The sequence below is a fragment of the Manihot esculenta genome, chromosome 1, assembly GCF_001659605.2.
Source record: "Manihot esculenta cultivar AM560-2 chromosome 1, M.esculenta_v8, whole genome shotgun sequence".
Classification (NCBI taxonomy): Eukaryota; Viridiplantae; Streptophyta; class Magnoliopsida; order Malpighiales; family Euphorbiaceae; genus Manihot; species Manihot esculenta.
The window spans coordinates 2705090-2833051 of record NC_035161.2 but is presented as its reverse complement, the minus strand read 5'-3'; the positions used below and the strand labels follow the sequence as shown (position 1 = coordinate 2833051).

Here is a 127962-nt window from a genome sequence, read left to right as displayed (position 1 = left end):
AATCATTTCCTTTGTTTGAAGAACCTCAAGATCACCTAGGAAATCACTGCAAGAGGTATTATTTTATCGTCCTTGCTTTTCTTATGAGTTATAGGAAGGATTTCTTGTGTAATGGCTTTCATGCATGTGGGTTTCAAAGTATATTCCTTCAATGTTAAGAGTTAATTTCTCCTCATCTTGTTTTGAGCCTTGATGTTAGTTAAATCTTATTTAAAGTGAGATACATGTTAATGTTTTCTATTGTTCTAGTCATTTTAGACCTCTTGTGATGGTATGGAATTTTTTTTTAGCTGTTGCATTTGAGTTTAGTTGCATTTTGAGGGCTATTGACAGAAGACAAAATTGGATTCTGCATTGCAGAAAAATCCAGTTTCGGCCATTGAACTTGTCTATGAAGGCTACCCTTTAGGCCGTCTAATCTGCCTCCAAAAGTTTGACTTTCGGATCTGTAAGGACTTTAGGCCACCGAAAGTCTCCCAATCTAGTCGTTTTTAACTCGTTTTTTACATGCTTTCTTATATACTTTTGAAAAATTCTTGGGATAGTTTTAAGAGTTGTAAAAATTATGTTTGACCTTTCATTGAAGTCCATCCGGGTAAGATTAGACTTGGAAGACCGTAGAGATCGACAATAAGATAATTACTTTAGAGTTAGGCTTACATTAGCTAAAGGTGAGTAAAACTAAACTAAACTATTATTTTACAATAAATTAAATATTTTAAGCATGCTCATGCATCATGAATTCCTTGTGTATATATATGAATAGGTTGTTTTGCATTAGAATTCACGAATATGATACATTGCATAATTTTTTGTTGTTGTGGATAAGTGTTGGATTAATCACTAGCCCTCGAGCATGTTATGATATATATGATGGATATGGAAGTCCAGTTCGAGACCCATTCTATGTTCCTAATACTATGGATATGTTATGTTATATTCAAGAGAAAGTCCTAAGGAGCACCCGCTGTGGGCCGGATACTATTAGTATTATGAAGGGTTACTGATGACAAGTCTATCTTGATGTGAATTGTTTGTGTTATGATACATTCATACCACCATTTATTTTATTAAATTATTTTATGTTATGTTTCTACTCACTAGACTCTAATAGTTTATCCCTTTCCCCTAACTTCAAGTTTGCAGGATCAGAGTTAGCTCGAGAAGTCAACAATGTTCTTTAGTATAACTCTAATGTAATAGTATAGTTGTGGACATATAATGTATTGTGATTTAGAATTGTGTTTTGCTCGAGTTTTCTTTTATGATCCCCTTGTTAATAATCTTATTATGTAAAAGTTTTAAGTTTAAGTTATATTTGAACTAAACTGAGGCATGTAATGATGCCCATACTAGAGCATTTGATGAGTGCTCTTAATATGAGTTTATGTTTTCAGATATGTATATATGCATATGCCGAGTTTTGGTTTATGTTATGAAAATACTTTTGTAAGTTGTTAAAATCATGTTTAGGGTTATATCAGGTATAACAAGATGTATAATAGGTTTGTTACGGGCTCCGGCGACCTTAAGTCAATTTGAATCCTAATATCAATAGCGGTCCGGTTTTCAGATCGTTACATAATATATCAGAAAGAGTAAGTATTTGTCATATATATATATATATATATATATATATATATATATATATATATATATACACACGTATAGGCCAAACATCCTCTATACATGTCAAATGTATGTAAATTAACGTGTTTTTATTTATTTTTTTTAAAATAAAAAACTAAGTGGATTTGGATTAATCCACATGGGTAATCGGAATTTAAATTTTTTCATCTTCCACTCACATCGTGGGTCAACTTTCATTTCAAATTTCCTACAATTTTTATGCTTTATAAATAAACTGTGTGAGCAATGTATATTTCATATGCTATATATAAATACAGTGAAATGCTTTAGGGAGGCACAATCCATGGATTAAAACCTATGAATTTTTGTTCTTCTTCAGAATTAATGAATTTTGATTATATTCCTTAACTTAGAGATTTTTATTACTTTGAGAAGTTGTGGTGATTCTTCACTCTCTTTGAATTGACTACTATTGTAATACCCGGCTAGACTCCGGTATCGAAATTCCTACCGTCCGGTGGAATCTCGGATGTCGAAAATCTCTAGAAGGGTAAAATGATGTATTTATAAAATGTTTTCATGTTTTTGATGATGTTAAGTAAAAAGGAAAATGAGTTTTGAATGAAAATAGCCTTGGAGGAAGACCCAGGTTCGGCCGTCGAACCTCAGGTTCGGCCGTCGAACCTCAGGTTCGACCGCCGAACATGCTTGCACTTCGGGTGTACTTTAGGCCCCCGAAGGCATAAGTGAGGGAAGTCCAGGTTCGGCTGCCGAACCTTAAGTTCGGCCGCCGAACATGGCATGCATGCGGAGGCACGTTAGGCCCCCGAAAGTGGCCTGGCCAGCCACCTATAAAGGGGTCCCTTAGCCGAAATGGGTGAGTTTTTCTCCCCATTTTCGGCCAAGGTGAGCTCTCCGCCGTCTCTCTCCGATTTTGAGTTTCTTCCTTCAAATCTTTCATGATTTTCACGAGTTTTCACTTTGTTTGAAGATTTTTGAGCATATAGCAAGTTTTGGAGCTTGGAGGTTCAAGGAACTCGATCTCTCCCATCTCCGAGCTAGGATCATTTTTCCTCTCGATCTTCAAGAGGTAAGGGCCGATCTTGAGCTCATTGTATGTTTTAAACAAGTTTTAAGTTGATCTATGGGGTAGAAATGCATGTTTAGGTTTTGGTTGGTTTTATGGGTTATGTTAAGTTTTTGAGCAATGTATGATGTTTGTGGTTGCTTGATGTGTTGTAGTCGGGGTTTAAGATAGTTGAAGCCCCTAGGAGCTTGTATGCTTGAGTATGCATGTTGTAGATCAGGTTTATGCACGTTTGAAAGGTTTGGGAGGCGTTTGTGCATGTTGGAGTTGAGTTTCTGCCACTTTGGAGAAACTCAGGTTCGGCCGCCGAATGGGCTTTCGGCCGCCGAACCCACTTGTGGAGGCAGCCTTCGGCTGCCGAAGCCTGCCCCCGAAAGAGGACTTTCGTCTCTGTCTGGGAATTTCGGCCGCCGAAGGTGCCGCCGAACCTGCCTGACTTTCGGCTCTGGAGGGACTTTCGGCCGCCGAACCTGCCGCCGAAAGTGCCCTGTTCAGCCCTCCTTTGCGTGAATTCTTTGATTGTTTTAAGGTGTTTTAGAGGGTTTTTAGGGGATGTTCTTAGAGTTATGTTTATGTATGTTAGGTCCCTCATTTGAGTCCACCTGTGTAGGTTCGGACCCGAGGAACCAAGGACCCCAGCAGTGAGTTCAGCTGCTTCGGTGTTTGTCTGAGTCAGCCAGAGGTGAGTGGAACTGAACTTAATCTTTTAAATTGAGAAATTAAATGTTTTATCATGTTTCATGCATCATGATTATGCAATAGGATGATTGCATTAGATTTCACGAATATGTTGCATCGCATTCTTTGTTGTTGATGTGGGTGAATGTTGGATGACCCAATTAGTCCCTGAGGAAAGACCAGGACCCCATTCTACGGCCTGGCACGGGTATGGAACTCGAAGACCAGGTGCCCAGAGGAGGCCCTGGGGCAATGGTAAGTAATGTATGATATGACAAGAAGACCAGGACCCCATGCTACGGCCTAGCACGAAATGATGCTGGAACTATTTGGTGACAAGTTCACCCAACCCTTGATGTGAATTGTCTGAGTTATGATGCATTTCATATGAGCATGTTTGTTAACATGTTTTTATGGTTCTACTCACTGGGCTTGTTAGCTCACCCCTCTCCCTTAACCCCCAGGTTTGCAGGTACAGGATAAAGCAGGAGGTCGGATAGAGTAAAGTCTTAGTCATGTAATAGCTCGTAGTGGACATGATGAATATTGTAATGAAATGTTGAGTTATGTAATGTAATGATGATATTGAGGTTTAGAAGTGTGCTTGACCATAGTATGTTGTAAATCCCTTTTAGATACATGATCTTAAATGTTTATGGATAATTATGTTTAACCAAACTTAATGCATGATTATGTCACCCCATTGGAGCATTGATGAGGACTCCATAGTGGGGTTAATGTTAATGTCTATGTTAATGCATGCACAGGTTGAGTTTGATTCATGAATGAAAAAGAAAAGTTCAAAAATTTTTATGTATGTTGTTGATCTTGTATAGGATTAAACAGGTTCACAGGATGTATGTTTGGCTTGCTACGGGTCCCGGCGGCCTTAAACCGATCTGGATTCTAGCGCTGGTAGCGGTCCAAATTTTCGGGTCGTTACAACTATTCTAGCACTTCTAAGTTATATTCACTTTTTTTATTTTTTTTCTTGCATTTCTCAATTTATAAAAGATAGGTTGTCTTTGGATAGAAGCTAGGTAAATAAATTGATAAAAAAATGTATAAAAAAAATTTGTTAGAATTCAATAGGCCATAAAGAGATAAAATTCATAATTTTTTTTAAGAAATTCATAAAAAAAGTTGGCTAAGGCTTTAATAACACTAAAACAAAGAAGGCATATATTACTTCTCTTTAATATGCACACACTACAACAAAGTTGAATTTTTAGCGGCGAAATATTTGTGGAGAAATTAATTTCGCCACTAAAAATCATTAAATGATTTGCAACAGTGGCTATTGCCACAAAATGAATGTCATTTGTGGGGAGTTTATAGTTTTTCCCCACAAATGAGAGAAAGAAAAGCGGCAACTTTAAAGGCACTTGCCAATTTTAGCTTGAGAAAAAGAAAATCCATTTTGGCTCTTAATTCCCATTCCACGATTCTTGCATGCTCATTTCTCTTTCCTTTTTTGGCTTCTCTCTTTTTCGACATGGACAGAATCTAACCATCTACTGCTATTGTGTCATCCCTCATTTCCAACGATTGAAGCTTGCAATGTGGACAAAACCTGAATTCTACTAACTAAAGGTACGCGAATCCTGATTCACTTCCTAAAACTTGTTAAATTATCAGTAGTAATGAAGTACTAAATAAATAATTTTTCCCTTGATATATTATTTTCACTTGATCCCTCATACTGTCCCTCAGTGTTTGATCTCAAGAAGGAGATTTGTAAAATATAGAAAAAATAGTCAGAGATCTACCGGTGATGGAGACTCTCCGATATTCAAGTCAAATTCATGGTCTAGAGTCATCATCGTTGATAAAAAAAATACAAAGAAATAAAATAGAGAAGAGAAAAAAAAAAAAGTTAAAAAGATAGAGAGCGCCTACCGTGTGTGGAGAGGAAGTTTGCTTAAGAGGGAGAAGGAGAGAGAAGCTCTCTTTTCAAGGTTTGCCTTGTCATATTTAGAAGTGGGGCCATTCTTTTAAATAAAATAATATTACAATATTTATATGTTATCACCCATCTTTTTCTTAAATTTGTACTCATATTCGATCCCATTTTCTAATTTTTAGGATTTTCTAATTTTTAGGATTTATGCATTAGGGTTTGCAAGAATCTAGCTAGGGTTTAAGGATTTTGGGTAATTTTTCTGGTAGTTTCATTGTCTAGGTTGATGGTATTAGATATCTATTAAGAGATAGTGATTGTACTGAATGAAGCAATTTCACTTGTTGGCATGATTTAAATGTGAATTCACCATTCTTCCAGCATCTTCAAACAAACAATTGCCATTGTATAATAAGCTGAATTGGAGAATTTGAAGTAAATTTACATAGTTTCTTATGGGTCTTCGTGATTAATTATATGAAGAGTTATATGTTTCTCCTTTCTAGCTAGTAACCTAGCTTGGTTTTCTGTCTTGATAAACACATTAGTTGCTTGTATATTATATATGCCGGCTTGAGCTGTGATATTGGGGAATATAAAAGATGTCAAAAAAGAAAAATCCATTGATTTCTATTGATGGAGATCCTTTTGAAAGGATGGCTTTTGAGGTTTCCTGGCTTGATACTTATCATTATTGGTGTCTGAATGACAAGTGGTGATTGTTACACTCTCAGATAAGATTCCAAGCTTAAGCATGATGGTCCTGTTATTTTGTCAATGTCAATTGCTGACCGTGACACTCTAGGTTCTTAATTTATCATTATGTTTAAAGCTAATCATCATCTTGATAGGTTGGTTTTCGGGTTAGCATTCGGTCAGTTGGTTCAGTTCAGGAGTATTTAGTCGGTTTGATTTAAAATCAAACCGAACCGAATAAATTAGAAATCAAAATTTTGATATTTATGAAAATTAAATCGAATCGATTTTAGTCAGAAATCGAATTAAATCAAACCGATCTGATTCAGTTTAATTAATTTGAATTTTTAATAATTTTTTATTTTTTATGCTTTATTTTTAATATTTTAAAATTTAATTAAAATATTTTAACATTAATATGATCTAATCTCTCTATATTATTGAAAATAATATATTATTATCACTAATTGGTTCGGTTTGATTTTTTTAATTTTTTATCAAAATCGAACCAAATCAAAATAACCGAAATTTTTAAAATTAAAAATCGAACTGAAATAAATAAAAAATCAAACTAAAATTTTAAATTAATTCAGTTTGATATTTATGAAAATCAAATCAAATCGATTTTAATCAGAAATCGAATCGAATCAAACCGGTCTAATTCAATTTGATTTAGTTCGGTTTGATTAATTTAAATTTTTAATAATTTTTTAATTTTTACGCTTTATTTTTAATATTTTAAAATTTAATTAGAATATTTTAACATTAATATGATATAATCTCTCTATTATTGAAAATAATATATTATTATCACTAATCGGTTCGGTTTAATTTTTTTAATTTTTTTTATCAAAATAGAACCGAACCGAAATAACTAAAATTTTTAAAATTAAAAACTGAACTGAAATAAATAAAAAACCGAACTAAAATTTTAAATTAATTCAGTTTTATTGATTTTTTTAATTTAAATCAAATACTGTTCATGCTTGGAGATACACATTAAAATTTTGTTTTATATAGAACGGGTTTTTATTAGTGATTAAAATTTTTAATTGTTTGATCTGATTTAATTCATGGTTTTCTATTCCTATCTCTTTTAGTAGCAATTTAATAATAAATTTTATTTTCACCACTAATATTTATAGCGGTTAAATTTATACTTTTAGTAAGAAAAATTTTCCCCCAAAAAACTTATTTTTTGTGGTGACATTTATTCCAGCCGAACAAATTTAGCAAATTTCGTATAGAATTAATGAGATAATTTAGAAATTATTTTCACACATAATTATCATAAATAAAAATGACAAACAATCTCCTTTTAGTATCAAAGCTATCAATATATCAATCTTCTTAAGTATGATTTCAAAAGTTTATTAACATAACATTATCTATTTAAATAAAATTTTAAAAAAAATTACAAGAACTTTTATTGAGAGCAAAAAAAAAAAAGACCACTTATTTTTTACCTTATCCTCATTAAATATATATTAATAAAGTATATAAGTAATAAAAATAAAGTAAAAGAATTAAGAAGTCTCTCTTCCTAGTAACTTTCCTTTCATTCTTTTCTTTTGATTTTAAATCCTTAAAAAAAATAATAACGCCATAATAAATTTGGAAATAATTCTAAAAGAAAACACATAAAAAATAAATAAATAAAAATACAACATTTGAATCGCCTCGTCAAAATTATTAATTTAAGGTTATCAACTTGAACCTTTTCATTCTCACCAATTTATATTTTTTAGTATAAACCATCTAATATCCAAAATTTACTGATTCGACTAATTTAGATTCACGCATGATAGACTCGATAAGAAAGCAAAGTGCTCTTTTTTTAAATTTTTAAAAGTGTTCGTACTCAAAATTTAAATTCAAGACCTCTAATTAAAAAAAAAAAGAACTGCGTCATTTATATTTTTTATATATGCTAGTCGTAAAGAAACATGTAACTTATTCAAAGTACCAACTTCACTTTGAATAGATCCCATGTGATATGAATTAGATGTCTAGAGCTTGAAAGAAGAAGATTTGCTTCTAACCTTAAAGAACTGTGTATTAATATGGAATTTGTTCATGTTCAAGCTGATGTGCTTGCTATTACAACTATCTCATGTATGATCTCATAAGTGTTGTAATACCCGGCTAGACTCCGACATCAGAATTTCTATCGTCCGGCAGAATCTCGGATGTCGGAACTCTCTAGAAGGATAAGAATATATTTTTCTAAAATATTTTTACATGTTTTCAAAGTTTTAAGTATGAAAGAAATTGAGTTTTGAAAGAAAAATATCATGAAAGAAAAACACCATGAAGGAAAAACACCATGAAGGAAAATCCAAATTCGGTCCGGTTTCCGAGTCGTTATGAGTGTCTTCACCATCTACATCATTAAATTGAGGTTCATTAAATACCTCATTAACTTTATAGTATTCGGTCATTGGATATTATTACCTCGTAAAATAACTTAAAATCGTCTTGAAATGAGTAGCCATTTCTTATAGGCTCACTAACTTTATACTATTTTCTAATTTAGAGAGATAGTACAATTAATTTAAATATTCTAATTAAAACCGATCTAAATAACTTTTACGTCGACTCTTCATCACTTGTCTCAAAATCGTTTCGAAATGAGTAGCCATTTTCTTATAAGCTCACTAATCTTATACTATCGATGTGGGACGGGATTCAACATAGTTTTTAAGTCTTTATATTCGATTGAAAATATCTAAAATTATTTTAGCAGTTTAGACATAGGTATATAAACCGTATACTTATTCCATACTTACTAATATCATCTCCTATTAATTAGAAAAGGGAAAATATTATATTATATTCTATTCAAAATTGAAAAGAAATCTCACAGTGAAAAAATATTATTACCTCTTTTTTTTTTCCCTTATATTTAGACATCTAGGTAATTTTAATAAAGACAACGCTATTATAATTATATTTCCCTCTTCATTTTATCGAAATCTAAAAGAAAATATACAACAAAACTTAAGAAATAAACTTAATATTTTATTATTTTTTTTCATCTTCTGTAAAAAAGAAATTAAAGAACTCAATTTTCTTCTTCTTTTATATTCTTTAATTCAAACAAAGGGTAAAAAAAAAAAAGTTAGCAAAGTTTTCACCTGGAGTGAAAATCAACTTCAATTATTATATATAGAAAATTCTTAATCCGTCATGTTAAATATTTGACTTATTAAATCACAAAATGATGTTATAAGTGTTGAAACAATCAATAATTAATTTACTAAATCTAATAAATCAAATTTAAATTATTGATTGAATTTGTTAAGATTTAAGTGGATAAAATTTTAGATTGTTTATGAATTTATATAATTTTTTAAAATTAAATTTTAGCATATAGCAGTATTGTTAATAAAATAATAAGACAATTAAATAACAGACATTTTAAAATACCACAGTTATATATACAATAATTCAATAGTATCATAACATATGAAATAAAAAAAATTAACTCATTTTTTTTATTTTTTTTTTCATACACTTATTAAATTATGATACCAACTAAGAAATCTTAGTCGATACCATCCATGTATTAGATAATTTCTACTAGCAGAATCACTTCATTTCTCTATCTTTTGAAAACAAAACATAGACATGGCCAGAAACAGGAAGCAAAGCATATTATATATATGTGTAGAATCTGAATTATTTGGAAAGAAAGAATGGACGATGTGAAAAGGGAAGTATTAAATGATAAATAAATATATAAATATAAGTGGAAGAAGATACCCACTATCTCATAAACAATTTCTAATTATTTGTTAGGAATATCCTTATCACAGCAAATCATGAACATCAGCATGCAATGTGTTTTTGCTTTCTAACCAAATAATTGAATGATTGAAGCTGACCCGATTGAATTGTTTTCTGTGGCTAGCTGCATCATCATCCTCATCCACAATGCTCAATGCATCCTATTATCTCATTTGTAATACACATAAATGTGAGTACTCCATGGAAAAATCACATACAAGTTCATGGGTCTAAGAATTTTTTTATTTATATAATATATGATGTACAGAGTCAAGAGGTTACGTCTGAATCAGAGGAAAGAAAGAAAGAAAGATGGATGGATGGAAAGATGGAAGGAAGGAAGGAATAATGATTCTCTGTATACAGTGTGAGAACCAAGCCACCAACCCTATTAGGGAGCTGCTACTTAGCTTCTTCTTTCTCACAGATCTCTTTTAAATATGACTTCTCCACACGCAATCTAAAAAAAAAGACTTTGTGAATGCGTGGGAATCCTCTTGTTACCATCTTATCACTGTCAGCTACCAAACTGGGAGCCTAAAAAAGCTTATTATATATATATATATATATAGTAGCATCTCACCACCCTCCTCCTCTTCCTCCACCTCCACCTTCGCCTCCGCCACCGCCTCGCTGCTGATCTGAGAAGCCATTGATGAGGAGTAGTAGCAAGCGTGGTCCTTGAGAAAGTATATGAGGATACAAGAGATCCCTAAAACAAAAAGTTTTTTTGCATACATGCATGGCTGTAGAGGAGGCAAAGTGGGGAAAAAAAAGGCTCTATTTTGAGAAGTTCGATGGTTTTGCTGAGGGAACAAAGGGCAGAAATTAGGGTAAATTAATGGTTGGTGCTATTTGAAAGACAGCAAAAATAGGGTTTGTACGGTGATGGGGTGGTGTAGGGTTATAACTTAGTGCAGAAAACAAGAAAAAAAGCCAAAGCCAAATCCACCCCCCCATGTCCCTACCTCTCTATTGCTTCCCTCTCTTGAAACCACAAAACATAGCTCAAGCATTGAAGGGAGACAAAGGAATTTCAGGGAACAATATCCTTTCCTTTCCAAACAAACATGTCCTTATTTCTTTAATAAGAGAAAAGGAATATTAAGATAAGACAGCATGATAAGTGATAAAAAGCAGTATTAAATCAATCAATAGTGAAGCATTATTAGTATTAAAAAAACAAAAACATGCACACACAATGGAATTTAAAGAATAATTAATTAATATATTGTGCTTTAAACTTTGGAAATAATGGAATAATTTATTAATCCATCCCCATTATATATATAGTTATTTATTAAAGGATCTATGATGAAATGCTCCATTTTGCTTTAGCAATTAGCATTTGTTGCCCTTTTGAGATGCCGAAGAGAGAGGACTTGACTACTCATTTCATAGAACAGAATTTCATTAAATAAAGAAAAAAAAAAGTGACAATTACAGATTATACATATATATATATATAGAACATATATCAAACATCAAATAATAAATCGTCGAACGGTTTCAGCTCCACGAGATTCAAAATTAACCCAGCCATGAATGAAGCTACGAAGCTGTTCTTTTGCAAAATTTCATTCATGCAAAGTTTCAGATTCAGATGAGCAGAGACTTGAGACGCATGCATGCACACCACTAATCATCATCACCACAGCAAGCTCATCATAAAATCAATATAGGATGAGAAAAAGAGGTTTGTGTATTGGAGGAGGTGATTGATTTTTTGTTTTTTTAAGTTAATAAAGTTAATAATGGGAGTACTGATGGTGGTGGGTCATAGCTAGAAAATTTAATAAACTCTAAGTTCTAACAAGTAATGATAAAGCAAATATGTATGATGAGTAGAAAAAAGATTTTACTCACTCCATTAAATTATATATCCGCTAGCTAGCTTCTTCTTTTTTCTTCTTGCTGATGTTTAATTAGCTCTGGGAATCTTAATGCTTATTGGGTAATGATCAGTGCCACGAAGAGACTGAGAAAAGTGCATGATTCTGCCAACCTAAGAAGAAAGAGTTGCTGAGAATCTGTAGATGGTACCCTTCAGAAGGATAATGGAGCCTGAGGAGGAGCTTGGCTTGCGAGAGTGCAAAAGGGCTCAATGGAACATTGGTGAAGCCTGTGGACCTTAGCATCATTTCCCATGATTCGAACCTTTCGTGCCGTTCTCTTCTGTCTTCTCCTTCTGCTGCTACTATGTCCATGATTTCTCTACCGAACCATATCTGCTCGACGGCCAGCCTTTCTCTGCTGTTAGGTGGCAGTGTTGCCTCCAAGGAATCGAAGATAGCTGTGTAGTGATCCAAAGCCTCCAAGAATCTCTGGAAGAAGAAAGGGTGATTGTGGTTGGCTTCCCTTTCTGCTATTGTCACCACCTTGGGATTCAAGGCCTTGATTCTGTGGAGAAAGATGCGAAGGTCTCGAGAGTCGTTTTTCAAGAGCCTGTGCAGATAGTGGACGCAGTTAACTGCCAGGACTTCATCTGGTAGAAGAGTAATGGCAGAGGGAAGAGAAGAAGGATCATTGTTGGAGACGAGAAGAGGATGAAATTGAAATTTGAGGCCTAGAGACTGAGCAAACTTGAAAAGACGGTCTCCAGTTCTGTGAAGAATGTTCAAATCATGGCCAGTTCCGGTGATTCGGAGCACAGGAGGAGGGGAAAGGTTGTTGCTGGAACGCTCTGCTAAGGCTTGCATCAATGGAGGCCATTGCACTCCATGCATAATATCAAAATCTATGATGTGAATAGCTTGTTGCCCAACTTCAATGGCTTCCAAGATCGCTTGATTTGCAGTCAAATGGCTGAACCTTATAAATGGGGTTATTTGGTTTAGCGAAAGATAGCAAGATTGAAGAGCCTCCTCCTCATACTCTCTACTAATCAAAGAACCCACATTAGCGTCACCGGTAGCAGCACTGCTAGCACCGCCGGCGGCGCCAACAGAAAGAGTAGTATTTCCAATATTCATCAAGGCACAGCTAATGGCAGCGGCATGGGGATTAAGTCTAAGAGAGAGAGCTTTAACAAACTGGTGAACCAACCTCTCTCTAGAATCACCATAAGGTGAAGAACCAGAAGACAAAACGGAGATAAGGCGGTGAGCGGCGGAGAAGTCAGACTGAGAGATGAGCTCTGCACAAGTGATGAGCAATTGGCGCATGTGGATTGCTGAAGAAGTGAACCCAGAAGTAGTTCCTCCAGGCGATGGCTGTGGAATCAGATTCAGCTGATAGTGCAGATCTAAGGCTTCTTCTTCTTCTTGGTCATGAGAAGAAGAAGAATTTAGAGAACCAAGCATAGTATATTTTGCAGAAGTAGAAACACCTCACAAGAAGACCCACAGCCACAAGACCAATAATAATAATAATAATAATAATAATAATAAATAATGAGAAGTAGAGAGTTGGGGGGGGGGGGGGGGGGGGGGAGAGTTGGGTTTGTGAGGTGAAAAATGGAAACCTAGAAACATTAGTAGGAAGAGTTAGAGGACTGACCACCTGCAGACTGCATAGGATTGCTTCATTCCTTTGGCTTAAACCCTAGTATTTTTTATAATTTATATATTTGTGATGTATAATGATAATAATAATTAAATAAAGAGTATTAGAACGAGTGATATAGTGTATTCGAGTAAATTTGAGAGATATCGATTTATTTTTAAATTTTTAATTTTTATTAAAAAAATATATATGATTAAAAAATTAATAAAAACAAAATAAACAAAAATTATAAATAGAATGAAATACTGTTATTTTATAATTATTATATATCACTATTATAGAATTATAATTATAAATATTTTACAACAAAATTATTATTTTTATTAAAAAATAATTATTAATAACAATAAATACTACTGCTAAAAAAAATTTTAATGGTATTTACAAATTTTATTATTGTTATATTTTTTTAATATTATTACTATTTATTAATCAATATAATAATACAATTTATTATTATTATTTTTAATATTTATTGTAGTATTTAATTTTTAATAATTTATTTATCATAGATATTGATACAATAAAAATATCAGGACAAATTTTTAAATTTTTTTTATCATATATATATATATATATATCTTACATCGCTATTGTTGTGTAATGATAATTTTTACTACATTTATAAATCTATTAATTTTTAAATTTTTCATAATTATTTTTTCTGCCCTTTATATGCATTTTTAAAATAATTCGTTATATTCAGAATTAATAATTAAAATAATTTTAAAAAGAGTGTAGATAATCTTTTCAATGAAATTAAAATTTAAACTGTAATTTATGTATTTAAAAGCCATGAAAAAATAGAAAAAGTTATTCTGTATTTTTATTTTTTTATTTTAAAATTTATAATTTAATTTGTATTAAAATAATATTTTTAATAAAAGAATTGCTTGTTTGAAATATTGATATAAAAATTATATCACAATATACTAATTTAATACAAATTAAACTACAAACTTTAAAACAAAAACAAGTAAATAATAATATAATTTTTTATTTTTTTATCTTTTATTAATAATTATATTTTAATTATCATATCAATATTTTTCTTAACAGCGTTAAAAAAATTTTATTATTCACTTTTCCTTTATATATATAGTTAATATAAAAAATTGATTATTATAATTTTATTTTATTTTAAAAATAATTTCCCGTTAATTTACAAAACATCTTTTAGCATATTTAATAAAATTTAATATCTTTAGAAGGCTATAATTGAAAAATTAATAAAAGAAATTATTTTTTTAATTTATGTAAAAAAATAAAATGAAAATATATAATAAGTATATATTTTTTAACATATTATATTTTAAATTGAGTGTATTGATTAAATAACGTGACTTATTGGTCTAATCTTAGATGTGATTATACTAAATTATTTTTTCTTGATTTTATTTTTAATAATTTTTTTGGTTTTTTTATTTTTTATTTTTTAAAAAAAGCATCCTGGTCTCATGTGGAGATGTGAATATCCATGCTTGTGAAACTAATAAAGAAAAAAAACCTTGGTATGTCAAAAAACTATGTAGCTTTTTTACTTTAATTATATAAATAATACTTGGGATTTGGAGCACAGAAGGCAAGTTATGATTTTTTTTTTTTAACAAATTGGATTACATGATGGGAATTTTTTTTTTTTTAAAAAAAAAAGAAGAAGAAGAAGAGTTCTACAACTGTTGAAGAATGATTAAGCACAGTGCAGATAGAGAATCTTTCTTAGAGAGTTGTTATTAATATATAATAACAAAATGGGTGGGCTAGAAAAAGCTAGGATTTGTCCAAACATTCAATTCCTCAAATTCACTATTTCTTAGGCTATTTAGGGTTTCTTAGGTTACTGAACATTTTGATTAATTGTTTAGCAGACATAACAACTAGAAAGAGCATCTCTTGTAAAGAGAAAAAAGAAAAGAAGTACATCTTCGTTGCATCCTACAATAGAAAATTTTATTTAATCTCTTAAATTTAATAAAATTCACTAATTAATTCATTTATTTTAAAAATTTCTTAACAGATTTTTAATATATTAAAAATTTACTATTTAGTTTTTATAATATTAATAAAATTTATTAATTAATCTCTTAATTTTATAAAAATTAAGTTAATTAGTTTCTCATTTTAAAATTTTCTCAGCACCTCATTAATTATCTCATTAATTAATTTTTTAATTTAAATTTTAAATTAAATGATTGATTTATACATTTTAAATGGGTAAATAAGTTAATTAATTAATTTATTATAATATATTAAATTAATTGCATGAATTAATTAATTTTAAAATATACAGTAGAATATCTGCCAACTTGACTGAATCTTGACACACAGTAACTTTTAACTTTTTTTTCAACTTGCAAAAATAGGAATAACTTTCAAAAATAGAGTTAACCTAATGACGTACCAATATTCGGTTCAAATCGAAAAAATTAATTAAATTGAATTAATTTAAAATTTTAATTTAATTTTTTATTCAATTCGGTTTGATTCAGTTTTTAATTTCAGAAATTTCAATTTTTTTGATTCAGTTTGATTTTGATAAAAAAAATTAAAAAAATTAAACCGAATCGATTAGTGATAATAATATATTATTTTTAATAATATAGAGAAATTAAATCATATTAATATTAAAATATTTTAATTAAATTTTAAAATACTAAAAATAAAATACAAAAAATAAAAAATTTATTAAAAATTGAAACCGATCAAATCAAACCGAATCAGACCGATTCAATTCGATTTTTGACTAAAATCGATTCGGTTTTATTTTCATAAATACTAAAATTTTGATTTTCAATTTATTCGATTTGATTCGGTTTTAAATTGAATCAACCGAATGCTCCCCTAGCATTATATGATATTCATTTAATTTTCTTTTTTACACTCATATATATATATTTTTAGAAATTTTATTAAAAATATAATTTAGCTCTTTCAATTGTATAAAACTTATCCTTATATTTTCATTATTTTCATTAGAAATTTATATTTAGCTTTGCAAATGTCATTTTGAGTATTGAATTTTTTTTAAAAAAAATTATTATTGTATTTACTTTAATCTTTTTAAATTTAATTTTCAATTGATTCTTAAAATTTTTATATTTTTAATAAAAAATATTCAAAAATCTATTTTTTAAATGGCTTTTTTAACGAACCGAATCAAATCTAAATATTTAAAAATCTATTTTTTAATTGATTCAATTCATTTTAAAATCGAATTTGTACGGACCAGACTAAATCAAACAGTTGATTTTAACAACATTGGTGATATTTAATTAAAGAAAATCATTATTATTAATTTGATGGTTATAATTTCACTGTGATTATTAAATTTAAAAATTAATTTTTTTTATTTCAGTTAAATTTTCTTATTACTAGCTATAATTTTTGTAGAATTTCAAAGTGAGACCAATGCAGATAATATTACTCTTAACTCATTGAGTTTTATATATTTTTAAAAGTTACATTTTTTCAATAATTTATAATTTAAAATTTTAATATTCATAAATTAATTATTTAAATTCTTTTTTCTAAATTAATATTATTATAAAAATATATATTTTATATTTAATAAATTATTTATATAAATGATGTATCCTATACATATATTTGAATAAGATAAATAATATTATTTATATTAATTTAAAAATTAATATAATAAAATAAAATAATTTTAATATCAGCGTTTATCTACATAGCATAATATAATAAAATAATCAACGCCATATTGCCATATCAGCAAGACACAACCTCCTTAAGTTTTAAACTTTCATAATTGTAATAAAATTTATAATTTTAAATAATTTTATTACATTTTAAAATTTTAGATTAAATTATAAAATAATAAAATTTTTTGAATTTTTCATATAAATAGATCTTATAAAAGTAATAAGAAAAATTTATTACTTACTTTTTTATAATTTAATAAAATTAACTAATTATTCTATCGATTTAAAAAATATACTAAATAGTTTTGATTATTTCAAAATACCAACTATTTAATTCTTTCATCTATTTAAAATATATAAAAATATTAAAATATTTTTATTTTTAATTAGTATCAACAAGTTTAAAATATAACTATCTAGTAAATTAATAAATTTATCTTTCTATTTTTAAAACTAATACTTTCATCCTTAAAATTTAATTTCATCAAAATCTAATGATTTTTTATTAAAAATTTATATTAAATCAATGATTTACATCTAATTAAAGGAAAAAAATTAAATATAATTTCAAAAATATCCTAATAAAAAATTACTATTTAGTATCTGTAGTATAGTGAAATTCGCTAATTAGTTCTCGGTTTTAAAAAATATATTAAAACATCCCTAATGTTTTAAAAAGTCTACTGATTAATTCATCCGATAATTTTATTATTAAGCATTTTATTATTTAGTTTTTATATTTTTTAAAAATTTATTAGTTGGTCGCTCAAATTATTAAAAAATTTACTAATTAGTCCCTCCATATCAAGGGTATTTTAGATTTTTTTTTATAATATTTTGCGATTAAAATTAACGGAAAAACAAATTAGTAGACTTTTTAAAATATCAAAAATGTTTTAATGTATTTTTCAAACCAAGTAATCAACTAGTGAGTTTTTCTATACTAATAATTTTTCATAAAAATTCATTATACCTTTGAGATTTTCAAATTTTTTTCATCTACTTCACACACCATCTTCATTATTCATGTCTACCCCATACCAAAAACTATAAAATTTATATGTTAAAAACCCATTTTGTAGAGTAATTGAGAAGGAGTTAAAGAATTGGCCAATGACATGAGCGATCGATAATGCAAGCAACAAGTGACACGAGTGGTTGGAGATGCTCGCAGTGGTGATGCGAGTGGATGGATATGAGAGCAGTAAGCGACGCGAGTGGTTGGAGACGCAAGCAGCGAGTGACATGAATTGTTGAAGACACGATCAATGATTGATGCGAGTGGCTAAAGACACGAGCAATGAGCAACACAAATTGTTGGAGATGCGATCAACGAGCAGTACGAGTGATCAAAGATGTAAGGAGTGAGTGACACGAACAGGAGACACATCGAGTAGCAAGCAATGGGAACAACTAGTGACTCAAGCAACAAATAATTAGAGTAGCAAATAGCATCACAAAAGCAACTTCTATTGAGTTTTAATTTTTTATTTTTAATAATTTAAATTTTATATATTTTAATTTTTGTTATCTTATTGGATTTGAATTTTAAATTTGTTGAAATTTTTATTTATTTATGGAGATTGAACTTGAGATTTTTTTCCTTAAATTTTGATAAAATCAAATTTTAAGAATTAAGGTATTGGATAAAAAATAAAGAGACAAATATATTAATTATGTTATGTTTGGAGACAAATTTTTGTCCTTGAATTTATTATATTTATTGAGTTTGAATATTGAATTTATTAAAATTTTTATTGGTTTGTAGAGATTGAGTTTGAGATTATCAATTTGTTAAATGTTATTAATTTAATTTTTTTAAGTGATAAATTTATAAATTTGTAAAAATTAAAGTTTAAAAATTAAAATATTGAATATTAGAAAAGATAATTGGATTATTTTTTTACTATTAACAATATTTTTAATTGAGATTTTTAATTTTAATAAAATTAAATTTTAAAAACTGAAATATTGAATCTTAAAAATAAAAAAATAAATTTAATTATGTTATATTTCAAAAATAAAAAAATATATTATTTAATTAATATTTAATTATTAAAATTAATGAAAAGATTAATTGATAAATTTTTTAAAATATTAAAAATATTTTAATATATTTTTTAAAATTAAAAGATTAATTAATTAATTTTTTTATATTATAAAAATTAAATAATAAATTTGTTTATATTAGAGCGATAAAATAATAAATTTATGTAATATATATGAGGTAATTTAGAGGAGAAGCAGGGGTTGTTTGCAGGGTGTTTGTTGGGAAGCCCACATGTTAGAAGAGAAGTGATGAGGAATTATTATAGAGAAGGGTGGGAAGGTTGTAGCTGTCAAAATCTATCCAATCTTGGTGAAATGGAAAGCCACACGGCCGAGAGAGAATCTAACAATCAGACAAGCAACCGCAAACACAGCTACGTGTCAGCATTTCTAATTCCTCATTTAAAGCTTTGCGTGTGCACTGCTTCCTCAATGACGACGCCTTTTCCCTCAACCCTACCCCCTATTTTTCTATTTCTGTTAACCCTTTCTTTTTCTAATCATATTTGTATTTTTCTAATCATAATCTCTTATTAATTATTATTTTTTAAAAAATATTAAAAATAACTTTTTAATATTTAATAAAATTTAATATGTATAATTAAAATTGATATTAATGCTAATCGTGTTTATCGTAGATTAAAAGAGCATTTTATAGTTTAAATTTAAAATTAAATTGAATTGAATAAATTAAAAATTAAAAATTTATTATTTATAAATATTAAACTCAATTAATTTTATCAGAAATTAAATTAAATTAAACTAATTTAATTTAATTCGATTTGACTGATTTAATTTTAATATAATTTAATCTCTCAGTATTATTGAAAATAATATATTATTATTATTGATCGGTTTAATTTAATTTTTTTAATTTTTTTTTAAATTAAAATCAAATCGAATTGAAATAATAAAAAATTTTTAAAATTAAAAACTAAACCAAACCGAAATAAATAAAAAATTAAATCAAATTTTTAAATTAATTTAATTCGGTCGATTTTTTATTACTCATATTACTCGATTCACTTAGGTCTTTTTATTGGTGATACTAAATTTTTAAATTATACTAATTTTTTTTTTTAGCAAAATACTGATAGAGTCTGATAAAAACAAAGGCTTGTTCAGTTACTTGAAGTATATGAACAAGGCAAAATCGATTTCCTTAGCATCAAAAGCAATCCACTACGGCTGAAGTAGTTGCTTCAAGCCTTGTCCTCAGTGAGTGGCAAAAATGTTCATCTTATATCTAGAGGGTAGCCTGTGCAAAATTTAAATTGAATTAACATTTAGCAGCCACGTTAGTGGGTAAACTTAAAGTAATATTGATGTTGATATACATAAGCAGTAGAATAGGATTGCTTTTGCAGTAATTCTCTGTGATTTGAATGGATCTTTTCATAGAGGATTGATGGGTTTTTATGGAGATGTTCTTTCACCTAAGTTAGGTTGAAATCTAGTACTTAGAGAATTACTAAAGTTTATGTTTGATGATCACTGAGTTTCACCATTTCGGTATAAGGTCAAGTCCATGATAATGACTCTGATCCAAAGGTCTTGGGGCTTCTTTATCGGACCGGCCTGAACTATCCAGCCTTGAGGTTGGGCCCCTCGCGGGCCTCAACCTCTTCACACCAAGCTTGGCTCGGGACGTGACAGGAGAAAAGTACAGCAGGTCCTGTCACCTCGCAGCCTGTCTATAAGCGCGCCGGAGGAATTAAATGGCCGTCTGGCGGGACGAGGGCATCTGACGGTTTCGTATGTACAGACCTGCATGACAGAGACAAGTGACACGTGACACGGTAGCAGAGAGGCCACTAGGCATCATTAGCAGATAAAAAGAAAGGAATAAAGAGGAGATGGCATATTTCCCTCATCCAGACTTACTCAACCATTGAAAACTATATACTCTCGGGATCTAAGTTCATCAATGTTCATACCATTTTAAACTATCAAGAAAATTTGTCTGAATTTAATTAGATTATTTTCAATTTTAGAGATTTATTTTCTGATGAATCTAATTAAATTTTCTTGAATTGAAAAATAAGTTAATTTAATCATTCATTCTATTACGAAAAAAATTATTTTACATGCTAGTTTCAGATTTTAAAGAGAAACACCATAATTTTTATATTCAACATTAAACTCTGATATGTTTTTTTCGCTTAACATTTCCAATTTTAGATTAGATTACGTGTAATAAGACGGTTTAATAACTTAAATTAATTATTGTATAATGAGTAATTGTTAAAATTGAATTAGACCGACCAGTTAAATCAATTTAATTGAAAAGTGGATAATGATCTGATTTAATTTAAGTATAAATTTTTATATTTAATAGAATAAGTATAAATCAATATGCATAAGCTGATTATTAATTGAATTAAAAGTTTAAGCTAAATTTTTTTTTTAGATCGAACCGTTATCTTCTAACTGAAAAATAAAATTTTTGCGACGCCAAGTATAAATCTTCCGACCTAGGGTGCTGGAACGCCTTTAACTAATTGAACCGTAAATCACTGCACATATATTGTTATGTATATGTACGTTTTCAATTTTTTTTTTTTGAAATATTACTTTTTTTTTCAATTATATTATATTAATTTAAAACAAGTGCTACTAACCTATAACTAACTATTAGTATAATAATAAAAATAATAATAATAATAATAAAATTACAATTTAAATAATTAATATTGTTAATAATTTATTTTATTAGTTAATTTAAACAATTACAGTATCTTATTATATCTTATAGCGTAAAAAAATATAAATTTGTGTTATTATTTTATATAAATATAATAATATTTATTTTTTATTTGTTATTATAAAATTTTAATTTTAATTTTCCTTTATTATATTTAATTTTATTTTAATAAATTTTTATACAAATATATAAAAATAACATTATTATTAATTTTATAGTATTTATTTAACAAATAATTATTAAACCCGGTCTAATTATAATGGAACTTTAAATTTTTTTTAATCCTTTAATTTTATATTAATAATTGTTTAATATTTAATTTTAACTCGTATGCTATTTTAATTACTTTTTATATTTTTTATTTAATTTTAAATTGAATTTATATTATTTAGGAAATTTAAATTTAAATTTTTGGATTTAGTAAAAAACTAAATTCAAATATTATAAAATTGAGCTTTTTAATTTTTTTAAGTGAATCATGAAATCATTGTTTAATACTCAATTTTAACTTATTAACCATTTCAAAAAAAAATCTAACTTTCATTTAAAATCAAAATAAATAAATTAAATATCAAAATTTTAATATTTATCAAATTGCACTAAATTAATTTTAAATTGAAATTGATCTAAATCAAATTGATTTAATTTGATTCGATTTAATTTTATCGGTTCAACTTTTTATTTTAGTGCATATAAAATGAAATTATTTACCATTATATAACTAATATTTAATCTCAATTTAACATACTTATTTTTATAAGTTTGATAATGTAAGAATTATTATATTAAAATATAAAGATTAAATTATTGAATTTAAAAAATAGAAAATAAATATATTAATTAATATAATTTAGAGATAAACAAATAATTTTTCTTTAATAATATAATTTCAACTACTAATCAAGACCAACCGTTAATTAAGTTTGTCATTTAGTTAGTGAAGGTGACTTCTATTGTTTGTTGAAAATAAAGTAACCATAATTACTTTGTCAAATAAATTAATAATATTTTAAGAAATTTTTTATTTTATTTTTATTTTTTTAAAGTAAATTGATTTTTCGTAATCCATCACATTATATAAAATATTTGATGTTAATAGAAATGAAAATAATTCTAAGGAATATATGAACATAATTTAAAATAAATTTTATAAATTTATATATGTGCAATGACATATAATTTTTGTAAGGTAATTATTTTATTAAAAATTATTAAATTAATAAAAAATAATGACTTTTTCAAATTAAAAAATATTAATATTTTAAAATTGTTTAGTCCGATTTTTAACTTTTGAATAATGATATGAAATAAGTCAAGTAAATAAGGTATAGCATAAATCCAATTTATAAAATAATAAAATAAATACTAAATTAAGCACGAAGTAAAAAAATATCTTAGTATGCGTAGTATCTCATTGGAGAATCACTATGTATTGTATACGTCATTAGTCCGATCTTTTGTAGGAGCTATCCGTAATAACAAACTTACAAAATGAATCTGTTTATCATAAAGAGATTCGTTGTTCCTGATCCTGCTTCACCTTAATTGTTCCGATGGAGAGAAGAACCTATGATTAGCTTTTCGGGAAATTTTCAAACGAACAATTTCAACGAAATCTTTTAATTTCTTATTTTACTATGTTCAACTCTATGTAGTATCGAACCAATAACGATTCATATAAACTAAATCTTCTAATGGTTTAACGTAATTAATATTTATGTTCCTCTATTTTGACGAAATCACACTTAAATCTCTTACTTTCTTTTCTGTTCGTAGTCTTTCTATTCAAAATATTCATTTTGTCAAAGAGTATAAGTTGAGAGGTAAAATTTTTTACCAAAAATGTCTTTAATGGCCAACATTTTCAGATTTAAAATATAAAAATAATACTTTTTAATAAATAATAGAAAAATTTTAATTTTTCTATAAATAATAATAATGAGAGAGCAGGTGAAAGAGAAGTAAGATGTATGTGTAATACATAACATGTAAAAGGTTGAATTGCAAGGAAACCCTAGCTAGGGCTATTTGTTTGGGGTTTTGATGATGCAATCAATGATCTTTCTTGCAGGAAACCTCTTCCCCTTTTCTGTAACAAAGTACGTACAATCTGATGAATCATTATCACTACAAGCAACCTTCTTCAACTCTCCTTTTGTCCCCATGCCATCCCCCCCCAACGCACGTGCATGCCTGCCCTCCTTTCTTTTTCCCCCCTTGCTAACCACACAATCTCACCAATAAATAATTAGTATTGGGATTTTTACACCATCTCTTCTTAACAAGCAAATCAATTTGATGAGACGAAGAAAATACGTTCACATGGAAGTATGAAGAAAAAAGAAGCATCTTTCTTTCTTTACATGCAAATCACTAACAAACAACTAGAATATTACAGTTCATGGGATCTTGATCCCTTCTTCACAAATGAGAGAGAGATTGCTTAAGGTTCATGCATTGAAGATCCCTTTGTCCACAAATGCAAAAGGGGAAATTTTTCTCCTTTTATTTTTTTTTTAAAATATTTGGTGGATTTTTTTTCCATCTTTTAATTCCATTGTTAGATATGGAAACCACTCCACTGGAGAAATCTTACTTTGCAGAAGCTCTCCAGTCCCCACATAAATCTATCACAGGAATCTCCTCTCTCTCACTTATTCTTAAATCTGAAACTTTTGTTGTTTTTTTCTCTGTTCTTCTTCCTGCATGCACAGCAACAAACAATGATAAAGAAAAGATGGATCAAATATTACAGCAATAAAATGGAAAGATACACATTCAAGTGTTCAAGAAAAGGCAAGAAAAAGGAAAGAAAAGAAAAGAAAAGAAAAGAAAAGGAAGAAAAAAAGTCATCTCTCTAGTAGCTATACTACTATTACTTTCACTGTTACTATTACTATGCCATATGCATTATTTTGTGCTCCACCTTTCAATGTCTCTCTCTCTCTCTCTCTCTTTAAGCTCCCATGAATAGATGACATTTCCTCTTACAGTGTGGAGTGTAAGAAATAAAAAGCTGATCTTTCTCATTTGTCTATTAGTTTTGGTTTTTTTTTTTACTCATTGCCATTAATTTCTTGAGATTTGACATCCCAAATACAAGTCTACCACACCCTTTTTGCTATGGAGAATCTTTTGCCTTTTTGAGACAAATTATTTGGGTTTCTCCTTCTTCCTGGAATCTGCTGCTCCTTTCTTTTACCTTTAATTCTACTCCATTGATTCTCAAAGTAAATTAACAATTAGCATCAATAGTTGTTTATAGAACTCTCTTATGCTACATTTGCTATATGACGTAATCAAAATTATAGTTACAAAAAATAGATATAAGGCAATGGCAGAAAATTATTATCTTATATACTTAATAGTTGTGAGTCAATAATAACGATTAAAATTTTTTATATTTTATTTTTGCTGTTATAGTTTAAAGTAAAAATTTACTTATTTTTTCATTACCGATAAAAATGTAATTAAAATTATAATTTTATTAAATATAAAATAAATTAATTTAATAAGATTCTAAAATTAAAATTAATTTCATTCTCCCTTATTAAGAAATTATTTTATATTGACTAATTTTTTTAGGACTTTAAATATTAAAAATTGTGAAAATACTTTTCAGAGTGGAAAATAAATGTAAATTTGTGTTCTGTTATAACTCAATTGCAAATTAGAAACGGATAGAATCCATCCATTTTTAATTTCCATTGCTATTGTGATAATTTCTTCTTGTGGTCTCCTGTCTCATCCAAGTTGAGAATGACCTTTACTCCGATCAGAAGTTGTAAGTTTTCCCTCTCTCTCTCTCAATTCGACTTCGAATTGCAAGAGCTTGGTGCAAATTCTATGGTTCAAGGGGAGTGGGCTTTGGCTCTTCTGTTTGTAATTCTTTTTGTTTGTTGTTCACAAAGTAGCAGTGGATGTATGTGACCAATGTTAAGATGCGGCAGCAGTATCTCTCTTCGCCAAAAACTAAACTTTAAATATATGAAGACTATCATCTTTGACTTGTGATAGGTAACTCCGATATCCTTCAACCTACCTTTGCTCTTGGAGGCAAACCCTCAAGGCTAAAAGCGTAAAATGTCGGCGATCACAGCCAACCGCTCTGCCGATAGGTCATCACTCAGGAGCTGCTCCGTTTTCGTTATCCATGAATCTATATTGTTCTGAGATCCTTCAGCCTGCGTTTGTTCTTGAAGAACAATGACCGACCCTTAATGCTAAAAGCATAAAATATCAGCTAGCACTTCGGTCGGTAAGTTACCATTCAAGAACTCCGATTTCGCTACTTTATCAAAGCAACAACCACCCAAAAAAAAAAAAGAGACCACCACCACCAAGCAGAGACATCAATCTGACAGGAATATTTATTGATACCCTCAATGGTAATAAGTAATTCCATTATCTGCAGTTGCTTATTATAATAAAATGCCCTTCTCTATTACTGTGTTTAAGAATCAGGATACCTGGTAATGCATTTTACACTACACTACAATTTGTTTGTTTGTGTTGGCTCCAATTTCCATTTTTGGTTTTCCAACTTCAAACTTTCACCGAAGTTCTTCCAAAGATCAGGGACAGCACTCGGCAGATATTATTTCATCTGAATGTAACGAAAAAATTGGAGCCATACTCGATCAACGCGGATGCAGGTAGCTATTAATGGACAAAGAGGAGGATTTAAAAGGTGTGGCCCTCACTCCCAGCTACTGGAACCTGTCATTTATCCATTACTTTAAACCTAGATAAAGATTACAATGGAAACTCCTTCTGCAGAACGTCTATATTCCGAGAATCACAAGCTTCAAGCATATCATTCCTAGAAGCACAGCTGCAAAGAGAGAGGATATCAAAGATGTAGGGTACCAATAAATCACAAATTATGAAAGATTCATCTTATTTCACTGACATACCTCAATGAAATTCTCAAATATTGCCAGGCATTATCGGCTTTCGGATTCATAGCAAGTGCCCTTACATAGTAACGAATGGATTCTTCGTACATACCCTGGAGGCAAAAGGAAACACACGCTTGCTTAAAAGTTCATTCACTATGATACAAGGATCTTACATGGCAGCGATCTTAGACATTCGAAACACCTCATTCTTATAGTGGAGGATGGTTACATTTTCAAACTTGACATGTAAATCTTAAAATATGCATATATCTAAGAGGTTGAACATCTCATTTACCATGGTAAAACTAGGAAACCAACAGTTACTGAAGTGAAACATATCTGCGCTGTAGAATCACATACAACTCACTAGCAATAAGAGTCCCCTATGCATTTTCATGACTTGAGGTAAGCCTTCTGGTTTAGGATAGCTTCTGACAACACAGTTTGTTAATGATTTTAGGGTTACATATTGTTATGGATTGGATCCCTAACAAGTCAGAAAGAGAGGAAAGGGGAGAGAAATAGAAGAAAGGGGAGAGAAAGAAAGGGGGGAAATTGCAGAGTGGAGAGAATTAGAGAGAGAGAAGAAAGAAAGATTGATTAAGATTGATAATTCTTTGGAGTGATTTCCTTTAGTTACAATGGCTATTATTTATACAGCTTTAGATCTCTAAAATAACTGTTCCCGCCACTACACTCTCTAACTAATTCCTAGCTAAGTTTACTATTTTCTACTCTATCCTTTTATACAATTTAAACTCTCAACACCTTCTATTTATTTCCTAACCCCTTTATTCATCTATCATAACACATATCTTATAAAGAAATTTAGAAAATTGTTTATTGTTGGTATTTTAACTATTTAAGATATTTTGACATTTGTTTGAGTGCATTACTTCACTATTAAGGTTATAATTGTCTACTATACTACTAGAATCTCTTCTAAGTTGAAAGTTGGATAGTATTTGGATTATTAAATTTGAAACAAGAACTTCGGATCTTTTTGGATTTTTAACTGTCTTTTCATGACTCAACCCACTTTCAACTGATAGTCTATTAACTATAACTAGCTCAACATATTTCATTAATGCCCTCCGGTCCCAAGTCTTGTCAGGACAGATGGGTCACTTCTAGTGCTGGGCAACTTAAATAATTCAGGCAACTGCTATCGGCTCTAAATTGTAAAGAAGAATATGCTCATTCATAAGATTTCCCATGTGCCAGTCCTCCCCCTCCTATTCTACATTAAAATTAATACCAGGGAACAGTTAACAATCCCTACGTCAAAATTAATACCAGAGAACAGTTAACAATCCTTTATTTTCAGAAGGCATATCCTCATTTAGTATAACAGCCACAAATTTTGGCTCAGCATGTTTAGCTTTCGACTATTCACACATCTATACTGCCACAAGTAGTGACCCAAATGTAAATAGACCATCTCATCCAAAGATATGCAGAAAAACTTCAAGATTATCAGTTAGACAGACTTCTCATCTTATAAATGGAAAAGGTGACAACAAGAGTGGGAAATCAAGCAGAGGTACTAACCTGGTTCGCATAACTGATTCCCATGTTTGCCCAAGCACGAACATAGTTAGGCTTCAAATCAAGAGCCTACAAGACCAGAAAGATGCTGATATGAATAACCAAGAATGGAAAGGAAGTCAATGCCAACTACTCAAGACATTTCGCCGACAATATGTAAAATCACCATGATGCAAAATGTTATAGTTGTGACCATGTTTTTCTGCTACTCAGAGGACATTTTCAAAAATATTAGAAGAAAACGAACACTAAAATGGTAATCCCCCAACTTCAAAAAATAAAAACACTATCCATGACGTGCTAGCTCAGCCCTTGCAAAACGCCCAAAGCCTCAGACTTGTCCAAGCACAAATCCCCACTGCTTGATGCAAAGCATAGCACCTTCAAATTCTAGCAACTTGGTGTTAAGAAAGCCAAAAAACTATATTGGTCCACTAGCATATTAGAAGCTGAATAAATGAAAAAGTTGATATTCAAAACAAGAAAAGTTTGTGAGCAAGCACAAAGCTCCCAAACTATCATGCTTTCACTAGTCCAAAGAGGTGGAGTTAATATGGTTTGCAAAGCTAACACATGGCAGTACAGCACACCTTAATGCAATTACCAAAATAAAGCATGACTCATGTTGAGGCAGCACCTAAACCACATTCACACCCCAGAAAGCAAAGCAACTATTTCAGCACTTGGCACTTGCAGATTTTGAATTTGTTTTGCAAGTCTTTTGTACATATCACTTAAAAGTTCTGGTTAAATTACAATTCTCGTATAATAGTTGGTAAAAATTCTAACTCATAAAATGCCACAGATGTCAAATACAAATGTCAAACTGATCTACTAGATTTAGGCATTTATAACTTTATTTTCAGCAGATGCCAAACAAGTGTATAAGTTTAAATTTCCAGGATTTATCTTATTCACATTTAAAATTTTACTCTTAAATTTTCAATATTTAATTTTCAAATTTGCCTGCCTTAATAAGCAACCATACCTGCAAGATGAGCAAAAGACTAAAAGCAAGCCTGTCTCTGAACAACCACTATTGGCTTTTTAATCAAGGTACACGTATACCGTGAGATATGGGAATATTAAACAAAAATAACCAAATAATAAGGTTGATTGGATATTTACCTGTTGATAAGCCAATATTGCATCAGCACTTTGAATACTGTTTGCTTGTGTTGCACCAAGCTTGTTCCACAGGGAGTAATCCTGTGGCTTGAGCTTCAGAGCTGTTTGGAAGGAAGCAATGGCTTTGTCATATTCCCTGGATAAATTATATAGCACACCAAGTACAATGTGCACATCAGCATCCTCAGGTGATATCTGAGAAGCTTCATTGAATACTCTAGAAACCTGCATATAAAGGCATAATTTTTTTATAAGCTCCAAAAGTGAATATCAAAGTAAATAATCAGAAGATTTCAAACACTAACAGAAAACCACTGTGAGCCCCATCAAATTCCGCCATCCCTCGCAAATTAAATTTCTTAGCAGCCAACAATCGTCAGCTCTAGTAGGCCATGTAAACAAATCTCAAGATATATCAACTACTACATTTTCAGAATTTGAAAATTCTATTTGGGTCCTTAACTTTGCATCAAACTATAAGGCTTTCCTATTATAACAGGCGGTTGAAAAGAATCCCCATTCTTCCATTTTGACTATTGAGCCCCTGAACTTTTATAGCTCCAAGTCTAACTTAACAGATCGTTATTAAATCCTCAACAGCCACAACTTGTGAATTTTAATAAGACTAATTTAGGATAGGAAAATAGTGTGGCTCAGGCTCAATAGACAAAACACAAATTTAGGGAGTGGAAAGCGAAAGTTTAGGAGCCTCAAAATGGCTTTTTCTGTCCTAGACGGACTCACTTCTGACCCTAAATTAGTCCCATATGAAGTTAATGGCACACGAAATTCACTCTTTTCATGACTGGGAAAAATTCCTCAACATGAATTTTAATAGAACTTCAAGGGCCTAACGCGTCAATAGAAGTTCAGGGACTCAGTAGACAAAACAAGAAAGTTTAGGGGCCTTAAGATGGTTTATTCCTTCAGAAATGCACTTATAACCATGTTATTTGACTATTCATATTACACCTGAAATAATCTAAGATGAGTGAAATTCATCCGTTTGACAAAATGGGTTCAAATCCATTAATATTGTAGGTATGACTCCCACAAAGCTCACAAAGATTGGTCATGAAAAAATCAGTACAGATGAAAATATTATCAGTTATCACAGTCTCTGATGATACAGAGAAACCAACAATAGTGGATCAGATAAATGAAGCAGCTGGTTCAGAATGTGCAAGGGGGGTGAATTGGAAAAAATGACACAAGGACAACGGAGCTATCTTAAATGAAAGAAGTGTTCACTGCAATGAGAAGTGAAAAAATAATGAACACAATCATAAAAAATATACTTGAGCTTACATGATATGCATATAGGAGAAACTTCACTCAATATTTTAAGTTTTCAACAAGTTCAATTTTACTTTGTGGCAAAAGTAATTCAGAATATTAGCACATGTACATTCTGTCAATGCATATACAATGTGTCTTTAGTATGTATAAACTCATCATTGTCATCAGCGTTCATAGTCATCTTGCTGATATGAGTAGAACAAAAGACATGGGCTTCAATAATATAAGGCCTGGGAGCTCAAAAGTTTACACCAGAATGCCCAGGAAAGTAGACAGAAGAGAGCTAACAGGTGGTTCAGGAAGAAATGAGGTGGCAGTAGATTCCAGAAGGCATGAGCAGTTAGAGACGAATGCAAAGATGCCAGCTGAGTGAGATGTGGAGGGAACTTGCAAATAAAGAAGAATAGGAGAAAGAAGTATGAAATATGTTATTGAGTATTTGGCCACTTGCTGGGCCATAGGACTCCACATCTGGATTCTCTTGGATTTATTTCCATCCTTGCTTTCATGCTGCCAAGCTGATGTTACATTAATTCTAGTTCGAAAAGATTAGATTGCATCACCATTGTATTTGCTAAAAGCCGCTTTCTGGAGTGTTGACAAATACAACTAAGCTATATGCTTATTAAATTACAAATTGAAAGTTCTTCACTCTATGAGGTTGTAAGCTCATGTTATCTTCATGGTGCAATGGACATCTATCGCCCCCATAATACAATGGGTGGTACAATGACCTTTTATTTATATCTCACTATTTTGGTAATTAAAATTGCATGTCTTGTTCTAGAGGGCCAGCAGTTCACCTGCAAATACTTTTGAAGTTTCAGATTCAGCATATTTCTTCCGCATATAACATTTTTACCATATAGAACATCTAATCCCAGTTAATTACAAGTTACCAGTTACCCTAGCAGATAAGACAACCTTTGTGAACTTAACCTAGCAAGAAGTTCAAAACTTACCAAGTCAACTATTTAACAACAGTTACTGCTGCACCAAAATGGGAACCTCCAAGGAGGTCAAAGAAAGAGATCCAAAATAACACTTACATCAGCATAATATAATGAATCAGCAAGCTCTGGAGTGGCCAGTGTTCCATACTTTGGATGATTACGTAGCCACCCATACAAGTATCTCAAGGCAGCTGCCTGCTCCAACTCTGTGATTCAAAAAGACAAGTAGTCATTTGCATTTTTCTTATATCCAATATCAATTATTAAATAATACATCTTTTCGAGGGTCCTGATACTTCAAGGTAGCGATGCATAAGGAAATTGAAAACCCAAAGAACCCAAGAAAACCAAATGAATTCAAACCAAAACTAATGGTTTCTGACATTTTTGTTTCAGCTGTGGATTGAAGAGCAAAAGAGAACTAAGTATTCATCTGTCCTGGTTTAGTAATATCCTATCATAGTTTAGTAATTAGTACAGCATCATTTTACAGGGTTATATATTTCTTCCTCTCATTGCAAGCCTATCTAACAGATGGTCTCAAATATTCTATCAAATTCTTTTTCCTTTTCTTCATCTACAGTCCAACAAGCTTTGAGAGAGAAATCCATGACAAAGTTACTCTGCTGTCTTCTACTTCTCATTGCTCCCAACCTTTTTCCTCTTCCTCTTTATTGCTTCAGCATAATAAATTATATTGTTCAAATGGTTCAGATGCTGACACTTGGAGTTGGTGGAACTATACACCAACAACGAATGTTGTCTTGGTCTATGTACTGTTTACTCAAGACAAGCTTCAGGAATGCTGGTGCCGGGATTTGTGGCCTTTCAAAAACATTTTTGAGTTTTGTTTTGATTAAACTATATTAAGGCAAGTATTTTTGTGTTCTAATAGGAAGAATTTGAAGTTAGGTTTATCTATTCTTGATAGATTCTTGTGAATGTTATGTTTCATCTATTGCAATCAAAATCTTCACAATTTTGCCTTATCTTTGGTTTTTGCCTGTTCTAGAATTGTTCTGCACTTGAAAATTAAGAAAGTTATCCTCTTTTTCTTTATATTAAACCAATAAAGAAAGTAAAGGAACCACTTCCTCCTCCTCCAGCAAAGGTGTTGGTCTCCCTTTCTTAAAACCAATAAATTTGATTGGTTTAGCAACCAATCCATGTGCATTCCTAATTTAAGGTTATATATCTTGACACTGAACATGTGAAGGAGCAAATGCTTACCATTTGTATGACTCACACCAAGAGCAAGAAGAACTTCAAGATTCGTGGGATCAGCCTCCTGTGCACGCATCATTGCTGCAATGGCCTGTACAGATACCAATGCAGTCCATCATAACCATACCACAAGGAAAATTCAACTAGACACTCTTTCATGAACAACCAAAACAAGCAAATACTTGAATTCAGAATACAGGACCAATTAAGAACAAGTTATTGCAACTTGTACCCATTACAACTTATAGAGTCAAGACTTAGACACAAGCTACAAAGAGGGCCAAATTAATTAATTTATGGCTATTACACTTGAGACAAAAGCAAATAATGACATCAAACATGAACATCTAGCAATTACAATTTTACAAAACCAAAATCCTCAGAGAACAGAAATATGCAGGCATTCGAGGAAGTCTATGAATCAACATAAATTTATAACATAAAGACACTTCAAACTCAATGCTGATTGAGAAGGTCTATAGAAGTTCAAAGAGAACAACAAAAGAAAAGGTAGAAAATAACAGTATGTGCATACAAAGTACACAAAATACAGTTAACATCTTCAGCAAGCAGCTATGAAGCCATATGGTAATGAACATGTTTCCAATACTTAATGTGATTCCAGAGAAAAAGCCCAAAAAAAAAATTTTTTTTTTAAATATTGTTTTTACTAGCAGAATTAGCCTCTTTTTATAGAACTTCCCAAGGATGGTTAACTCTCTCTAATATTGCTGTAAAAGAGATTCCTAGATTGTTCCTCTTTCTAGTTCATACTTCACAATGACAATTAATATATCTCACAACCAAAAATATAAAACAATAATACCATCAATAGCAGCATCTTCATGAAGACCTTGAAAGGCCTAATAGATGGTGTCATACAACAAATTTGCAAAAGAAAACAGATAAAGGAAATGACAGTAGCAACTGGCAAGCCTGTGGTAACTATTTCTCCAAAATGTTCTGGAAGAGTAAAAGAGACCAACTATGTCACACAATTACAAAGGATGTAAAGAAACTTTCCTAAGCCAATAATTTAGAGCAAGTTGAATCACCTGTTGATCATCGTCATTCTCTGCATGAGCTATTCCAAGTAACCTCCAACCTTCAGCATTATCTGGGTTTTTCAAGACTTCAGCTTCTAAAGCAAGCACTGCTTCACTCAAAAGTCCTTTGCGGAATAGCTCCTGGCCTTCTTTTAAAGGATTGGGGTGACCAACATAAGGATTCATATCAGAAAACACATAGACTCCCCTTGAAGCTTCTGATTTAGCAGCTGCTTTTTCATTTAGGTACCTGTATATTTTATAAAATGCTAACTGCCATAAATAGAAAATAAAAGAAGTTTGCTCTAGGAATTGGAATAAACAAGTTATCAAATGATGCAAATAATGACTTTGAAAGCAGTTAACAAAGCAAGAAGTTATTAGGATCAATGGCAATATAGCATCTACGCTAGAGGTTTTTCACAAGTGGAACTGGAGCTTGCACCCAACCTGATAAGCAATAATGATAAAGAAACAGGCCATGTTAAGGAACAGTGACTCAGGAAAAGAAACAAGAAGTATACTGGCCATGTTCTTTCTGTATAATAAAGAGCCACAAATAACTTATATATATATATATATATATATATATATATATATATATATATATATAATGCAGGGATAAACCAAATGATTGATAGTAATTACATGTCCACTCTAGAACTGCTTCAGAAGACCTAATAGATAAATATCATAACAGGACGATTGTAAATATTAGATGGGGATGTCGCCTAACACAAACCCCCACCCTCCAAAAACAATTATACGGTTAATCATCTGAAAATATCCCAGAAAGTGCAGTTTAAGCGTTGATCCCATGAGAAAAACTAATTGCTCATAACTATGTTCTACTTACTCATCATAGGCATTTGCCCAATTATCAGCTGAACTATCCCCCACTTCTTCCGCAACCTGCTGCCCAAATTCTTCCACCCAGTCATTAACATGCAACTTTGAGAATTCATTTACCCACTGATCATCAACAGACGCATTTTGCTCTCTTTCAGTGGTAAATTCACTAACCCATCGATCAGGCCCATGAGAAACCTAAAAAAGCACTAAAATTAGTTGCTAGAAGTTTTAAACAGAGGCTAACTAATAATAAATAAAGTATACAGGCCTTTTAAATAAATTAAACATAAACAGGCCACGGCACATGCACAGACTAACATGTAATAAACGTGCCATTGCATATACATGCCTACAATTAAGATGCCAAAAATATAAGTAATGAATATCAACCAACATGTAATTTCAAGTTTGATGACCGCTGTGCTATGCTGCTCAAGAAAGCAGCATTCCAATCACATAAGCTTGGTTCACCCTTATGATATTTGGAAGGCAAAGAATAAATAATAATAATAAAACAAAAGAGAAAAGGTTTCTTGTCTAATTTGCTATCATGGCAACAACCATATCTTAATAGCATTGCTAAATGAGTGCTCCTATATCTCTTGGTTTCTCTATGTTACTAGAACAATTTAACTAATTGGTTAGTCCAAGAATATTTGTCTGACCCACATCATACTAGGATCTTTATGTGCATAAGATGGCAATATTTTTGTAACTGTCACTACAGTTCACTGCAGACGCATGGCAATGTCAATGTGTTTTGCATTTGCCTAAAGCTTAAACCCAAGGCTACCTAGACTCAAATAGGGGACTTGCACATAGTGAAACTTTAGCACTATGCAGAATACAGAAGTTCGTGCATATATTAATTCTCATGGGAAGCAACTGCATATCATCTACGTATCTCCAAGGTCTCACCCCCCCCCCCCTTTTTTGTCCAATGGCTCACATGCCAAAACTGTTTTTATCTGATTTCTAGGTTCATAAAGTTTATCTTTCAAGCATGACTATCAAAGAATTTGTGACTGGAGTGCAAAAGGCAGAATAAAATAAAAATAACTTCAGTATTCAATAATCGCACAGGTGTTCCCTCTAGGCTACTAATAAAAAGTTAATGGAGCTTTAGGTGTCTCATCTTCTTACTGAGTTGCTGTACATTATTTGTTGTACTTCTACCGGTGTCTCTTGTAGCAAGAGTGCAAGACAGACCAGGAATAGACGCATTGGAGGAGCAAAAACCCTTCAATTGGCTAACACTATGTCTAAGAAGGGAAGTGAACTCAGGAGGAAAACTAGGCAGTAGAAGATAGAAGGGAGAGAAAATAAAGATAAGAAAGTTACTCTCAAGAAGATGACAAGGACAGAACAAAAAGAGAGCCAGAGAGAGAGATAAGGAAGGATAATGGAAGACAGTTTTACGATTATGATTTTGACCTCATTTTTCTGGACAAGAATTCATTGTTACATGGTAAAGGAATAATTTTTAGAAGTCCCCATCCCCTTTCTCCCCGATTCGATCGAACTAATTTTTCAGGCCACTTAATAGTTATCATGAGCTCTCTCTCTCTCTACTTCCCAAACAAGGGGTAGCTTTCCATCCCCCACACTTTCCACTCTACCAAACAGCAAAAGAGCTTCCACAACTCTATGTCAAGCAAAATTAAGAGAAAAGGAAAAACTCGCATTCACCAAAACAAGGAAGGGAGAAAGAAAAGAATGGGGAGGGAAGAGCATAAAACTATTATCCGTAGCGATATTTTATTTTATGAACTTCAAAAGGTTCCAATAGAGCAAATATTTTTGGAAATCAAATGAGTTTGCACATGGTTACTATACATACATGATACATTATTCTTTGTGTTAATAATTCATGATTCAATATGTAATTGTCACATTCAACAGTGTGTGCGTACTATTTGGCAATCAAAAAACATAATGCACATTTCCTTTTTAATGGTTTCAGTAAATCTTTACTTGCCTCGTCACGTGTATATTCATCAGCCCAAGTACTACCAGTATACTGTTGTTGATATTCTGTTGCCCAATCACTAGGTCCAGCAGCTGGCTTGACTTGATTATCATCAATAATAAGTTCACCACGACTCATCTTTGACACAAATTGAAGAAACTTTGAATTCTGTATTCCCATGGAATTTGATGAATAGTCAAGCATAAACAACAATAAAGACAATTTAGACAAGGAAAAAGTTGGAATACAATGATACAAATACATAACTAATAAAGTCTTTCAGTGATGCATAGCAATATTAACCATGCTTAAGGCTTTTATTCTCAAACATGTCTTTGTGCCAATCACTTATTATAGTTGGTTTTAAGTCTTTAGACCATTACCGACCAATCATTGGCTCCTTAAAAGTAATAGGATACCAATCCAATCCACTTTGTTTCTATTATCCAACATCATCTACTACAGCACAATACAATTTGGCGTAATTGGTCAAAAGCAATACAAACAAGGCTCCAATTGATTCTCATGAGCATTTTAGAATGAAGAAATAAATGAGAATGCATGCAAAAAGCAAGATCCAATTTCCTGTCTCCGGACAAATGCATGCAAATAGCAAGATCTAATATCCAGTCTCTGGACATTTGAGAGTAACAATTGGTGGAGCCAAATGCATAATTTGGCCCTAGACATTTACACAAAAAGTCAATTGGCACTCTAACCTTTTCATTGTTAACTTCTGATGCCTAATCTTTACAAAAGATACTATTTAACCCCTGAAAATTTAAAGCGCTTGCAAGTCACATCCGTGTCCGTGTCCGTGCGTAGGGGTTAAATAGTTCCACTTTTACAAAGGTTAATTGTCAAAAGTTTACAACTAAAAGATTAGGATACTAACTTACTTTTTGGTGTAAAGGTTAGGGTCAAATTATATATTCAGCCCAATTGGTGGCATATGTATATAATGTGTGATAACAAGTTAAAGAAGACTATTACACCATTTAAAATGACATCCTGAAACAATTTGCTTTTTCACCACTGTAATTATTAAGATTGGGCAATGACGAGCATTGAATAAGACCAACTGTTTGCATCTCAAAATAATAGGGTCAACAGCTGCTCTAATCTTCCAAAATTAATGAAGGTGATGTAGAACAAGCTACCATACAAAATTGATGTAGACCCAGTAGGATAATGGAAACTAAGGGGTGAGAAGTAGATTATCAGAGGTAGAGAAAGACAATAAAGGGTAGAAAACAAAATTTCTCAACTAAAGAGAAGTAGAGAAACAAATTCTCAAACATATAACAGAAATAAAATTTCAAATTTTATTAATTGTAAAAAATAAATCACAATAGTCTCTAATAAGATACCTAGACATAGGTACTTATAATTTATCAAATACTAGTTTAGTAACTAATTAGGAATGCTAAACCAAAACAAATTAGGAATAGTAAACAGCTAACTCAAACTAGGAAATAGTAAAACTAATATTCCTTAAAAAAATAGAATTCCTTAATAGTATAACTCCAAACTTCCTAATTATTTAAAATATAATTCCTAAGTGTAGCCTAGACTGCATCAAAAGGCTTTACCAATTCCAATTTAGGTCTATCACGCTGATTAACGAAGGAAGAGTCCTTTGCTTAAATTATTTTCACCGAAAATGGAAAATACACACAATGTAAATATAACTATTAGGAACCAGAATACTGTTAATCCAAAATGCATCTGTCATAGTCTCCACATTCCACAACACAAAAACCAAAAGATTCCAGAAACAGGAAACAAAATGCACAAGAAGTGAAAATTTTGCATATGATAATAAAGCATGAAAACCTGAAATTTAGGGTCATTATTTTGAGCAAGAGTGTGGGCAAGCATACGAGTCTGTTCCATTGCTGCTAAGTTTGGAATATTTGCACCTCTCATTTGACCCATTGATGCTAGCTGCTGTTCCTATAACCAAAAATAAATAAGAGAAGATAAAACAAATAATCAATGCTAGGGGTGTGCATCGGTCGGTTCGGTTCGGTACCGAATCGAACCGGCCAAAACCGAATTAACCGAATTGTTTCAAAATGTAAACCGAACCGAACCAAATAAGATAGAAAACCGAACCGAACCGGTTCGGTTCGGTTCGGTTCGAAACCGATTTTTGAACTTTTTTTTCTAATTTCATTGAATTATATAATAATTTGGGCCTAATAAAAATTGATTTAAACCTAATATATTTGTTTAGAATTTGCTGTAATTCCAATTTGCTGTAATTCCAACTTAGACATACTTAGACACTCATAGTATTTTTCCCTCTCAATTTGCTGTAATTCCAACTTAGACACTCAATTGCTGTAATTCCAACTTGCTGTAATTATGAGACTCAATGACACTCAATGACAAGGGCTTTTCATAGTATTTTTCCCTCTCAATTTGCTGTAATTCCAACTTAGACACTCAATTGCACAAGAGTTTGAGAATCAGATATCTACAAGAAACTTCTAAAGCCAAAAAGAAATCGACATTGCCAACCAAGTTCTAGAAACAATAGCAGAACTAGAGAGCATCAAAGCAGGTAGTGCAAAAACCAGCAACCAATGGCATTGACATATAATATTCTCATATCAACAAAAATCAGGAAGAGTAAATAGATACGAATCTCCATAACACAGTATCTACACATGTAATTTAACAATTTTCAACAATAGAATTTGAGATGACTAATTGTCATTAAAAAAGGCAGTAATTACATGCTCACCTACATCAGAACAACCAAAGGAGACAAAAAAATTTCATTTAAAATCAAAACCCAATAAACCGATTTTATACCTGTACGCCTTGGATAATCTAGAATAGGGGATGTCGATTACAAAGAGGGATTGAAACTGGAAAAGCGTTGTTCGGTTTTGAAGTCGCGAGAAAGAATACCAAAATCCGTCTGACCGCCGGTGTGAGTCGCGAGAATGACGATTCAACGAGATGACGATTCAACGAGAGAGCGACGGCTATGAGAGAGAGAGACGCGAGCGATGGCCGTGAGAGAGAGACGCGAAGGGTGGCAGGGTGGGTGGCCGGTGGGTAGCGACTGGGGTGGGTGGCTGTGGCTACGGATTGAAGACGCGAATGATGGAGATTAGGGATTTGGTTTGAGAGAGACGAAGGTATGCCGCGTGAAGAATGACGACGGATAGGATTAGGAAGTGAATTGATATAACCTATAATAAAACGCTGCGTTTAAAATTAAAATCGGTCGGTTCGGTTCGACCGAATTATTTTGACTCCAAAACCGAACCGAACCGACCAACCCGAAATTTTTTAAAATTAAAACCGAACCGAACCGATTTTATTTTAAAACCGAACCAAATTATTAAATTAAATCGGTTCGGTCGGTTTATTCGGTTCAAACCGAACAGTGCTCAGCCCTAATCAATGCCATGTCCAAGGATCCACATAGCTAATTTTTCAAGAACCTGTGAATCATATCTTGTCTTCATGAACACACAATTTCAAGTCCACCTTTGACAAATGTATGACTAAGAAGGTTCCAAGATCAACAATATGAAATTCAGACCAATAAGTGCAATTTAAGTATTCATGCCAAATGCAAGTACCTGCTCAAATTCAGAGGCCCAACCATTAGCACCGTGTTGCCGTTCAAATGCATGAGCCCAAGCATCAGGATCACTATGGTCTAGTCTGTGCTGATTAAACTCTGCAATCCATCCATCAGTGGGATGAGGACCCGGTCTCAGGCTACCTTGTGATTCATTCCAGTAATCCTCCAGTTCTCGGAATCTCCCAGGTAGAGGCCCCTTCACTCGGACATCACTGTCAATATCTAATGAAGACAATAGTGCATTCACCTGAAGATAAAACCTAGTCAGTGCATACTTACAGATTTGCTCAAATAATGAGATTTACATAAGAATAAATAAAAACTGAAAGTTACGAGAAAGTAATAGCTTCCAAATAACAAATAAAGGGCAAAGGACCTGTGCATTAATGAAATCTTCACTTTTATCAGCAAAAAAGTGTCGGGCCATTATGCTGCTACGATCACGTATGCATTGTTTGTCACCTTCAGATAATCCTAATAATGGCAATGGAGCAGGATGAAAAGGGATTCCACCACGGCTGCTTTCAACAAACGAGTGCAAGAAGCTTGACAGCACTCTTTGGGGTGGTCCTGCAATATAATAAGCACAAAACACAAACCAAAATAAAATAAAATAAAACAAAAGATTTATTCAAATAAGGAAACCTGTGCCACAGTGTTTCCTTAAGACTAGACACTAGAATACCGCGACATTTGAAATGGATGAATGGTATGTAACACATAAGCAAAGATAATCTTTTTCAATAATTTTTTACTGTTTTAATGCATTGTGGGGTGTGATATAAAGTAAATTTGTACATTGTGAACAAATTTCAATAACACAAAGGGGAAATGCTCAGGCACGATCTTGAAAGAGACATTCTTTACAAATTAGTTAAGATCCATATTGTAGCACCATAATAATGTATGCAACTTGGAGAAGCTAATTTGATCTCATATTGAGGAAAGTAGCATATTGCCCATTCATATTTCATCCTCTTCTTCAAACTTGCAATCATATTTCGGTGTAATCTCACATAATTCATCTTTTCGTCGCTCAATTATCTCCCTCTATTAGAGATGTAAAATTATTCTTGGGGGCTGGGGCCCTCAACTCCATGACGATTCTATCAACTCAATCCATAAGATCAAGGTATTCTTCTTCAAACTGTATAAAACTATGCTTGGGGCTCTCACCCCTATTACAGATGTTAAACTGATCTTCTTCAAACTATTTCATAAACATTAAATCCTCTATTCTCTTATCACCTAATCTTTACTTCATCTGTTACTTTTTAACTCTTTAGTATGCATAGCATGGTTAAAGCAACTATTTACATTTTACACTTCTCAATTTGTGCTTTATCATTAAACTTGTCAGCCATTTGCATATCACTCACTTGAACTATTTGTCACTAACAAAAATTTTAACTTTGCTTTCTTTCTCAACGACACACCATTGTGTTCAACGAGTTCAGATAGCATTAGCGGGTAAGATGAGCTTAAAACTTGTTAAATTATTGAATTACCATCCAGAGTTGGTTGAAGCTGAGGTCCCCGATCATACACATGATCCAATTGAGGAATGTTAGCCTGAGGTGGAAGAGGAACATGAGACCGCTGTACCTCATCCCACGCATCTGCAAGTCCATTCTGATCAGCAGAGCGAAACCCACGAAGAAATTCCGAGCCCTGACAATATACAAACATGTTAGAGAAAAGAATAACCAGTGATATTAACCTGGTAGCAACAACAAAACATTGAAGTAAATGCTTTGTTAGCAGAAAATTATATCAAACCTGACCACCGGGGTGAGAAAATGGCTGTCGTTCAAACTCAGTCCCTGGAAGTGCTCTCAAAGGGTCCTCAACATCCTGGAAAAATCGATTCTCAGAACTTGTAGCAGTTGCTATAGGGACTTCCTTCAACCTTTCCTGTTTACACCACAATCAGAAATAAGCATGCATACCCAAAAAGACCAAGCAAAAAAAACTCAACTCAAATTGATTTGCGACAATATCCAGAATTTCACAGGCGAAAAGCAAGCTATTACCTGGGTCTTAGAAGAGGAGCCTAAGAGAGTATTAGCAAGAGCGCCAAGAGGATTGGAAGATGAAGAACCCGGAACCGCACAAGCCGCTCCTCCTGCAACTAGGTCCCGCATCGCCATATCTCTTTTATCTGCTTTGAATTTTATGTAAGACGGTGAAGGTGGAGTCGACGATTGATTTCTTCTTTAGTTATAGAAATTGAAACTGAAATTGAAGAATTGGGTTCTAATCGGCGAAGGAGAAGACGATTGAGCAGAAGCAGGGCAAGTGGGTATATATGGGAACGAGTGTAGAAGATGACCTCTCTTTGTCTGCAGAGCTGTTGGTGATGACGGTGATCATGATAAATGACTCCCTCCATATATTTTGTAATAATTAATTAATTAATTAATATGAAAATTACTATTTTATCCCTCAATTTTAAAAATATATTAAAATATTTTAAAAAATCTACTAATAATTATTTCGTTAATTTTAATTATTAATTATTTAATTATTTAATTTTTATAATTTTAAAAAATTTATTAATTAATTCTTAAAATTTTTAAAAAATATATTATTAATTTCTTTATATTAAAAATATTTTAAATTTTTTAATATTTAACAGTTAAAATTAATAAAAAAATTAATTAATAAATTTTTAATAAAAATATTTTAATATATCATTTAAAAATAAATTAACTAATAAATTTTACTTTAAAATTAAATAATAAATTTCCTTAAAAAAATATTTTTTTTAAAAAAAATTTTTCTCTGGTTTTGTTTGCGCTGTATAATATTTTACAGCTGCACGCTTCTTTAGGCAGCGTTAAAGTTCTCGTGAGATAATTTAAAAATTCCGTTAAAAAACAGAGATATTTTAAAAATTATTTAAATTGTCTTAATTATAATAAAATATTTTTTAATTTAATTAATTACTAATTGTGTTCCATAATTTTTATGGACTTTTCCTTTTTTTATATATACATTAAATGATAGTCATTTTAGGTAAAATGTATTTTTGATAATTTTCATTATACTTATTTTTAATATAAAATTATGATATTAAGTTTTATTAAATTAATAAAATTATTATTGATACCATATTATTTAAATTAAATGATAACACAGTTTAAATTCTAGTTTTAAAAAATGAATAATTGATGAGTAATTATATTAGAAAAATAAATTAATAGTATTATAATAGTTAATTTATATATTAATTATAATATAAAAAAATAAATAATATTTTGAAATGTTTAAAAATAAAAAATAATTAAAAATATTCGTCAGTTGATTTAATTTTAACCATTTTTTAAACAAAATAAAATTGAATTGAAATAAATGAAATTTTTAAAAATAAAAAATTTAACCAAAATTTTAAATTAATTCAATTTTTTCGGTTTGAACTCACTCATAGTTTTTGGTTTGTTGTCCATGTTTTCTTATTGCACGCAAAGATGTCTTCATCAAATGGACAATCAATGGAGTAAGCATCTTCAAAGCTTGATGAAAGGATTTCCAAGCAGTTCTTCTAGCAAGCAAGTCTTGTGTTTTTTCTAGAATTGGTGGATGGATATGCTATTATTTAGTCAATAGGCATATTTAAGCCATTTATTCACCACGTTAGAGATTTTTTTTTCCATATTGTTTTATGGTCGATCCTCACAGCTTGGTCGAGTGCTGATGAGCTCTACTTAGGAAGTCTCTCTAAGATTCACCTTTCGAAAGATTTAAGCTCTAGTAGCGAAGATGTAAGTGTCGATTGGCTATAATTTTTCCTTCCTCTTTCACCAATGTTGGAGATTGAGTGCCCTGTAGTCCCTGTGCTCTTGCTCTGTAATGGTTTCTCAACTTGGTTTGGTGTGTGGGCGTTTTCCAGCTTGGCGTCGACTCTGGTTGGAATTTCCTTCTATGGTGGATTGTATTCGGTACTATCTCTAAGCCTTATTTGATTGAAAATTTCAAGTTCTCAAAAGTGTGAAAATTTTCAACTTCACTTATTGAAAAGTCAATTACTTCTAAAAAGTAACTGAACCAACCAAGGCACTAGTTTTTGTTGGATTGGTTGATAGCTCAAACCCTAACAAGGCTTTAGTTTTTGTTGGGTTGGTTGATAGCTCAAACCCCATTCTAGCTACGATTTGGTGTTTGTACTGTATTGGGCTCGACTGAGCTGTAGCTTTTCTTCTTTGTGCTTATCAGGTGGCTTGTGTATTCTCTTGGCCTTTTTAAGGCATTGTTTCATGAATTATTTGTCTTTGGCCAAAAAAAGTAAGAAAAGAACTCCTCCAGGATCAATGCCATTTGCTTAGATTCTCATGCATTAGTAGAAGAAACTACAGCTTCTTGCTACTCAGGGAGAAAGGTCATTCCAAATGCATCTTACAGGTGCAGAAACACATCATGCATACTCTCCTTCCTGCCAAACAATTTGTTTTTCTTGATAAAACAATCAAATATAAATGTAAAATTTCTAGTCCAAGTAATCTCTAAGGCTATTTCAGACAAATTTATTAAGAAAAAAAAAACCCACTAACATGAATTCAATCTCTAGGCAAGAAACAACATGATTTCACAATCCAAGTTCCAGAGAATAACATAACTAACAAAAACTGAAGAGGCCTGTATGTATTTTTTCAGTTGGGATATACACCTAACCTAATGGGAACTCCAGCCTCAAAATATGCTGGCCTGCTTATATTTATACATATACATTTATATTTCCAGCCAGCAGATACATAAATCCTCAAGACCAATGAATTTCATCAGTTTAGTTCGTAGAGAAAGCGAGATTCGGTTGCAGAAACGGAATAATTAGTATTCGTGTTTGTTGCGAGGGAACGCAACAAAGGCCATCAGACATTTCATAACCACTTCCTCCAACTGGTTGTTCTTCTGTCACCAGATAATAACCTAGGAAGGCTTAGAAGGCTATTAACCCTTGTAATACCTTCTAAGGCCGACCACTCCTCGTCTTCTGCAGTTGAAATGCACTCAGCCAGGCTCCTCTTTGATTGGCTCTGGCTCTTTAAAGAAAGCTTCTCCTCTGTCAACTCAGAGACGGGCACAATCTCATCAGAACCCCGTATTGTATCCGAATGACTAAGAACATATACGTGAGAATCATCATTCACTTCAGGTTGACTATCATTTTCATTGGTTTTTAATATGCATTCTGATGATTCCTCTGGAATCATTTTCATTGTTGACTCTTCTACCTCGGCGTTTGCTGCAGATAATTGATCAAGAAACAGGCACACAACAGCACAATCATCATTCTTGGAAGTAGGATATTTAAGTTTCCATGCTCGAACTGCACAGTCTACAAGGGCTCTGGCTGCTGTAGCCCGTCCAGGGGCTGAGGCCACAATGTCAACAGCTTCCTTATTAGAGAGGACATCCCAAACCTATCGATCAAATTAAAAATTAATGAATATGTGGAAGTTGAAATGGAATTCATACAAAGAGGGAGGAAAAAAAAAAGAATCCATGCAGTCTGGTGTTCTATCTGACACGGTTGAACAAGCACACAGATCTATCACTGCATTATAGATACTTAAAAGAACATTCTAGCAGAATACAAAGTGGCATCAGAGAATGTCACCGTCACGGAATAATTATCCAATACAATAAATGGCCTACATTGCACAACAATTAAAGCTCAATTTGAAGCAAAATAAAAGAACATACCCCATCAGTAGCGAGAATGATGAATTCATCTCTCTTAGTAAGGTGACGATAATAAATATCTGGGACAGAAATTAAACCAAAATCCTTCAGACAGAAGTCCCCAAAAGCTCTAGCCATCGCTAGACCAGGAGAATCATTATTAGGCAACCATACGCGTGCAACCTCTGGCTCATCCTTCAAGGCAAAAACTCTTCCTTTACATTGGTGGATCCTGGCAGCTTCCCCTAATTATTGAAAGGGGAGGAATTTTAAGTTTACCACTATATGTCCAAGTAGTTTTCCAGTATATTATATTATGATTTGTTGACTTGATTCTTTTGTGTGTATAAGAGTGTATGCTCGTGTGTGCATGCAGGTATATATATGCATATGTGTGTGTGCAGTGGGGGGGCTGGGGGGGGAGAGAGAGAGAGAGAGAGAGAAACTTGGCAGATCAGGTTTCAAGTCCACAGTCAATTGTATAGCAAGCAAAGAATTGTCTTCAGCTCTAGTTGCCAGAACTGCTCTGGAGTCACCAAGATTTCCGACTACAAGATCCTGGCCCTGAAAAGCCACATGGTCATAAGGTATGAATAAGGATACAGGGTTAAATTCATCCTAAGAAAACCAAAATCATTTCATTTTCTGTTGTATTCACAAAGTAACCACTTTTGTATTAGTTAATATTGTCCATAAGATCATTTAATGCTGTAAGATCAAAATTTTAGCGATCAAGAACATGAATACAATAGAGGTATGATGAACAGAACGCAAAGCCAAACTTCAGATATGACGGGCATGTTTTAATGACAATACTTTAGCCAAGAAATGGACATGCACGCTTATTCAAGGGATACAACAAGGCAGTTATGGTCTGATAATGCAATATTCAGATGTGAGAATCTTGTACAAGGCACAGCATCATAAAAATTGCCAGATGCACCTTGAGCATCCATGGACGCTAGGGACATGGTGCATGGTTCGAAGCACAGAAAAACACCTTTGCAGAGTTAGAGCACATCTTTCAAATTAAATTATAAAATTTATATGAGAAACTAATAACAGTTAATAAGTGAAACACTAAATAAATTTTAATAAATTCAATGCCAGGGAAGGTAGCACCATTAAAATGACGATAGCATGCTTTCTACCAGGTTTGCTGCTGGAAAAGTCCCTACAGTAGTACTCAATATTTCTCTTCAATCAGGCAATTATGATCTATATCCGATCTCACTGATAAAATTAAGCACAGATATGTAGCTTTTGCATGTGAAGTGTGCAGCAGAAAATTAAGGTGGTCGCATCCCTAAGCTTTAGTTTGGAAATTCATTCATAGTCCAGAAATGATGTGCAACCATGAATAATGAACTCTTAAAGAATCAAGTCTTTAAATTTTATGAGCTGCTAGTTTGTTTTACATTATTTTCTTACAATATGTTTGGGAGTTTAGAGCAAAAAGAGAAAGGAGAGTTGATACACATTTAGGATTCTAATGTAACCACTTACCCTGTAATAGGGATAATGAACTACATTTAGGATTCAGCAGCCTGAGTGCCTGAGCACCTCTAAACCTATTGCTGGAGGCCCTGGTGTAAAGATATACACATTTAGGATTCTAATGTAACCACTTACCCTGTAATAGGGCATAACAAACTACATCCCCTAGGGATTATACATCCCAGACATCCAGCTGGTAAGATCATCGTACAGGCCTGATCCCAAGATTATACTTATTATATGGGTATAAGAACCTAATGCTAGGTAAGAAAAGACATTCTCTCCACTTCATTTACAACACTTCTCTTAGAATTTACTCTCCCGGAGTCCCTGTTCTCCTCTCCATCTCCCTATCACCAAACTAACTTCATCAGCAGGACAGAGTGTCAAAGTAGGGGAGACACAAATTGCCCTCAAACATTGTTTATCTTGCAGGACACTTACCCGCACACCAGCCCAAGGTACTCGGCATAACCCACAACTTACCCCCATATAGCGTTTACCACAACCTTGAGTATAAATTCTTCAGTCAATTACACGTGGTAATCATCCAAGAGCCTGGATCTGACAGTTAAAGGATGGTTATTTATCTCTTTTGTAGGTTAAGAGGGTGAAGGAGAAAAGATGGGAAAAGGTAAGTACCTTCCCTTTAGTTAGAATGAAAGGGAATAAAGGGGAGAAGAGGAATGTTGTTACAATTTGTAACTGCAAATAAAAGAAAGTGAAAAGTTGGGAGAATCACCTACCCCCAAAAGCCACCCAATTTAGAGAATGAATTTTTAACCAGTAGGAAGGATAGGAGATGATTGTGAAGTATCCAGTCCTCTTCGCCTCTTCCATTAACCTTCCTTCCCTTTTCCGTTCCTCCCTCTCCCTCCTTTTCATCCAAATCTAGTGCAACATTTTGTTAGGTAAATTAGTCAAGCAAATTCCAGTTTAATCTAAAATATAATATTCGTTCTCTATGTAGCCTAGTCATAGACAGATTTAAAGATTCAGTATAATATGCTCTGTAACATTCTTTTTCTTTGTTTTTTTTTTTTATTCAGATAAGAACACAGAGATTTGATATGTTGTTGAGCTTGTCTTTCAGGGTATCATTGCCTTCTTTCAGAGGATGGTTACCTAGAAACCCCGTAAGCAATTCAATAGGTTTAATTTGTTTCTTAACAATTTTTCCCATTAAATTCTATGCATCAATCCTTGCAAAATTTAGCCACCAAGATAAAGCCTGACATTAGTCTTTCAACACGAAATTGATCCATAAATTCTGATTCCAACTCATAATGCCATAAAGACTGCAATTGAATTTCCAATCATAATGTTGAAATAGACACATCTTGCCTCAGAATGTCTAATCAAGAGAAGTGAAAATTTAGTTACATATAAGCAAGATAGACTGCATGTAATACTGTACCACCAATGAGGACGGGTGGCTGGGAATCCTCACTTTTCTAGATTCCACTCTAAGCCAATTTATCTGCTATATTCTAAACATCCTCTATCATCTTGCAATCATAGAGGCAGAGAATTACTTCAAAAGAAGGCAAATCATTATTAACTAATCTATGCAAAAGGTAGAAAAAGCATGCACTTATGTGGTATGACAACCTATTAAATATGCATCTATCTGCAGTGGCTGGTCCATAGCGTAATTTGTCGGGGTAATGCCCCCACTGAAATCTTGATAGACTTGGTTGTTCATCAATAAATATATGTATTTTTTATTTGATGCCGCTTGATATTTAATACCCCAACTAAAATGTATTTCAAAAATTTTACTCAATATGATACATTAAAAAGGTTTAAGATTATTTAATTATTTTTTAAAAAATTGACCCAAATACTTATTACACTTAACATGCACTCAAATTAATGTAAGAGATAAAGTTAATAAAAATATATTCTATTCTTTTATGCTATATTAACATAGTACTCATATTTTATTGTCCTGCAACTTATTACTCTTCATGCCTAAATTCTAAATAAAATGACACTCAAGATAAATATATAACAATTCCTTTTTTTCATAAGACTATTATGAATTTATTTTATATGATTTAATTTAATTTATCTTAAAACAAAGTTTTACCAGTTGAATTTAAATTTTTTACATAATTACACTTCATTGACAGTGTATTAATTTATTTTTATGGGTAAATATTTTATAAAAAAAAGTATAATTCTTGTCCCCACTGACCAGAATTTCTGGCACCATCAGTGATCTATTTACTTTCTAATTGGCAATGTATCATTTGCAATAGGCTATTTGTAATACCCGGCTAGACTCCGGTATCGGAATTCCTACCGTCCGGTGGAATCTCGGATGTCGGAAACCTCTAGAAGGGTAAAAATCATGTTTTTATAAAATGTTTTCATATATTTTATGGTTTTAAGTAAAAAAGAAATTGAGTTTTGAATGAAAATAACCATAGAGGAAAATCCACTGGAGTTTTGGAGTTACCTTTGGCTTCTGAAGGTGGTCTGGCCAGCCACCTATAAAAGGCCCCATGGCCGAAAATGGGCGAGTTTTCTCCCCTATTTTCGGTCAACGGTGAGTCCATGCCCTCCCATGGTTGGTTTTGATGATTTTCTTCAAATCTTTCAAGTTTTAACAAGTTTTAACAAGTTTTAACTTGGTTCTTGAAGATTTTGAGCTTAGATTGAAGTTGTGAAGCTTGGAGACCTCCGGAACCCGTTTTCCCCAAATCTCCAAGTTAGGTCACGCCCTTTCTCGATCTTCAAGAGGTAAGCGTCGATCCTCACCTTCTTCGATGTTCTAAGCAAGTTTTATGAAGGTTTATGGGGTAGAAATGCATGTTTAAGTTAGTTGATTGTTGTTAGGGTTAATGTTGAGTTTATGGATAATGTATGTTGTATGAGTTGCTATATGTGTTTTTGTTGGGGTTTAGGAGAGTGTGGGACCCCTATATGCTTGTTTGCATGAGTATGCATGTTGTAGAATAGCTAAATGCATGTTTGAAAGGTTTGGGAGGCAAAATGTGCATGAGGAGGCTGAGTTCTGCCACTTTGGAAGAACTCAGGTTCGGCAGTCGAAGGACTTTCGGCCTCCGAACCTGCCTGTGGAGGCAAGCTTTTAGCTGCCGAACCCTACCCCCGAAAGTTGGACTTTCGGCTCTAGAGGGGAGTTTCGGCCGCCGAAGGTGCCGCCGAACATGCATGAGTTTCGTCTCTGGAAGGGACTTTCGGCCGCCGAAGGTGCCGCCGAAAGTGTTTGAGTTTCGGCTCTGGAGGGACTTTCGGCCGCCGAACCTGCTGCCGAAAGTGCTCTGTTCAGCCTTCCTTTGCATGATTTATATGATTGTTTTATGATGTTTTAGGGGGTTTTTGGGGAGTTGTTTAGAGTCATGTTAGTCTATGTTTGGTCCCTCATTTGAGTCCACCTGTGTAGGTTCGGACCCGAGGAACCAAGGACCTCAGCAGTGAGATAGTTGCTTCAGAGTCTTTTCAGAGCTAGCCTGAGGTGAGTAAAATGACTCTTTATATTGCAAAGTAAATAAATAAATTTTGAGCATGTTCATGCATCACGAATGCCATGAGATGTATTAGGTTGTTTGCATTAGAATTCACGAATATGTTGCATTGCATAATATGATGTTGATGTGGATGAACATTGGATGATCCATTAGCCCTCGTATGGTATAATATGATATGATGATGATACGGTTAGGAAGTCCAGGAAGACCCATTCTACGTCCCTGGCACTATGTAAGAGAAAGTCCAGGAAGACCCATTCTACGTCCATGGCACATTGGAATGTTATGATATGTTATGATATGTTATGTAAGGGAAAGACCAGGACCCATTCTACGTTCTGGCACTATTGGATATGTAGAGGGCTATTGTTGACAAGTTCATCCTTAATGTGATTTGTTTGTGATGTGATGCATTTCATGAAAGCATAAATTTTAATATAATGTTTTACTATTCTGCTCACTGGGCTCTAGTAGCTCACCCCATTCCCTTAACCCCCAGGTTTGCAGGTACGGGATAGGCCAGGAAGTCAGCAAGAATAAAGAAGTCATGTTTTATGTAATAGTTAGATGTGGACATATATTGTAAAATGCTATAATGTGATGTAATGTAAATAATTGTATGGAGGATAGAATTGTGCTTGGCCCTAGTGTATGTTAATCCCTTTTTGGTACATGATCTTTTTTAATTAAATGTTTTATTGATGTTTATGTAAACCAAGCTTAATGTATGATATGTTACCCCATTGGAGCATTTGATGAGGGCTCCAGTGTGGGGTTTTATGTTTATAAGTTTGTGCATGCACAGATTAAGCTTGGTGAAAGAAAAGTTTAAAGTTTTTATGTACATGATTGATCATGTATGGGATTTAATAGGTATACAGGATGTATGTTAGGCTTGCTACGGGTCCCGGCGGCCTTAAGTCGATCTGGATCCTAGCGCCGGTAGCGGTCCGATTTCCGAGTCGTTACACTATTGATGCTAAAAATCCTGACCTTTGCGTCGTTTTGCAATTTAATCCTCACATTTCAATTTTGGCACAATAAGTCAATTTTTGAAAATTCTAAAATTTTTTATCCAAATTTCAAATTGGGATTGGGAGGAGTGTATTCCCGTCTATGTGGCATGCCATCTGAAATTATTTATTATTATTTTGGATGGTCCACATGACATATCATACAATCATAGTAAAATATATAAGTAACTAGAATTAACATAAAATATTATTAAATTAAATTAACCATAAAAATCAAAACCCTTCAACACTAAATTAAAACCCCTAGCCACTAAAATTCAAAAACCTAAATCTAATTAATTAAAATCCCTAAATTAACTGCACGAACATAATTTGTTACCATGAACACAACGAAACGTTCTTCATCTAATGTATGATTAACGTCTATCTTATCCACATCAAAGACCAATAAGGAACTAAAGCTTAAGGGGCGTACCCCTCCGGCCTCCATCCTCAACCAATTAAGAATTAATCAAACCTCTCCAGCACCATTGAGTCTCATTTCTCAATGCCTCTTTCACATGTGCTTGAAAAACTATTCATGATCACACCCCCAACAACTCACTGGCTTTGTGATTCGTGGTGCCAAACTCACTTTCATCAATTTCAACCAAACCAACCCATTTGCTCCTCTTTGCATTAACGCTAAACATATCAACTTCCTAACTATTTTCTCACTCATTGTCCCTTGCTCAGTTGTAATTCTCGCTTCACTAAATGGCCTCCAGCACTTATTCTTAGCGAACCCAAGCAGTTCTTCTTCATTGCAGCTAAACAGCCTTCCAATTTGTGTTCCTCGCACATCTCTCTCTCCTTCAACCTTCAACCTTCAACATGCAGATTTAGTTTATCTCTCCAAACAGCTCTCTTCAACCGTTTCAATTTAGGAATTGTAATTGATGAAGACTTAGATTTTCAAATTTAGTGGTTAGGGTTTTGACTTTTGAATTAATTTAATTCAATAATATTTTAGGTTTATCATAGTTATTTATATGTTTACCATGGTTGTGTGATGTGTGATGTGGAGTATCTGAAATAATAATAAATAATTTCAGGTGGCATGCCACATAGGTAAGGACATACTTCCCTAATCCCAATTTGGAATTTGGATAAAAATTTTAAGAATTTTCAAAAATTGATTTATTGTGTCAAAATTGAAAGGTGAGGATTAAAGCGCAAAACGATGCAAAAATCAAGATTTTTAGCTCCAAAAGCCCTTTGCAATAATATCAAAAGAGATCCTTGTATTCATGAAGAAAGTTTTAACGGAATTCACCAGTCTAACAGATCTGAATGAGGCACTTTTGGCTGAAGCCTTGTTGACTTATCCAAATCTGACATTCAAAGAGACTAGATTTTAGAACTGATACTGTCCAAAACCAATCACAAAAGGCCTTTCAATCTTATTCAAATAACTTCCAGATATAACTTAAGTAATCATCTTCTCTAATTCACTCTTACCATATACATGGTTCAAATTAGAATTACCAAATTCTAGGTCGTAAGAGATGGTCAAGCTTGGGTTAGACCGCTTTTGGAACCATCCCAACTTAATCCATTTTGCAATTTCTATTCAAAAGCCAAACAACTCTGATTGAAACTAATGAATGAATACCTTGCTTTTTCTTTTGTTTCTTTTGAACAGTAAATAAACACCTTGCTGACCAAAATATGTCAAGCTAACATCACCTGTCACAACAATGTTTCCAACATGTTCTTAACTCCAGGATACAGCGCATCAAGCTAAAAAGTAAGACAGCATATTTTGGAATTCATCCAAAGCACACTGACTGAAATGTGGAAGAGAGAACACCTTGTTTCAAGGGAAGCTAAATCATTTGGTAAGTTGGCTCACCAGAGTAGCACTTGGCCGATCCCTCACAGACTTAATAGGCAAACAAAATCCTCACGTGCAAGGATGCAAAAAACCCTGATTCCAAAGTCCTAAAGTTGTCCCTCAGGATACCTGCCTAGTATAACTTTGCAAAATGAATAAACATCATTACCTTGTCCATTTCCTCAATAGACCAAACAAAATAATCAATTTGGCCTTATGTCTTTTATCTAAAAAAGAAAAAAGCAGTGGTATGTGAACAGATTAGGCTGAATCTTCAATTGTATCAATCAGAAACCTAGGACGAGGGTGTTTGTTTCTATCTGGCGCCCAAAATTTGAATGATCCAAGCAACACCTATTCAGTTTAATTGCAATGGTAAAAAGTCTGACGACCTGATTTTATTCCCCTTTAGAAAACTATAAAACAAAAGAGCAAATAGTTTATGTTGATACAGCAAGTATGACAAAGGAAACAGTTAAAGAATGCGGCAAGAAAAAATTACCTGCTTTATCAAAGTCACAGCAGTTGTTCCACTGCAGAAACAATCAATTGTTGGATGCAATTTTAGTTCCTTATCCATTAACTTAAATGCCTTCATCATAGACTTTTTAAGTGGTAGATACATCTCTGGGAATTGTTCATGTTGCTCAGACTCCAAAGAATCATGTGACTCATCATCCATGCTTGCAGATGCAGTTTCCTCAGAATTTGTGCTTCCAGGAGTGTTTCCAGCCTTATGAGGGCTGCTTTGTTCATCATTCGGACCATCTTTCCACTGAGTACATAGTATAAGTGGAAGGGAATCTCGAACTTTCTTGGAAACCATATGACCAAAAGGACCATGACCATCAAATACCCCACAAAAAACCGCATCACTTCTGGCGCTGAAGTTCTATCGCAGAAACAGTTGAACAATATTATCACATATCAATGCCATAGAAATATGACAAACAATAATTGATGATGGTTACAACATTTCCATGCTGAGAATTGATGTGAGCAATGATTTGGAAGGTGCAATCACATAAATGACATTTTTGCTGTAAATGTTGGGAGTTGGAGACTCAAACAAGCTGGGTCAAGATGATATTTCAAAGAATAAATAGAAAAATAATCACACAACCAAATGACCCCACTAGAAATATGCTTAGCATCTTCAATTCTAACAAATTCTCTGTGATTAACCATCACAAATTCTAGCTTTTAAACTTCCAGACTAAGTAATCCTGTGCACAGCTCATACATACGCTGGTTATATGTGAAGGTGCACCCTATTTGAGCAATTAGTACTACTAATGAGGGTAATATTTTATGAGAATGAATTGGGTAACTAAAGCACCTCTCATTACTCAAGCAAAAAGAAAAATATCCCAAGCTTTGACTATCTTTATGCAGTCTTTTTCCTCTACTCCTTTTTTTCTCACTTTCTTTTGTTTTATTTGCTGCATAAGTGTAATCCAAAGCCATGAATTCCGCATTTTCACACATCCAATTAATAAACAGTTCTATCATTAGCCACAAGCACCACTGTGGAAATGGGATATATCTTGAGTGAAAAGATAATTCCGAATCTATATGGTTCAATATGCAAGGAAGAATGAGTAGTAATAAAGACTCTTCTCCTGCAAGAGAAAGGTTTATGCTCTCTACAGTTAACCATGAAACTTCATGAGCTGTAATTGACTTCTTGATGTGCTGAGCCAGAACATAAATAGCATAATATGACACCAACACTTTTTTATTGGACCACACAGAGATCGCCTTCCTCATATCAGATTTCACCTAACACTAATTCCAAACACTTGACTGTGAGATGTGACCGAGAAGGTTCAACATTCCATGAAACATGCCATGATTCACAAACACACCTCCAGCTCATCATCCCAATTCCTAAGCTTGTAAAGTAATCTAGACAGAGGACTGCAATTCTCCAAGAAAAACCTAAGCTTATCTTCAAACATAAGCAAGCACTACAGGACAACAGAGGGAAGGTAATTACTTGGGATTGGCGACAGTAACATCTGCTTATGAACATACTTGTTTTAAGCTAAATTAAATTCTTAGCCAATATAATATCTCAAATTGGGCATGATTCAGATATTGCATGATTAACTAGTAAGTCGATGTAGATGATAAATTGAGCATAAAATGAACTAATGAAGATGCAGGATAAAGATAAAAGGGCATTAACTAACCTCCCAGACAAGCATGGCGTCTTGATTGGTGCCTTTCTTGCCCTGTTGAGTGTACAAGCAGGCAATCTTCGACGACCCATTCATGGACATCCTGCCAGGAATGTGATTAAGCAGACTTTCATCACCACATCCAGCTGATTTCTTCTTCCACCTGTGCCTCCGAGGAGAAGCTGCCGATGCAGTGGTAGTTTGCTCCGCTGCACCATTCTCATCCACTCCCCTCTTCCCTAATGAAGAGTAACAAGATCCCATTTAACACCACCACCTTCCCTTCCTTCCCTCTCTATTTGTCAAGTAACCAAAAAATGGCAGAACACCAAACGTAATCAAATTGAAAACCCACAAAAAAAAATACTCAAGAATGAGACAGTGCCATCATCACAACTTTGTGTAATTGGGTCCAAAAATAATGAGCAAATTAAAAAGAGAAGAAGATGAAAAAGCCTAGAAACCCATATGTGTCCATTCAAAACAAAGCGATCAAGGAGATCAGTAGATGAACTACTATTGAATCATCATTCTCAAGCCACGAAGATAAAGATCAGTAACATAAACAACTGTATCCCTTTTTAGCTTTTATAATGTAAGAAGCCTTAGAACCCAACACAGAGAGAGAGAGAGAGAGAGAGAGAGAGAGCACCATGACAATAAAATGAGTACACAGGAAGTGGGTAAAGATTAAAATGTGAAACAAAATACACAGAAGTAGGTAAAGACTATATATATATATAGATGACATGGACTGCAATGGCTTTTGATTAAAAAACAAATTGAACCGAATCGATTTGATTCAGATAAATTCGATTCGATTTGATCGGTTTGAATTTTTAATAAATTTTTTATATTTTATATTTTAAAAAAAAATATTTTAAAATTTAATTAAAATATTTTAATTTTAATATGATATAATTTTTTTATATTATTAAAAATAATATATTATTATAATTAATCGATTTGATTTTTTTAATTTTTTTAATTAAAATTAGAGTGAATTTAAATCACTAAAAATTTTAAAATTAAAAATTAAATCAAATCAAAATAAATAAAAATAATTAAAATTTTAAATTAATTCAGTTAAATCAATATTTTCAATTTGAATAGAATTACTGTTTGCCACTGCTTTCTCCCACTCCTATCTTCCCTCGCTACTGTAAACATTATATGATAATGGTAGATTTTAAATTTTCTAAAAATATTTTATTAGAAAATATAATTTTATAATTTTAAAAATGTTGAACTTTTATTATTAGTTGTATTTAAAAATTAATTTTATGTTATTATTATTTTTAATTTTTATCAGGAATGAGAATTTATCTGATTTTATTTTAAATCAAACCATACCCAAATAATTTTTTTAATTTATTTTGTATGATGAATAACTCTTAAGAAAATATAAAATACATTTAAATCAAATATTACTCGCGCTTAATAATAATAATGTGTAAATTTTATTAGTTTTTGATAATAAAAATATAATAGAATATATTTGAAAAAATATAATTCGTAATAAATTTAATATAAGATGTAATTATATAAATTTAGAAGATATTATTTGTTAATTAACTTTTATTAATTTTAATTTTTAAGTATTTGTTATATTTAATTAAGAAAGCTTATGATTTAAAAATAATAAATAAATAGAAAAGGGAGAGTCTGTGGGTGGTGACATAATAAAAGAGGAAGCAAGCAAGGCAATCTCCAAAAAGGAAGACAAAGATAATAATAGCTGAGGTATGATTCTGGTAGTATGTTCTTGTCAATATTTATTTATTTTAATCTTATTTTTTCAAAATAAATTATATATTCACTTTCCATTGGGACCATATGCCTTAAATCATTATTCATAGTGGTGGATTAATTGGATTAATTTGAGATTAACACATTATTTAAATTTTTTAATTAATTAACTTTCAAAAAAAAATATTATTTACAGGTATTTAAAGGGCACATAGTCTCTTTTTTTAAATTAATATAAATTTTATTTTATATTTAACTCATTTTAAAAATTAAATTTTAATTTTAATGATGGTTGGATCCCTTGCATCCAAACAGAAATTAAGCTTAATTCTAATGAATTTTTCTAATGAAAAAGTCACGTTTAAAATCTCTCAAAATCTACTGTGTAAGACCACTGATCAACAACACAGCCCTGATCCAGAATCGGACTTATTAGAGAGGAATCAATTCATCTGACCTGATGAGAATAGGAGAGTAAATCTAGCTAGATTATAACCTTATCAGCACGAGCGCGAAAATGAATTAGATGGCTGTCTGAAGATAGTAGATAAATATGTACGTCCGTAAGTACGACTTAGCAGTTTACATTACTAGAGAATAAATAAAAAAAATAAAATAAAAAAATAGTACTCATTTAAATTAAGCTTAATTATACACACTCAAGATCATCAAGATTAATATGAAAAATTATTTAATTTAAAAATAAAAATTATTTAATTAAGTCAATGGGAAAATTTTCTCACAAAAATAAATTTACTTTTATTTTTATATAATTTAAAAATATATACTATGTATTTATATTATTTAATTAAAAAAATAAATTATTTATATTTAATTATTTTTTTGAAAATTAATTTATTTATTTTTACTATATGTTAAATACAACATATTCATAAATTATTATTTAAAAAGGAGAAGAAAAATATTAATTTATGAGGTAGAGGGATAATTTCTTTAGAAACTAAACATTAAAATTTAATATTTAACTACTTTTCTAATAAATTTTGAATATCAAACACTGAAAGGATCATGTGATGTTCGCGAAGATCCGCGTGTAAGCACGTGTGCAACGCACCCGCCTGACAGAATTTAATGTGGGCTACGTGTCTTTGTACCCGATAGTTTAATTCGGGTAACTAACCATACGATCCCTGATTTTAGTAAAATTAATTTATGATTATTAAAATTTTAATAAAAATTACTGTATTAATAAAATTCATTAAATAAAAAAGTATATCATTTCAAATAGTAAGACGATTATACATTATAAATTTTTTAGATAAAATATAAGATGGTAGAGTAGTATTACGACGAATCCATCTAATAGAAATATCAGTTTTAGAGTTTAATAAAGATTTATGATTATTCAAAATCAAATTATTGCATAAGATAATTTGGTAAAAATACTTCTAGGCGTCTGTCTATACTCCTACATAAGATAATTTGATAAAAATATGCATATTTCTTTCTCATCTCTCGAATATAAATCATTAAAGTCTTTCGGACAAAGTAACAGAAGAAAGTTTATACGAGATAAAACTCGAATAAAATTTTAAGACCGGTGTCGTTGTTACGATTTCGAAAACCCATAATACTTAGTAAACCTCCATTGAACATTGTCTTTCAAAACAACCGAATCAATAAAATTTAAAGAAAAGACAACTACAAAAATACTCTTCCACATTAATAAAAGATCTTTCTCTAATACTTATCTATTGACTGAGAAATAACTATCAAAATGTAAAAAATTATGAAAAAATTTCATACTAGAACTAAGAGTTTTTATTATCATAAAAAATAAAATAATCGACTTGTAATTAGGAACCAAATTCTTTAATATAATAACTGTCAGAGGATTACCGTCATAAATTTGCTAAATAGGTCTGCATATCTTGAAAATTAATTGGATTGTATGTCAGAAACATTTCCACCATACAGAAATTATAATTGACGATCGGAATATCTCTGGACAACAACATTTTTTTCTTCATCGATAGTCAATTGACTCGTTTTTTATGGAGAAGGAGAAAAAAATAAATTAGATTTAAAAAAAAGAAAAAGATAAAAATATCGAGTCACAAATGGATCAGAAAAGAAAATTTTTTTTATTTAATATTTAAATATATATTAATTCATTACTCCTTATAATTATTAATAGTTTCATTAATTTTTAATAAAAAATTTAAAATTATAGTTACCGATATTTTATTTTTCTAGATTACCTCATCTATAAATTAAAAAATTTAAATTTTTTTCATGAAAATGCATATACACGTGATAAATATATTATATAATTTACTAATATATATTTAAGTTTAAAATTTAAAAATTAATAAATTTTCTTATATATATATATATATATGTAGTATAAATTAATAAAAAATATATATATATGAAGATTTACAGACTAAAGCAACGGATAATTCTATTTTACTTAATATTATTGGACTTTAAATAAATTTTTATAAAATAAGAATAATATCATATAACTTGCAATAATATTGGGTTGGATTTATGGCATAATAAATATAAAATATACTTACTTTTAAATATAAATTGGGTTTATTATATTAATAAAAATAATAGGGATTATATAGTTATTCATAGTGAATTTTTCTGAATTCAATTTAGCCATTTAGCTGTTATCATGATAAATTAAAATAACAAATTTGTTTTATATTAAAATTAATAATTTTGTAAGAATTTAATTTAATTAATTTTTATTTAAAATAAAAAAAATAATTTTAAAATTATTGATACTGTGCAACAAACATTGAAATTAAGTTATAGTTATGAATTATCATCGTAAAATAAAATTACATGGTAAAAGATTGACATGTGAAAATTGCAATTTCAAAAAATAAAAGAATCGGATATTTTAAATATCAGATTATCATCAAGAGCGCTATTCTAAATAAGATGAGTATCGATACAAATGTATCGTTATTAAGTATGGTCCAGTGAATTTCTGTTAAATATCTAAATGTGAAATCACTCGCTTATTAAACGGTGATATTTTTATTAAACAATCGATCATATTATTGTTGAATTATTAAAAATATTATATTTATTTATACTCTTTCAGTTATTTTCTATATTACATTATGTTTGATATGATTTTATGAAATTGAGTTGAACCAATCGATTCAACTCATTTAATATGGAAATAGATTAATTGATTCAACTCATTTAATTTTCATAAATCGTATCATTAATTTAAAATTTTTATTTATAATATATAATTAATATTTATTTAATAATTTATCAATCTTATATAGTGAACTTTAAAACTTTTTTCTTTTAGCTTTTTAAAATGAATTTAATTGAGTGTATTTATTTACCATAACTGCTTCAACTAGTATTGGTAATATATGTTATGATTGATAAAACTACCTATTTCATTATAAAAATAGGCATATAAATAATAATTTTGTATATAATATATAAGAATTTAAAAATAATTTTACATGTAAATATTTTCCTCTAAGATTATGTTATATGGGCTACTCTTTTTATATTTGACTCACCGGTTTAGCTAAGTTTTTTTCTTAGAATTTGAAACCTCTCAGATACACTTATTACCAGACTAGATATGTGAGTACATTGATTTTTTATTTAAATATTTATTAATTATATATTTCAAAGTTTCAAAATCACTAATAATAACAGTTGTAAACGTAATATTTACAGTGTAACATTAAATATATACTTTTTTTTAATATTTGGATAGTTAAAAATTTTGGGTGTGTTCGCATTCGTTTTTATTAAAAAATAAAAAATTTATTGTTTATTGTTTATTATTTATTATTTAAAATAAAAAAATTTATTAACCATTATATTTCTTTACAATTTTTATTAGGTTATTATTAACAATTTCAAAATCTTATAATTATCAATTAAATTTATTTTTTAAATATATATATATTTAATTAATTTATAAAATATATTTTATTTTATTATTATAAATAAAATTTATTATTTAATTTTTATATTATGAAAACAATTTATTAATTAGTATGTATATAAAATTTTAATAAATATATTAATTAGCCATTTATTAATTTTACTTTTAAATATTTTACTATTTCACCGCTCGAATATGAAATATTTCATTAATTAATTTTTCAATTTTATAAAATTATATATTAATTATTTTTTATAGTTTAAATTTTTTTAAAAAAAATATTATTTAGTCCATATAATATAATAAAAATCATTAATTAATTTTTTAATTTTTAAAAATACATTAAAGGTATAAAATATATACTAATAAATATTTCAATTAGTTTAGTCATTAAATATTTTACTATTTAGTAGACTATGATAGAAGAAAATTCATTAGTTGATTATTGATTTTATAAAACATATTTAATAATTAATCACTTTGTATCGAGAGTATTTTAATTATTTTTGTAATATTTAATAGTTAAAATTAGTGAGGACTAATTAGTATATTTTTTAAAATTTAATATATTTTTAAAATTAAATAATTAATTAATATTTATATATTATAAATACTAAATAATAATATTTAATTTTTATAACACTTAATAATTAAAATTAATGAAGAGAATAAACAATAGAGTAAATATCATTACATAAAATAAATAGTAAGATAATTAAGTTATTTTATAAAAAATATTTTTTAAAATAATTATCTTCATATTTTCTGATATTTAAAGTATTTAAAAAAATTAATTAATAAAAATATTTTACTGATAAAAAAAATAATTTAGAGTAAAATAACATTATCTTTTCAATACAAAAAAATATTTTCTATATTTTGAAAATATTATTAATATCTTTCTATATAAATTTATTAGTATATTTTATTTTTTAAATTAAAATTAAATAATAAAAAATAAATTATTTTATTAAGAAATATTTTTTAAAAAAATATTTTTTAAATATAAATGATTTTTTAAAAATAAATAAAATTTAAAATTAATAAATAATTAATTAATAAATTTTTTAGTATTGTAAAAATATTTTAATATATTTTTTAAAAATTGATAATCAACTATAGATTTTTTATTTTCCGTGCTAAATAGTAAATTTAAAAAAAAAATGTCGAGGAGCTTTCAAAGCCCAATAGCTAGCAGGCTTTGATTTCAGAGCAGCATCGTCTGGTTAGCAATGGGCTTCCTTTGGGTGGGCTTTCAAGTTTCCCTCATCGGCTGCTTTAAGGGGTTTTGCGTTTCCATTGTTATTTAGCCTATTAGGGTGTGGAAAAGGAAGAAAGGGAGGGGAGTTTCCTTCTTCAGCTTGCTTGCTTGCTGCGTTTCCTTTCTCAGAGCGAAGTTTTGATCGGGTAAAATTTCTTTGCTTTTTTTTGTTTCTCACGCTAGATAGATTTCTCTATTATAATATGTTTTTCAGATATTTTATCAAACAGCTTCATTTCTTTTTACTTTTATTTTTCGTCCCTTTTTTTCCTGGAGTGGTTTTAATTTTCTGTCGTTTTCCTTAGAATAAAGTGGGTTTAATTTTCTGCAGCTTTAATGGCATTTCCCATCGTTTGGCATGAATGATTTTGCAAGAAAAAGAATTCAAATGAATTCTTTTATTGCAAACAAGAATTTTGAAGACAAAATTTTTAATTCCAAACGGAGTGTTTAGGAAGAAAAAAGTTTTAACTTTTGATTAAACAACTTGAAATTCAATTTATAATTACGGGATAAACAATATGTGGAAACATATTGTTTATGCCATAATTATGAATTTATTTGTTCTTGTTGAATCTGTTGTTGTAATATTTGATTATTTGTATGCAAATTTGGAAACAGGTCTTCATCGATGGCAGGTGAAAAGGTTGACAAAAAAGTCCCTATTGAAGAAAATGGGACTAAAGAAGAAAATGGTACTTCAGAACCTTCAATAAGCAATGAAAATGATGAGTCTTCTGAGATTTCTTCTACCATACAAAAGGACGGAGATGAAGGGAAAGGTAATCAGTAGGAGTTTCTTCATTAATCCCTTTTAACTTGCCACTTCATTTGCTTGTGGTTAATAATTAGTTGTCTTGAAAACTTTTAACTACACTTCCATCAGGTAAATAATTGGTAAAAAAATTCGTTTTTACAACATGTTTGGTGTGATTTAGCACGAGGTATATTATGACTGCATAGCAGAGAAAAAGTTGGTGCTTTGACAGATACAATGAAAGAAATAAAGCGTGATTTCTTTTGATGGTTGCCACTTTTTTTAATTGTTCTTATTCTCAATGTTGTAGTGTTTTCTTGGTATGATTTTTATCTTCTATCTTTTTTTTTTCAGTTAATTTTCTGATTGATAGACTCTGATTCTATGTAATATCCATTGTGGCCATTTCCCACTATAAAAGTTGTTTAATGATTTCACCATCATAATCTGGCCACACCTTTGCTAACATATGCATCTTTATGCATCTGGAAACTGTTCTGTTGCAGAAGTTTCAAAGAAGAAAAAGAAGAAAAATAAAAGCAAGTGAGGACTTTTCTTGCTTTGATACAGCATCTTGATAACCTGTTTGCTGCATAGTCATTAGTCAATAACATTTCATCTTTAATCCTCAGGAAAAAGAAGGAATTGCTCCAGCAGACTGATCCACCCTCTATTCCTGTTATTGAGCTTTTTCCATCTGGGGAGTTTCCTGAGGGTGAAATTCAACAATATAAAGATGAGTGAGTACATGTTGTTTCGTAACCTTTGACCACAGTCTCCCGCAATTCACTGCATATACAAAATTTTATATGTGATGGCATTCTCCTCTTTTGTGTTTGATCAATTGTACAACTATGTGGGCTCAGCGTATTTACTAATGGGAGCCTGTTTGATAAATGAGAAAATGATAATCTTTCTATCATTTCCAAATATATGATCGCCAAAGTGACTACTAAATTAGTATCATCATTTGCGTGTCAAGTGAACTTGTGCATATTTTACCCTCTTTCTGTGCTAAACTAATTATTGGGAATTTATTTTCAGTAATTTATGGAGGACTACATCTGAGGAGAAGAGAGAGTTGGAGCGTCTTGAAAAGCCCATATACAATTCTGTTCGGCAAGCAGCAGAAGTTCATCGACAGGTTGCTATAAAGTTTTATGTGTTGCTGTTGATGCTTAACTGTTTTTGACACCTATTTGACATGTTACCTACTTGACATTAGGTTAGGAAGTACATTAAAGGCATATTGAAGCCTGGAATGTTAATGACCGACTTATGTGAGACCTTGGAGAATACAGTTCGTAAGTTAATATCGGAGAATGGTTTGCAAGCAGGCATTGCGTTTCCTACTGGATGCTCTCTGAACTGGTGGGCATCTTCTAATAATACATTCTAATTCTCTATTTGCTTTTCATGATTGTACCTTTTGTTTCTTTTTTTTTTTTTAAAAAAAAAGCTCTTCTGTATTGATAGGGTTGCTGCTCATTGGACCCCTAATAGTGGAGATAAGACTGTGCTTCAGTATGATGATGTGATGAAGTTAGATTTTGGAACCCATATTGATGGTAAAGAACTTCCAGTCCTACTTTTCAGTGTGTTCAAATGCTCATACTGTTGTTGAAATTGAATGCCGCTACTATGTATGGCTTGAGTCCTTATTTGAAATGGTGGATATTGAATTTGCAGGGTACATAGTGGACTGTGCATTTACAGTAGCATTCAACCCTATGTTTGACCCACTGCTTGAAGCCTCGCGAGAGGCAACCAACACGGGTATCAAGGTGCTTGAACATTTATCTCTACAGTTTTAACTCCGTCTCTTTGTGCTGTGTGGTCAGTAAAAAATACAATGTTTTCACTGATTCTTAGTTCTGAACCATTTGGGGCTCCTCAATCCTCACAGAGGAAAGCTTTTTGTCAACTTAATTCATAAAGTCTACAAGTCTCTAGGAATTTAGGGGCTTTGATTTATTATTTCCTGCATCCATATACATATATGGAGAATGTCTTTTTTTAACTTTGGCAGAAGAATATTGAGTGTTTAAATTACATTTAGAAGTGATGCATGCGAGATTTCTTTCTCATCTTCTTTTCATATCTTACACTTATTTTTTCTCTCTAATATAGCTGCTCAAATACATCAGATACTGCTCAAATACCACCAATTTTTGTTTGTCTTGCTTAGTCAATCCTATTTTGCACTCTCTTCACCCTTAGCAGAGCATGCAACAAAAGGTGGTAAATTTCTTTTGTGTAGATTTCATGATTTTATGTTTCTTCAGTTGTCTATCCTTGTTGGATACAGAATGTTTGGCATGTAAGAAGTTGGAAAGGAAAGGAAGAGAGGGAGATGGAGAAGCGGCATCTTAGTTATTTGGAGACATTACCTGACTTCCTAATGTAGAAATACTATAAAAAGGAGTGCAGTTTGTTTGGAAAAAAAATACATACTATCTATCTATCAATCTATCTGTAACTCAGCTAAACCTATTGTAAGTTGTTCCATGGGATTTTGTAAGTGTAGATCATATTCCAAAATTGAATGGTCATGAAATTCATACCACTCTGAAGAGTGAGGAGTGAGGAGATTGTTACTTTTACAGTGTTACTCAATTGTATTGAGGAGCAAGTGCTGACTGCCATTTGATGTTTAGGAATCTGGGATTGATGTGCGACTTTGTGATGTTGGTGCTGCCATCCAAGAAGTCATGGAATCATATGAGGTTGAAATTAATGGGAAGGTGTTTCAAGGTATGGTATTATTTGAGTCTTGAATTGTTGTGTGCATTTTTCATAGTTGACTATATAAAATTACTTCACTAGATGACATGAATTTCAGTTTCTCAATAAAGATAATAATACTATTGGCATATATGTAAAATTTAAATCAAGATTTCACATTTTTAGTGGAAATTCAGTGTCCTAAGCAAAATTGTCTGTGATGCATTTCACAGGCATGATTGTGAAGTTTATTTTGACCATCTTATGCAATGGAACTAGTCCTGTTTTCTTACATTTTCGATGTTTCTTTTAACAAGCGCAAGATATTTGGAAAGAAGGTCTAAATAATATAAATGCAAGAGATATCCTGCTAATGGCAATGAGGCCTTTGTCTGGTGTAATTGGTAAAACTAAGCAAAAGCGAGTCTATATGGGAAAAATAGGTCTCAGGTTCAGTTTTTTGCTGATGTTATATTGTTCTTTGCCATATTATTGGTTGTTTGTTTGTTTACTTTGCATTGCAAATGTACTTTGTGCTTTAACTAATTCTAGTTGGAAGTTTTCTAAGGGCAATTATTATTTAGTCCTTGGGATTTGAGAAAATTAATGAGTTACTGATCCGTAAGTATTTCCATTCACTTTTTTGTTAGTTGCTAAATGTAGTCTAAGGTCCAAAAGCATTTGAAAGTTCATCCACTTGCAAAAACAAAATTCAATAATTTTTTTGGGAAAAAAGTTTTCAAATTCTCAAGAACACTATTTCCATGGAAAAAAGCTCTGATGAAATTTTCAAAAGAAAAAAAAAAATTAAGGGGAAATAATTGAAAAAGTATTGTGAGATTTTTTGCTTTGACCCTTTGGAACATGCAGTTCAATTTTTTATTTTATTGAAAGAACATTTTTGCAAACTACTTTTCTTTTGAGAAAAGTGTTTCTTTAAGAAAATATTTTTATTAATGGAGGGTATTCTTAAATTTCACAGTTTCTTAAACTCAGTGAATGAAAAAGTTAACATAAACATAGGGCCAGACGTTAACAAAATTAAATATAGGGTGAGGGACTAACTAATCCGGCTCCAAAAGTATAGGACCAAGACATTATTTTTTGCACTCCCTATATTCGGCCGCAAAAAAGAAAATTGGAAGAGGTAAGAGCATCCTTGAATTATATTACACTGATCTAACTGTAATATTCTTAAAGCCATAATTCCTATGCTAACCTTTTCCTGTGCCTTTCATAAAGTTTATTTGGTTCAGCAACCCATTAAAACTTTTTTACTCCATCTGCGAAATTGCTTTTGGTCCCTTCCTTCTTCTGTAATACCATTTTGAGACATTATGCTACTGTGTTGGTCCACCACCATGTGAAGAATTAAGATGGAAAACTTGTTTGTGACCTCTCCATATGGTCATGTGAAACTAGTGTGCTTCCTGGTTGCAGACTTTCACAAAATTCTAACAATTTCTTATGCTCTGTAATGATCTTTCTTTTTCTTATGGTTTATCTTTTTTACAATTTTATAGAGTTTTTTCTTAATATTAGGGAGAAAGTTATTAAAATTAATAATTAATTAACAATGAAAAGTTGTAATTCCTCATTAGTGATGCTATATGTATAAATATAAATTATTTCTGAAACACTTAGCTCTGTGAATTTAATATTGAATCCCTCATGAATGCTTCTCTGTTGACATTGACTTAAAATGTAATTGGCAGTTAAAAGCATACGGAACTTGAATGGACACAGCATTGGGCGTTATCAGATCCATGCTGGAAAATCCGTTCCGATTGTTAAAGGAGGGGAGCAGACAAAAATGGAGGAGGGTGAATTCTTTGCAATTGAAACATTTGCATCAACTGGTAATAATTGAATTTGGCAGGGAGTTTATCGTTTGTATCTTTTGAGAAAGATTATGGGTAGCATCATGACCTTTACTCCTATCGAGTAATAAATCCTCTCCATAATTTTGTAGGAAAAGGCTATGTGAGGGAAGATCTAGAGTGCAGTCATTACATGAAAAATTTTGATGCTGGACATATCCCATTGAGGTTGCCTAGAGCGAAGCAACTTTTAGCAACAATCAACAAGAACTTCTCCACATTGGCCTTTTGTAGACGGTATTTAGACCGCCTAGGGGAGACTAAATATTTGATGGCACTAAAGAATTTGTGCGACTCTGGAATAGTTCAGGTATTCCTCAAACTTAGCTCCGACATTCCCATCCCCTTTCTCCCTTCAGCCAGTGATTTCAAAGTTCAAATTCCTTTTATGTTGAAGTTGCTTTTTCATATCTGGAGTAAACTTTGGTTGCCTTACTCTTCAGTGCACAAATTCAATGTTCTTCATAAATATGCTGGGAAAGCTTTCCCCATTTTCATCAGAGGATTTGTTTAATAAATTTATGTTCTATCTTTCATACTTCTTGATGTCTTTGTTCTACTTGTGTGTTAATTTTTTTGGCAGCCATATCCTCCTCTATGCGATATTAAGGGCAGTTATGTATCCCAGTTTGAGCATACTATCTTGCTACGGCCAACATGCAAGGAAGTTATATCGAGAGGAGACGATTACTAGTTTCTGGGCAAGTTTAAATTTTTCTTGATGAGTGCCTGTTTGTTCGTCGCACCACCAGGAATATAAAAGATTTGAATCTAATATTTCTCTTTGATGTCTGTTTTGTAACTGTTGTTTTCTAGCTAGAAGTTGAGATTTCAGTAGAAAGAAAAAAAAAATGGAACTGTTATTTTATATCACTGTAAACACAAGGGATGATTGTGCCAGAGAGTATTATGTAGAGGCTAGCTTCCCTTGGCTATCTTTCTGATGAAAGTTGCTTGGAGTTGGATGTGGTCACGGTCCAGATCGAAATTGATCCGGATCAATCTATTTTCATAATCGAAAACAGGTAGAAAATGATCGTATAGAATTTGAACTGGTAGGTCCAGTTTTCAGACAAAATCTATAATTTTTTTCCTTTATGAAAATGTTTGATGGTTGAATTTGAGTGAAAGGGAAATCGAAATGGAATGTTGGGTCTGATTTTAGTCCCTCTGATCCTGAAGTCAAAACTGCTGCTCTGGTTTCAGCCGAACCAGAACTCTTAACCTGCCCCCTTTGACATTGTTGTGCTATGTGTTTCTCTGCCAATCGGGTAGTTATAAAAATTTTTACTAGTAAAAAATTAATGATTTTTTTAACTGAAGCAATTTTTGTTATTAGCTTTTAGTAATTTTTATAATTATATAATTAGACAAACACGATCCAGCGCTCTTTACCTCAAGGTAAAAAAAAGCCGGGTTAAGGTGAGCATTCGGTTAATTTAATTCACTTTAAACATTTAGTTGATTTGGTTCAGTTTAAAATAAATTAAATAAATTAAAAATTAAAATTTTGATATTTATAAAATTTAAATTGAATTGGTTTTGATGATTCGATTTAAATTTTTAATAAATTTTTTTATTTTTTATATTTTAATATGATTTAATTTTTTTATATTATTAAAAATAATTTATTTTTTTTTAAAATAATATATTATTATTAATTTGCTTTGATTTTTTAAATGTTTTTTATCAAAATTAAATTGAATTAAAATAATTAAAAATTTTAAAATTAAAAATTAAATTGAATCAAAATAATTGAAAATTTTAAAATTAAAAATTAAATCGAATCAAAATAAATAAAAAATTAGATTGAATTTTTAAATTAATTTAATTTAAATATTATTTTCTTATATTATTAAAAATAATATATTATTATTACTTATCAATTTATTATAATTTTTTTAAGTAAAATTAAATTAAATTAAAATAATATTTAATTTTGAAAATTAAAAATTAAAATAAATAAAAAATTAAAGTAAATTTTAAATTAATTTAATTCAATTTTTCCATTTAAATAGAATACTATTCCCATCAAATCGCTGATACTCGGTCAAGCACGCGCTTTATTTCTAAACACCCACGCCAATATTAGTTGTAACGTGCCACGCAACAAGGGTCTCTCACTCTCCGCAAACGGTCCACAGCCGTTGAGCAGCTCAATGTGGTAGGGCTTGGTTTTCTATATATATATTTTTTATCCATACTAATTCACAAGTTTTGGTTAATCCTTACATATTCTACAAATTGAACATTTTAAATTAAATATGTTTATTTTATATATATATAGCAAAGAAAAATCTTATTAAAAAAAAAAAAAAAGAAAAATCAAATCCCTTGAGAGTCACATTTGAGTTGGTAGGTCTAGTGTGGAAAAAGATTGAGGCTAGAAAGAGAAAGTGGGATCCCATTATATGGTCCTTTTTCTTGAATATGAATACTTTCCCACTCCCATTATTACAAAAAAAAAAAAAAGGTAATAATTCAATTTCACTTTGATCCCATAAGATTTTGGTTTTGTAATAACGTTTATCTCCAATGACTAAAACAGTAAAAGGAAAAAAAGAAAAAAGAAAAGCAAGAGCTATTGATGAGTGTTTAATCAATTAATCATATTTACTTCTTTTACTTTAATAATTATAGTAACCATAGTGATAATTCATCCTCAAAATAAGTGGATTAGAATTTAATTGCTATGTTAATGACAAAAAAAAATTAAAAGATTTTATATTTTAATTTAAATGTTTGAATTATAGATAAATTGATTTAATGTTTGTATTCCATGTAATTTTAAATAATTTTTAAAATAAAAATTAAAAATAAATAATTTAATAGTTAAATATATAGTTTACATCTTGAATTTTATTTCACCGTAATAATTATAGTAGATATATTATTTAATTTAAAATAGTAATATATATGAAATCTATTATAAAATTTTTATAATTATTAATATAAAATAAAATTTATCTAGTGAAACTGTGCATGATATATTTAACAATTAAATTATTATTGTGTTTAGAGTTAAATATATTATTTAATTATTTAGATTCTTACATTTTAATTTTTTTAAAAAAATTTAATTAAAATTATACCAAAATGTAATTTAAATATTTAAATTAAAATATAAAATGATATAAATTTTGAGAGTTTTTCAATCATTTAGCCTAATTAAATTAGCATGAGAGTATACGTAGTCATAATGAGTGATTTTTACTTATATTAAGGTGTATGTATTAATAACTGAAAATTTTATTAAATAATATTTTCTGTTTTATAATTTTTATTTATTTATTTTAATTATTTCAAAATTATTTATTACTTTCTTTTTTAAAAAATATTAAAAATCCTTACCTTATAAGGATATTTTCTTCCTTTTCATTACTTAAATAGATGGGGGACAAAATATTTAATAAAAACAAAAATTTAATGATGTTTTAAAAAGTTCTTAAAAAATGCAATTTTCAATTTGTTAATAATTGCATTACTTATAGACATTTTTGCCAATTCACCTTAAATAGTGTAGTTTTAATCAGGGTTGTCTAATTGATGGGTTTAGTATAAAATTGAATTAAATAAAAAAATTAAAAATAAAAAATCGAATCAATCCTTCGATAGGGGCGAGGTATCACAGCTCGGACTAGTTTTAATCGACGTTTTTTGGAGTCTCGTCTGATGACTCCTTGGTCCTCATTCTCCAGCTTGGCCTTCCCTTTGGATTGCTTCCGTCCGAGTCCTTAGGGTCTCAATGGAAGCCTCGTCCCTTATTCTGGGAGTCATGAATGAAGCCTCTTTCGAACCTTATATTGCTCGAGAGTTGTCTGCAGTTTTTTAATATACTAGAGCATTTGCTCGTTATTTAGATTATTGAGGTCTGACTCATTGATCATAAAAGGTGTGTTTGTCTACTGTTAGGGGTGGAAGAAATAATGACCCCTTTATTGGCAGCAAATTTAGCAGCAGCTCATGAATTGTCAACCATTTGAAAGAAAAGAAGTAAAGGAAAAAGTATCTTTTAAGAGAAAGTAAATAGAAAATTGAATTTAATCCAATTGAATAAGAAGAATTCAATAGATTTCTCGGCAATAGAACCAAATGATATGGACAGAAATAGAGCTGAACTGCGATTGGTCAACCTGCAAAAGAGAAAATGTGAGGTGGTTGACGCCTATAGGCAGCCGCTCCAATGCTGAGGTTAGTAAACTGATAGGATGGGAGAATGTAATGAATTATTTTTAACTTAGAATGAGTGTGTAAGAATGTGTACCTTAATCTGTGTGCACATTTGCTTTTATACTGTAACAAGGTAGAGTTGTTATGAATTTTCTGAGAATTCGATTGATACTGACTAGTGGGTAGGGGATCTCGTATTTATAGGTATAGTGGAAATTTGTTAGATTACATCCACTAATGGTAACTTTCTATGAATAGTCGACCTACTCAAGAGAGGGCGAGTTTTGGTGAAACATTGCGTGTTACGGTATTCTGATCTTCCTTTCTATAGGTGCGACCTCTACGATACCGTGTCAGCTTATTAGACTTTTATCACGTGACCCTGTCTTATGGTGATAACTTATGGCTTATTTTGTGCAATTATCATGTCACAACATAGGTCTTTCACTAGTTTTCGATTCTTTAAATTCAAAAAATTACAGTTGCCTTTACAATCTTAGACATGTGGCATGCACGAGTTGACTCGACCAAAAATATATCCAGAACTTTCATCAATCGCCAAAGAGAACTTAAATAATTTTGGAAAAAATTGCTTAAGCAGAGCTACCTGGTCAATAACTGTGAGTACTTGCCTTTTGACATAAAATGACTTACATAAAATTAATAGGACTTAAAACATGATCATGAACCTGGCGAATATCCGTCTTATGACTTTGTCATAAAATAAATTAGAAATTTAATTAACGGGACAAATATTCAAACATGAGCCTGGTGGATATTCGTCTTGTAGTCTTAGCATAAAATGTTTTAAAAATTTGACTAACGGGACAAATACCCGGACATGAGCCTGGCTGATATCTACCTTGTGACCTTACTATAAAATGTCTTAGAAATTTAATTAATAGGACAAACACCCGGACATGAGACTGGCAGATATCCATCTTATGGACTTGGCATAAAATGTCTTATAAATTTGACTAACGAGATAAACACCTGGACATGAGTTTGACAGATATCCGCCTTGTGGCCTTAGTAGAAAATGCCTTAGAAATTTGACTAACGGGACAACACCCAGACATGAGCTTGGCAAATACCCGCCTCGTGGCTTTGGCTTAAAAATGCCTTAGAAATTTTTCATTAACGGGATTAACACTCGATCAAGTGGCAGGCGGATACCCACTTTGTGGCTTGCTTGGCGGTTATTCGGCTTGTGGCTTGCTTGGCGGTTATTCGGCTTGTGGCATCAGTATAAAATGCCTTGAATAATTTCAATAGCGAGACTAACACTCTATCAAGTGCCTAGCAGATACCCACCTTGTGGCTCACTTGGCAGTTGCCCGCCTCGTAGCGTCGATATAAAATGCCTTGAATAATTTCATTAGCGAGACTAACACCCGGTTAAGTGCCTGGCCGATACCCACCTTGTGATGATTTTTATAACATTTCTATGAATTATAAAATACTTCCGAATAAAAAAGAACTCGGCCATCTTACTCGATCAACTTATAAGCACCAAGACGAATAATCTCAAGAACCTTAGGGTCTCTTCTAACTCACCAGTTTCAGTATCCCATTTTTACCATACTCTATGTTTAAAGACTCGAGATTAGACTCGAGAGCTGAATATCTGTGACATTCTATTTCTATAGACTCTTATTACCACTTAATACTCCTGCAATTATGTAAATAACTCCTATGGATTCATTTTCATCAGGATTGACCGGTGTTTTTACCTTAGGTTTTGACCTCTTTTCTTCTTTACCTTTTATATCAAACCTCCTCAGAGTTCCATCTCTTATAATTTTTTCAATCTCATCTTTTAGTTGCATGCATTCTTATGTAGTGTGCCCATGATCCTTATGAAATTGGCAATACTTCGTTTTATCTTGCATGCCTAATTTGTCTAGGTTAAGCTTGGCAGACCATTTGATTTCTTTGCCATTTTTCCTGATCTATATAAGTATGTGTGTTCGTGAGTCATTTAGTGGAGTATAGTTTCTAAATTTACTTCGGTCATTCATACTCCATGACATTGGATTACTCCTTTCACTTTCATAGCTTTGCTTATCTAACTTCTGAGTCTTACTCTGGCCCAACTTCTTGTCCTCTCTCAACGCTTGAACTTCATTATCAAACCGTATGTATTTTTGAGCCTTATCCATTAGCTGCTGATAAGTAGCGACTGGGTTCTTGATCAAAGAATCCATGAATTTGATGTTGCAAGTTTCATTTTTCAGCGCCTCACACTCTATTTCATGATTTAGCTCTTCCACATGTATCGCTTTAGCCTTGAAACATGAAATGAAGCTTCTAAAAGACTCATCCTCTCCTTGCCGGTTCTTCCACAAGTCAGGAGAGTTTTTTAAGAAGTATATAAGTAATAAATCTAGATTTAAAGATCATAGCAAATTGGATAAAATTTAGAATAATACCTGGATTCAGATGTTGGTACCATTTTTGAGCCAAATCTGTGAGCGTGAACGGAAACACTCGGTACAACATAAAATCATTGACGTCTTGAAGCTGCATCATTGTTCTCAAGATTGTCAGGTGACTCCTAGGGTCTTCTTTTCCATCATAGTTATCCAAATTTGGTAGCTTGAATTTGGTGGGGAAGGTTTTTGCAATGATTTCCTTCGACAAGGGCGAGGCATCGTCCGAGCCATAGTCTTCCTCCTGCTCCTTCTGGTACCTTTGCACAGCTCAGACCAGTTTCTAATCGACGTCTTTTAGAGTTTCGTCCGATGACTCTTCATCCTTCAATTTGGCCTTTCCTTTGGAATGTGTTTGGATCGCTTCCGTCCGAGTCCTTGGGGTCTCAACGAAAGCTTCCCCTCTTATTTTGGAAGTCATGAATGAGGCCTCCTTCCGAGCCTTATACTGCTCGAGAGTTGCCTACAATTTTTTAATATACAGGAGCATTTGTTTGTTATTCGGATTATTGAAGTCTGGCTTATTGACCATAGAAGGTGCGTTTTATCCACTACTGGGGTGGAGAAAATGATGACCCATTTGTTGGCAACAGATTTAGTAGCAACTCGTGAATTATTAGCCATTTGAAAGAAAAAAAAGGAAAGAAAAAATATCTTATAAGAGAAAGTAAATAAAAAATTGGATTTAATCCAATTGAACAGGAAGAATTCAATGGATTATTCGGCAACGAAACTAAATGATGTGACCGAAAATAGAACTAAAATGCAATTGGTCAATCTTTAAAAAAAAAAGATGTGAGGTGGTTGGCACATATCGGCAGTCACTCTGACACTCAAGTTAATAAATTGATAGAATATGCGAATATAATAAATTGCCTTTAGTTTAGAATGAGTGGTAAAAATGTGTATATTGATTTCTATGCATATTTGCTTTTATACAGTAAAAATGTGGAGTTGGTTATCAAATTTTCTGGAAATTCAACTAGTAGCGGTTAGTGAATAGGAGATCCTGCGTTTATAGGTATATATCTACTAACGGTAACTTTTCATAAATATTCGATTTACTCAAAGAGGGTGAATTTTGGTGAAACACCAAGTGTTACGGTATCTTAGTCTTCTTTTCTATGGGTGAGACCTCTGCAATACCGTGTCTAGGGGTGAGCATTCGGTCGGTTCGGTTCAAAACCGAACCGAACCGAATAAACCAAAAACCGAAATTTTATATTTTATAAAAACCGAACCGAACTGATTTTGGTCAGAAACCGAATCGAACCGAACCGGTCTGATTCGGTTCGATTCGGTTCGGTTTGATCAGTTTCGATTTTTAATATTTTTTTAATTTTTTACACTTTATTTTTAGTGTTTTAAAATTTAATTAAAATATTTTAATTTTAATATAATTTAATTTCTCTATATTATTGAAAAAACATATTATTATTCCTAATCGGTTCGGTTCGGTTTTTTTCTGATCAAAATTAAATCGAACCGAAATAACCGAAATTTCTGAAATTTAAAACCGAACCGAACCGAAATGTATAAAAAACCGAACCAAATTTTCAAATCGGTTCGGTTCGGTCGGTTTTTTCGGTTCGAACTGGATTCTGCTCACCCCTAACCGTGTCAATTTATTAGATTTTTGTTACGTAGTCCTGTCTTATAGTGACAGTTCATGACTTTTTTAGATAATTATTATATCACATCAATTATTAGGTAATATTTTATAATTAAATTATAAAATATTAAGTAAAAATTATAAATTTTTGTATCATATTTAAAGGATTGTAGAAAACTTAATCTTTTGATGCAATTTAACAACTCCTACATTTATATTTTAGAAATGTATTATTTTTCGTAAAGTAGTAAATTTCAAAAAATTTACAAATTTAATGAAAAAATAATGTATTTTTGTGTAAAATAAAACGTACATAATTTTATTATAAATAGTAGATAAAATATTTAATTAGATAAAAGCGAAATCAAATATCTAACGTTTTAAGTTTAAATCATATAATTTTAACTAAAATTTTTAAATTTTATGGAAAAAATTTTAAGGTATATTTAAAAAAAAAACTTAATTTTAATGTAATTTATATAAAAATCCTATAATTGTAACTAAAATTTATAAATTTTATAGAAACTATTAAGCATTGTGAAAAACTTAATTATTTAATATAATTTATCTATTCATATAATTAAATTTTTAAATAAGTTTATTATTTTGTATAAAGTAGTAAATAAAAAAATCCATAATTTATTTATAATTTCTATAATATAGTTTAATTTATAAATAAATTTGTAATATATGATGTATGAATATTCATAAAAAAATTAAAATTAAAAGGAATTTAAAAATAAATTATATTATCAATAAAATATTTGATAATTTGATTGATATTAATTTCTAAATATACAAAAACAATAATATTAAACATAATATTAAAAATATACAAAAACACTTTTATCTCCCCTAACTCCAAGTTTGCCGTACTAGAATTAGGTCAGAAACTCAACAATATTTTATAATATAGTTGTGAACATGTAATAAATTGTGGTTTATAATTTTGCTTTACTCAAATTTTCTTTTATAATCCCTTATTTATAATCATATAGTTTAAAAAATTTAAATTTAAACTATGTTTGAATCAAATTGAGATATGTAATGTTGATCATACTGAAACATTTAATGAGAGTTTTAGTATGAATTTATGTTTTCGGTTATAGTTATATGCACATGTCGAGTTTTGGTTCACAATATGAAAATATTTTTATATATTTTTAAAATTATGTTTAGAATTATATAAGACATAATAAGATGTATAATAGCTTTATTATGGGCTCTAGTGATATTAAGTCGATCTATATATATAAGACTGTATAATTATTATTAAAAAAATTAATTATATATTAAATTATATATTTAAATAGTATAATAAAATATAATAAATGAGTAAAATAATAAAATCATTTGTATAACGGTGCGGGAGAAATATATATATAATAGAAAATTTAATATTATATTGTATTATTAATGATTTAAAAGGTAATAATAATTATATAAAAAGAATTATCATTTAAAAAGAAATAATTATTAGCTTATAAATAGTGGCAACATTGAGGGAAAAATTATATATATATAGAATTTCATATTATTTAAATAAAAAAATTAATTAAATTAAAACTTTAACTAATAAATTATAATATTATATTTTAACCATAATAGAGAATATTTTAGTCAATAAAAAAAGAATTAATTATTTTAAATTTTAATAAGAGATTTTAATGATTCTATTTAAAGCGAAACAAAAAGGGATTGATAATTATAATTAAAAATTATTAAAATTAGTATTAATGATAATATAAGTCCAAATTTATACTATATATATAATATTCAGATTTCAATTAAAAAATTTTAAATTTTTTAACAGAATTATTTTATTTAAATAAAACTTTAATTAAATGATAATAAGTGAGATTGGCAAGATTTATAAATAAATAACACAGTAACATAAGTAGGGTGAGCAAACCGAAAATTAAAATTTTGATATTTGTAAAAATCGAATCGAATCGATTTTATTTAAAAATCGAATCAAATCAAACTGATTTGATTTAATTTGATTCTGTTGGATTTGATTAGTTTGAATTTTTAATATTTTTTTATTTTTTATATTTTAAAATTTAATTATAATATTTTAATTTTAATATGGTCTAATATCTCTATATTATTAAAAATAATATATTATTATCACTAATTGATTCTGTTCAATTTTTTTTATTTTTTTTTATTAAAATTAAATTAAATTAAAATAATTAAAATTTTTAAAATTAAATTAAATTGAATTAAATAAAAAAATTAAACTAAAATTTTAAATTAATTTAATTTAATTAATTTTTTAAATTTGAATAAAATAGCAAATAAATAATAAATAGAAAAAAAGTGAAAGAAAGAGAACGTCCAATTGAAGCTAACAAATTCTCAACTAAAATAGAGAGAGAGACAGAGAGGTTTTCAATAAATTTTGCCTCCTTGAAACGCAATTGTGCAATAAAAGTCAAATATTTGGGATGGGCCCACTGCTCATCTATCCCTTGGCTTATGCTTCACTCCTCCATGCCTTCCCAATTTTCAAATTTCGTTTGCTTATCATGCTTGCCTTTCAAACCAAACACCTTATTTTCTTTTTCTTTTTCAAAAAAAAAAAAAAAATTTGTGAACCTCATTTTAAAAATCCCTCAATTGATATCTTAACACATTTTTAATTTTAATTTTAATTTGAATTTTAGGATGTACATTAATAGTAAAAAAATAAAATTTATGCATACAATTATTAAAATAAATTTTAATTTTGATAATGTTAAATTATTAAAAAATAAATTTAATTTTTCAAAAAATGATAATAAGATAATAAAGAGATAATCTAGTTATTATTTTTTTACATATTTGTTAGAAATAGGTGTAACTCACCAAGTATACTGAAATTGTGATTGAATTTAATGAGAGATAATCACTACAAATTAGGAGTCAGTAGTATTTAGTTCAAATAAAAAAAATTAATCGAACTAAATAAATTTAAAAATTTGGTTTGATTTTTAATTTTAGAAATTTTAATTATTTTAATTCGATTCGATTTTGATTAGAAAAAAATTAAAAAAATCGAACCGAACCGATTTAGTGATAATTATATATTATTTTCAGTATTATAGATAGATTAGATCATATTAAAATTAAAATATTTTAATTAAATTTTAAAATATTAAAAATAAAATGTAAAAAATAAAAAATTTATTAAAATTTTAAACCGATCAAATCGAATCGAATAGAACTGAATCAGATCGATTCAATTCTATTTAATTTCTGATCAAAATCAATTTAATTCAAATTTTATAAATATTAAAATTTTAATTTTCAGTTTAATTTTAAATCGAACCGATCAAATATTCATAAAAAATTTATTAGTTTTATTTTTATTTAGAAATTTTTATAAAAAAATTGATATTTAGAATTTTTTAATACTATTTAATAACAATAAAAAAAACCAGTTGTTGACAACCATCCATTAATGTCACTCCCACACAAATTCAACACATCATTTTTGACTTATTGATAAAAAAAAAATAATAATAATAGGAAAATCACTTGTTATTTCCTAACTAAAAAAAGTCAAGGAAATAGAATAAAACACGAATGGATAGCAACCGCTCGTGTGGCAGAAAGACGATGGGACCCACTAAAGCCAACTCAAATTTAACAAAGTCTTCTCCCTCCCTTTATCTATCTAACATTAATCCTTGGCTTTATTAAAGAAGGTGGGCCAGGGCGTATAAATATTTATTCATACAAATTAAATATTTAAAATAATAATAATAAATTAAAGAAACGGTCCAAAACCTGGCCTGCTTTCTTTGCGATTATTCCGCTCTTTGCTTACCTATAATTAGATATTTTAAAATTTTTTAATCATTGTTTTTTCGAAATTAATTTTTTAATCAATTGTATGATAAAGTTGGATTTTGATTTTAGGTTTGGTTTATTTAACAGAAAATAAAATAGAAAAAATTAAATAATAAAAAAATTTTTATATAAAATTTTTTTATCATTTTAAAAATAATTTTTTATTTTCAAAAAAATAATTTTTATGTTTTAAAAATTTTATTAATATGTTTATATATAAATTTCTTAGGATATTTTATTTTCTAAATTAAAATTAAGTAATTAAAAATATAATATTTTTAGAAAAATAACTTATTTTAAAAAATATTCTTTATAGAAAATTTTTAAATATAAATTATTTTCAATAAACAGATCTACTTCTCTTATTATTTTTAAAAGAAATTTATTATATAAAAAAAATTATTAATAAATTTATCGATTTTAAAAAATATATTAAAATATATTTAAAATTTTTAAAAATTATACTAATTAGTCATTATTGTTTAATAGGGTTAGTGCATAATTTTTGAATCTCGTACCAAACTGAACTGAAATTAGAAAAAAATTGATAATGAAAATTGAAAGAAAATCAATAATAGAAATTAAATCAGAATTTATTTAATTATTTAATTTTAATTTTTCATTAAAAATTATATTAAAATTGTATCAAAATTATATATTTCAATACATAACTGGAATGATATCGAAACACTGATTTTATATTTATATTTTTTTAAAAAATAATTTATAGTGATATTAATATTTTAATATATAGTTTCAATAATATATTTTATATATTATATAATTTTAATAAAATTACACACATATCTAATTGTAATATTATTTAAATTAATTTATTATAGTTTGTGATATCTAAATAGATTATATATATATATATATATATATATATATATATATATATATATATATATATATATATATATATATATATATATATAGAATTATATTAATAAAATATAAATTATTAAAATTGAAAGAAATTATATAAAATAGAGTTGAAAAAATAAAATCTAAAATAAGATTATGTATTTTATTTATAATAATTTAATTTTAATTTATTTTATATTAATTAAAAAAGATTTGACAGCTTTGGGTAAGTGTTTTTCTCTCGGTGATAATCCTTAACAATAACTATGTTCTTTCTCCTCTAAAGAATATTCTTTTATTTTTTTATTTTTTTTTTCACTCTTACTAAAAATGCTATCAATTATTAAAATAGTTTGATGAAAAAAAAATTTATTCTTTAATTTGTTTTTCTATTGGGCTATTATCTTATATTTATTAGGCTATCTTATATATGCCGTTGATCTCTTGTGTTCGAGTGAAAAAAATATATTAATTTTGAAATCAAAACATATCTAGATGTTTAATTTTTTGAAATACACTGTAATTCTAGATAATTCTTACACCGGAAATAATATGCATATGGATTATGTGATATAAAGTAAACTGGTGTGTTGTTTAATTATTTCGATTATGAAAAATTAATATATTTTTTTAAAAAAATAATTATATATATTGTTGTCATTATCTATATTTATAAAATAATAATATAAAATTATCATATATTGTAATATAGTCAACCATCCAAAGATTATAATGGTATGATTTAACTAATTTAATTAGTTAATTACAGTTTATCCTATCTAAATAGATTATGGATATACATTATCACTATAACAATAAAATTTTACTAATAGAATATAAAATATTTAAATAATTATATATAGTTATGTGTATATATATACTTATAATTACTATTATTAGGTCTTTATATATACTTAGAATTATATATATTTATGTGTATATATACTTATAATTACTATTATATATAATTATATTGCTTATCCTTGAGAATTGCACCCAGTCTGACTATAATGACTTTTCAGCACTATGACTCCGAAGAGGGGGTTGGATTGTGCAAAATTAATTCCGAGAGCCATACTAGGAAAGTAGTTGAAGAAATAGTTTTTCATGCTATTTTTTTTTGGACAGACAACCTCTTCCTGGAAGATGAGATCAAATGAGAGGCTAAGGAGAACCCTGCCAATCGGGCCTCTGCTGATGACATAGTAGATGTATAGAAAATTCTGATGTGATAAAGACTTGCAAGGGATACTAAAGTCCTCCTCCTTGTGATCCTTTGTAATGAAGATACACATTTTGCATATCTATTATTTTGTTTGTTCCGTGCATGCCTCCATTGCTGCCCATAATTTAACATATATAAAATAATTTAGAGAATTTTTATAAAGTAGGATTAATACCTGAGCCTGTGGCCTAGCAGACTCTCGCCTTGAGAAAATTTTACAATAAGGGACTTTCATCCGGTCACTCATCTTGATATTTACTTATAAGACTTGCCTTATCAACATTAATATCTGACTGATACCTTCGTCTTTTGGGATTGGTATACCTGCCTCGTGGCTATCTGGCAAGGATGATCTGGTTGGTGGAACCAATGTCCTAATTGTGGTTTAGCATAATCAGTCTTGTGACTTGGCAAAAAATTGATCCGAGTGATGTAGTAATGTCTTGAAGAGTTTTCGAGCATTTTCTAGCCCTTGGGAGCTCCTTTCACTCGAGCTTTTAGGCATTTTTCCAGCTTTGACAAGTTTCCTGGAATTTTCCAGCCCTGACAAGTTTCAGGGCATTTTTCTAGTCCTTACGAGTTCCTTGGCCTTTCTTAGCCTTGTCGAGCTTCCGGACATTTTTTCAGGCCTAATGAGCTCATGGGATTTCTCTAATGCTTACAGGCATTTCCTAGCCCTGATCTTAACCCTGTCGTACTTTCAAGCTTTCTCTAGCCTTGACGAGATTTTGGGCATGAAATTCCTTAGAATCCTTTTGTGAAGCAGGGCTAACACCTGGTCAGTTGGCCTAATGTATACCCACCTTGTGGTCTGACATGAAATGCCTTAGAATCTTATTGTGAAACGGGACTAACATCCGGTCAATTGGCTTGATGCATACTCACCTTTCGCTTGGCATAAAATACTTTGGAATCTTTTTGTAAAGTGGGACTAACACCCAGTCTTCTAGTCTAGCGTATATCCGCCTAGAGGCTTGACATCAAATGTCTTAGAAACTTCTCGGGACTAACACTCGATTGATCGACCTGCCATATTTCTGCCTTGAGGCCTGACATTAAATGCCTTAGAAATATTTTGTGAAGTGGGACTAACACCCGGTAGGTCGACCTGACTTATACCCACATTGAGGTCTGGCATTAGATGCCTTAGAAACTTTTTGTTTAGCGAGACTAATACCCGATAGGTCGGCCTAGCTTATACCCGTTTGCAGTCTGGCATCAAATGCCTTGTGGCCTTTTATAAATTTATTTTTGCGGACCAATGCTCGGATTATATGTGGAACCCATACTTGGATGGCTTTGTGGTCTTTTATGAATTTGTTTCTGCGAACCGATGCCCGGATTATATGCGAGACTCATGCCTGGATAGTCTTGTGACCTTTTATGAATTTATTTCTGCGGACTGATGCTTGGATTATATGCGGGACTCATGTTCCAATGACCTTATGGCATTTTATGAATTTGTTTCCGCGAATCGACGCTCGAATTATATGCGGAACCCATGTGTGGATTATATGTGGGACACATGCTCAGATGGCCTTATGACCTTTTATGAATTTATTTCCGCGGACCGATGCCCGAATTATATGCGGGACCCATGTCCGGATGGCTAGACAATTGCCTTATGGCCTTTGTTCTTGACTCCATGCTTTCATCCATCTAACGATTCTGATTTTTGTATCAAAAAAGAAGTTTAAAGAATGCATCCTAGTTTTATAACATTTTCCTAAATCACAAATATTTCTCTAAGGATAAAATAAAAGACTCGGTTGTCTGACTTCAACAATTTCAAAACTTAGAGTTTGACTTAGGAGCTGGACATCTGTGATATTCTCCTTATTGTCACCCCTATCAATACTCGGTCCTCCTGCAATCACATGAATAAGCCCCTATAGATTCATTGTTAGGGGTGGTTTCGAGAATTGTTACCTCGAACTCGAGCCTCTTATCTTTTCTACTCTTTCTGATGAACTTTCAAAGCGTGTCGTTCTCTACTTACCTTTTGATCTTATTTTTCAATTACTGACACTCCTTCATTTTATGTCCATGGTCTTCATGAAAATAACAATACCTAATTCTATCTCGTTTTTTCGGCTTTCTTAGGGTTGAGTTTGAGATGCCACCTGATTTTTTTATTATTTTTCCTAATCCACGTTAGAATATGCATTCGTGAGTCGTTCAATGGGGTATATTTCTTATACTTACCTCGGCCATTCCATCCTCGAGAGATTGGGTAACTTTTGTAGTCTCTCTCCTACCCTTGCTTCTCCGGTTTTTGGCCTTGCTTCTGACCCATCCTGTAATACCCGGCTAGACTCTGGTATCGGAATCCCTACCGTCCGGTGGGATCTCGAACGTCGGAAATCTCTAGAAGGGTAAGAACATGTTTTATAAAATGTTTTCATGTATTTTAATGTTTTAAGTATAAAAGAAAATGAGTTTTTACATGAAAATAGCATTGGAGGAAAACCCAGGTTCGGCCGTCGAAAGGCAAGTTCGGCCGCCGAACATGCATGCGTTTTGGAGGCACGTTAGGCCCCCGAAAGCATAGGCGAGGGAAGTCCAGGTTCGGCCGCCGAAACTCACGTTCGGCCGCCGAACATTGCATGGATGCGGAGGCATGTTCGGCCCCCGAACGTGGCCTGGCCAGCCACCTATAAAAGGGGCACTTAGCCGAAATGGGTGAGCTTTCTCCCATTTTCGGCCACAGCAAGCTTCCAACCTTCCCTTTACAAATCTTGTGCTCTTCCTCCAAATCTCTTCCATTTTTCTTAAGTTTTAAACTCACATTGCAAGTTTTGAGCATTCAAACCAAGTTTTGGAGCTTTGGGAACTCAGGAGCTCATTTTCGTGGATCTCCAAGTTTAGGTCGTCTCCCTCTCGATCTTCAAGAGGTAAGAGCCGATCTTAAGCTCCTTATGTGTTTTAAATAAGTTTTATGCAAGATCTATGGGTAGAAATGCATGTTAGGGAATATATATTGAGTTTATGGGTTTTGATGCTTTGATGAACAATGTAGCTTGTTTTTGTTGATGGAAGTGTTGTAGATGGGGTATATGATAGTTTGAGACCCCTAGGTGTAATGTATGTGAAGTATGCATGTTGTAGAGCAAGTTTATGCATGATTAGAGGTTTTGGGAGGCAAGAGGTTCGTTTGAACCTAGTTTCTGCCCTTTGGCAGAAACCAGGTTCGGCCGCCGAAGGGAGTTTCGGCCGCCGAACCCCCTTTGTGGAGGCAGCATTCGGCTGCCAAAGTTGCCCCCGAAAAGAGACTTTCGTCTCTGTCTGGGACTTTCGGCCGCCGAAGGTGCCGCCGAAAGTGCCCGACTTTCGGATCTGTCCAGGACTTTCGGCCGCCGAAGGTGCCGCCGAAAGTGACCTGTTCAGCCATTTCATGCATATTTCTATGTAATGTTTCAGGATGTTTTAGGGGGTTTTTGGGGAAGTTTATTAGAGTTATGTTTATGTGTGATTGGTCCCTCATTGGAGTCCACCCGTGTAGGTTCGGACCCGAGGAACCGAGGACCTCAGCAGTGAGATAGCTGCTTCAGAGTCTATAGAGCTTCGGCCAGAGGTGAGTGGAATGAACCTTAAGTTTTTAAATAAATGAAATATAACTTTTTGGAGCATGTTCATGCATCATATATGCCATGATATATTTTAGGTTGTTTACATTAGTATTCACGAATATGTTGCATTGCATAATATGATGTGGATGCGGATTGGCTATTGAATGATCCTCTAGTCCTCCTATGGTATGATATGATGATGATACGGTATGGATTGCCAGTGAGGCCCATTCTACGCCCCTGGACTATGTTAAGAGAAAGACCAGTGAGGCCCATTCTACGCCCCTGGCATATTGGAATGTTATGTTATGTTATGTATGTAAGAGAAAGACCAGTGAGGCCCATTCTACGCCCCTGGCACGATTGGACTATGTTGAGGACTATAGGTGACAATACCATCCTTATGTGATATGTTTGTGATGTGTTGCATTTCATGGAAGCATGAAACATTTAATATATGTTTTTCTCTATTCTGCTCACTGGGCTTTATAGCTCACCCCTCTCCCCTAACCCCAGATGTGCAGGTACAGGGTAGACCAGGAGGTTAGCCAGAGTATGAAGTGATGTTATGTAATAGTTAGATTGTGGACATGACAATTATATTATGATGTAATGTAAAAGAGTTTTAAGTTATGTTATGTAATAAGGAATATTGAGGTTATAGTTGTGCTTGACCCTATGAGTATTGTTATCCCTTTTGATACATGATCTATAGATATGTTTATGATGTTCATGATAGTCCAAGCTTAATGTATGATGAGATACCCCATTGGAGCATTTGATGAGGGCTCCAGTGGTGGTTTATGTTTATGATTATGTAATGTACAGGTTGAGCTTGGCTGATGTATGAGTATGTTCACAGATTCTTTTGAGTTTGTTGATCATGTATGGGATTAAACAGGATTACAGGTTATGTTAGGCTTGCTACGGGTCCCGGCGGCCTTACGCCGATCTGGATCCTAGCGCCGGTAGCGGTCCGGATTTTCGGGCTGTTACACATCCTTTCATCCTCTTCCCATCCTTTCTAGCACCTTTAGGTAGCCCATACTAGCTTCCAGCCAATATCCTTAGGAACATCATCTGACAGCTCCTCTTCCTCGGACTTTTCCTCCCATTTGGACTGAGTATGGATTGCCTCTGTCTGAGTCCTTGAGGTCTCTACAAAAACTTCCTCCCTCCTTGTGGGAGCCATGAGTGACACTTCTTTCTGAACTTTGTATTGCTCGAAAATAACTTCTAATCTTCTGACATACTGGAATATTTGCTCGATACTCAAATTATTGAAATCTGCCTCATTGACTATAGAGGGTGTATTTTATCCACTGCCAGGAGTGGAAGAAATAATACATCTTCATTAGTAGTAACCTCAGCAGCAGCTCGTGAATTGTCGGCCATTTCTAATAGGTAAAAGAGATATTTCTTTTTAAGAGAAAAGGGATAGGAGATTTATTTTAATCCAAATGAATAAAGAGAATTCAATGGATTTTTTGGCAATAGAACCAAATGATGTTACAGAAATTAGATTGATGATGTGGCTGGAAGGGAGTTACGCTGTGATTGGCTTAGACCTGCAAAGAAGAGAACCTGAGGTGGGCACGCACTCTGATACTCAAGTCAGTATATTGAAGAAGAGAGTGAATGTAATAAATTGCTCAAAAATTTTTGTGTAAGAGAATAGCGTACTTTTGTCTCTATAATTCTTCCACCTTTTATATTGTAAAAATGTGGAGATAAATATAGTATTTTTCGATTATCCGACAGAGAGTGGCCGATTACTTGATAAGAGATCTCGCTAGTTAATAAGTTGGCAATCCTATAATCACAGATGTAATGAGATATGCTGAATTGTGCCTGCTAATAATAACTTCGTGCCGAGACTCGCCCTATTGAGGAAAAGGAGAGTCTTGATTATGCACCGGGTGTTATGATGTTCAGATCTTCTTTCCCTTGGTAGACTGCATTTTCCACTTACCAAATCCTTACTACATGAACCTATCTGATGATAACAGTTCACAACTTACCTTAAACGATGGTTATATATAATTAATAATTAAATTAACATATCAATTTCAAAGATAAATACTTAATTATTTTCAAATTATATTAAATTAACTCAATAAATTAAAAATCTCTCTGTTCATAGTCAAAATTTCAAACTAAATTATTAAATTTTTAAAAGTTAAACAACATATACATTAATTTTGATATGATAAATTATGTTTAATAGTATTTTAATTATTTCGCGTATAATTAATAGAAGATTAACATAAATTTAGGTAGATAAATTTTCAATTAAATGAGGTTAAAAAATAAGAATCATTTCTTTTTAATTTTTAAATTCGAGCAACATGTATATTAATTTACTAAAAATTAAAAATAAAATTAATTTTTTACTTTTTTTTAAATCTCCTGTAAGGAGATTATGTGAATAGTTGGTTCGATTTAAAATTAAACTGAATCGAATAAATTAAAAATTAAAATTTTAGTATTTATAAAAATCGATAGAAATTGATTTTAAAGAGAAATTGATTTCAATCGAAATGGTTTAATTTAATTTGATTTCGATCGGACTTTTTAATAGATTTTTAATTTTTATGCTTTATTTTTAATATTTTAAAATATAATTAAAATATTTTAATTTTAATTATAATATTATATTATTATATAATAAAAAATAATATCACCGATTGATTTATTAATTTTTTATTAAAATTAAATTAAATCAAATAATTAAAAATTTTAAAATTAAAAAATTAATTAAAAATTTAAATTAATTTAATTTTATCAATTTTTTTTCTCCTTCCAAAGTGTGAATGTGTTGGCAGTTTAGTGCATGAATAGGGAAAATAGTTTTATTTATTTGTTTGGTTTAGTGTAGAAAGGAGAGAAGAGAACAAAATGGGAATCTAGAGGAGGATTGGGTGATTGAGAATAGGATGCGCTCGTGTGTAGTGGAAAATGACAAAAACCAAAGCCCCACTTTTTTATTTTTATAACTTATTCAAAGGAATCACAGTACAGCCAAACCATATATTACGTCTACACTGCCCCACGTCCCGCGCCCCGTGCCTTTGAATCCCCTTCCCTTCCATACTTTCTCTTTCTTCTTTTACTTCTTCCCAAACAATTCAACTTTTTATGTATGATTTTATTCCTAAATTAAGTAATTTTAAGGGACTCTTCCCAAATATTAGTTGTTTTAGCTATCCATTATTTTATGGAATATATTTATTTGTAAATTAAGTAATTTTAAGGGACTCTTCACAAATATAATTTTATTTTATTAATTTACCTTAAATATAATAAAAATTTACTATTTACTCTGTATATATTGTCATTATTAACAAATCAATTTTTATATTTTTAAAAATTTATTAAAATATTTTTAATTTTTTTATCAATAAAATATTTAATTTATTTATACTGTCATTAAAAATATAATAAAAGACTAAATTATTTATTTTTTCTCCTTCACCTTTTCCTTTTTCCTTTTCTTTAAGGAAGAGACGGCGATTTTTCTTCTTCATCTTCTTCTTCCCTGTCTTCTTCTTCTTTTATGGAGAATGAAAAGTATTTTATCGACGAAAAGAAAAAATAAGAATATTTTAATAGATTTAAAAAAAATTATAGATATTTTAATAGATTCTTAAAAATATAGAAACTGATTTATTAATAATGACAATACTCAAAACTAAATAAGAGATTTTATTTGAGTATAAAATTAAGTTTTAAAAATTTTCTCTCTCATTCTTTATTTATTTTTAATGAAAAAAAAAACAGAGAAAAAAACTAAAGACGTCTTAATAAATTTTTGAAAATGCAAAAACTGACTTATTAATAATGACAACACTCAAAAATTAAATAATCAATATCTCTAAATATAAATTATTCCTTATTATCATTTTCATTCAAAATTCAAAATTAGGGGCTTGATTTTTAAAAAAATAATTTTATAAAGGTTGTTGCAATGATGATGATATAAGATTGGTGCCCATTTTTGTTTAATAGCATTGACCTAAATGAGTATATAGAGAATGCATTGGCCTTGGCCTTTCATGTTTTGGGACTATCCTACCTAACAAGACCACAAATTGGTGGTTAGGTCTTCCATTTCTTTCATTAAGCAATGCCTTCTAAAATTAAATAGTTAATTTTTTGTTTTTGAAATAGGGGTTGGGGGAGTCGAACCTTAGACCTTTCAAGACTACAGGATGCACTTTCCACTAGGCTAAGCCTTGGAATGCTAAATAGTTAATTTTTTATATATATAATAATCTGAAGATGTTATATATGTAATTATTTAATTATTATTAATTTTTGTTTGAATAATTTATCCATAATAAAAAATTAGTAGTAAAATTCAAACTCACATGCTGTATTTGTGAGATTATAATAGAACATTTGATTAGACCCATAACAAATGTATTATTAAAGAAATCTACATATAGTTTTTTAGTCTGAGCTGTCATAGATTAATATATAAAAATCAAAAAGTGAGGTAGTTGATATTTATGGACAATCATTCTAATACTCAAATTAATAAATTAATTAAATAGCGGATATAATGAATCACTTTGAGTTCTGAATGAGTGTGTAAAAATGTGTATTTTAATTTTTATGCACATTCATTTTTATATTATAAAAATATAGAGTTAGTTATTAAATCTATTGAAAATCTGATTGATATTAATTAGTGATGGAGATCTACTGGATTATATTTGTTTACGATAACTTTTTGTAAAATCTCGATCTATTTAAAAAATGATTAATTTTAGTGATGCACAGAGTATTATGATGTCATTGTCTTTCTTTTCATAGGTGAAGTCCTGTGACAATGTTTCAGTTTATTAAATTCTTACCAGATAACTCTATTTTATGGCACGTGCATGACTTATTATAAAAAATTATTATATCGCATCAATATTTAATATCTAATTAAATTTGAAAATATCATAAAAATATAACTATTAAATTTTATAAAATATAATAAAAATTATATATATAAAAATTACATTTTTATTAGAAATTAAATTTTTAAAAAATAAAATGTGAACTAACTATTTATATAAAAATAAAACGAGATGATGCGTTGGAGCTTAACAACAAAAAATTACTATTAAATTTATGTAGTATAAAAAATTAATTAATTAATATCTGAATTTTAAAAATACATGAAAATATTATTGTAATTTTAAAAAATCTATTAAAAGATCTCTTTATTAATTTTAATAGTTAAAAAAATTAAAAAATTAAAAAATATTTTTATTTTTTCTCTCATTAAAGCATTTATATATAAAAATAAACTTTGAAAATAAAAAATTCTTTTTTTTTTAGTGTTAAAAGTAGCAATATCCATTTTTCAATCTAACTACAGTGAGTTTTTATTTGATTTTTAAAATTATACGAATATTTTAATGTATTTTTTTTAAATTGAAAAACTAAAAACTTATTTTTTTAAAAATTATTGTTTTTTTTTAAACTATAGTAATACATAAATTGATTATTATAATTTTATTTTATTTTATTTTTAAGAAATCTCTTAAAATATGTCTTAATATTTAATAAAATTTAATATATTTAAAATAAATATAATTAAAAAAATTAATAAAAAATATATTTTTAATATATTAAAAAAATAAATAAAATTATGGAATAAAGAGAATATTTAATTTTAAATTTAATTTAAAAGATAAATATTTTTTTAGTTAAACTTTTAATATGTAAACTTGTAATATTTTTTTTATACATAATAAATTAAAAATTAAAAATGTCACAAGAATTAATTAAATATTAATTTTTTCAAAAAGAAAAATCAAATTGATAGTGAGAAAGGAATTAATGGCATTATTTTTTGTAAGCATGTGGACAAATGCATAGCATATACTATTCCAAGGAAGAAAGCAAGGGAGCTTAATAGGAAGCAAAAGTAAAGGTCAAGAAAAACGAGCTTTTTATATATATATAAAAATTAAATTAAAAAAAAAATAAAAAAAAGGGATACAGCCTATGATGATGGATTTTGTCTTATCCATTAAATAATATAAAAATATATAAAAAAGCAAATAATAATAAATAAAATAATAAAGTTATTGGTTGAATTGCCTGTCCGCCACTCCACACATTCAACAACTGTGTTGGGGATTCAATTACTTCTCAGTTATTGTATATTTTCTTTTTTTTTTTTTTAAATTTAATTTAGCTAGATCAAAAATTAAATTTTTTTGTAATTATAAATAATGTGAAAGATTACATTAAAAAAATAAAAAAAGAAAATAGTATAAAATAGTATTTAATTTTGTCTTAAAAAAAATAAAAAAAAGAAATGGAATAATTGCCAATTGCAATGAGATGTGGAATTGCACACCCATTAATGAGAACTTCACCAAAATATAGGGCAGAAAAGCTTAGCTAGCTAGTGTCTGCTGCCAATTGTAGGGTAAAAGACTTACACAAGTGTGGCACAACAAGAAATATCCTATAGTAACAATACCAATGCATCTAGTAAATAAATTAAAAAATTTATTAATTAGTTTTTTATTTTTAAATAAATAAATAAAATAAACAATAGTGACATGAGAAAAGAGAGGTAGAATACAAGCATTTCAAGCAAGACAAAAGAAAAGAAAAAAAGATTTTTTTTTTTTATTATAAAGAAAAAGTATCAAAATCCAAAGTTTGACTGGACCCAGAAATATGAGAAAGAAAAAAAATGGAGCAGTGGGTGGCCAGTAGGCATCTCTCCCACAATTTCCTCCTCTGTTGCTCCCCCAAGGCACCAACTTGTCTTTTCTCCTTTTAACTATTTTCTATTTCTTCTCCCCCTTTCTTTATCTGCTCTACTACGTCTCTCCCTTTTCTTTCCCTTTCTTTATTCCCATTTTTCAATCTTAACCCACCATTGTTCTTCACCAAACATCCCCTTCTCTCTTCTTCTTCTTCTTCTTAATCTGATCTCAACTGCTGAAAGTTTTCTTCTTTTGTGTTTTTTGTTTGTTTTTATTTATTGGGTTTGTTTTAGTTCTGTGTTTCTGTTGGTTGCCACTCGTGGATTCCTGTCAAGTACTAAGTTTCTAGTGACAACCGACAGTTCTGCACCTCGTATCCAATCTCTCTCTTTCCTCTGTCTCTCTTCTTTAACAGATTTCTCTGATTGTTTCTTGGACTTAACTTGTTACAACTGCCCATTACATCACCAATTACACCAGGTATTATCTTTCTTTTAATATAAATAATATTGCCCATTTTCTCTCTCTCTTATTCTTGTCTTTAATCTTCCTTTCTCTTCCCTTGTCATGATTTCAGTTATAGTGTTTTTGATTTTGAATTTTGTTCTACTTGATTACCTTGTGTTTGATAGTGATTTCCATCATCTTTTCTCCTTTCTTTTTTAAATAGTGGTTTCTTCTCTTTTTAATTTGAAATTTCAGATTTTCAAGCTACAAGCTTGGGTTGGATACTAGGAGAAATAAAACCCACAAAGAGTTGACTGAGAGCAGATCTAAAACTGATATGGAGAAGCTGCTCTCAAATGGAAGATGCAGAGAAACAAGCAATGGGTTCGTGCTAGATTTTTTCTCTTTTGGTGTATGCAAATAAGAGGGTTTTCTTACTGTTTGAAGAAATTCTTACAAGAAAATGGAGAGAGAATGGAGGAGAGTATCATCACAAGAGCAAGGCATCATGGGAATCTTTGTCTTTGGCTTTGGCTATGGCTATGTGCTGTGGCTGCTTCTAATGATACCATCACAGGCTAGAGAATTGGCTTCACAGCAAAGCAGCAATGATGACATTGTGGGGTTGCTAGCCTTCAAGAAATCGTCTGTTCAATCTGATCCAAAGAACGTATTAGCCAACTGGACTGCGGATTCCTCTAGTCCATGTTCATGGTTTGGTGTCTCTTGTTCTGTTGATGGCCGTCGTGTGACCTCTCTCAACCTCGCCAACGCTGGCCTTATTGGCAGTCTACACCTCCCTTACCTGACTTCATTGCCAGCTCTCACCAATCTTATTCTAAGAGGTAATTTGTTCTCTGCTGGTGATCTCTCTGCCTCCACTTCTACTCCTTGCGCTCTAGAGACTGTTGATTTGTCTTCCAACAACTTCTCTGATCCTCTTCCAGGAAGGTCCTTCCTTTTCTCTTGTAATAATCTGGCTCATGTCAACCTCTCTCACAATTTCATTCCTGGGGTCAATCTCCAGTTTGGTCCTTCTTTACTGCAGCTTGACCTCTCTGGCAATCTTATCTCTGATTCCACCATCTTGAATCAGTCTCTCTCTATCTGTCAGAATTTGAATTTCCTCAATTTCTCTGGTAACAAGCTTGCTGGCAAACTTGAAATCACTCTATCTTGCAAGAGCCTATCAGTTTTAGACCTCTCATATAATTTGCTATCTGGGGAGATACCACCTAGCTTTTTTGCTGACTCTCTATCTCTCAAGATTCTGGACCTATCCCACAACAACTTTTCTAGTAGCTTCTCCAGTCTGGATTTCGGGCACTGCAGCAACCTTAGTTTCATCAGTTTGTCACAGAATAGGCTTTCTGGCTCAGCGTTCCCAACTAGTCTGAGCAACTGTGATGTTTTGGAGACGCTTGACCTCTCCCATAATGAACTGAAACTCAAGATTCCTGGAGCCATGTTGGGAAGGTTGAAGAATTTGAAGCAGCTCTCTCTAGCTGAAAATCAGCTCTTTGGTGATATTCCTTCTGAATTGGGACAGGCCTGTGGAACTCTGCAGGAGCTGAATCTATCAGCAAACAAGCTCACTGGTGGGTTGCCACCAAATTTTATATTATGCTTTTCTCTGCAGAGCTTAAACCTCGGACACAATCTTCTTTCTGGAGATTTCCTCACTACTGTTGTCAGTAGGCTTCAGAGTCTGAAATATCTCTATGTACCATTCAACAACATAACTGGTCCTGTGCCCTTGTCTTTGACAAATTGTACTCAGCTTCAAGTGCTTGACCTTAGTTCCAATGAATTTACTGGGAATGTTCCTTCTGAGTTCTGCACTTCCTCAAACCCCTCGGCGTTGCAGAAGTTCCTTCTGGCCAACAATTACTTATCAGGGAAAGTTCCTTCAGAGCTTGGAAGCTGCAAAAACCTGAGAAGAATTGATCTTAGTTTCAACAATCTGAATGGTCCGATTCCTTCGGAGATTTGGACCTTGCCAAATCTTTCTGACTTGGTCATGTGGGCAAACAACCTCACAGGTGATATTCCGGAAGGCATTTGCGAGATTGGAGGAAACCTTGAAACTTTGATTCTCAATAACAATCTCCTCACTGGAAGCATCCCTAAGTCTATTGGCAGTTGCACCAATATGATATGGATATCACTTGCCAGCAACCAGCTTAGTGGGGAAATCCCTTCAAGTATTGGAAGTCTTGTTAACCTTGCTATACTCCAAATGGGTAATAATTCAGTCAGTGGACGAATACCACCAGAGATGGGAAATTGTAGGAGCCTCATCTGGCTTGATTTGAACAGCAATGACCTTACTGGCCCCCTCCCACCTGAACTTGCGAAACAAGCTGGCATGATCATTCCTGGAATTGTATCAGGAAAGCAGTTTGCATTTGTGAGAAATGAAGGTGGAACATCTTGCAGAGGAGCTGGAGGACTAGTTGAATTTGAAGGGATTCGAGCAGAGAGGCTGGAGAATTTACACATGGTTCACTCATGTCCAACAACTAGAATTTATTCTGGGAAGACAGTTTACACTTTTTCCAGCAATGGCAGCATGATATACCTTGATCTTGCCTACAATTCCTTGTCTGGACCTATCCCTGAAAACTTTGGTTCGATGAGCTATTTGCAGGTTTTGAATTTGGGGCACAACGGACTAAATGGAAATATTCCTGACAGTTTTGGAGGTCTGAAAGAAATTGGAGTTTTGGATCTATCTCACAATGATCTTCAAGGATTTATCCCAGCATCTTTAGGGACTCTCTCTTTTCTTAGTGATCTTGATGTCTCTAATAACAACCTCTCTGGTGTCATCCCTTCTGGGGGTCAGCTAACCACTTTCCCAGCATCCAGATATGAAAACAATTCTGGCCTTTGTGGGGTGCCCTTGGTCCCTTGTGGCTCCAGAGGCAGCCAGCAAAGCTCTTTTCATCGGGGAAAGAAGCAGTCTGTTGCAGCAGGGATGGTCATTGGCATCACATTCTTTGTGTTGTGCATCTTTTTCCTCACATTAGCTTTTTATCGTGTGAAGAAGTTTCAGCAAAAAGAGGAACAGAGAGAGAAGTATATTGAAAGCCTTCCGACTTCAGGTAGCAGCAGCTGGAAACTTTCAGGCGTTCCTGAGCCTCTGAGCATCAATATTGCCACATTCGAGAAACCTCTGCGTAAGCTGACCTTTGCACATCTGCTTGAAGCTACTAATGGTTTTAGCGATGACAGCTTGATAGGGTCTGGAGGGTTTGGACAGGTCTACAAGGCAAAACTAAGAGATGGCTGTATTGTTGCAATAAAGAAACTTGTTCATGTTACAGGCCAAGGAGACAGAGAATTTATGGCGGAAATGGAAACTATTGGGAAAATCAAGCACCGGAACCTTGTTCCTTTGCTGGGTTACTGTAAAGTTGGAGAGGAGAGGCTGCTTGTGTATGAGTACATGAAATGGGGAAGTTTAGAGTCGGTTCTTCATGACAGGTCCAAAGGAGGTTGCTCAAGGCTTGATTGGGCCGCCAGAAAGAAGATTGCCATAGGTTCAGCAAGAGGTCTTGCATTCCTTCACCACAGCTGCATACCGCACATTATCCACCGAGACATGAAGTCTAGCAATGTTCTTCTAGATGAGAACTTTGAGGCCAGAGTTTCTGATTTTGGCATGGCAAGGTTGGTGAATGCGCTCGACACGCATCTCAGCGTAAGCACACTTGCAGGAACTCCAGGATATGTCCCTCCAGAGTATTACCAGAGCTTTAGGTGCACAACAAAAGGAGATGTATATAGCTACGGTGTCATACTGTTGGAGCTCCTCTCCGGCAAGAAGCCAATAGACCCATCGGAGTTTGGTGATGACAACAACCTTGTAGGATGGGCAAAGCAACTTCACAGAGAAGGTAGAGACAATGAGATACTGGATTCTGAGTTGACAGTGCAAAAATCTTGCGAGTCTGAATTATATCAGTATCTAAGAATTGCTTTCGAGTGCCTCGAAGAAAAGCCTTTCAGGAGACCAACAATGATTCAGGTTATGGCCATGTTCAAAGAGCTTCAGGTTGATTCTGAAAATGATATCCTTGATGGTTTCTCACTGAAAGATGAAGTAATTGATGAAATGAGAGAGAAAGAATGAAGTTCATGATGTTCCATTTTTTATTGGACTAGTTGGCTTGCTGAGGATCTGGTTTACCTTTGAACTGGATAATGGAGTAATCCTCGAAATTTCGCCTACTGTAAATAATTAAACACTCAACTAGATAGAAAGTTGCAGGAAATGTGGGGAGAACAAAGTAATAGAATCTTCTTTCAGTTGCTAAACAATGGATAACTTACATTTTTCATTCCTTTAATCATCATGTCTGCAACTGAAGACTTCAAAGCTTTGTGTCTTTGCCATTGGCTTCTTTCTTTTGCCACATGCAGTTTTGCTAACAGATGTTTCACAATTTGTTTTGTTTCAAAAATTTCCAGTTGCTGCTGTTCATAGGAAGTCAGAAGTTGAGAAGTGAGGACAGTGTTCTGTAAAGTAGTAGATTTTAGCATCATTCTGAAGTAAATCATAGTGGTATCACTTGCATTCAGTTCTAGTAAACTTTCCAGAGAAAAGCTATCTGCTGTTTCTCTTTTTCACATCTTTTTGTTCAGAATTAAAACATTAAATTGATGATCAATCCTGTTAATTATGAGGTTTGAATATTATATATATTTTTTTATGAACCGGATTGTAAGTGCAGCTCTGCTCTCTGAACTTGAAATTGGAATTTTTTTCAAGTTCCATTTTCATGAATATTATATATAATAGATTTGAGTCAGAAGAGAGTTGGAAGCTTTGTCTGCTGCTTTACTCTTTCTTTTATAATTATTTATAATTGCTGACAAAATAAAATCAATAATAAAAAGTTGCTGCCTGTTGTTTTGTATACACAGTTCATTTTCATGTGCTTTTTCTAAATGGTATTGAAAATTCAACTGCAGATTTTTTTAATTTCATCATATATAATAATCTGATAAACAAAAGTGATTGATGCTTCTTTGATTATCTTATTATCATCTAATTGCTTGTTAATATAAATTTAACTATTTCTTAATAACTAATTAAATTAAAATATTAACAAATTGCAATTAAAGTATCAAACACTGTTAGATTCATTAGCTTCTCATCATGATTATCATAAAATAAAGTGAATGTCTCTTTATGTTATTTTAAATTATAATTCTGTTTCTTGTCTTTTCGTCTGCAGTTGTGGTTCTTATTAACAGTTTCCCTCTGCCAAGTCAATAACCAAACAGCACCTAATTGTCATTAGAGCTGTAAAGGAAACAACGTGAGCTATATGGGGTTCTGTTCTCTTTCAACCTTTTTAGTTCTGTTATCTCTTTCGACCCTTTTCTTCTTTAGCTTCCACCGGTAATTACTTTTAAATAGTTCAGTGTTGAATTACCGAACAGAGGCCAATGCTGTTTAATGTTCTGAAATTCAGAAAATAGGTTTACAGTATATAAATTTAGTCTAGAAATATCTCTCCTCGTTTTATTTCTTTTTCAGTGCCACTTGTCTCTGTCACTCCCTATTACTCAGACTCGTACATATGGACGTACTATCGTACCCCTCTCAATTGGCGACTATTTAATTCTCCCGACGCGTATGCTGATAGGGTTGCAAGGTAAGTAGATTTAAACTATATTCTGGTGGACGCGCGTAGTCAATTCGGCTGCTTTAGTTATGGACTTAAAGATGCGATATTGGACCGGTCTAGTTTAGAGTAGCCTGTTGAGATACACCAAATAATTTCAGAGATTCATGCATGGGTGCTTGTTGTTAACATCATGGCTGGTTGAACCACAGTTTAGAATATTTCCATCAACTTGATTGATATTTTTGATGGGGCTTTGTTTGGTTGGAGAAATGACGTGAAGGTGGGAATATTAATAATTATTCCATGTGAAATAGCTTTTATTAGATTTTCAATATCATTTCAACAAAGAATAATTTTATAATTATAATGTTTCATTAAGATTTAAATATGTTATGACTATGGCATAAAAATTTTTTATTATTAATTAATTAGTTAATATAATTATAAAAATTCAAAATATAAGGAAACATTTATTTTAATTATTCAATGAACTAAATAACTATATAAAGTATATCTCACTTGACTTGGGTATATTCTTTAATTTTGTGAGCATCAAATTTATTCATGTCAACTATAGATAAAGTAATAAAATGATAAAAAACTTAATTATATTCCGTGAGAAATTTTACCAAACATCGTTTTGTTAAAACGAAATAAAAAAAAAGATAAGGTAGAAAGTTAAAAATTTTATTTAAATTCTTCAAAAATTGAAAAGTGAGTTTTTAATAGTTAAGAAAAACTATTTATAATCGAGAAAAAAAATTTTAATATGCAAAATTATAAAAATATTCAAAAAAAATAGTTAAAATGCAAAATTGATCCCTTAAACGATAAAATTTACATATTGAACTTTGTGACAGGTTTATGGCTTGTCACATTTTTTAAAGTTATGCATCTCAAAATTTTCTTTTCGAAAAGCTATCGTGGGTCTCCATCGGACGTCGTCAGCAAAAGTTAGATTCGGTCCAAATCTGCCGTAAAGTTCAAAGCTAATTACTTCATGTCATTCACTTCCACTTGTAAAGAACTCGACTTTGAGTTATCATCAGCAGAGTGATATTTAAATAGATCCGCCACGTTAAACGTCTTGAAAATTTTCCTCTCATTAGAAAGGTCAAGAACATAGGCATTGTCATTAATCTTCTGAATGATCCGGAATGGATCAATTTTCTTGGCATCAATATTTTTTTGTCCTCCACCACGCTTGTTGCGTAAATACACCATAACTTGGTCACAAACATTGAAAGACTTGAAACGCCTATGTTTATCAGCTGTAACTTTATATTTGTCATTGTTTTCTGTATACCTGTTTGAAAACATCCACATGCTATTTTGCCAAGTTACTGCAATACTGTTATGAGAACCTGTAGGAAGGACAATAAGATCAACTGTATGCGCTGGGACTTTTCTATACACAACTGCAAACGATGACATTTTTGTGGAGTTGTGGACAGCACTGTTGTAAACAAATTCTGTTTGGACACTATAATACTATTATGAGAACCTATAGAAAGGACAATAAGATCAACCGTATGCGCTGGGACTTTTCAATACACAACGGTAAACGGTGACATCTTTGTGGAGCTGTGGATAATACTGTTGTAAGTAAATTCTGCTTGGGTAAGAACAAGATCAAGATCTCAAACAGTTTTCTTATTATTGCAAATGCAACGCAGTAAATTGCCAAACGCATGGTTCACTACTTCAATTTGTCCATCAATTTAGAGATGGGCAGCACTGCTGTATCGAAATTCAGTTTTAAAATGTTTTTATAAAGTCACTCAGAAATGAGTTAGAAACTTCACAAAAATCTTTAGTCGGAGTTTATCTATTTTTTTATTAAAATATAATTGATTTTGATTGAAATTTGAATTTGAGATTTTTTTTTTAATTCTTAAAATATTAAAACTCTGTTTGATTTAAGGGATAAATATCGATATCCTATAACTGATAGTTAATGCTCATAGTGGACGACTACCTGATAGTTAGTGCTGATAGTGGACAACTGATAGTTAATTGTCAATTGCAAGATAAATCATGTCTAACTATTCTTGTTTAAATGTAAAACGACGAATAAGCGTATATATTATATACCTTATTTATTATTTTAATTTTTGTAATTTATTATTTAAAAATACTTTTAAATTTTATATACTAAAATCTTATCTCATGCTTTAAATAGTTATTTAAAATTTATTTTACTACAAATATGCATAAAATTATATAAATTATTCATTAATATTTAAAATATAAAAATATTAAATCATATTAGTAAAAATAAATTAATAAATAACCCATGTGATATATGGGTAAAACAATTTCTTTTTTAATTTATCATTTATTACTCAAAAATATTTTTAAAATTTAAATACTAAAATTTTATTTCATAACAAAATATAACAATAATTATCTAAAATTCTTTTTTTACTATAAATATGTATACAAAGTATAAATTATTATTTAAAAATTATAAATTAACATTTCAATAAAATTAAAATTAATTTATAATTTTGTTATTAACAAAATTGAGATTTTGTAATGTGAACAGTAAATCTACTAAATATAAAGTATTCTTCAGAGTTGTGAAAAATCATCATTTAGTTATCATTACATATTTTAGTTTTGTCAATATTACTAATTTTGTTCCATACAATGACAAACACATTTTTATGTATTTCTAGAGTTTCTAAGAAAATAGAATTTATAAGTTTGTATAAACTTAATTAGAGATTCACATATTCCCTTTATTCTATTTTTTTTTTATTTTTTAATAACGCATAACCACCTATTTTTATTACGCAGATTCATATATATAGACGTATTTTTCGATCTATTTTCATCAAGTTATCATTTAATTTCCTTTTGACACGCATACTGTTAGGGTTGTGATATAACTGGAGATGCTTTCCTACTTTCCATTACATTACATGAGCTATTCTCACTCTAGTAGATCCAAGTCTTGGACCAATCCAGCCTGCTTTGATCACAGATCGGATGACATGCTGATGGGTCGGCTTGTTTAATGGATCTTATTGGGTTTCAGACATGTTTCTTTTTCCATGATCCGACCTTAAACCGGATGCCAGAAAGCCAGCGGTCATATGAGTTAGACTCTCTCTAGTGGATCCAAGTCTTGGGCCAGTTCGGTCTGCCTTGGTCACAGGCTGGATGATACGTTGATAGGTCGGTATGTTTAATGAATCTTATTGAGTTTCAGACCTGTTTCTTTTTTCATGATCCAACCTTATCTTAGATGTTAAAAGTACGGCAATCATGATTATTATATCTATATGCTAGAATAGAAATATGTGAAACACCTGTTTCCCATTGCATGTGTTATTTTTTAAAAAAATATTACTAATTCTATTAATAATAATAATATTATTATTTTATTATTATTGATGCATCACCCAAATTTTAAAGAAAAAAGAATTATAAAAAATAAAATTTTTAAATGATAAAATGTAAAGCATCACTAAATTATTAGTTAACAAGCGGTGCTTTATTTCAAAGGAAAAGCAAAGGATCTTGTGCCTAAGTCATAAATAAAGCATAGCTTTTGTTGACAAAAAACAGAATGTGATACATGAACCAAAAGCAGACAAACCCTAACATGTTCAACTAAAGAAAATTTCTTTTCATTTCCTTGTGATTCCTAAGATAGTGTGCATGTTCTTCTACTTGATTTGAAGTTAATTAATTCATAATAAAAAATTAATGATTTTAGACAGCAATTAATGTATGAATTTGTCTTATTTAAGAAAATCAAATGATGTTTTTGACAAAAAATCTCTAGCTAGTGCTTGCATAATCATATTTAAGATATGTATGTCTTAATAATTCTGCTTTGCCTTTGCCTTTCCATCAATCTTTTTATATGAAATTTAATTTTGCATATAAAACCAAATCTATCTAATCATTGGGATGTCCCATACTCTCATCTAGCCTTTGACAATTTCACTACCACTTTTCTTTTTTTCAAACAAATCTAATTCATTAGAAATCTTGAAATTAAAAAAAAAAAAGGAAAATTGGGTAAAGGAGTTAGCAATAATGGAAACATCTAGCAGAAAATGTCTAGCAAGATTTTAGGCTGCCATGTTCCCAATCTAGATTATCTTGCAAGATATTGTCTAGCAAGTCATCTCTCCACCTAATATTGAAATAAGCATGGCTAAAATATGCTTAAAGGAAATATTACTATTTTTTATTTTAATAAAACCTTTTAATTAATTAAAATTTAATTTTCATAATTTTTTCTATTTCATTTTCTTTTCTACCTCTTTCTTCAGAAAATTATAATTTTCTTAATTATATATTTTTTATTAAGGTTATTAAATAAAAAAATCTAAATATTTACAATAATTTATATTTATATTTAATACTTTAAATTTTAACGTTCGCATGCTTAACTTAGTGGTAAGTGTATCTGAATATATTTGAAAAGTCTCGGTTTTACTCTCCCAATATTCAATTTTCAATTCAAAAATAAAAATACTTTAAATCTTGGATGATGAAGTCAAATTTTTTCAATTTGCTATAATTATAGTAAAAAATATTAAATTAAATTTAAAAAAGTTAATAATAAATTATAATATAGTTTTTAAATATATATTTTTATTATAATAATATCATTTTTAAATCCTATTATTTAGGCTCTATTTTCTCTTTTATATAATATAAAAATTTAAAATATAAAAAAATAAAATTTTATAATTTAAAACATATAATATTTTATTTTATTTAGAATATTATTAATAGAAAGTAAACTTTTTTAAATATAAAAATATACACATGATTTATAATATTGAGTATAAACAAAACAATGAAATATTTTAATATACAGTATTTATATGTGATTTTATATAATATAAATTTATTTGTAATAAACATTTATAATATATTTAATATTACATATAATAAATATAAGATATATTTAATTTTAATATAAAATTTAAATTAAAGAATTATATATTTTATTAATAATATAAAATTTTAAACACTATATTATAATTTATTATTTTTATTTTTTTAAATTTAATTTAATACACTTAACTATAATTATAAAAAATTAAAAAAAATTTTAAATTTATCATTTAAAATTTAAAGAGTTGGATATAAATATAAATTAGGAGTTTGAGATTTTTTTAATACCCATCTTTATTAATAAAAAAATTGCAAATTTAACACTAAATTTTATAAAATTTTACAATTCTAACAAAAATATAGGGTTGAATTGACAATTCCCCCTTTTTAAAAGTATATTAATAAATTTTATTAATTAAAATTAAATTGTCTCCTTTAGGACACACTTCTCACATTACACCTTTTTTTTTTTTCTTCTTTATTTGCTGGGCTATTTTCTTGAGCCCTTCTTAACCCAAACCCACTATGTATCACCCCTCCAAAATGGCTAAAAAAAAAACTAAGTGTATCCTTAAATTATCTATGAAAGGTTAAAAATATTAAATTTTATTTTTTAATTTAATTATTATTAAAAAAAATTAGTATTTAATTTTTATAATATGTGAAAACTTATTAACTAATTATTCAATTTTAAAAAATATATTAAAATATTCATAATGTTTTAACAAATCTATTAATTAGTCGTTTCGTTAATTTTATTATTAAATATTTTATTATTTTAAAATTTTATTAATTAGTTTCTTATATTTTTAAAAAAATTATTAATTAATATCTCCATATAAAAATATTTTTTTATAATATTTAATGATTAAAATTAATATTTAAATTAACTAATAGATTTTTTAAAATATAAAAAATATTTTAATATATTTTTTAAAATTAAAAAATTAACTAGTGAGTTTTATTATAGTATAAAGATTAAATAATAATTTTTTCTTATTAAAATATCAAATAAAATCATCAAACTACATTCTACTTAATATATTTGAATTTATTTAAATATATTTAACTTTTTAATAATAAATTAAATGTATTTTTAAATTGAAAAATAAAATTTAATATTTTTAATTTTTGTTATATGGTTTGACCAGCCCCATCATAATTCAAAATTATAACAGCAAGCAGACTAACACAACGCTTTTAGCATCCCAGCAAATGCAACATGATAGCAATATATCCAAACGAAATACTTGGCGTATTGAATTTAAATAAAAAACGGATCAAATTAAATTAATTTAAAATTTTAATTTAATTTTTTATTTATTTTAATTTGGTTTAATTTTTAATTTTAAAAATTTTAATTATTTCAATTGATTTCGATTTTGATGATAAAAAATTTAAAAAAAAAATTAATTGAACCGATTAGTAATAATAATATATTATTTTTTATAATATAAATAGATTAGACTATAATTAAAAGTAAAATATTTTAATTAAATTTTAAAATATTAAAAATAAAATTAAAGGGTAAAAAATAAAAAGTCTACAAATTGAATCGAAAGAATTGTGCAATAACAAATTGAATAGAATCGAACTGAATCAAACAGATTGAATTTTATCCGCTCAAACTTAATTCAATTTAATTTTTATAAATACTAAAAATTTATTTTTTAATTTATTCAATTTAATTTAATTTACAAAAGAATCGAGCACTCCAAAGAACCCTGCAATAAGTTTAGCAAAATACAAAAGAAAGAGACAAGCCAGCAGCAAAAATCCTACCTATCTCTTTGTTTATTAACTCCTCTCTCGCTCTTTTCTTCCTTTTTGTTAGGGGTGAGCAGTATTCGGTTCAAACTGAAAAAATCGATCGAATAGAATCGATTTGAAAATTTGGTTCAATTTTTTATATATTTCGATTTGGTTTGGTTTTTAATTTCAAAAATTTTGATTATTTCGGTTCGGTTCGGTTTTGATTAGAAAAAAACTGAGAAAACCGAACCGAACCGATTAGTGATAATAATATGTTTTTTCAATAATATAGAGAAATTAAATTATATTAAATTTAAAATATTTTAATTAAATTTTAAAATATTAAAAATAAAGTGTGAAAAATAAAAAAATTATTAAAAATCGAAATCGATCAAACCGAACCGAATCAAACCGAATCAGACCGGTTCGGTTCGATTAGGTTTCTGATCAAAATCGATTCGGTTCGATTTTCATAAACACTAAAATTTCAGTTTTTGGTTTATTCGGTTCGGTTCGGTTTTGAACCGAACCGACCGAATGCTCACCCCTACAAGTTTTTCTGCATGCTTAGTTTGGAGAGCTTGTGCCAAAAAATTTAACATGATCAAGGAGTATTTATTAAGCTCTTCAATATATAAAAATAATAAAATATGATTTTTATAATAAAATATAAAATAATTATTACTTAATTTTTATAATACGAAAAAATTTATTTCAGGTAAAATTAGAGTCGTTTCTTTGTGAGTCTTTTTATTAGGCAAAGTGCTCGAAGTCCTTACTTCACTTAGAAAGAGATAAAATTATAGAAAAGCACCATTAGATATAAAAATAATTCTTTGAAAATATAAAAATAACAAAAAAAATTGAAAATTAAAATAAAAAGTCCATCAATTTATTTTTCAGTCATCTCACCTTAAACTCTTTTTTTTTTAAAGTCATCTTAAACTTAAAATCAATATAAATAAATTTAATAAATATTTAACAATTTCAACATTAAAAATATTTGCTTGGTATGATTTTAATCAAAAAAATCAAACTAAAAATAGTTTAATATTTTTTATAATATAAATAATTTATATTATAATTAAAATTAAAATATTTTAATTAAATTTTAAAATATTAACAGTAAAAAATAAAAAGTGATATCCAACTGAATTAAATTGAATTAGTCTAGTTGTATTCAAAATTAATTCAGTTTTATAAATATTAAAATTTTAATTTTTAATTTATTTAATTCGATTTTGAATCAACGACAGAATGATTACCTTTATTTAATTTTTCTCAAATTAAAATTTTCATCCAATTTATTTGAATTTTTCTATTCAATTCAAAATTAAATTAACCAATTTTACAATATATATATATATATATATATATTTAAAAAATATTAAATTTACATAATTATTTAATAATAAATGTTGATTATTTTTTTATTATTTTAATAATCTAATGACTAGTAATTTAATATTGAAATATAAAATTAATATTTATTATTAAAAATTAAAATTTTAATTTTTTTAAATAAAAATATGAGTAATTTAATGAATAAAAAAATAATTTAACATACACATGGCTTCAAATTTGAAAGATAAAATGATTTTATTTTTTTCCAAGTGACAAATGGATATATATGATAGTTCTCACTCCATGTCCATTGATGTCAAACAGCTAACATAATAAGCTATAAATTGGATTTTTTTTTTTTTTTTTTTTTTAAAGATGGTCTAATGACCATGGTTTAGTCTCTCTTACAATAATAAGCTGTTTTTCTAATTTTTTATTTATAAAATAAAAAAGAAAAAGAAAAAGACAGCATAATCCTTTATTGCAATGCATTTTCTGTCCAATTGGCACATTCTGGTTACATGTTCAAACCAAGTTTTTGGTTCATTTCATTACATATTCTTCTCATTGTTTAAATCATTTCCTTGTTTGACATGGTTACATTAAGGTCTTAGTTGAAAATATTAGTTGTTTTTTATATATATAAAATAACTAGAGGTATCCTAAATCCACTGGACTGAAATTAAATATTATTCGTATCGAATTAGTCCATTAAAGAGTAAAGTTATCACAGTGAGTGAGTAGGGTTGGACATTTGATCGGTTCGATTCAAAATCGAAACGAACTGAATAAATCTAAAATTAAAAATTTGGTATTTATGAAAATTGAATCGAATAGATTTTGATCAGAAATCGAATCGAATTGAATCGATCTGATTCAATTCGGTTTGATCAATTTAAATTTTTAATAAATTTTTTATTTTTTAAGTTTTATTTTTTGTATTTTAAAATTTAATTGAAATATTTTAATTTTAATATGATCTAATCTCATTGTATTATTGAAAATAACATGCGATTATCGTTAATCGGTTCGATTTGATTTTTTTTAATTTTTTATGATCAATCAAACCGAACTAAAATAATAGAAAATTTTAAAATTAAAAATCGAATCGAATCGAAATGAATAAAAAATTAAATTAAAATTTTAAATTAATTCGATTAAATCAATTTTTTTGATTTAAACCGAATAGTGCGCAGATTGAATAATATTTGCTCTGAATCAAATATTCAATTTCATTTAAAGTAGAAAATTGTACAACCACTTATCTTTTATTTTATATATTTTTTAATTTCTACAGGACCCATTATTATTTTTTCAGATTATCCTTTCTCCATTTTCATAATTCAATTTTAGCAATATTTTAAGCTTGAGCAGAATGTGGCCATGCCCTTATAAATTTTTAATGAATTCAAGTTGATCAATACCACACTCTTCAATATTATTGGTGAAAAAAATAATAATTAATAATTAAATTTAAAAAATTCATAATAAAATACTTTTCAACGAATAAAATAAAATATCAAATAATTAAAATTGATTATTTTTAACATTTCTCTTATGTGAATCAATGATGATCTAGTGAGCATTAGTTGGCAAATTGCCGGCTAAGCTTGGGATAAGCTATAGTCTATTACTTCAATAGAATTACCATTACCAACTCTCCAACGTGCAGGACTTTTCCCAGGCTGATTACTTATCACAGTATTATAAGGATAATCATTAAATAATTTATAAAATACATATACATTATTTGGAAATTAGTAATTTAATAATATTAAATAACTAATTAACGAAAATAGAAATTTTAATGAAATTAAATAAATTATTTTGGCAAATTTACATGAAGTTGGTACATGGCAACGCCATGAGCAATATCACCTTAAAACATTATAAAACAAAATTATCTTTCTTTTATATATATATAAAAAATTATAATACCTTTTATATAGGTTTCTCAGAATTAATTCAGAAATTCAATTTAATTTTTTATTTTTTTCAATTCGATTTAATTTTTATTTTTATAAATTTTAGTTATTTCAGTTCGATTTAATTTTAATAAAAAAATTGATAAAATCAAATCGAACCGATTTGTAATAATAGTATATTATTTTTGATAACATAAAAATATTAAAACTATAACTAAATATTTACATATTTCAATTAAATTTTAAAATACTAAAATAAGGCGTTAAAAATTAAAATCCATTAAAAAGTCAAATTGAATATATCGAATCAAATCGAATTAAATCGATTCGATTTAAATTATTTCTATCTAAAATTAATTCAGTTCGATTTTTACAAACTCTAAAATTTTAATTATTATTCAATTTTAAACCGAATCGACCAGAATCTACATTACTCAAACCTTAATAAATGAGTTTAGCAACTGAATTAAATCATTCTAGATAATTTTATAAAATAAAATTAATTATATATAAAAACACTTAAAAAAATAAAATTAATTATATATAAATGTTGTTTAGTCATATGATTTCCATTTTCAATTTCATAGAATTAACATTTGAAATTTTTGTCTTTCTGTTGGAATATTTTCAAATTCTCCAATAATTATGTTGAGATTAATACCTTTAGTTTATTTATTTTTAAGTAATTTTTCTTTTATAGATTCCCTTTTCATTGATGGGTTAACCTTTATGATTTTCGCATTTTGTTGCAATAATTACTGTTAATACCGTTAGTTTACGGGAAGTTATAAGTGCTTATATTTTATTAAAATTAACTATTTATTTTTTTTTAAATTTAATTAAAATCTTTATTTAATTAAAATATTTATATATTTTATGATGGTCTGATAAAATATAGGATTTTATAATGATTGAGTCAGCTTGTCTTGATGATGGCAGAGGGCGTAACATCTAAAGGTCTCGCCATTATTGGGCCACCTGTCTCTACCATACGGATACATACGTACTAAAATATCGGGCGTCTGTTCCATGTTGAACGGCCATTTAATTCCTTTTTGGCGCGCATGCGGACGGACCTATTAGACAAATGGACCGGTTATCCTTCTTCCTCATGACCAGGCTAGAGTTGAAGAGACTAAGGCCTGGGAGAGGTCGGGTCTTAAGGCCGAATGGTCTGGACCGGCCATTTAAAAAACTTAACGACCCTCGAATTAGTGCTGTCTCATGGGTCCGGCCTCGTAACGGGCTGGAAAATCAAGCGATCATCATTTTATAAAAAAAATATCCATAAAAATTTTAAATTTTACAATTTTGTTTTTATAATTGTACACTAATTTAATTTAATTTTTCAAAAAAATATTCTATACTAACGATTTTTTTATAATTGTACCATCCGTTTATACTTTTGTTAAAAATTAATACAAAAACCTAGTTCAATATAAAAAAAAATTCTAAATTAACAAACAAAATTCTAAATAGAATTATTTCAACCATTTGCATCTCTTTACTTGCCTTGAACCGAATATTTAATCACGAGACAAAAAAAATACTATATTTGCTTTTAATTTAAATATTACACTAATTAAGACTTTTTTTTATTAATTGAGAAATTTTTTATGATAAAATTAGATTTTTATATTAATTTTTAATGAAAATACATATGGAGGGTATAATTGTAAAAATATCAATACTGTTAGTAATTGAGTATTTTTATCGAAAAAAAATTAACAGTATAATTGTAAAAAAATCATAGTTCAGAATTTTTATAAATATTATCCTTTAATAAAATTATTTTTTTTTTACCTTTATTAAATTTTTAGTTAAAAAAATATGTTAATTAACTGGTTTATAGTAATTTTAGTAAAATAAACTAAATAATATGAATAATTAAAATTATAAATAATAAATATTAGAGATAAGTAGTATAAAAACTTTAAATAATATAAATATTTAAAATTAAAATAAATTGACTAATATTTTTTTAAACAAATAAAGAGTTTGATTTAATCTAATAAAGAATGTTTTAATTTAATTGGATTTTAGAAAACAATGACTATGTAAGGAACTTTAATAAAAAAATCTTTTATTTTTGCTGATTTTTTACTTTAAAATTGTGATTCAATTTGTACACTTCTGATATTACATCGATAGCAAATAGTAATAATTAGGGCAAATAGTAATAATTAGGAAAGCGTGGTTTAATTTCAAATCGAATCGAATTTGAATTAAAAAAATTAAAAATTAAGTTGTAAAATTATTAAAAATTAAAAAAATTAATTATAAAAATATAATCGGATCGAATCGATAAAAATCGATTCGATTTGATTACTTTAAATTAAAATCTGTAATTTTTTTAAATTTTTTACTTCTAATTTGAGTAGAATAATTTAATAAATATTTTACATAAATTTACTAATAAATATTATCTAAATATATAATAATAATATTTAAAAAATCATATAAATTCATGTAAATTTAAAAAATACGTATAAAATCAGTGTTTCACATAATAAAAATATATATAAAATCGATTATTCGATTTGTCAGTTATTTCACATTTAAATCGAACCGAATCAAAAATCGAATAAGTAAGAAAATAGTAATAAAACCAAACCGAATATTCTGATTAACCGAACTATTAAACAGAAATTAATCGATTCGATTTAATTTTTCAATTCAAACTGATATATACTCTCTCTAATAATAATTTTTATATGCGTTCAGAAATATTGATATGAAAATCATATACATATATTAATTTAATATAAATTAAATTACAAATTTTAAAATAAAAATGAATAAAATATTTTACTTATCGCTTATTTGCTAACGTTACGATACACTAATGTTATTTTGATAAAAATTAAATTATATATTTTGAAATGAATATGACTAAAATTATGAATTTTTTTTTTACGTATTTAGATTTATGGACAAGTCAGCATCAATAATAATAATAATAATACCCAGGAAAATGTTTTAAGAAAGCAAATCAAGCAAGCAATCAACAATTGTTGATGGAGAGGTGCGCAGTATTCGGTTTAAATTGAAAAAATCGACTGTATCGAATTGATTTAAAAATTTGGTTCGATTTTTTATATATTTCGGTTCGGTTTTTAATTTTAGAAATTTCGGTTATTTCAGTTTGGTTCGGTTTTGATCAGAAAAAAACTGAAAAAATCGAACCGAACCGATTAGTGATAATAATATGTTTTTTCAATAATATAGAGAAATTAAATCATATTAAGATTAAAATATTTTAATTAAATTTTAAAATATTAAAAATAAAGTGTAAAAAATAAAAAAATTATTAAAAATTGAAACCGATTAAACCGAATCGAACCGAATCAAACCGGTTCGGTTCGATTCGGCTTCTGACCAAAATCGGTTCGATTCGGTTTTCATAAACACTAAAAATTCGATTTTTGATTTATTCGATTCGATTTGATTTTAAACCGAACCGACCGAATGCTCACCCCTAGTCTGATGGGTTAGAATTGTAATTGATTGAAGGTGAAGAAAGTGAAATTTGAGTAAGAGTGATGAGATTGTATATCATTAGTTAGAAAAAACAGGGAAAATAGATGAGTACCCAATTATCTAAACTAAAATTAGAAAGGTAATTAATAGATTTTGAGAAGTGTAACAAACTGAAAAGGAGGCTGAACTGGAAATTGGTTATAACATCTTTCACATTCAAAGGATATAGCTAACAAGTGTTACACATATTTATAATTTGCTATTATAATATCAATTATTCCTATTTTAAAAGCAGAGGCAAACAATCTACTGCAACTCTATCTTATCAAATCTTGCAACTCCAACCAATAAGCTCTTACACTATGTCACCCACATGGCAATGTGTTATTGGTTGATGTGAATACCCAAATGGTTTTGATTTAAAGGGAATACAAGAGCCCAGTTCAAAACAAGGAATGATTAGTTGAATGCTACTGTAGAATCAAAATCTAAAGGGAAATGTGTAAGCTTTTGTGTTGAGAGAGCTCTCTGTGTCTGTGTTGCTTTTTTTTTTATCTTTTTTCCTTCATTCTTCAAAGATTCCATCCAATTCTGGGCCCCTCACAATTCCACAATCATCTCCTTTTAACCTTACTTTGTTTTTCTTTGAGAGCTTGGAAATGATATATGAGAAAATAATGCTCTGCTTTTTGTAATCTTCTCTTAATCAATTAAACATCATCATATCATTTTGGGCTAAAACAAACAAGGAGGAGGAGAAGAGAGAGAGGGAGGAGGAGGGCATTGAAGGTGTTTTAGCCTCAATTTTTCTGACTGGAACAAGTGGGTTATTGCCATTTTGGTTGAATTTAACAGAAAGAGATAAAGAAACAAGATTTGATCAAGGGTTTGGGTCTGGGTCTGGGTCAGGGTCAGGTTGCTGGTGGAGAAGGTGGTGGGTCTTGTTCATATCATCATCTTAGCCTTGACTCCATAATCAATCAGGTAATCATTTTTAATCATTCTCTTTCTCTCTCTCTCTCTCTCTCTCTGGTGTAGCCTCAACTCCCTTTTGTTTTCTGCCCCTCAAATTCTGATGATTTTTTTAATGTATATCTGACATCCATATCTTCCTGGCCAATCTAAGGTACCTACCTTTAATATTATAGCATAATCCTTTTATCATTAATTTTTTTTGGTTGTTTAAAATTTCAAACTCTTTTTCTTTTCCTGGGTTTCTTTCTATTATCAATAATTTCCTGTTTTCTTTCTTTTCATCCCACCCCCTCCAAATCACTTGATCTTGATGGAAAATATGAGCTTGCATAAATACTTTTAAATTGGTGAAGTTTACCCTTTTCATTTGATTAGTTTCCTTCTCCAAATGTCATCTAATTGGAATCTTGTCTCTTTACCTTATTATGGTTTGCTGCCTTATTTCAGGTAATATATGCTAACAAAAATGGCAATTGGTTTAATCATTATTAATGCCTGCTGATTTTGGAAACTTATCCATTTTATTTGACTCTCTATGTTTCTTTCTTTTTTCTTCTCTTATAAATGTATTTAATGTACCTATGCATGTTTGGATGAATTGATTTGGTTGGAAAAATGATGAGTTGGGTTGAGTATGTTGTCTATGGAATTTGTGTTCCTTTTTGTGCATTGATGAAATCATTGGATGGATAATCTTAAGGGCAAAGTTGTTGCTTTATTCCTAAATCTCCTTCAGGTGCCTGAAAATATTCTACTTGAAATTCATTGTTCATGTTTTGTTTTCCATCGATCCCAAACTCACCTCTGCTAAGACCAAAAGTTCCATGGGAGTTCAGTGGAAGTTCTGGTTTTTTTTAGCCTGTATAAAACAATAATTCATATCAAACATAACCTTCCTTTTTCCTTTATTTTTCTATATCTACTTTTCAACTATAAAATTTGTAAACTGAAGAGTGTTTTCTTATCTGAATCATGTACTCTTTTTGATGTAAACCTTTCAGGAATTCGACGATAGCCAACATCTTGACTGCAGGCTGTCCAGGTTTCTGGCCAAAATTTTGAGAACATGGCTGGGGTTGATGATAATGTTGCTATAATTGGGGATTGGGTGCCTCCTAGTCCAAGTCCAAGAGCATTTTTCTCAGCAATTGTAGGTGATGGTATCAGCTCAAGAACAATCCCAGAACCTTCAAGGGAGAATAGAATTGAAGGGCTGTTTCCAGGATCACAAGAGCAGATGACAACAGGAAATACTGATGAAAAGGATGCAAAACAAACTGGTGGTTCTCATTTTACAGAATTAGCTCCATTTTCTGAGCAGAAATCTAGCTCACGAGGAGGTCTTGTGGAAAGAATGGCAGCCAGAGCAGGGTTTAATGCTCCAAGGTTGAATACAGAAAGTATCAGGTCTGCTGATCTTTCGCTGAACCCTGAGATTCGATCTCCTTACTTAACAATACCACCTGGTCTGAGCCCAACAACCTTGTTAGATTCTCCGGTATTTCTTTCAAATTCTTTGGTAAGTTTAGAATCTTGAAAATACTTAGGCATCATATTGTTTATCCCTTTAAAGTTGGAAGTATTATTCATTAATGAATTGAATGCGAGAGATCGTCAAGCTTAAAGCGTTGCAGTAAAATATAATCCATTATCAGATATGTCTATGATTTTCTTAGTTAAGTTCTGTACTGATTACCTGAATAGAATTATGATATTGGTGGTACAAAAAGGTTTTTGTGGCTTTACATGCTTGGTATGGAGAAACAGATGAAATTTTGAAGTAAAATTATTCTTATATTTCAACTAATCAAATGATGTTCTCCTTTGTCATAAGCATCTGTTCAACTTATCAGCTTCTTGAATCTATAAACTCTCTTGATTTTTCTGAGTTGAATGTTATGTGTTACTTAAATGTTACTCTGAAAGAAGAAATTGGTAGTTTTTCTGCAATGTGCTAAAGATTGCTACTGTATCTATCGCTCAGGCACAACCGTCTCCAACAACTGGAAAATTCTCATTTGTCACAAATGGTAACAGCAAGAACTCCACAGTGGTTTCTGAGTCTGTTGATAAAGGTAAAGATAATTTCTTTGAAGACTTCAACGCATCTTCATTTGCATTCAAGCCTGTTCCAGATTCGGGATCCTCTTTTTTCCTTGGCGCAACAAGCAAAGTAAGTACATCTCTGAGTTTTGATTTTTGACAGTATGGCTGGAATTATAGTTAGGAGATAAATATATACTTAAACCCAGAAGAGATACAGACTTTGATTATAATACTCCGTTTTATTTTTAATGTCTTTAGTAAATTTCAAAAACTAAAACTTCCAGAGCTGATAAATAAGTTAATTTTTACCCATTCTTCTGCAGCAATCCTTTCCCGGTATTGAGGTTTCTGTCCATTCTGAAAATTCTCTCCAGTCTCAAAGTGTAGAACCGACCAAAGTCCAGTCTCAGAATAGAAACACTCTCCATTTTCCAGTAGACTTCTCCAGATCAGCGACAGAAAAGGATAATGGAGTTAACAATGTGATGACAGAAACAAGAGCCTTTGATACTGTTGGTGGCAGCACTGAACATTCCCCATGTCCAGACGAGCAACAAGATGAGGGAGACCAAAGAGCCAGTGGAGATTCCATAGCTGGTGGGGGCAGCGGCACGCCATCTGAGGATGGATACAACTGGAGAAAATATGGGCAGAAACAAGTAAAAGGTAGCGAGTATCCGCGGAGTTATTACAAATGCACACATCCAAATTGCCTTGTTAAGAAGAAAGTGGAACGTTCCCACGAGGGCCACATAACAGAGATCATATACAAGGGAGCTCACAACCATCCCAAACCTCCACCGAATAGGCGGGCAGCTATTGGATCGTCAAATCCACTATTGGATGTGCAACTAGATGTCCCTGATCAAACTGGACTGCAAAGTGGTACAGATAATGATCCTGTTTGGGCAAATACACAGAAGGGAACTGCTGCTGGAACTCCTGATTGGAGACATGACAATATCGAGGTGACATCTGCTTCCATAGGCCCTGAATTTGGCAATCCATCTTCTTCAGTGCAGGCTCAGAATGGCAATCACTTTGAATCAGGTGATGCTGTTGATGCCTCATTTACTTTTTCTAATGATGAAGATGAAGATGATCGGGCTACACATGGAAGTGTTGGTTATGACGGTGAAGGAGATGAAACTGAGTCGAAGAGAAGGTTAATACTCCATTACATTATTGTTTAACGAATATTGCCTGCATAACATTATTATAACAATAATAATGTAGACTTGTTTGACAATCTAGGAAAATTGAAACTTATCCAACTGACATGGGAGGAGCGACTAGAGCTATTAGGGAGCCTAGAGTCGTTGTCCAGACTACCAGTGAAGTGGATATCCTTGATGATGGATATCGCTGGCGCAAGTATGGGCAGAAAGTCGTAAAAGGAAATCCAAATCCCAGGTGATTAAACTTGCAAATTTATGATTTACCATTTCATAACTTTCTTTAAGCAGCTTCCCCCCTTTACTTTTTTTTTGATACTTTTTCTTATTAGATTTTGACTGGGATTTGAACTCAGTAACTTTAAGCCAGTGCTTCCTTTTCGATTTTTTTGTGCAGTATGCAGCTTGCAGTTGCAAATTAAAACTGAACATTTTTGTCGATTGCAGGAGTTATTACAAGTGTACTAATGCAGGCTGCACAGTGAGAAAGCATGTGGAAAGGGCATCACATGACCTTAAATCCGTGATCACTACATATGAGGGGAAGCACAATCATGATGTTCCTGCTGCTCGTAATAGCGGCCATGTCAACTCTGTCGCCTCAAGTACCGGACCTGGGCAAGCTGGCACAGCTCTCCAAACCAATATTCACAGACCGGAACCGTCACAAGTTCACAACAGCATGGCTAGATTTGAGAGGTCTGCTACATACGGATCCTTCAGCCTCCCAGTAAGGCAGCAACTGGGGCCAACCGCAAGTTTCTCTTTTGGTATGAATCAACCTGGCTTGGCCAATCTGGCAATGGCTGGATTGGGTCCTGGCCACCAACCCAAGATGCATATTATGCCTGTGCACCCGTATTTAGCACAGCAACGTCCAATGAGTGAAATGGGGTTCATGTTGCCCAAAGGAGAACCCAAGGTGGAGCCTATGGCTGAACCAAGTTTGAACCTATCCAACAATCCATCTGTGTATCAGCAAATCATGAGTAGGCTGCCGCTTGGACCACACATATAAACTTTTTTTTCTTTCATTTCTCTGTTTTTTTCCCTTTCAAATATTAATTTATTATTGGTATTATTCATTTTATTTTTGTCGCAAGGAAAATAGAATTATTTACTTCTCTATATGCATACATAGATTGTCATTTCACTTGTTCATCTTCCTCTTTGATGCCTGACTTTCGGACAGTATCTTCTCATCTACGTTTTACTGACTACGATATCTGGACACTTTGAACATAAAACAATATCCTACAACTGCGACTGCAATTTGAGTTTTATGTTTGTCGTAGTGAAGAGTTCAGCTAGATGCAGCCATGGGCTGGTTCCCGTCAAATTTCGGACCACCCAATTCATAGACATTCTGATTCAAAACGATTTTGATTTTGATTTTAGTTCTGATTTCAGTTCTAAATACACATGATTCCAGTTTGAAAACAGTTACAGTTTAAAGCAGTTTATTAAAATGGTGGTAATGGAAATTCAAAATTTTTTATTTGTTTAACCAAAAAGTTAGTAATTATTTAATAAAATATTCTCTATTAAAAAAATTATGAAGTAGCAAATAAAATTATTAAATACCATTAAAATTTTTTATCAGAATATTTATTATTAAAGTTAAGTTGAAGAAATAGTTTTAAATGCTTAAACATGAGCAATTGATTATACTAGGTAATTGGACATTATATTTTAGATTTTTAATTTACTCTTTAAAATAAAATTATAATTAATTATTTTATTTTATTGATTTTTAAAATATAAATTAATAAATAATTTAATATATTAAATATTAATGTAGCTAAAATAAAAATAAACTGTGATTGTCAATATATAAAAAGAAAAATATAAGTTGATTGATGAGCAAAGTAATCATTTCGATATTTAAATTAATAAACTAAAATAACGGATGAATATAATGAATTAATTAAAATTTAAATAGTTAAATAAGAATATATTTTTATATTTATTAATTTTTATATTCTAAAAAACGTGAAATAGATTATTAAATCTCTAATAAATCGTAATAATTAATGTATAAAAAATCTTACTATTATAAATATAATACGGATATGTTATTTTGTATCTGATGATATGAGATCCAGAAAAATAAGGTTTTACAAGGGTTCCGTTAACTTAGAAAAAACTTAGGCCTCGAGGAAGGCAATCCTCCTTTTATCTGTTTTCTTTTGTCTGCTAGTGACGTATAACAAATTGTCTATTATTGAGCTATCTGTCCCTGCCATGTTGATTCGGACGTACGAGAATATCATATCCCTGCCCCATGCGTAACGACCTCTGATTCTCCCCTGGCGCGCGTGTGGATAGACCCACAAGATAGATGGGTTGATCTCCTTCCTGGTTCCGGGCTGGACCGGAAGATAAGATTAAAGTGGGGCCTAGAGGGGATCTGCTTGAGGGCTATAAAGGCTGGGATGGCATGGTTGGGAAATTCAGATGGAGCCCGGTTTCAAGGCTTGAGCAGACTGGACCTGGTTTACGTGGGAGGCATGAGGGTCTTCAGGTGATGGGCTATTGTCATGGGCCTGGCCCCAGACCGGGGTGAAGAAACCCAGTGGTCATCAATTGCCCCTTTACCTTCTCGTCAGTTATTGTCCGACTGATGAGGGGGTAAATACCGAGAGTAATAATGACCACGCTGCCCAATAGACAAAACTGCTCAAAACATCTTTTCGGCTCTTCACTGTTTCAAATTTCATTTCCTGTCAGTCTCCTCAGAACGTTTGCTCTTCTCTGCCCTACTGCTCTCTTTGCTTTCCTCTGCTCATCCGTCCTAATCGCTTTTCAGGTACGCCTCTTCTTCTACCATGGATAGTTCTAGCCTCCCCGATGTCGTCAGCTTAGAGTCTAGCATCACCCCGTCCAACATTAGGAGTTTCATCTCCAAGGAATACCTGGATACCCCTCTTTTTCACATCCGGGCTCCTTACCGGAATGAGAGGATCGTTCTCCCTGATCCTTCTCCCCCTGGCCTAGTCGACCCTCAAAGAGATGTCAGTCTAGTCTTCTTCATCAAGCAGAGGGAGTATGGTTTATCTTTCCCCTTTTCTCCGTTCTTCAACGAAGTCTTCCGGTATTTCGAGATTACCCCTCGAATGCTAACCCCTAACTCTATTCTTTTCATGTCTTCCTTCGAATTTGTGTGTCTGAGCTGGGGGTTCACACCCACGGTTCATCTGTTCATTAGCTTCTTCAGGCTGGTTAAGGCGAGCCAAAAATTTTACTACTTTGCCCCTCGCGAAGGGCTGTCCATTTTCACGGGTTATAAAGACTCCATCAAGGGCTGGGTAGAGGAATTTTTGGTGGTAGAGTTGAAGAAGCAGACGGGGTTGGCTTGGGAGCTCGATCTCCCCTGGGAGGATGTCTCTCTGGGTTGTCATGACCTGCCCCAGCTGAGCCTTACCGACCAGGTCAGATTCCTTCGACTGACTTCTGTGGAGAAGAAGTATGACGTCGAAAAGTGCTTGTTCGCGTCCAACCTTTGGGATATTAAGGGCGCGGGTACCTTATTTCATTTATATGTTTTGCTTTATTTTTTCGTTTTTTGTTGAGGATTGCTCTTGATTTGCCATGGTTTTGGATTTTTGCAGCTTCCGAGGTGAATATGGACCAAATCAAGCCTCCCAAGAATCTTGTACTGTCTCGGGAGAGCATGAACATTGCTCTGGATGCCCTCCTGGTTGGGCAATCTGTGGAGGAGGCTACCCAAAGGGTGGCCGAAGTTATTTCTTCTAAGTCGGTTACCCGACCTCCCCTTCCCCCGGTCTCTTCTCAGGCTTCCAGACCGAGCTCCCGACGTAGCAAGTCGTCTTGGCCCTCCAGCCGCAACAGATCGAGCTCGGCTCGCCAGTCCTCTTAAGCCCCCCGGCCTCGACGCGCTTCTACTAAGAGGACAGAAGAGGTTCCAAGAGTTATTTCTGAAGTGATTGAGGACACCGGGCTGGTGAGGACGGATCCTGTCTTTCCTCCCGAGGAAGCTCCTGAAGTGAGGCTTGAGGCCCCCGTCGCTGAAGAGGGTGCTCCAGAGGAGAGAATGGAGGTTATTCCTGCAAGTGAAGGTGCCCAGGAGGCCCCTGTCGGAGTTGCCCCTGCTTCTGAGGGGATTGGATCCAGCCCTGTTGACAGTGGGATTGTCGGGGAGAGGGTTGGAGACAAACGTCCTGCTCCCACCGAAGCGCCTGCCCCGGCTCCTGTCCCAAAGAGATCCCGGGCTTCTAGGAGACTGGCTCCGGCTCTCCCTCCTCTTGAGAAGAAGAAGGAGGCTCTTGTGGTTCCTCTGTTGTCTGCTCCTGACAACGACATCCTGAACGTAGAGGACATCACCCATCAATCTTCTGCGAGCGTAGTCGCCGAAATTATCAAGGAGCGGATGTTTGGTGGTGTCACAGAGGCTTCGGATCCTCGCCTGCTGGGTCTCTCTGGTCTCTTGGCCAGCTCCACTCGAGAACAGGTGGCCTTCCGGGCTCAATCCAGAGATCGGCTTGGGGATACTGCCAGGGAGCTGCTCTTTATGGTAATTCGCTCTTTTTTCTTTTTTGTTTTAATTGATTTCTACCTATCTTCACTTTCTGATTCCATTTGTTCTCTCTTTTGCCAGACAACGGGCATTTTTATGGAGATGGATGCCCGGGACCGCGCTCTCAGAGACTCTGTGGACCGCCGTTGTAATACCCGGCTCGAGTCCGGTCTCGGAATTCCTGTAGTCTGGTGGAATCTCGGTTGTCGGAACCCTCGAGAAGGGTAATACATATGTTTTCTTATGTATTTTGACTTGTTTTAAGGTTTTAAGTATAAAGGAAAATGAGTTTTTGAAAGAAAAGAGCCAAGGGAGAAAATGGCAAGTTCGGCCGCCGAAGGTGACTTTCGGCCGCCGAACCTTGCATGGTTTCGGATTCACGTTTGGCCGCCGAAGGTGGTCTGGCCAGCCACCTATAAAAGGGCGCCAAGTCGGTGGAAGGATGATATTTTGCTTCCATCTTCAGCCAGAGGTGAGTCCAACACCCTCCCTAGTTGACTTTCATGATCTTGCTCAAATCGTGTACGGTTTTGAAGAGTTTTCATGTGTTTTTGAAGGTTTTGAGAGTTTTGAGCAAAAGAACCAAGTTTTGAAGTTTGGAGAGTTGTGAGGAGATTTCTCCATATCTCCACGTTAGGATCACTTGATCTCTTGTTTGGAAGAGGTAAGTCAAGAGCTAGAACCTCTTTTACTGATTTTTGACGGTTTTATGGGAGTTGTATGGATAGTATGCATGAATAGGGTTTTGGTTGAGGTTTTGCATGATTTTGTGTTTAAGCATGTTTAAGTGTTGTTTGATATGTTTCTTGGGGTTATAAGTGAGTTTTAGGCCATTTTATGCATGTTTTATGGTATGTGCTAGTTGGGAGTAGTTGATATGCATGTTGGGTAAGTTTGGGGGAAAGGTTTGCATGAAACAGAGCAGGGTTCTGCCCAGCGGGCAAAACCAGATTCGGCCGCCGAAGGAAGGTTCGGCCGCCGAACCCCTTGGGGAGGCAGTTTCGGCTGCCAAAGCTTGCCCCCGAAAGCTAGGCTTTCGGTTTAGAAAGGGACTTTCGGCCGCCGAAAGAGGGAGTTCGGCCGCCGAAAGTGTGTGAGTTTCGTCTCTGGACGAGACCTTCGGCCGCCGAAGGTGCCGCCGAACATGCATGAGTTTCGTCTCTGGAGAGGGGTTTCGGCCGCCGAACCTGCCCCTGAAAGTGCCCTGTCCAGCTTTCTTTTGCATGTTTTATGTGATTGTTTGGGGATCTTGTAGAGGGTTTTTGGGGAGTTTCTTAGCGAGGTTCTTGAGTTAGTTTGGTCCCTCATTTGAGTCCACCTGTGTAGGTACGGACCAGAGGAACCCCAGAGAGCAGCAGTGAGCACTGCTTCAGAACCTGCAGAGTTAGTACAGAGTCAGCCAGAGGTGAGTGGAACTTCTCTTTGCAGAACTAAACGGCTTTGAGCATATGTCATGCATCATAAGATTATAATAGGATGATTGCATTAGTTTCACGAAGATGACGCATTGCATAATACGATGTATATGAGACTGTGGATAGACCAAGGTGACTTCAATAGCCCAAGCTCTGTTATAAGACCTGGCCGGGCCAGGCAGCCATCTGTAGGTAAGACCTGACTAGATCAGGCAACAGAAAGAGTAAGACCTGGCTGGGCCAGGCAGACTGAGGTTATAAGACCTGGCTAGGCCAGGCATCCTTTCATTGGGATTTTTGGTGGTCATGTCTATCCCTGAGATGATGTGCTGTAATGCATTCCACGAGATCATGTTTTCAAATTATGGTTTATAGTTCTGCTCATTGGGCTTGTATAGCTCATCCCTCTCCCCTATCCCCCAGGTTTGCAGGTTCAGAGTCCAGAGGGAGTGCAGCAGGGTATGGAAGAAGAAGAGTTATGTAATAGCTAGTGTGGACATGTACATCTAAAGAGATTGTAGTTGTGTAATAAGATGTATAGACTTGTGCTTGATCAGTTAGAGTAATCCCTTGTTGTAGACACATGATCAGTTTATGTATGTTTCTTTTATTGTTAATATATATGAGAAAACCAGGCTTAACATTATGAGTTGATAGAACAGAAATAGTGCATGCACAGGTTAAGCCCTGGAGTAAAGAAAAGTTTTAATGGTTTGACAGAAAATGTATGATCATGTATGGGATTTCACAGGTACACAGACAGTATAGCAGGCTTACTACGGGTCCCGGCGACCTTAAATCGATCTGGATCCTAGTGCCGGTAGCAGTTCGGTTTCCGGGCTGTTACAGCCGTATTGAGGAGGCGCGTCTCGAGGAGAACCTGTCGGCGACCAGCGATGCTCGGAGCAACCTAGCCGTGGCCCAGGAGCATGCCAAGTCCCTGGAAGCGGAGTTGTCTCACGCCCGGAGGGTTCTTAAAGAATCTGACGAGAGGGCAGCTGCAGCTGAGGTCCGCTGTGAAGAAGTCTTGAAGCAGCTGTCCTCCATGGTGGATGCCCTTCGTGAAAGGGACGAGGTCCAGCGTCAGTACGAGGCCTTGAAGGCTGATTTCGAAGAAGCTCAGGCTCATCTTAACAAGGTGAAGGTTCAGAAGGAAGAGGCACTAGCTCGGGTTGAGGTTCTCGAGCAGGAGCTGAGTAAGAGTTCTGATTGCATCAGAGATCTAGCTTCAGCGGCAGAGGAGTCTAAACTTCACAGTCAAGAGCTCCGCCATAAGGTCAAGGCTTTAGAGCACAGATGCTCAGCCCTGCTCGAGGACGCTAAACTTGTTGAAGATAGGATTCAACTGGAGTGTGAGAGGCGTCTGATGGAGTATAAGGAGTCCCCCGAGCTGAAGAAAAAGATCGAGCAGGCCTGTGAAGCTCGCCTCCAAAATAACAAGAGTTCTTCTGAATTTAAAGCCGAGGTAGCTGAGGCCTGCGAGAAGCGACTTGCGGAGTTTAAAGCTTCTGGCGAGATGAAGACAGCCATATGGAACAAAAGCTTCCACATGTTCGTCTCTGGGTACAACCGGGGCTTAAGGACAGCCAGATACGCTCCCTCCACCCCGTTGGATGAACTCCAAGCTGCAGAGGAAGACTTTGATGGCGAGGAGGTGCTTTACGGGGAGGACGATAGACCTCTGCCCAAAGGAACTTCTCGCACTGCAGCTGAGTCTTCTAAGGTAGAACCCGAGCTGGGGAATAAGGATGCTGGGCCTCAGGGGCAGGAGATCGTACCTTTTGTGGGTACTAGGGGATCTAAGCAGGAGGATGCTGGGCCTCCCATGAACAGCAATGTGAATAATGTAAATACAGATAGTGTAAATGACAGTGTAGATGATAGTGCCCCTAGGCATGTAAGTCCTTTAAGGACGGTTTTCCCTCCATCCCGTGTGGGTGATTAGAATAGGTTGTAATATACGTTTCTTTTAATGGAAATTTATTTCTGTCTCTTACTTCATGTTCATATCTGAGTTATTTTCTGTCTTGTGTTTATGTTTAAATTCTTTTTGCCTTTATCTATTTTTCCTACTCTATCAAGCTATCTATACTGTTACAAGCATAACTTGTTCAATTTGTTAAGAATAAAACATTGAAGCTATTCCCCATAATTTATAAGGGATTGAGCACACAGTCCCTTACTGCTTGCTTTTAAGCTAATCAGGGCTGAAAACTTAGCCAAAGACTTGGCTTCTGACTTAAAAACTTTCCAATTTCACAAGGGTATTCTTATCTACAGGCTCTTTCCGAGCTGGATTCACCTTAAGAGAAAAATGTTTAATTAATCTCCCGCATGACTTAAACATATCAGATTTTCATCATGAGTTAAATTCCTAAAAGTCGATTAAGATGCAAGCTCGGGCGTAGAGCCTTCATATCACAATGATAAGAAAAATTATGTACCTTTCAATGTGGTGAACAGGGCTGGCCTTCCTATTTTTATGACAAGATTTGAGGCTGAGGCCTTATCTGCTTACGCCATTGGACTTCTTCTTAGCTTATATGAGGTGTGTTCTCTTCAGTTTGTTTTTGGGCTTTCTGAGCTCAGCTTTCTTTTGCCTGGTTTTCTGAGTTCGTTTTTTCAGGTCGGCACTTTTGGCCTCTTGTCGTCTTTCATCTGATGATTCAGTTCTCGGGTATGCCCCGACTGGGTCCTTTGCTGTTTAGATCTTTCTTTAGGCTAGTCGAGCTGGTTTAGTGTCATCAGTTAATTTTTTGGGGTCGGTGTCTTACTAGCCTGTAATCCGAGTTCAGATTTAGACCTTTTATCTCTACCTCAGTACCTTCGTGAGGTCGGCACGACGCTTTATCTCCTTTGGCTGTCGTGTGAGATTTGAGTCCCTTTCTCTTAGGACCCGAGCTCCTTTGGGAGGTCGGGGTCTAGTTTTGCTCCGGGAGATCTTGAGGATCTTCGCCGGCCGTTTTTGCTTCGGGAGATCTTGGGGATCTCACCGGCCGTTTTTGCTCCGGGAGATCTTGGGGGTCTCACCGGCCGGTTTTGCTCCGGGAGATCTTGGGGATCTCTCCAGCCCTTTTTGCTCCGGGAGATCTTGGGGATCTCTCCGGCCATTTTGTACCAGGAGATCTTGGGGATCCTGGTCTTGTACCTCCTTGAGGTCTTCTGTAAGATTCAGACTCTGCAGCTTTACTGCCGCTTTCAAGCTCTTTAGTCTTGCATGGGATTCAGACTCATTGGCCCTACTGTCGCTTCGTCATCTCAGCCGGTTTTGTGGTGGCGAGGGCACTTTGGGGGTCCGGTCACCTACCTCACTGAGGTCTTCAGGGATCTGTTCTTTTCTTTTTCAGAGTGAGTTAATACTCACAGTAATAGAGATATCATTGCTTTGTCAAACAGTGATGTTATTCCATTCATTCGTGTTTTCAGAGTACAAGAATTTTCTTTACAAATATTTTAAGGGAAGTACCTCTTTAGGTGCTGGATATTCCAGGCGTGAGGCTCAGGGTTTCCCTGCATATCCTCGATTCGATATACCCCTGGTTTGATCACTTTTGCTATTCTGAATGGGCCCTCCCAGATCGGTGCCAACTTGCCTACCGCCGCTCTTTTTCCTGTAGCTTCCAGGTTTCTCAAGGCCATTGAAGGAACTCCTTGTCCTGTACTGCCATGAGCACCTCGGCTCTGGAGGCGTTGAGCGGGGTCAGGTTCTCTGGAATCCACTGAGGGAGCGATTTTTGCTCTGGGACCCTAGGAGGGAGGGGTCTTTGGTCCCTTCGCTCCCAGGGCTGTCTGTAGGACTCAGGCCTTCTGCTTTTCTTCTTCTCCTGCTTTTCCGGCCTCCTTTCCTCTGGGGCTTTCCCCTTATCTACCGCTCTCTTGGCAAACCTGCTCGTCACCAAGGCATCATCCTTCCTTATATACTTTTTCGCCCTCTTCATTAGCTCCGCTAGCGAGGTGGGAGGCTTCCTGCTCAACGAACCGAAGAACTCCAGCGAGGTCGTCCCTTTCTGCATTGCCTCCACTGCTCTACCCTCATCTAGCTCGGGAATCTGCAAGGCCTCCGTATTGAAACAGGCAACGTATTCCCTGAGTGATTATCCCTTCTCTGCCTGATTGTCTCCAGATAACTCGTCTTTCTATCTACAGGCACCCCGGCAATGAACCGGCTGATGAAGCGAGTGGCTAGATCTCCAAAGCTTCTGATGCTTCCGGTCTCAAGGCTGTTAAACCATGCCTGTGCTGGCCCCGAGAGCGTCGTTGGGAATACCTTGCACATCAAGGCATCTGATAAAGTCTGCAGTTCCATGAAAGTTTTGTAGTTCAAAACATGCTCTCAGGAGTTCCCAACTCCGTCATATGCGGCCATAGGCGGCATCATAAATTTTTTAGGGACGATCTCCTGCTGCACCCACTTCGAGAAGGGCGAAGAGGTAGGCAGAAGAGTTTGGCTGGGGTCCTTCTCCCCTAACTCGGCCAAAAGCTGCTCTCTCATCTTCTGCAGCTTTTGATCTACGCTCTCTTCTTCCTGTATGGGCCTTTTCTCCAAGCGACATTCCTCCTCCCATGCCTCGCTCCTTGTTCTTCCTGTTGTTCCGGCAGAGTAACTACCGGCCTCATCATTCTCTATCAGCTCCCTCACCCTCCTTCCATGAACTCGGGCCTCCGGTTCTTCTTCTCCCCAGATTCTTCGCCCCCTTTCTCCAGTTTCTCGGCTGACGGCTTGAGGGTGATTGAAGGTAGGTTGAGGTTCATTGGTCTAGGGTTCTTCTACTACTGGCAACACATTCGCAGGGGTGCTAAGGCCCCTCTGTTGCAACATCTGCCCCAGCCAGTGGGCGGTGTTTTGTAACTGGAGGGCCATGGCTTGGAGGTCCTGGTTGGATAAGACAGCTCCAGACATGTTCTCTGCCGGGTTCGGTGAGGGGTTGAAGGGGATGGGTGGTTGGTTGTTTGGAGTTGTAGGATTGGAGAAAGAGAACTGCTACCCCTCTTGGACAGCGTTCAGGTCATTGGGAGTGTTAATGGTGTTGTTTTCATTGTGGTTAGTCATCGTGGATCTCAGTGGGTATTGTAAGAGTTGAACTCCAGCGATGAAAAGATCTCCTTCGGTTCCCACAGACGGCGCCAATTGATGATCTGAGATCCAGAAAAATAAGGTTTTACAAGGGTTCCGTTAACTTAGAAAAAACTTAGGTCTCGAGAAAGGCAATCCTCCTTTTATCTGTTTTCTTTTGTCTGCTAGTGACGTATAACAAACTGTCTATCATTGGGCCACTTGTCCCTGCCATGTTGATTCGGACGTACGAGAATATCATATCCCTGCCCCATGCGTAACGGCCTCTGATTCTCCCTGGGCGCGCGTGTGGATGGACCCACAAGACAGATGGGTTGATCCCCTTCCTGGTTTCGAACTGGGCCGGAAGATAAGATTAAAGCGGGGCCCAGAGGGGATCTGCTTGAGGGCTATGAAGGCTGGGACGGCCTGGTTGGGAAATTCAGATGGAGCCCGGTCTCAAGACTTGAACGGACTGGACCTGGTTTGCGTGGGAGGCATGAGGGTCTCCAGGTGATGTGCTATTGTCATGGGTCTGGCCCCAGACCGGGGTGAAGAAACCCGGTGATCATCAGTATCATGGTAATTTTTATATTTTTTTTATTATTAAATATAAATCTCATTTAACATGTAAATGATAATTTATATTAAAAAATCATATATTTATGTATTTTAATAATTTTATCTAAATT

The 127962-nt window shown here is 31.7% G+C and overlaps 7 protein-coding genes across 9 annotated transcripts; 3 read left to right on the top strand and 4 right to left on the bottom strand.

Moving 5' to 3' along the window:
* Positions 1–11106: 11106 nt before the first annotated feature.
* On the bottom strand, positions 11107–13088 carry LOC110623314 (scarecrow-like protein 18). The gene has a single exon (XM_021768234.2). The coding sequence runs from the start codon at positions 13040–13042 to the stop codon at positions 11702–11704; it is 1341 nt and encodes a 446-aa protein (XP_021623926.1). The 5' UTR covers positions 13043–13088; the 3' UTR covers positions 11107–11701.
* A 12922-nt stretch (positions 13089–26010) lies between these two features.
* On the bottom strand, positions 26011–42557 carry LOC110624307 (peroxisome biogenesis protein 5). Its single transcript, XM_021769413.2, has 15 exons — positions 42226–42557; positions 41972–42106; positions 41701–41863; positions 40569–40762; positions 40188–40439; positions 38419–38538; positions 36592–36750; positions 34618–34808; positions 33771–34011; positions 32722–32806; positions 31588–31697; positions 29240–29464; positions 28115–28180; positions 26579–26673; positions 26011–26496 (listed from the first exon to the last, which is right to left on the bottom strand). The coding sequence occupies exons 1-15, from the start codon at positions 42340–42342 to the stop codon at positions 26418–26420; spliced, it is 2232 nt and encodes a 743-aa protein (XP_021625105.1). The 5' UTR covers positions 42343–42557; the 3' UTR covers positions 26011–26417.
* A 2161-nt stretch (positions 42558–44718) lies between these two features.
* LOC110624293 (probable protein phosphatase 2C 6) lies at positions 44719–56599 on the bottom strand. The gene is made up of 5 exons (XM_021769403.2): positions 55914–56599; positions 54221–54610; positions 46321–46438; positions 45896–46119; positions 44719–45612 (listed from the first exon to the last, which is right to left on the bottom strand). Exons 1-5 carry the CDS (start codon positions 56163–56165, stop codon positions 45070–45072), a joined length of 1527 nt encoding a protein of 508 aa, XP_021625095.1. The 5' UTR covers positions 56166–56599; the 3' UTR covers positions 44719–45069.
* A 6224-nt stretch (positions 56600–62823) lies between these two features.
* LOC110624284 (methionine aminopeptidase 2B) lies at positions 62824–69254 on the top strand. Its single transcript, XM_021769391.2, has 12 exons — positions 62824–62961; positions 63437–63597; positions 64079–64115; positions 64205–64312; positions 64617–64716; positions 64798–64943; positions 65049–65140; positions 65262–65356; positions 66230–66326; positions 68012–68155; positions 68269–68486; positions 68760–69254. Exons 2-12 carry the CDS (start codon positions 63447–63449, stop codon positions 68868–68870), a joined length of 1299 nt encoding a protein of 432 aa, XP_021625083.1. The 5' UTR covers positions 62824–62961; positions 63437–63446; the 3' UTR covers positions 68871–69254.
* A 5044-nt stretch (positions 69255–74298) lies between these two features.
* LOC110624068 lies at positions 74299–74878 on the bottom strand. The gene is made up of 2 exons (XM_021769146.1): positions 74779–74878; positions 74299–74732 (listed from the first exon to the last, which is right to left on the bottom strand). Exons 1-2 carry the CDS (start codon positions 74876–74878, stop codon positions 74299–74301), a joined length of 534 nt encoding a protein of 177 aa, XP_021624838.1.
* Positions 74879–92620: 17742 nt separating this feature from the next.
* LOC110624278 (receptor-like protein kinase BRI1-like 3) lies at positions 92621–97695 on the top strand. Its single transcript, XM_021769385.2, has 2 exons — positions 92621–93093; positions 93316–97695. Exon 2 carries the CDS (start codon positions 93524–93526, stop codon positions 97196–97198), a length of 3675 nt encoding a protein of 1224 aa, XP_021625077.1. The 5' UTR covers positions 92621–93093; positions 93316–93523; the 3' UTR covers positions 97199–97695.
* A 14840-nt stretch (positions 97696–112535) lies between these two features.
* Positions 112536–117420, top strand: LOC110629784 (probable WRKY transcription factor 2). Of its 3 annotated transcripts, none has more exons than XM_021776895.2 (6): positions 112536–113053; positions 114046–114563; positions 115029–115217; positions 115414–116255; positions 116345–116503; positions 116713–117420. In XM_021776895.2, the coding sequence occupies exons 2-6, from the start codon at positions 114111–114113 to the stop codon at positions 117281–117283; spliced, it is 2214 nt and encodes a 737-aa protein (XP_021632587.1). In that variant the 5' UTR covers positions 112536–113053; positions 114046–114110; the 3' UTR covers positions 117284–117420. The 3 variants fall into 3 exon arrangements, with proteins under 3 accessions (XP_021632587.1, XP_021632602.1, XP_021632594.1); XM_021776910.2 differs by lacking the exon at positions 112536–113053 and adding an exon at positions 113060–113195; XM_021776902.2 differs by lacking the exon at positions 112536–113053 and adding an exon at positions 113250–113491.
* Positions 117421–127962: the final 10542 nt, after the last annotated feature.

Bases quoted from the DNA above. Each gene is read 5' to 3' on its own strand.
- LOC110623314 (XM_021768234.2), bottom strand. From the start codon at position 13,042: ATGCTTGGTTCTCTAAATTCTTCTTCTTCTCATGACCAAGAAGAAGAA.
- LOC110624307 (XM_021769413.2), bottom strand. From the start codon at position 42,342: ATGGCGATGCGGGACCTAGTTGCAGGAGGAGCGGCTTGTGCGGTTCCG. The intron at 41,864-41,971 runs GTTTGATATAAT...GTATATTGTCAG, and splicing joins TTTCTCACCCCGGTGGTCAG to GGCTCGGAATTTCTTCGTGG. The intron at 32,807-33,770 runs GTGATTCAACTT...GTATCTGTACAG, and splicing joins AGAATGACGATGATCAACAG to GCCATTGCAGCAATGATGCG.
- LOC110624293 (XM_021769403.2), bottom strand. From the start codon at position 56,165: ATGGGATCTTGTTACTCTTCATTAGGGAAGAGGGGAGTGGATGAGAAT. The intron at 46,439-54,220 runs GTAATTTTTTCT...GTGGCTTTTCAG, and splicing joins CTGTGACTTTGATAAAGCAG to GGCCAGGATCTTGTAGTCGG. The intron at 46,120-46,320 runs GTTTCTCTCTCT...TTCAATAATTAG, and splicing joins CTTGAAACCTGATCTGCCAA to GGGAAGCTGCCAGGATCCAC.
- LOC110624284 (XM_021769391.2), top strand. From the start codon at position 63,447: ATGGCAGGTGAAAAGGTTGACAAAAAAGTCCCTATTGAAGAAAATGGG. The intron at 63,598-64,078 runs GTAATCAGTAGG...GTTCTGTTGCAG, and splicing joins GGACGGAGATGAAGGGAAAG to AAGTTTCAAAGAAGAAAAAG. The intron at 68,156-68,268 runs GTAATAATTGAA...ATAATTTTGTAG, and splicing joins TGAAACATTTGCATCAACTG to GAAAAGGCTATGTGAGGGAA.
- LOC110624068 (XM_021769146.1), bottom strand. From the start codon at position 74,878: ATGATGCAGCTTCAAGACGTCAATGATTTTATGTTGTACCGAGTGTTT. The intron at 74,733-74,778 runs GTATTATTCTAA...CTTTAAATCTAG, and splicing joins GTACCAACATCTGAATCCAG to ATTTATTACTTATATACTTC.
- LOC110624278 (XM_021769385.2), top strand. From the start codon at position 93,524: ATGGAGAGAGAATGGAGGAGAGTATCATCACAAGAGCAAGGCATCATG.
- LOC110629784 (XM_021776895.2), top strand. From the start codon at position 114,111: ATGGCTGGGGTTGATGATAATGTTGCTATAATTGGGGATTGGGTGCCT. The intron at 114,564-115,028 runs GTAAGTTTAGAA...TCTATCGCTCAG, and splicing joins TATTTCTTTCAAATTCTTTG to GCACAACCGTCTCCAACAAC. The intron at 116,504-116,712 runs GTGATTAAACTT...TGTCGATTGCAG, and splicing joins AAAGGAAATCCAAATCCCAG to GAGTTATTACAAGTGTACTA.